The sequence below is a fragment of the Mustela erminea genome, chromosome 7, assembly GCF_009829155.1.
Source record: "Mustela erminea isolate mMusErm1 chromosome 7, mMusErm1.Pri, whole genome shotgun sequence".
Lineage (NCBI taxonomy): Eukaryota > Metazoa > Chordata > Mammalia > Carnivora > Mustelidae > Mustela > Mustela erminea.
The window spans coordinates 116,616,043-116,741,208 of record NC_045620.1 but is presented as its reverse complement, the minus strand read 5'-3'; the positions used below and the strand labels follow the sequence as shown (position 1 = coordinate 116,741,208).

The 125,166-nt window shown below is 45.5% G+C and overlaps 1 protein-coding gene across 2 annotated transcripts; it reads right to left on the bottom strand.

The window, feature by feature from the left end:
• Positions 1-5,850: 5,850 nt before the first annotated feature.
• On the bottom strand, positions 5,851-66,993 carry XDH (xanthine dehydrogenase). 2 transcript variants are annotated; one of them, XM_032353048.1, is made up of 36 exons: positions 66,797-66,993; positions 60,798-60,855; positions 57,981-58,077; positions 56,692-56,800; positions 53,236-53,362; positions 52,265-52,326; positions 48,726-48,794; positions 48,333-48,422; positions 47,142-47,283; positions 44,472-44,564; positions 43,773-43,924; positions 42,721-42,814; positions 41,213-41,322; positions 38,941-39,125; positions 37,477-37,651; positions 35,593-35,676; positions 33,982-34,151; positions 30,437-30,560; positions 28,229-28,348; positions 27,457-27,553; positions 26,555-26,679; positions 26,073-26,206; positions 25,575-25,662; positions 24,302-24,388; positions 18,658-18,849; positions 18,319-18,464; positions 17,414-17,495; positions 16,768-16,863; positions 15,274-15,402; positions 14,542-14,616; positions 13,070-13,122; positions 11,240-11,354; positions 10,395-10,460; positions 9,525-9,713; positions 8,035-8,211; positions 5,851-6,507 (listed from the first exon to the last, which is right to left on the bottom strand). In XM_032353048.1, the coding sequence occupies exons 1-36, from the start codon at positions 66,836-66,838 to the stop codon at positions 6,457-6,459; spliced, it is 4,005 nt and encodes a 1,334-aa protein (XP_032208939.1). In that variant the 5' UTR covers positions 66,839-66,993; the 3' UTR covers positions 5,851-6,456. The 2 variants fall into 2 exon arrangements, with proteins under 2 accessions (XP_032208939.1, XP_032208940.1); XM_032353049.1 differs by having other exon boundaries at positions 48,333-48,419.
• Positions 66,994-125,166: the final 58,173 nt, after the last annotated feature.

The following is a 125,166-nucleotide window of genomic DNA, read 5'->3' as shown; positions in this document are numbered from 1 at the left end:
TTACATTTCGTCCAGAGGCTGGGCACGTCTTGCGACAGTACGGAGCAGAGCAGTGCTGGACGCTTTCACAGCTGACCTCACTGAGTGTCAAAATACTGACAGCGGGTCCTGCTACCCTCCTTTTCTCAGTGAGGGAGACTGAGGCTCAGAGGGCGGGGTCACTGACCCAGGGGAGGAGAACTCAGATGCTGTCTGGGCGGAGCAAAGTGTTCGTGTGTGGGCCACGCTCCTTCCATTCCAGCCCTGGGCCCGCCCCCAACCTGGCACTTAGGAAACACAGTGCGCATGCCCTGAGCAAGGAGACCACGTGGGATCTGGGCAGATGGGGGCGGAGCTCCTCGGAAGCCAGTGACCTCATCAGCCTAGGGAGGGTCGGGACCGCAGCTCCCAGAGAGGTGGCACTCCCGGACCCCAGGGCCAGGTGAGCGCCAGGGAGGAAGCCTGCTGCCAGATTTGATAGGAAAGTACAGGTACAAAGATTTGAGCAATTTGCTCAAGATCACCCAACAACGAAGTGGGAGACCCAAGATGGGACCGTATTTGTGGAGGTCACAGCTAGTGCTCTTGACGGCACCGCCACCTTCTTGTCTTGAGCCTCCCCTTCCTCATCCGTAAAATGGGTACAATTGTAACACACACCTCCTAGGTTTGCTGCAAGAGCTCCACTACATAATAAAAGGTCAAGTGCCTTGCAAATCGCTTTAAGAATGTAAGTTGTCATTACCAGACAAGATTAAATGGCAGAGGTGACAGAAGTGAAGGACTGTCTCCTTCCAGCCTTTTGATTAAGGCCTGGGAAGAGGCCCGACGTGCTCTGCCCCCACTCCCTCTTAGCCCTCCTCTCTAGGCCGGTGGGCTGGGAAAGCCGCTTCTGTGTGAAAAGCTGAGACAGGCTAATCAATCATTTTTGTCATTTGCACCACGATATAATGACACGAAACACTCTAAGACATATAATGACACGAAATGCTTAAAGACCGCAGCCGTCTGGGCGCTGGCGATTCCCCCTCAGCCCATACCTCCTTATGGTCAGGAGCTCGACCTGACTCATTGCTGCAACCTCCCTCACACCCGTGTTTCAGAAAGCTCACTCAGGATCCTCCAGCAGTCTGTCCCCTTTAAGGCGTGCTCGAGGCCTAGAAAATACAACCGTGCACTCTTCGAAGTGCTTTCTAATCCATTCCCTCTTTCACGGTACAACAGCACAGCAGAGGAGGTATGATAATCCATGCCCATTGCATGGATGGGAAGATTGAGGTTCTGAGCAGCTAAGCAAGTTGCCTAAGAGAGAAGAGGGAAGAGAAGCGGAGGGTCTTAGCCCCCGTGTGTTATATGCAGCTCCTAGGTAACCCAGAGTGTGCCCAGGCACGCAACCTGTCACCGCCCCAGGGCAGGAACTCAGTCCAGCCTAGGCGGGAAGCAAGGAATGGCGGTGCCCCACAAGGCCGTCATGCAGCAAGGAGGAACCCCAGACCACCTCATGGGAGAAAGAACACAGGGAAATACCGGGGCCAGTTTGGTATTTGTCAAAAGTTCGAAGGTTAGGACAATTGGCTGCACAGGGGAAGGGACCAGGTCTCCCCCAAAGGTAGGATGTGTGGGAGCTGGGGAGGTAGGGGAGGGAGGGAGGTATCTGCGGCTCAGACTCTCAGCAACGTGCTCTGCCCTCCCCGGGCTGAGGCAGGAGCCCATCAGAACGATGGGCACGGCCTGGGCCCAGCCTCCTTATGCTCCCTACTCCCAATATTCAGGGCTCAAGATGAGGAAAGGGGACCTTGGTCTCACTCTCAGGCTGTCACTGAGGCACAGGACAGAGCTCTGCTACCTTCCTTCCTGCAAAAAGGCCTGTGTGTGGTGGGGCTGGGTGGGGGCAGGGGTTTTAGAGGGCGGCTGGAGGGATGTCCGGCTGGATGGGGGAGGCCGGGCCGTGTGGTATGAGTATTTCCCGCAGGCCACACTCGAGAAAGCTCAGCCGAGGCCATTTTGAGCCCTGGGCATAAGACTACCCCACCCTCTCCAGGCAGTCCTCCTGGGTGACATCCAGTGGGGCCTTGTCACTGGAGAATGTGGGACTCACTCATGCTCCCTTCCCATTGCTCTCCTGTGGCCTCCGGCTCATTCAGCTACAGCTTCTCAGGCACCTTTCATGGCTTGGTCTTTGAGCGGTCCCTTCAATGCTCCCTCTCCAATGGCCTGGCCAGGAAGGCCTTCTCCCCAGAATACAATCTCTCTTTCTCTCTCTCCTCCTTAGCCGAGAGGACGTACAGCTTGCTATCTTCAGAGAAATCCTCTCTCTCCAATTTCTCAAACGCCATGTCAACCCTTTATTTCCTTGGCGTAGGGCATGAGCTGCAGGTGGTCCAGTTCCTAGCCACACCCTCTACGAGCCTTGCATAGACGACTTAGCATCTCTGTCTGGGACGAGGGGATGTTTTCCACTTACTGTTTTGTTCCTGTGGGTGAGGCTTAAGAAAGAAGCCCATTGCAAGATCCTGCCCTAGGACTTTGGGCCACAGTGAGGTGTATGCCTCCTTGGCCGCAGTGTTCGTATCGGGCCCTGAGATCTCTGTATCTTCTTCCCAACCAGCATAACTAGATTTCCATCAGATCCCCCAGCAATCTGACCCAATTGCCTAAGAGAAGGTCCACTGTGATTTACAGAGTCTGGACTTGGAGTCAGGCATCCTTGTCTTAAGCCTGCCCCTCTCACTGAAGGTCTGTGGGACCCTAAACAAGTCAATAACCCTCTCTGGGCTTTGGTTTCTCGGCTCTGAAACAAAGCGCTTGAGCTAGATGATCTCCATGCTCCAGAATGCTGAGTCTGTCTTGGGGAATGTAAAGGGCCAGGGCTAGGCCAGTTCCAGGGAGGAAAAAAAAAAATTTGCTCTCCCATCGGTGTGGGCTTCTTTGTTCCAGGTGACAAGCTTGTCATACGATCTGTCTCCTGCCTTAGGGGAATGTACTCCTGCAGTTCAGGATAGAGACAGAACAAGGGGCAGGCCCCCGGGCCTGGGAGCCCCACAGCGATGTCCAACCTCAGCCAAGGAAGCCACAGTTTCCAAATAGCCTTATCCCAGGATCTAAAATAGGCAGTCTATGGTTTCCAGGCTCCCTTCCACTAAAGATAAAAATATCTTGGGCTCAGGGACATTCCCAGTCATAAATCACTAAGCTAGGACTATTTCTGTCCCCATCCTTTGCCTCCTGCACCCTCCATCCATCCTGGCCTTCCCACCCTGGCCTTCCAGTCACCCCAGCTCTGGAGGAGGATGTCAGGTCTCCGCTGCCTTCACACAACAGTTGAGCAGGCTGGCCACGCCAACGTTAGAACCCAGCCCTGCCTGCAGGTGGATAGACAGCATTCAGGGGCCTCCCTCAGCCTCTGGGAGTCTGCTCAGCCCCAGTGCACTCTGGCAGGCTGATCAGCTCCTGGTCTACACCAGCTTCCTGACTGTTCTCCAAGAGTAAACACTACCGGCCGAGGAAGTCCTCTGTGTCGCTGTGTCATGTGGCTGCAGAGATTAAATGAATATCTCTTAGGGCCACAGGACGGGTCAAATGACACCCTGTAGGTAAAGCACTAAATGTGGCACCTGGCCAGTTACAGACACTCAGAAAAGAAGACGAGCCCTCCTCCCTCCGGACACGAGCCGTTCCTCAAGAGTTCAGGCGGTCATGGCTGACCCACATCCTCTGAGGGCTCTTCTGAGATTTTGTCATTCTGAAACCCTAGGTCAGCTTTAAGTCCAGCTCCTGGAGAGGGTTTTGAAGACACACTGTCTACACTGAGATCCTCAGTCAGTTTCCTGGAAACTAACCCCAGATGCAGTGCCGCTGGGCCGTTGAGGCTTTGGTCTTAAATCCAGTCTTCCACCGCCCTCTGCAGGTCGCAGTGGGGTACTGCAGGCAGTGTTGGCCCCATTTCTTGGGCAATATACCAGGAAGACCAAGCACCCTCCCCTTGTGGACTACAGATTGGTTTTTTTTTTTTTTTTTTTTTAAAGCTTTTATTTATTTTAGTTTGACAGAGACAGAAAGAAATCACAAGCAGCGTCAAAGGGAGAGGCAGACTCCCCCACTGAGCAGGGAACCTGATGTGGGGCTCGATCCCAGGACTCTGGCATCATGACCTGAGCCTAAGGTGGATGTTCAACCGACTGAGCCATACAGACCCCAGACAGTTCCCAGACTAAGGTGGCAGGGGGAGGCCAGCTGTCTGAGAGAACAGCCCGTCAGCATAACACAGTGATGGATTTCCATAACCCTTCTGCCTTGCCTCTCTTCCTAAGCTCAGAAGAAAATTCACAGTCATCGTTCAGTCCCTGCAGGCTCAGTAATGACAGTGGACACATCTCAGTCCTAGGCTAGTGCCCTAATATCCTGGAACATTCTAGAAAGTCAATGAAATGGATGTGCATGGATCTCCATGTAAACATCAGTTCAATTTCTAATGTTCTCTACCCTTCCCATGCTATAAGGCAGTGGGCGTATCCAGAATATTCTGAGGAAGGGAACTGTGTAAGAAAGTGTGTGGGGCACCTGGGTGGCTCAGTTGGGTAAGTGTATGACTCTTTTTTTTTTTTCTTAAGATTTTATTTATTTGACAGAGAGAGACACAGCGAGAGAGGGAACACAAACAGGGGGAGTAGGAGAGGGAGAAGCAGGCTCTCCGCTAAGCAGGGAGCCCCATGCGGGATGATCCCAGGATCCTGGGATCATGACCGGAGCTGAAGGCACATACCTAACAACTGAGCCACCCAGGCGCCCTTAGCGTCCGACTCTTGATTTTGGCTCAGGGTCGTGAGACAGAGCCCCAAACTAGACTCTGCACTGGGGCGTGAAGCCTGCTGAAGATCTTCTCCCTTTCCCTCTGCCTCTCCCCCTTCAAAGAAAGTGCGTGTGTGTGTGCATGTGTGCATAGATGAGTGTTTAGTGTGTGAGTTCTCTTGCAATGAAGTCTGGCTACGACATGGCAGATACTAGCACTCGGTGAGATTATGATTAGTAAGTATTTCTCACATGCCAAGCAGCTGACTATTTCATTGCTCAGTGCCATCAAACACCAGGCTCAGGTGCGTGGCCTCCACTACTCTCTTTCCGTAGCCAGAACGACGGCCCTATCTGGCAGAAGGTTGGGTGTTTGAAACAGTGAAGGCACAAGAGAATGCCACATCATGCACCTCCACCACACAGTGATGAAATCACATGTTGGAGTGACTAGAGGGATGTTTGCTCCTCTCCTGTTCTCTTTACCAATCTCAGGAACTTGGGAGGAACTAAGCAGGATTCATGAAGCCCAGAAAGTACATCCCAGTAAGGAAGCCAAGCCTCTAATAGCTGCAGATCCCTTATATAACTGGAGATTTCAGGTCATATATTTATAGACTTCTAGAGCTGGAGAAGGCCTTAGAGATTATTCCAGTCCAATCCCTCCATTCTGCAGTAAAGTAAAGCAGAGAAAAGAGAAATGACAGACCACGGTTGCACAGATAGGCACACAGCTGGCAGGAGAACCCAGGCTCCTTGACTGCTATCCCTCTGGCTGATCTTGATTTTGGCAGCATGATTTCTAGATGGAAATTACTCTGCTATCCAATGAAGATTTTTCAACCTGGTTCTTTTTTTTAAAGGTTTTATTTATTTGTTAGGGTGAGCGGGATAGAGAGAGGCAGACAGAGGAAGAAACAGGCTACCCCACTGAGCAGGGAGCCTGATGCGGGGCTTGATCCCAGGACCCTGGGAGCATGACCTGTGCCACCCAGGCGCCCCAACCTGATTTTTTTTAACATACAAAGGGGAAGAGAAAGAAACCTAGCACATTGTGGGTGCTCAATAATCAGGCTGGTTGGCTTTGGATGGTATAGAATAATTTATTTTCTGCCACTTAACAAGATCAGATTCAATTAACCTTGAATTTGTTTCATTGTTCATTCTGTTCAGTGACCCAAAGGCGGTTGGAGGTTTGAATCTCACCCCACTGTCCCACTGCAAATTGGAATATGCATCTGAAGTTATAATGTGATGTTCATTGGTTTGATGACGGGGAGGCTTTCTGAGGAAGGCATGTGGATTTAGAATTGAAGCTTCCGGAGGCTTGTGGACACCCTCCTTGAGGGACAGAGACTGTCAGCCCCTGAGATTATACAGCCTGTGAGTTAGGATGTGGCACAAATACTTCTTAACCCTATTGTAAACACATGATTAAAACAGACGTAAAAAGATTCCAATAGCTTATCAGTTACATGGGCCTAACAGTTCTGAATTGGCTTATCTTTAAGTTTGTGAAGTGGGTCTTTATCCACATCTTCCAATGGATTCAGTGTTCTTCCAAATACCGTCCTGACAAGTCAGGCAGGATCATCCGCGACATGGACAGACTCATGTCCTGTGGGGCTTTTCTCACACTCCACAGAAGCTCTGGGGTTACGAAGGGTGGCTCTGCTGGGGGCTTTCTCTTCAGACCCTTACAGACCAGGGCTTGCAGTTTTCTGGTACGCCAGTGACACACTAGGAAGGAATGGCAGAGCACTCATTGCAGGGGTCTCCCCATGGCACAGGATGCGCGGCCCCTTCTGACGCACGCGCCACCTCCCACCGCTGCCAACCGCCCTTCTGAGACCAAACACCCTTCTGCAGTCCCAGCTGTTGGGAACACCCCCAGGGCAGGACCCCTTAATCTCTCAGTCATTCATGTATTTATGCGAAGCGCTCTCTGTGTGGTGGGCACTCTCGGAGGCTCTGAAGGCGTGTGGATGTCCAAATACAGAAGTGGTCCCTTTACAGATGCTACTCACAATCCTGGAAAGCATGACTGGTCCCTAGAATCAGCTATGTGTGCAAAACCATGGCAGGGGTGCTAAATCACTAGATTGTTATAACAGAGTAAAGGGGCCTGGATCGGAATCTTTGCTTTGGGTATGAGGACCTGGAGGGGCTCATTAAATCAGTGAGTTCTGCGTCAGACTGTTTGCAAGGAGCTAACCTGCAACCCGTGCAACCTTACGGGAAGCCATGCGACACCTCGCCTCCCAGGGAATGGAGTTTGGGGAACTTGTCACTGTCGTGGCCATGTGGGAAGGTTCTGGGCTGTGGGAAAGTCACTGTGGAGCCATGGGCATGCCTCACCGTCTGGATGCTCCACACAGACTGGTGGTCTTTACCCCATAGCTAAAGCTATTGGCAGAGGAGAGTGGCCTGCCTGGGGTCCCCTCAGCCTCCCGCCCCCTCGGTGCTGAGACCTGGGATGGTAGATCTGCCTTCTCTGGAGACTGCTGGGCCGTTCAGTGGTCATTTCACCTCTAAACCCAAACCCTGAAAGGCCTATCAAATCTCCTCTCACATGCCCAGGGGCAAACCCATCTTGGGCCAGCAGGAAGAAACTGTCCTTGCGTAGCCTCCTTTTTCCAGGCATTGTCCACTCTAAGTATCTTCTAGGGGTTTCCCAAAATGATTCCAATGACTACAGAACCCCAGCTACACTCTGCTATGCACACGAGGTAGTAACCCATGATGCTGTAATGCGCTCATCTGGTTTCCTGAAAGATCACCCAGCCTTCACGGGTACCCATGCATGCCTGTATCTACGAGGCACACAGCAATCACAGAACAAACGCGCTGCCTCTAATTAATGCATTAACACCCATTTCTGTCCCTGACTCCGCAGTCATCACACAGCGGCCTTCACAAAGAAGGGTCTCAAATGTGCCAGGGATGGACACGAGAGATTTAGGCTCTTGGGGACTTTTATCTGTCACACTCATCTTCTTGGCAAACAATGAAATCTGTGCATGATACTGGGCACTGAGGAGCCCTCTTCCCTCAAAGAAGGCCCAGCTGCAAGCTGCAGCTTGAAGGGAATTTCTTGCTGTTTTCCAGCAAGTTCTAGGGGCCGCCTCAAAGGCAGAAGGAAGGCAACCCGGACCCAAGGCTGCCCAGTGGAGAGAGAGAGCCTGCCATCCCACTATCCTCTCTGTAGTGCTCACGCCTCTGCCCCGGCCTCCCCCAGAGTGAGTGGACACTCGAAGGGCCTCATACCAGGGTGGTGAACTTGTCCACACAGGCATTGCGGATCTTCTCCGGGGTGGCGGGGCTGTCGAGCCGGAAAAGCTTCTCCATCTTACAATCTGGGTTCCTAGCTCGAGCTGCACCAATGGCGTCTTTGATGGCAAAGAAGATAGAGGCTGCCAGAAAGAGGGGCGGCTCCCCGACGGCCTGGATGGACAGAGCACGAGACAGGGAATCAGGCAACGTGACCCCAGCCTCCACAGCCGGAGGGCCGGTGACGCCTGGAACCCCAGCTGGCCCCAGCAGGCTGCTCCCAGTAAGGCAGGGAGGTTGGTCAGAATCCTTCAGGAGCCGAGAACAAGCAACCCTAGGAAATGACTCAACCTCATTGGCATATTTCTTTTAACTCGCACTATGTGATTTTCTCTGATGCCATCATGCAAATAAAATGTACCATGAAAAGTTGTATTAAATAATTATAGTTTAGGGGCATCTGGGTGGCTCAGTCAGTCAAATGTCTGCCTTCGGCTCTGGTCATGATCCCAGGGTCCTGGGATCGAGTCCCACATTGGACTCCTTGCTCAGCGGGGAGTCTGCTTCTCCCTCTGCCTCTGCCTGCTGCCACTCTGCCTGTTTGTGCTCTCTCTCTCGGATAAATTAATTGATTAATTAATTGATTGTTTTATTTTGTCCCCCCAAAGCATAGATCAGAAACTTCCTGCATCAAAATCCCTGGGACACTTGTTAAAAATGCACATTCCAGGGCCTTACTCCAGACCTACTGAATCTAGGGATGGGTCCCACAGAAATGCATTTTTGTCATGCATCTGCAATGAGCCCGATGCGTGTCAAACCGTGAAAGTCGATGGCAAGGATCACAGAGCGTCCAGACCCAGCCACAGTAAAGTAAACCATGAGATGAGCAAATGAGTGTGTTTCACGGTTACAAGTGATCATCTGTCTTCCTTCTTTGATCTAGGACTGTATCAGTCAGCTGACTTGATTTTTGACCGTTTTTCCATCCTTACTGGGGACGGCAAGGAAATAGAGGTTGGTTAGAATCCTTCAGGCATGCAGATCAAGTTTAGGGTCAGGTGCCAGCCACTGAAGGGGACAAAGGGTTGGCACAGAGGTGTTGCCCAATCTGCAATGAATATGCTATTCTTGTGGGATAACGAGGGAGGGCGCATATGTGGGATCATCTTTAGGACCAAGCATCAAAATGCACACGTGAGACATGGGTGGAGATCAGGCTTCGACCTTGTAGACTTCGACCGGATTAAGGAATCCCTCTGAGTGCAGCCAAAGGAGCTGGCTTTGACCACACACAAGTAGTATCCTCCCAGCTCTGTTTTCTCAGGCAGGGACAGCCCACCCTTCTGCCATCCTCACCAAAGCTAGCGTCAAGCCCTCTGGTCCTTCCAGACCAACCATCAGCAGACCTGTGGTGGAGCCCCTCCTTGCCCCGCAGCCTCCCACCGTGCAGACCAGAAGGCAGCACAGACCCAGGGCAACGGTACCTTGGACGCATAGATGGCCTTCTTGTTGGGACAGTCACGGAGCAGGGACACCCTGAACTCAATGGGGATGCTGCCAAATGCAGGGATCTTGTAGGTGCTGGGGCCACGGGTGTGCAGGCTCCCCTCTGGGGAGTAGTGCAGCTCCTCCAGGGTGAAAAGGCCGAGGCCCTGCACAAAGGCCCCTTCCACCTGCAAGGCAGACAGAAAGCACGGTCACTCTGCTTCCCCGCCCCGGCCAAGGACAGATACTGCTTGCCCCATCAGGCACCAGCCTCACCTGGAGTGGGCCCGGAAAGGAGTAAAAATCAGCCCTCCACAGCCTACCTGGCCCCCACCCAGCCTGGGATGACCTCTCTGGGCCTCCGCCAGGCACTGAGGTAGGCAGGGAGAAGGCATCAACACTAGAGATTAGTTTTAGAACTTGTCAGCGATTCCAAGAGACTCATACCATGGTAGGCATAATTTTTCATTAAAATCTGCCACCAAGGGGGTGGAGCTGCTCCCCCCTGTGCCGCCACTGGGGAAATGGGAACTCAGCTGAGGAGCAGTCTCCCAGGCTGACGGTTGCTGCTCGTCCCTCGGGGGTCAACGTGACTCCCAAGTGCCAAGGGGGACCACGTGCCTGCAGGCAGTCCCGTAAGACAGGAGGAATTTCTGGGATGGTGGATTTAGGCTTTGTGGACTCCCAGCCCTGCCTGGCTCTAGGAAAAGCAGTGACCCCGCTGGGGCTTACTCTGGATCTCTCGGAGGGCACCTGCCACACTCTGTGGGCCCACACGTTTGTTCTCCCAGCCTCCCTGCTCACCGCGGAACTCGGGGGACACACCCGCGGCCGAGCCCATCACCCCCCGGGTCACCCGGGTGCCTTACCTGTCCAATATCAATGGCAGGGTTCAGACTGGAACCGACATCCATGACAATGTCCGTGCGGAGGTTCTGTAGTGGGGGGAGGGGGGAGAACACGCAGTGTGAGAAGAAAGGAAGGTGTGGGATGACAGATGGGGCTTGGGGACCCTTGAATCACTGCATCAACCGAATGGCACTTTTAGAAGCAGAGGACCCTGGGCGCGCTCAGGCAGGGTGTTCTTGGTCCTGCCGGCCTGCACTGGCATCGTCGATGCTCAGGTTTGAGTTGGGACAGGCTTGGCAGGGGATGGCGGCGGCTACGCTCGGCTGTGATCAGGAGTCACATGCGCACACCTCCGCGTGAGTGGGAAGGCCGGTTCCCAGGTCCCTGGGCTCTGAACCTGAGTCTGGGTCGATCGTGTCAGGAAGGAGACAACAAACTACGTTCCCTGGGCTGATTCCAGCCCGAGCCCCGTTTTGGGGGGACCTGTGAGCCGATAATTGTGTCTGCCTTATTAAGGGACTGACAAAAATAAAAGGAATATGACGTGACACATGACAATTATGTGAAATTCATAGTCAAGTGTGCACAAACCGCCTCGTAGGGGAACACGGCCATGCCCGTTCGTTTGCGTTCGTCTGTGGCTGTTCTCCTGCTTCCGTGACAGGGGGCAGAGGAGGTGAAGCAGAGTCTTTGGGGGCCCAAAAAAGCCTCAAATATTTGCTCGCTGGTCCTTTCTAGGAAGTCTGCCAGGCTGTGATGTCAGACATTATTTTCCAAGCCAGAAAGTGCATTCTTAGTGTTTGCAAGTCGCTCGTTTCTCCTCCCTTCCCCCTAACTTAGTACAAAGGTTTTGCAAATCCCTTACTTTGTGATCCCCTGTTAAGCAGTCAATTTCCACTTCGGAGCAAGCCACCCCGTAGGAGAAGTAGTGGAAGGGGTTCCCTGAGTTCGTCTCAAAGCTGTAGCCAAGGTTGGGTGTCCTGGGAGAGAGAGGAGAAATCGTAACACGTGCTAAGATGAGCATTGCCCCTCACCACACACACACACACACACACACAAACAGCTTGACCCACAAAATCCTAAGACTCCAAAGGTTTTTTTTTTTCATTCAGCTGTTCTTCGTAAAAGCCCATGTGCTTTTAATATTTTGAACCTGTTAATGAAATCCGGGTGTTTCAGAGCTTTCTGCCTCCTGTCTGCTCAGTTGTGCCCAAGGGTCTTATGAGAATCATTCCGCACAGCTGAGCGGCATATAGAATCAGGATGCTGGCCTCTACTTGGCAGAAACGGGACACGCTTGTCCAAGCTCACGAAAGACATGAAGGCTGCACTCCTAAAGGATCTGCTGAGCTGGTATTCGAGATCTAGGAACCAGAGAGCCGGCCTTTGCTGCCTCCTGGGCCGCTCACCTTTCTCCAGGCGAGAGCTGAGGTCAGCAGCTCCCGCAGCCCAGGTGCACCTGGAACCACTTGCCTGCATGATTCCTTGGCTATGGGCCCCTACTTGGTTCCAACAAAGGATGTGAGGAAAGTGTTATTGATAAAAGCAGATGCTCTCTTATATTTTTTTCTTCTTTAATCCTGAATATCTTACACAATTCCAATTTCACATGAGTCATACGTGTGTGTGTGTGTGTGTCTTCTCACACCTGGAGTTTATAGTCTCCTGCACCCGTGTATTTTTTATTCATGACACAGAAAATCGTGAGCTGATGGGATCAGAGTCTGCATGCACGTAAAACCAGCGCCGAGCTGAGGGGAAAGAATTCTCCCAGGAGAACCTGCCACCTTCTCTGACCTCAGATTTCACCATCTTCACTTGGGTGTTCCTTTATATTACCCAGTTTTATCAACCCTGAAAACGAAGCAAGAACTTCTGAGAAAATCTGCACATGCGCGTGTTTGCGCAAGTCAAGTATCACGAAACCCGGAGGCACTGGCAAAATGTTTGTTTGCCTAAAATACATATTGAACTTCTTCTCCAAACCCATTGATGTGCGAAAGAAAAGGTCCTAGTTAAACTTCCCAGAGAAAGCTGGAACATGACGGCCGGTAAGAAATAGCATCACATCTTTTTACAGCCTTGGAATTGCATCTTTTCACAGCCTTGGAATCAGATCGGCGAGGTCTCTAGCTCTTCATGTTGCTACTGAATTTCAAAGTAGCAGAAGGTATATGCTCTTTTCCGAATCTCACTTTCAGTGCCACTGACGTCTGCATTTTGAAACCAGACCACGTGCTCTAACTCCTCCCGTGGTTCTTTCCAGGGAAAGCCTCCAGGCAGAAATCCGATGCGTGGTACAGAGGAAGGGTCGTAGGTAACTTGGCCCCAGGTTCTAGGAGAACCTCAAGGGAGGGGTGGCTGGGGATGGTCCCACTAGGTTGTTAATGAGGAAACAGGCCCAGCGAGATCCCCAATCTCTCCAAGCTCAAGAAGACGCTTCCAGACCAGAACCAGAGCACAGGTCTGCGGATATGACGGCTCATGCTTCTGCCTCCTTGGCACACAGATTGGCGATGCTGGGCACTTTAGAGCATCTTCAGAGTGAAACGAGCCGCAGCCCATTGAAGAGATTAAAGTTTCAGGGGAACTGATCTTTCCCAACCAAAGGCTGGGAGCGTCCGGTGCTGGGGGGCACTTCAGAGGTTAGGATGAGAACACAAGGTGAGGCGGGTGAGACCAGCTCCGTACTTACTTATAAAAGCCGGTTGCAGACAAGCTCACTGCGTCAACGTAGGCAGCTAAGACCTGAGGAGAGGAGAGGAGAGAGACAACAGGAAGTGCTTAGCATCGTTTCCAGGATCCCTGCCCCAGCACTGAGGTTTCACGGGTTCACCCGCCTCAGACCAGGTCTGTGTACCAGTGGCTCTCCCCCTGCCCCCACAAAGCTTTGCCTCACATGCTCCTGTGTGAGGAGAAGGCACAGGATGCCTGCAGGCTACAGCAGCCTCTCAGGTGGTCTTTGACCTTTGAGGAGCCTCCCCAGGCCACCAGGGAGCTCAGCCCAACCATAGTGAGCATCCCAACATATTGCCCATGTCACTCCCCAGCCCTAGAGCTTAGTCCCCCCATCATCTCTAAAGAACATGCTTGACATTCAGGACCCCAGGGTTCTCTCTGCCTTCAGGTCTCACACACATCCACGCCAGCCAGACTCAAGGGGCCGCTCTCTCCCAGCCCCTCTGTGTCCCCACAGCTCTACACCTTTGTTTGCAAGGTTCCTCCACTGTATCTGCCCAAATCTTTTCCCTCCCTCAAGGCCCAGCTCAAGCCTGCCCCTCTGTGTCTCCATGCTGAAATCCAAACTACCCAAATCAACCTAGTTTCGTGTGGTATTAACGTGTGTGGTATCTGTGAGTGTGGGAAGGGAAATGGACGGGGTCTGAGAGAAATAGCGTGTTTTCTTTGGGTCTCTAGAAGGAAGCGTATGCTATCTGACTGGGTCACGTGTGGGCTCACTCTGTATGTTACCGTTGTGCCCACTTTTCCCACCCCAATGCTGAGAGATGATAAAGCGGGGCTGCCACTGAGGTGTCCGCTTGTTGGAAGAGATGAAGTCTCCTTCCAGAGAGAGAGACCTCCCTGCGGCTTCCCTCTGAGGGTCCCCGACACACAGGCCTCCAAACCAGAACCCAGAGAACTGGGCTCCTTCTTATTATGAGTGCTTGCCTTCTAAAAACCACAGGAATGATATAAACTCTTGGGAAATGTCTTTTTCCCCCACTCCTTCACAGATGGAGCCTTGGTGGACTCCAGAGTTGGAAGGGGACGTGCTACTAGGGGCAGCCCTCCCACAGCAGGAGGTTTGAAGAAAACCAGGCTCATCAAGACTGAGGACGAGTGGGGTGTGGAACCAGGCCCAGAGTCAGGCCCATTCAGCAGTCACCCCACCTTCCAAGGCTCAGGGCAGCCCATCTCCCAGTCCTCATAGGGCTGTCAAGATCCTGGATCAAAATTTTTCCTCAGGTGACTTCCCTCAACTATGACAGCCACAGAGAAAGGGGCCCAGCAAGGTGGAGCCTTTACTTGTCCTGTGAAACCATACCCACCACTTCAGCTTCTCTGCCTGTGACTAGATCGTGATCCTATTCCTGCTGCAGGAAGGACAGAGAGCCTGCCTTCAATGTCCCTCATTTTCAAAAGCAACTTGGACCAGCTGAGACTTACCCAGTCTTCCCAGGTGCCAGTAGGATTCTTTTTCTTGAAGGGTTCCAGCCTTTTCAGGATGGTCTGACAAGCTTCCTAAGAACACATCCACCGCATACCAGACACATTAGTCTTCTGCATTTCCTGGCCCAGGCAAAAGCCCAGGGGCCTCAGCAGGGCCAACTCCAAGCAATGCTGTGCCCATGGTGCCATTCTGACAGCCTTGCCACCCTCTCAGGAATGACTGAGGCCCAGGATAGAAGCCATAGGACCCCATCGAAGAGACCAGCATTGGCCTCTGTGGGAGAACACCCAGTTCTTAGGCTACAGATGAATTATTTGAGGGATCCCAAAGGAGATGACTTCTCCCATCAAACGCTTTTCTTAATTACATCTTCCACGTGGAAAGAGAAGCCAGTGGGTCTGACATGGCCAACCCCCAAATCCAATTCCAACCTTGTCCATAGTCTTTTGATCAGTTCTAACACTGGGGAGTATATCTTTCCAGAATGCTCCTTGTGACCCTCCAAATCTCCTCCCCATCCTACACTCAACCTCCTTGGCTCTGATGGAAGTGATTTCGGCTGTTAGGCCTCTCTTTCAGCTTGGTGTCAGGAGGAACAACATTCTCCTGGATAAGACAGCCAATGCCAAAGAGCCAACAAGAACCATTCCAGCTCCCACCCCAGGGGGCTCTCTGGGCCCAGAACCCTGGGCTGGCCCTCAGCTCTGGGGGCTGCCCAGGCTCCTCACATAGACAGCCTGTCCGTTGATGTCAGCGCTGACAGAGGCAGCCGTGGGAGAGGTGTTTGGCACGGTGTTAGTGCTCGTCTCGCTGATGTAAATCTTAGAGGTGGGTATTTTCAGAGCTCTGCTGGCCACCTGGGAAAAGAGACAACATCACTTTCTCAGGGAGGGGTTAGCATGGGGCTTGGCTGCCTTCGCCCCAAGATAGACTCAGGTTCACTCTTGCAGGCAACAAAATAATTTTATAAACTATAATCCTATTGAGACTGGGATGGTCTCATACCTGTCTCAGTTTGAAGCAGAACTTTATGGAGTGACTTTGTTTTATGAAATAAGTCAAGCAGAGGGAGTCAATTATATGGTTTCACTTACTTATGGAGCATAAGGAATAACACAGAGGACATGGGGAGAAGGAGAGGAGAAGTGAGTTGGGGGAAATCGGAGGGGGAGACAAACCATGAGAGACTGTGGACTCTGAGAAAGAAACTGAGGGTTTTGGAAGGGAAGGGGGTGGGAGGTGGGTGAGCCCGGTGGTGGGTATTATGGAGGACATGTATTGCGTGGAGTACTGGATGTGGTGCATAAACAACAATTTTTGGAACTTGAAAATAAAATAAATAAAAATTTGTAAACCCAATGGTGACTCACAGTGCTTTTTAAAGCTAAACTTAGCTTTCTTTCTTTTTTTTTTTTTAAATTCAATTTGGCCAGTCAGTGAGCCAAGCAGGTGTGCCAGCTCTAATCCAGTTCCAATATCTGAGCTCCACTGCGGGGAGGGGGGGGGGGTGGAATACTGGTTACCTTCATACCCACAACACACCCACTTATACACAGTTGGGCAAGGGCATCCAAAAGATGTGACCCCCAGCTGACCCTTGAGCCTGACCTGGTGGACCAGAGGCTCTTCACCCCTCCCTTGTCCTTAGAATGTGGGTTCCACTTGCCTTTCCTACTCCCAAAGTTGGCTCCAAGGTCACGACCTCCAAGGATGATGATGTGGCATTGAGAACACCTGCACATGACCTTGACCAAACCCAGTTAAGGCCCCTCTCTCTATAAACTTTTAAGATTCAGTGGAGATCATTCATCTTGCCACCTCCCAAGGCAACCCTCTTACATAAGTTCCCTTTGCTTATGAAAACTGTGACCTGCCAACCTATGCCTGTTTTTTCTGTCTCTGAGTAGAAGGACCAGTGTCTGATCACTCCTGGGAAGCTCCCCTAGGAGCTTGCAACCAACATAATCATAAAGCCCTAGAATGCTGGCAACGGAAGTGACCTTGGGGGTTACCTGGCCAAGCCCTTTGCACAGATGAGGAAACAAAGGCCAGGAGAGGAGAAGACTTGCCCGAGACCACATGTAAACAGACGGCAGAGCCTGGCCAGAGCTGGGGCCTCTTCTGCTTGTGCAGTGCAATGCCGCTTAGTGTCTCACCACACCCTCCCCCACCACCCAGGCACTGTGGGGCCAGAGAGGGCTCCCAGTGTCTAGGCCGCTCACCTGGACCATCTTGGTGTGCAGGCCTTGGCCCATCTCCATGCCCCCATGTGTCAGCAGCACGGAGCCATCTGTGTACACATGAATCAGGGCTCCTGCCTAAGGGAAGGATACCAAACATAAAATTCAGTAAATTCAACCCCGACTTGAGGCTTGGGACTGATGGGTCCAGATCCCAGGAGGAAGAAAACCAGAGGCAGCATTTTGGTTAGAAACTGTAGATAAAACCTGCAGCGGTTGTCAATCTCATGATTTAATCATGTAGCCCCTCAACAGTTTGCCAACATTTTCTGATTCCTCTACATGTCTCCCATCCTCAGAAAGAAGGAGGTCAGATAAATGTTTTTGTGTGCACTCTACAGAGGAAGCCAGGGATCAGAAAGGCAGAGTGGCTCTCTGTAGTCCTACAACCAGGAAGAGGAAGAACTAGAACTTGATCCCAGATCTCTGAGTCCAATGCTGCCCTCACTGACCTGGGACATTCTGGACAAACAGAAATATGCAAGTTCAACTTCATTTAAATAGCAGAGAGACCCTCCACTCATCTCTGTTACCAGTGACAATGACCCTTCCTTTGCAATACATCAGACAGAGGGGGAAATGGGGCCCCAGCCCAGGGCAGAGGGACAAAATTATATAAAGCAATTACCTGGTTCAGAAAAGGAAGAGTGAAGCTTATTCCAAACTTGGTAGGAATGATGCATAATCCTCTCTTCTTCCAACAATTCTCCCTGGAGAAAAAAGAAGATTCTCATAGAACTTTCTCTACCATGTTTGTGTCAGCTCAGACATGGTATCAGACATTTTTGCAAAATTGGAACAAGTCATCCTTGGAACAGGCCACATAGTGTTCACCATAACTGAGTTGTGCCTCATTTGGGTCAACCAAATAAGAAAGGTCAGATCTGGGTGCTGGGTCCTTCCGTGCAGCTGAAGCAGGACCCACCCCTGAGAGCCTGGACTTAGAAGTATTGTCACTTCCCCCCAGAGCGGAGTTCAGATGGGGTCAGGGTGCCCGGGTGATCTTGGACTATGACTGTCCCAGCGATGAACTGGGTCATACCTTGGTGATGATCCCAGTAACACCTTCCCTTGATGATGATCCCAGTAACACCTTCCCTGTGCATTCTATTTGGTTTTCTGGGTAACTCAGTGAGGAAACAGAGTCAGTATAATTATCCCCACTTTATAGATGTTGAAACTGAGGCCCAAGTGATGGATTGATGGCAAAGTCATATTTACAGACTCATACCAGAGGCAGGTATATAACTGTAGTGTTCGGGGTTCTGGGCTGGCGTTCCCCTAAGGTGGGCGAATGTAAAGACAGACCATACTGATGAGCTAGGATGCTGAGGGCCGGCTGTAAGCCCATCTGCCCCCAGGCTCAACATCCTTTTAGGATCTTAAAGAGATGGCCATGAAAGGGGCCCCAAACTCAGCCCTCCCACGTCTTATCTGTTATTAGCCTGGTATTCTGAGTTCAGCCAAGAGGCTGCAGAAAATGAGACCCGAGAGATTCCCAGAACATCGGATTCCTCCCCTCCCCATGCTTACTCATTGAATTTGTCTATCTCGCTCCTCCGAGCATGATACTGAGAGCTGGCTAGGCATTCATCCCAGCACCTGGACAAGGTGAACCCCTCAAGCTTCTGGTTGAAGTGTGTCAAGTCCCCTTCCTTATACAGGTTTTTCCTCCGCACCTTTGCAAAGAGAGAGACACCGAGGGCTTGCTGGTGGCAATGGATGAAGGGGTTGCAACCTCAAGGTAAGCTTCCGACCCACTCCACAGCATGTGCCTCTCCTCTGCTCCCCACCGGGAGATGCCCAAGACACAAAGCCACTGTCCCCTCAAAATAGGGGTGACTCACGCCACCAAACTCCCAGCTGACTTACTTCCTCTGCCGGCAGCCCACAGGTCAGAGCGACTTCACTCATCCAGTACTCAGCAATGAGCATCCCCTGAGGCCCCCCAAAGCCCCGGAAGGCTGTGTTGGAGGCCAGGTTGGTCTTGCAGAGCCGCCCAGTGCCCAGGATGTTGGGGATTTTGTAACAGTTGTCCATGTGGAAGAGGGCTCTTTCCATTATCTGCAGCAGAAGACACCAAAATGGGAGAGAAGAGTGCACCAATGTCATTGGCACTTCAAAAAAGGGACTTCAAGGGCTGCACCCCCTCTGTCTTTCCCAGCAGCCCCTGGCTCCTCAGGCCCAAGTTATTTCTCACATATCAAGGGGTATGCAACACAGGACTCCTTCCTGGGCTCCCGGTGTCTGTGTCTCTGCACCCTCTCACCTAACCCTCAAACAAAAGTACAAGGTCCTTCTAGGTCAACCACTTGCTTCCAAAAGCCACTTACTCTCTTTGGAGTGAAGTCTGTATAAGGTTCAGTGTGGAATTCAAGACTCTTTACAGCCTTCTTCAAGCATATTTTTTATCCTCTCTGTTGACTATACGTTCCTCTTACCGGATATGCCTCTCCTCACCTCACCCACCTACCAACATCCCCACTCAGCTCCTCCCTGGGGAAGCTCTTCCCAGACTCTCCAGTTAGGACTGATCTCTTGCCTCTTCAAAAAGAAAAAAAAAATAGGTGATCTTATGATGAATTGATTTTACGTAGTTGGTGTTCCCATTAGAGTTGTATGGTAAACAGCTTAAAGAGTCAAATACTTCTGTAAGTTTGTGTTGTGCAGCATAGCGGTCCTCCCTGTCCTCCCTTCTACCCCACGTAGAGTTCTCCCAGCTCATTTGATCAGCTCTTACACACTAACTTCCACATCTCTAATAATGCCTTACACGGAAACTTTTTTTTTTAAAGATTTCACTTATTTTTTTGAGAGAGAGAAAGTGAGAGAGAGAGAGAGCATGAGAGGGGAGACGGTCAGAGGGAGAAGCAGACTCCCTGCTGAGCGGGGAGCCGGATGTGGGACTTGATCCCAGGACTCCAGGATCATGACCTGAGCCGAAGGCAGTTGCTTAACCAACTGAGTCACCCAGGCGCCTCTGGGTGCCTCAGACTTCTTGATGTGTTCAGTTATAGACTCTTATATTGCTTTCCTGTTATAGAAAAGGGGGGTATCAGTCTCGCCTAACCCCCATTCCTGAAATCACATCACCTTCCTGTCCCCCATCCTCCCCATCTAGTCATATTTTTTTAAAAGATTTTATTTATTTATTTATTTGTCAGAAAGAGAGAGAGAGAGAGAGAGAGCGCAAACACAGGCAGAGAGAGTGGCAGAGGGAGAAGCAGTCTCCCCACAGAACAAGAAGCCCGATGTGGGACTCGATCCCAAGACGCTGGGATTATGATCTGAGCCGAAGGCAGCTGCTTAACGAACTGAGCCACCCAGGCGTCCCCACATCTAGTCATATTTTGACCTGACCCATAGGCAGTTTGATATCATCCTGTAAACATTACTGACAGCTGAATCACCTGGCTACACTGTGATTACTTCTCTCTTTCTTGATAGCAACCGCCCCTGGAGCTAAGGATTATCTTTACTCTTTCATTTTCTTAGTTTTCTTTTTTTAAGATTTTATTTATTTATTTGACAGAAACAGAGACCACATGTAGGCAGAGAGGCAGGCAGAGAGAGAGGAAGGAAAACAGACTCCCCGCTGAGCAGAGAGCCCAATGCGGGGCTTGATCCCAAGACCCTGGAATCATGACCTGAGCTGAAGTCAGAGGCTTTAACCCACTGAGTCACCCAGGCACCCCTCATTTTCTTAGTTTTCTGTGCAATTATTACTAAGTCAACTTAAAGTTTTCCCCAGTGCTAGAAATCTGCTCTCAATATGTTGGAACACTTTAAACTTTCTAGCAGTCTTATCTTTAGAAGAAATTATTCTTGGAGACTTCTGGCTAACTGCAATTTCAATGGGCAGCCCATCTGAGTCCCTGTCCCACTGTTACCTTGGGGTCTTCCCTCACATGCATCCCAGATTCTCTTTGCCTCTCTCCATACTAAATCTCCCCTTCCTGGAAACCACTTCTTCCCCTTTCCTAGACTTATACTTTCATTTTGTTGGAGTAAATTCTTGAATATCTTCTCAAAAAAATAAGAGGAGGGGCGCCTGGGCGGCTTAGTGGGTTAAAACCTCTGTCTTCGGCTCAGGTCATGATCTCAGGGTCCTGGGATTGAGTCCCACATCGGGCTCTCTGCTCAGCGGGGAGCCTGCTTCCTCCTCTCTCTCTCTCTCTGCCTGCCTCTCTGCCTACTTGTGATGTGTCTGTCAAATAAATAAATAAAAATTTAAACAAATAAAAAAAATAAGAGGAGTATATAGAGAGGAACCTTTTTGAGACGTGTCTGCCTGAAATGTCTTTCTTATACTCTCATCCTTAATTAATGATTTGGCCATACATAGGATTCTAGGTTGGAAACAGGTTTTCCAGTTTCTCTCAGCATTCTGAAGGCATTTTACTGGCAAATGCAATCAGGGTCTTTCAATTCTTGGAAACAGTTCTGTTTTTCTCCTTCCTAAAAATTGTAAAATTGGGGTGCCTGGGTGACTCAATGGGTTAAAGCCTCTGCCTTCGGCTCAGGTCGTGATCTCAGGGTTCTGGGATCAAGCCCCGCATCGGGCTCTCTGCTTGGTAGGGGAGCCTGCTTCCTCCTCTTTCTCTCTCTGCCTACTTGTGATCTCTGTCTGTCAAATATGTAAATAAAATCTTTAAAAAAAATTGTAAAATCTTCTTTACCCCCAGGTTTCTCCAAGTTTGCAGTGATGAAAAACTTAGCACAGGTCTATTTTCCTTCATTGTTCTGCTTCCTGGAAAGGCTCTTTCAATCTCAGACTGTATGGCCATCAGTTTGGGGGGATTTCCCAAGTCACTTCTTGATAGTTTCCATTCTTTCTCTCTGAAACTTTGATTATTTGGATCTCCCGGATGAGTCCTTGAATTTTGTTGTATCTTTTCTCAGATTTTTCTGTATTTTTTTTTCTTTACTTAGGGAGATTTGCTCAAGTTTCTTCCAACCCTTCTGCTTTCAGAGTTTTAATTCACCAGAGTTCATTTTTATTCTCTGACTGTTCCATTTTTATGGCATCCTATTCTTTCTTGAAGGTATAATAACTCATCTCTCTGAGGAGACCAATGGCAGTTTTTATTTGTTTGTTTCATTTGGGGTTTGGTTTACTTCCCCATGTATAGTCTCTCTTTCCCACAGGTTGCTTTTTGTGTCTTTGGTTATTTCAGTCTTAGTCATCCTAGATGCTTTTAGTATGTCTCAATTAATTCCATTTTTGCTTTCCCTTAGCACTCTATCAACTTGTACTTCTATTTCATTTTGTCTTTTATTATCTGTCTCCCCACCACACTGCAAACTTCCTGAGGGCAGAAACAAAGCCGTATATTCTTCTTTATGTTGCCACTCTAGGCACTCAATAAATGTTTGCTGAATTGAATTTAAAAGCTTCTAAGATCTTTGGGGACAGGCACCGCATCTTTTTCAACCTGATTTTTCCTACAACACCAAAAGGCATGTGTTGCAAATGGTGAGAATGCTAAATGTGTTTCTTTTTTTGAGACGTTTTCACACTAGATCTGAAGTGTGAAGTTTTCTAATTGAGTCAGTTAGCCCCTGGCAAAGAGGAGAAACACAGGCGGTGAGGATTCATGGGAACTTCCGTTTTCCCTGAAATGTGACTTATTTTTACAAGAAGAATCTATGTGTATATAACTAATATGGCTATAAAATAAAGATTCTAAAAATTATAAAGAGTAGTATCACAAAAATAACTGTTAACTTCTAGAATTAACAAAATACATATCTACATTAGACTTATAGGAGGGGCACCTATGCTTGTTAAGCATCTGCCTTCTGCTATGGTCATGCTCCCAGGGTCCTGGGATCGAGCCCCACATCGGGCTCCCAGCTCAGCAGGGAGCCTGCTTCCCCCTCTCTCTCTCCCCTGCACATGATTTCTCTCTCACACTCACAAATAAATAAATAAAATCTTTAAAAAACAAAACACACAGAAAAGACTCATAGGAGAATGTTCAGAGTAGCATTATCCATATACAGGCTAAACACTGGGAACGACTCAAAAGTTCATTAAATGGTGAATGGAAAACAAACCATGGTCTATCCATATGATGAAATACTGACAACAGAAAAGAATGAAGGACTAACGCATACTACAACAGGGGTGAACCTAAAAACATTAATCTGAAGATAAAAAGCCAGACACAAACTATGACGTAGTACACAAGTCTATTTACATGCATCAACTACAAGAGGAAGATCTACAAAGACAAAAAGTAGATGGTAGGTGTCTAGGCCTGGGCGTTGGGAGGATAAGAACAGGAGAGATGTGAGAGATGACTTTGGGGCCATGGAAATGTTTGAAAACTAGATCATGATAATGGTTGCATGACTCTTTAAATTGACTAAAAACCATTGAACTATATCTGTACTCGAGGAACTACAGAACACTCATGAAAGAAATTGAAGAAGACACAAAAAGATGGAAGACCATTCCATGCTCTTGGATTGGAAGAATAAACATTGTTAAAATGTCTATACTGCCCAGAGCAATCTATACTTTTAATGTTATTCCGATCAAAATTCCACCGGTATTCTTCAAAGAGCTGGAGCAAATAATCCAAAAATTTGTATGGAATCAGAAGAGACCCCGAATCGCTAAGGAAATGTTGAAAAACAAAAATAAAACTGGGGGCATCACGTTACCTGATTTCAAGCTTTACTACAAAGCTGTGATCACCAAGACAGCATGGTACTGGCATAAAAACAGACACATAGACCAGTGGAACAGAGTAGAGAGCCCAGATATGGACCCTCAACTCTATGTTCAAATAATCTTCGACAAAACAGGAAAAAATATACGGTGGAAAAAAGACAGTCTCTTCAATAAATGGTGCTGGGAAAACTGGGCAGCTATATGTAGAAGAATGAAACTCTACCATTCTCTGAACTATATACTTTAAATGAGTGAATTTTATAGTGTGTAAACTATACTTGAATGAAACGGTTACTAAAAAAAAAGAAGAAATTCAATTCATTCTTTAAAATTCAAGCATCACAAAAATGTGTTATATAGGAAATGACAGTGAGTGCCCCCCTTGTCCCAACCAATCACTGTTTAGTGTATATTCTTTTGGGATTTTCCATGCATATCATTATATCTATTATATATACATATATATGTATATGTATATATATATGTGTGTGTGTGTATATATATATTATAAAGGCATACATTAATTTTACATACATATACATGCAATGTCACTAAACCATACATCTAGTTTTGTAACTAACTTTGCTTGCTTGGCAAAGTATCTGGAAAAAGCAGGAAGGGTTTCCAATCAGGAAGGTAATATGATTATTTTGTGCTTTGGAGATGAGCGAAGGGTAGGGAACCCAAGGGTGCAGACCGTGGGGAGGTTACCACCATAGTAACAGGCAGGAACTGAGGAGGCCCATGCCAGGGTGGCCGTGGGGCTTGCCCTTGACCCCCCAGTCACCCCCACCCTACCCCCACCCCCAGGATGCAGGGGTACCTTGCACTTACGCTCTGGGAGAGATCCATGGTGTTCCCTGCATTGCTGTAGTGCTCCACCTTCAAAGCCACCACCTTCCCATTCTTCATGAAGCCGACCTGATGAGGAGAGGGAGTTCTCACCAGGGCTCTTCCTCTGTTAACCCGAGTCATCCCCTCCCACCTAGGCTACCTGAAGGGAAGTGGACAGAACAAGACATCACACCTTGAAAATGAGGTCACCAGAGCTTAGCAGGTGAAGCAGAGAGGAACTAACTTCTTTCCAGTGACTTCCATGTTCCTCAACCCTGCAAACATCTTCTCCCCACACCTCTCCCTCCTCCTACCTACTCCTGGCTTCCAGTTGTGTGAGAGGGAGTGAGGAGGCAGAGAAGGGAGGGCCGGGCAGAAAAACTGAGGAAGATACTGGAGACGTCCCTTACGGCAGACACCATGTTACGTCCCCCACAAGCAGGAGTGTGCTTTCACATCCTTGACCTTATGTAGCCATACATAAGTGAGGAACTGGGATTCAGAAGACCAAGTTTCTTTCTTTGGTTACAAAGAAAGTAACCAAAGAAAATAACTTGGTTATTTTCTTTGGGCCCACAAGAATTTGGGAATAAGGGAAAGAGGATCCTTTTGGGGGAACTCAATCGTGAAACAAAAATCAGAAGAGGTCAGGAGATGTACAAAGCCAGCTCATGGAGAGAAGGGCTCCCAGACTGGGATCTGGCAGGGTATACTCGTGTTTAGGGGGACAGGATCCATGGTTATTCACAGGGACCCAGAAAAGGGGTGGTCTCACAGAGGAAGTGGCAGTGACCAATCATACACAGTCTGATGGGGCAGGTGCCCACCCTAACAACTGGGGCCTGTCCAGGCCCTGGGTAGTTTCCTTTCTCACTGTAAATTACTAAGCTCTAAACAGCCATTCTGGTCTTCACCCCAGACAGTGAACGCATGAGCATTAGGACATTCTGCAGGACAGATTTACCCTGGGGCTGCTGAAAAGTCATGCCACACAGCCTGAGTGGACAAAGATCAGATATAGACCAGAGCAAACTTGCAAAAGGCATAAACACTATGCTGGGACATCACTTGGGAGGTGGCCGGCCAGCATCACCCCTCTATGTTGCTGTTGGCCAATTTGAATTTTGCTCATGGCTATTTCTTCTTTGAACTTCTACAGGTACTCATGAAAAATGTTCAGAGTACATCCTTGGATTCCTGGATCTTCATCCCCAGCTTTCCCAATGAGAAGCACTGTCTCTCCCATCCCGGAATAGCCCCCAACATCTGGAACCTTGTATTTGGCCAAGAAGGGATGTCTGCCACCAGTTATCAGCATGTCCTCATCGCGATCCAGCATGCAGCGTACAGGGCGGCCAGTCCTGAGGGAGGCATCAGAGGCTTAGAACCCTGGGGTCCTCTGCAACGGCCCATTCCTGTCAGTCCCGGGGATAAAAACAGCACAGGACACTCCTCTTTCCACCAGGACAGGGAGACCTGTGCTGGGCTGCCTCACTGTCTAACTATCTATGCACTGTGCTGGACAAGGCAGGGAATAGAGGATGTAGCGTGGCCCTCAAAGCCAGGCAGGGGAGACAAGACATGAATCCATGTGTGGAACACAGAGAAACAGGTGGTATTACCCTCATCCCAATGCCCAAGAATTCTAAAAACAGAAGGCTGGGAAAATTCAAAGCAAGGGGAATCTACTTCTAAAAGGGGAAGATCTAGAAAGCCTTCCTGGCAGAAGCAGCCTTGTTCTCCTTCCCAGGAGCTGGCAGGGAGGACTCACTTGTATGCAGCCAGGGCCACTGCTGTGGACACCACAGTGCTCCGTGTCTCTTTCCCTCCAAAGCCCCCTCCGATTCTCTTCACTCGGACCAAAATCCGGTTTGCTGGAACCCCCAGCATATTTGCAACAAAGCTCTATGGACCAAAAAAAAAAAAAAAAAAAAAAAAAAAATTACTTGCACTTGAATGTATCATCTGGACTTCCTTCAAGCCTGAACTAGAGCCTGCCCAACATCCATGAGCCTAATTACTGCTGTGACTGTGGAGACATTCCTTGATTCTGGAAGCCCCCTGTCCCCCACCTACCCAGGCAGCCCTTAAGCTGGCAGTGCTGGGGTCCAGCACTCCAGACCTTCAAATCCCCTTCTGGACCAGCCCAGATCTCCTTTTCCCATGTCCCACACAGCCACACTTGGTCTGCCTGACACTCCCCAGCTTCCTCCCTGGGTCCCGGAGCTAACCCACAGGATGCCTGATGCCTACCTGGGTCTTCATGGTGTTCTGTGTAGATACAAAAAGCTCCATCTCCCCCTGCTCGCCTTTCGGGACAGCGATGGTACACTGAGTCTCCAGGTAGAAGTGCTCTTGGCCACCAATGTACACCTCACCTAGGAGAGCGACAAGACCCCCACAGTGACCCCGACTTCACTTAGGAGAGTACACATGCCCTGGGCCCTGGGCAGGAACTAACTGCTCACAGATAACCTCCAGGTTCCCAGCATGGGTGGAAAGTGGCTCAAAACCTTAGCCATCTGGGAGCCGAATCCCCAACCCCCAAAAAGAAACCAGAATGATACCTAATGCAATGGGTATGTTAAACTAGTATTGTAAAATTTTGGAAAAGTTAAAGAAGGAATTAACAGATGTGAATGCAAAGCCGAAAGTGAGAACATCTTCTGAAACCGAAGGTATCCGGCCAGCTGGAGAGCCAGCTCGCCAGTGACTTAGTGCATGAGGGACAGTGTAGGTGACAATTCCAAAAGGAGTCTGGTCAGCATCCCTGCACCACGTGGGAGCTGTGGGGGTGGGTGAGGAGGAGAGGAGCCGGAGCACCCTGGCTGTGGATGGGTGAGGACTGACTGCGGGCCCACAGTGGGGAGCCAGGATCTGTGGCTGCTACCTTCCCTGCAGTCTTCCAAATTCGACACACCCCCCAGCTCCCTAGAATCACTTAGGTCTAATCTAGCCTCAAGACAGAAGGGCAGAGATGAAGATGACAGGCGTCTTTCCCTGCCAACTGTCTATTATTTGGTTACAAATGTCAGGAGGACTCTTCTGGTAAAAATTCACTCCCCTGCTCCAGGACCCAAGTTCCAGCCCTTGAATTTAATTCATACACCAGGGCCAGCCCGTGCCCGGGACCCCATGGTAGGTACCAGCTGTACCTGAAACAACATTGTCTGCTTCCGAAAATCCCTTCGTGAGGTCTCCTTTCCCCATCTTCAGCTCAGACCCATAAAAGGAGTTGTGCTTTATAGCATCCTGAGGACCAGAAAGAAGCTTCAGTGACTGGACTTTCCGAGAAGGCAGGTCCAGGAAGAGAAGCTGCTGGAACTCCCTCTCTCTTCTCACAAAGACATCTCTACAAACGTCTTACACAGACGTAAAGTAAGCTTGCCTGTGACCTGGGGGCTTGCATTCCTGTTTTCTCAGAGACTGGGGGACAAACTTGGATCTTGAGGAAAAGTAGGGTCCCTCAGGGAACCAATGGGAGCTGGTAATGAGAAGGAGGAACCTCGTTTGGCCCCTGGTGAACTGAGTCTGAGACCATGATGGGGAAGGTGTTAGAAGATCACACAATCCCAGGACTGGAAATCATTTAAAAATCCTCCCCAGGGTGCCTGGGTGGCTCAGTTGATTAAGCAACTGCCTTTGGCTCAGGTCACAATCCTGAAGTCCCGGGATCAAGTCCCACATCAGGTTCCCTGCTCAGCGGGGAGTGTGCTTCTCCCTCTGAATTCTCACCTCTCATGCTCTCTCTTTCTCATTCTCTTTCTCTCTCTCTCTCTCAAATAAATAAAATATTTTTAAAAAACTAAAAATAAATAAACAAATAATTAAAAATTAAAAAATAAAAATCCTCCCCAGAGGATCCCAGTGAAATTTCCTCCAGGGACAGGGAGTTCACCCTTTTCCATGCCACCCTTTCTCAGTTACCTCAATTGTGATAATGGCTGGAAGTTCTTCATAGGTGATTTTCACCCCTAGAGCAGCTCTCTGTGCATGTTCTGGGGTGTCGGTGACCACAGCACCAATGATATGCCCAACACAAGTCACCTGGGAACAGAGCCAGACCATTAAAGGATATCACATCTGCCTCACAAAACAAATTATTTTGGATTGCTCAAAAGGTAAAGCAAGTCTTTGCCCCCACAGTTTCCTTAAGGTACATTTTAGGAATGCCCTGGGGTCTTTTCATGCCTTTGTCAACTGGTATGTTAAACTAGTATTGTAAAATACTAATTATTTAAATATTTAATTATATTTTGGTTTATGTTTTGGGGGATGTTGGAAGAATATTACCTGTGAAGAAATGAAATCATTAAGTAATGAGAAAATGACAATCCTTATTCTATAAGGATCTAACAAAAAAACAGGTGATGGGTCTATGTGGGATTATGTGCTTCTTCATAAGTGTTTAGAATCAGTGGAACTGAAATAGGACTTGGAGATCACTAGTGTCAGGTAGGCACACTCACTTCATCTCAAAGACCAATCCTGATGATTTACTACTGGCAGTTTGCTGAGAAGTTGCCTGGGATAGAATGTGGCAATTGATTACTCATGTCTGCCATGAGCAGCACAATGGGCGGTATGGCAGCACAAAGTCTCTCTGTTGACTCAGATCCATTCCAACACCCTTGTTCTTCAGGTGAAAAGATGCAGACACAGAAGGCAAGGCACATTCATTGCTACAACACGATTAAATCTTAGCACTGACTTCCAGTTTCATTTTCTTCTGCCACTTCACTCCCTTTTATCTTGTTTTCAGATTTACATCCAGAAGTTTCTCAAAGGCAGCAATCATGTCTTATACTTCATCTAGATGCCCAGAACCAGTAGTTCCCAAATGCTGGTTCTTTGACTACTGGTTCTTTGACTGGATGACCCATAACCTGTTTTTTTGTTAGATTTATAGAATAAGGATTGTCATTTTCTCATTACTTAATGATTTCATTTCTTCACATGTAATCTTCCAACATCTCCCAAAACATAAACCAAAAATAAAATAAAATATAAAATAAAAGAAAATTGTCCAAGACATCACTTTGGAATATGAGGTTTCTGACACTGGAAACCCATACTATATCTAATTATCATTTCTTGAGGACCCAGTTAAGTTGTTGACTTAATTGATTAGTGCTCTGGTGGTTATACATGGTTGATTCTCACTAGCCATTATGGTAGCAGGGGTCTTAGAGGTTCTTGAAGATTGTCAAAAAAATTTGTTCTTCTGTCAAATGGAGTCCTCTTGTCTCATGGTGGTAGCTATGGTTGCTCTTCTTCACTTGTACATTAATACAAGTGAAGTGTATTACTTGTGTATTACAAAGTGAATTTGACCCTCAGCCATAGCTCACTCATTTCCAATTTGCATTTGATCTGTATTGGAATTGTAAAGTGACTGAGAACTATTCTAAAAGTATATTTTTGGGGCACCTGGGTGGCTCAGAGGGTTAAGCCTCTGCCTTCAGCTCAGGTCATGATCTCAGGGTCCTGGGATGGAGCCCCACATTGGGATCTCTGTTGAGCAGGAAGCCTGCTTCCCCCTTCCTCTCTGCATACCTCTCTGCCTACTTGTGATCTCTCTCTCTCTCTCTCTCTATCAAATAAATAAATAAAATCTTTTTTTAAAAAGTATATGGATTTTTGTTGCCAGCTTCTTGAATGTTTGGAAAGTGTGTGTGCATATAACTCCATATATCAGTAGATGAATTTTCATAGAAGTGAATTATCAATACACATAGCAATGGTATTGTGATTTCTACTCTGGTTAGCTTGTTTGCCATATTTTTATTTTCTTTAATAAAGGAACTTAACATTATACCCTTAAGAACATAACTAGTAGTTCAAAAACAATCACCAGTCTTGTTTAACTGTCCCTTTGGCAGGGAGCCATCCTACTGTGTGCAATTAGCAACCCTCAGTTAAAAAAACAAGTAAACACTAAGCAAAAGTTTAAAGTGCCCCCAAACAGACTCTGTCTCCTTACTGGTTGTTCTGCACTCTGGTCAGTTGCGTGATGGCCACAGTAGGTGAAAATATGGAGTCTTTTCAAGTTTAGGGATTTGGAGGCATGAGCATAAATTAAAGCTCAAGCATTCATTCCATTAACTTCACGTCTAAAAGAAATCCAAGACCTACCTCATCCTTTGCAAAGACCATTTCATCATTAAAAATTCCTGTTTTATTACTCCCAGGAACATCGTCGGCAGAGATAAAGCAGACGAACCCTGGCACCTTCTGAGCTTCTGAAATATCTATGGACCTGCAAGAATGAGCACAGTGAGGGCCGCAGGCAGGAAACCAGAGCAGAAGACCCACCACCCCACTCTGTCCTCACACTGACATTCCTCCCTTCTCCACCTCCTTGTCTATTCTAGTCTATCCTAGCCTATATTCTATATCCTATCTTATCCTATCCTATTCCACTCTGCAAAAACTGATTGAATGTCTAACCTGTGAAGGCCACCATGCTGAGTGCTGTGGGGGACAGAAGATGAGCAGGACTGCCCACCCCCATGGACCTTCTACTAGAGAACCAAATCATAGTGGGCAGTATTGACTTTTTTTTTTTATTTTTTTAATTAACATATAATGTATTATTTGCTTCAGGGGTGCAGGTCTGTGACTCACCAGTCTTACACACTTCACAGCACTCACCATAGCACACACCCTCCCCAGTGTCCTTACCCAGCCACCCTATTCATCCCCTCCCCACCAGCAGTGCTTAGTTTGTTTCCTGAGATTAAAAGTTTCTCATGGTTTCTCTCCCTCCCTGGTCCCATCTTGTTTCATTTTTCCTCCCTTCCCCCGACAAACCCCCGCCCTGCCTCTCAAATTCCTCGTATCAGTGAGATCATATGATAATTGTCTTCTTCTGACTGACTTATTTCACTCAGCATAATACCCTCTAGTTCCATCCATGTCATTGCAAATGACAAGATTTCGTGGGGTTTTTTGATGGCTGCATAATATTTCATTGTATATACATACCACATCTTCTTTATCCATTCATCTGTTGATGGACATCTAGGTTCTTTCCATAGTTTGGCTATTGTAGACACCAAGCAGCACTGGCTCTTAAAAGCTCAGGCTCAAACCCACATCACAGCTAATTTCCACACAGACTCAGCACATTGGGGTGCTTGCTGTACCACAAACCGAATGGCCCTGAATATCGTCACATGGCCAGCTTTCTCTCCCCACCTTCATGGAGCTATCCCAGAATGGCGGGACACCCTGACCCCCCAACAGGTCTCCCAGGGAGAATGTCTGGAGACTATCACTTATAACAGTCTCAACCATGTACAGCTCACTCTGGCCCAGGCCCCCATGGGGAAATTGCCCTGAGGCACCTCAGAGAAAAGTACGGAAACTATTCTGAGCACCAACCAACTTCCAAACAGGCAATCCACATAAGAACCCCCCAAAAACATTGTCATTATTCCCAGGTCACATTTGGGGAAACTCAGTGTGAGAGAATTGAGTGGCTTGTCCAAAGTCACCCAGCCAGAGAGCAGCACTGCTGGGGTGAGGGGAGAGATTAGGTTGTGAGAAGCCCAAGCCAGGTCCATTTCCACTGTACCTCCCTGCCTTCCCCATGCAGGCAGCCCAGAAAGCCTGGGCCTTTGCAGTTACTACAGAATCCTCTATCCTCCTACTACAATCACTCACATGTTGCTCGGATGGAGCCAAGTTCTCTGAATGTAGCTACAATGTGGGTCATGGTCAATGTGGTCAGTATGCACTCAAGACATGGGAAGAAAATATGAACAGACACTTCTCCAAAGAAGACATAAAAATGGGTAGCAGACACATGAAAAATGTTCATCGTCACTAGCCATCAGGGAGATTCAAATCAAAACCATATTGAGATACTACCTTACACCAGTTAGAATGGCCAAAACTTGGAGAATGTGGAGAAAGGGGAACCCTCTTACACTGTTGGTGGGAATGCAAGTTGGTGCAGCCACTTTGGAAAACAGTGTGGAGATTCCTTAAGAAATTAAAAATAGAGCTTCCCTATGACCCTGCAATTGCACTACTGGGTATTTACCCCAAAGATGCAGATGCAGTGAAAAGAAGGGCCATCTGTACCCCAATGTTTATAGCAGCAATGGCCACAGTCGCCAAACTGTGGAAAGAGGCAAGATGCCCTTCAGCGGACAAATGGATAAGGAAGATGTGGTCCATATACACTATGGAGTATTATGCCTCCATCAGAAAGGATGAATACCCAACTTTTGTAGCAACATGGACGGGACTGGAAGAGATGATGCTGAGTGAAATAAGTCAAGCAGAGAGAGTCAATTATCATATGCTTTCGCTTATTTGTGGAGCCTAAGAAATAACATGGAGGACATGGGGAGATGGAGAGGAGAAGTGAGTTGGGGGAAATTGGAGGGGGAGACGAACCATGAGAGACCGGACTCTAAGAAACAAACTGGGGATTGGAGGGGAGGAGGGTAGGGCATTGGATGAGCCTGGTGGTGGGTATTAAGGAGGGCACTGTGTGTGGTGCATAAACAATGAATTCTGGAACACTGAAAAGAAATAAAAACAAAAAAAGACAAGGAAAAAGGCAAACGAATTTACTCTAGAGCAAACAACTGTACCATCCTAAACAAACTTTTTTTTTTTTTTGCCAGAGAGCTGGAGGGGTTTACATATCTGTTAGCTTTTATCTGTGTCCGTGTTACCTTTTCCCTGAGCCTGTCTCCAGGTGGCTGGGAGCAGCAGAGGAAAACCCAATGATGAGGAGACTGGGTCGCTAGTCCCTGCAGTGGCAGCACCCAAGGAGGCTTTCCCTGCTCAGCAGGCTCTGCGTCTAATGCCCACCACAAATCACAGTCAGCCTCTGGCCTGAACATCCAGAGCTCGTACACCCCGGTGGCCGAAGCTGCCTGGCTTCAAACTCTGGCTTTGCTGCCGACTCTGACTTTGCCAGCTCTGGGATCTGAGACAAGTAACTGACCGTGTCTGTGCCTGTCTCCTCACCTGGAACATGGGGGTAACAGGACCTGCCTGGAGGGTTGCTGAGAGGAGTCAACGAGGCAATCTATGCAAAACGCTCTAAACCAAGCTGCCCTGATATTAAGTGCCGTATGAGCATTGGGAATTATTATTATGGTTAGAGAGGTGGCCATTCTTGTCATCTGGGCTCTCCAAGTTCAACAAACAGGTACGAGTGACTCTTCTCTGCTAGGTCCTTTGCAGCCTCTATCACTGAGCTTCAGGAAAATATCCTGTGATGAATGGGGACACTGAGAGCTTAAGCATGCCTGCCAAGCTCTCTATGGCAAAGCACCGGGGTAGGGACACAATCTCTAAGGCCATGCTCTTCCCCTAATACTGACTCAGGTGCTCCTGGAATTCTGCAATGAAATTTAGCCCAACAACAAAGTGCAGGTCTAACCTGTTGCTGTTAATAGCTCCTCGATGCTTTTCAAGCCACATGTAATCTCCTAGTTCAGCATCCACGGCTTCCCTCCTTGGGCCCCTACCTATACGTCCAATGTCATCCCCTCGCTCTCCCTGGCACGACTGAGCCCCTGACACCTCCAGCTCCTCCCCCAGCTCGTTTTAAGAGGAATCCCCATGTTCCTCTCCAGACCGGAAGGCTCTGGGGGAGCCTCCCAGGAGCCACACCCCCCACCCCCGCCATGGGGTATATTTCTTAGACTCACGTGATCTTGGCATGGGCCTTGGTGCTGGTGACCAGGCGGAGGGACAGCTCGTTCTCATAGCGGGGGATGTCGTCACAGTATACAGCCTCCCCGGAAGCCTGTATGGCCGCGGACAGGTGGGGCAGGGGCCGGCCCACCATGTCTTCCTCAGACTGACCCTCTGGCACCTCCTGGAACAACACGGTCACCAGTCAAGCTGAGCTGTGGAGGACACTGTTTCCCTACAGGCCGAGGGAAGTGCGGAGAGCTTCAGGCCAAAGCAGACCTGAGGAGTGAGGATTGAGGAGGCAGGAGGGGCCCGGGAACAGAAAGGCAGATAAGAAGTCACTGAGAAGGGAGCTCATAGTATCACTCTAAGCAGGAACAAAAAATAAATAAAGAGGAAACCCTACGTCCATTCATTGTGGGGCGGGGGAGTAAAACAATTCTGCTATACACATGCAATGGAAAAGTATGCAACTGTCAAGACAGACTTTTGAAGAATTTTAATGAGAAGGAAAGAATGCTCATGTGAAGTATTGAAATAGGACATAAAACATTGTGTGTGTGTATGATCATTTGAATTCTGTAAGAAAAATACATACATGTTATAAACATAGTATATACATATCTATATATGCATGAGAAAAAAATGGAGAGAAGTAAACAAAAATACAATGATTTTCTCATGGAGCTAGGATCTTGGGTGACTTTCGTTTTCTTCTTCATATCTTTCTGTTCTTTCCAAAATGTTCTAAAATGTATTTATAATAAAATTCTGGGTTTTGTGTTTTTCAAAGGAATAATAAAAATAATGGCTGATATTTTATTGAGTGTTTAATATATGCCAGGAGCTATCTAAGTTATGTTCTTGTACTAAACCATTTAATCCTCAGAGAAACCTATGAAACAGATGCCAACATTATGCACACTTGTAGATAGGCATAGTTAATTTGCCCAAAAGGTACAGAGAGGAAATGACCTGTCCCAGGTTACAGTTATAACATGGCAGAGTCTGGATTTAAATCTTGGCAGTCAGACCCCAGAGTTCACACTTTGGACCACCATACTCTAGTGCAGGGGTCCATAAATCATGGCCTGTGGGTCAGATCTGGCTCAGTGGCTGCATTTATAAATAAAGCTTTATTGATACACACACACACATTCATTTATGTAATGTCTCTGGCTGCGACAAAGTTGAGAGACTGTATGGCCTATAAAATCCAAAATGTTTATAGGAAAAGCTAATCCTTTACCTACTGCTTCTCAAAAAGTTGCTGTTGATAGAAAGTTATTGTTTTGTTTTGTTTACATGGTCAGGAGAAATCCTGGCTTTGCACATCAGCTCTATGGAGGAACCAGAAAAGACAAAGTGGAAAAAAAAAATTGTTTGTCTTTCCAGAGAGGTGAAGATAAGAGTAATGCCAAGAGAGAGATTTAAGTAGGGAAGGGGGAAAATAGCTTCACTGACATTAACACGATTCCCATTTTCTTCACTTTATATTTATGCAAAGCTTATGAGAAGTTTTGAGCGCCTGTATCCAATCCGAGTCGGACATTCGCCAATGGTTAGCATCATCCGAAATGCCCTGCAAGGGCCTGTGGTATTAACCATACATCATGTGTACTCACTTGGAAGAGCTGGACGTTGGCTGGAGGGTCTTTCTTAAAGAGTAAGGTGGCACTGGCGTCGGTGGGGTCCAGCTTCGCACAGTTCTGTGGAGACAAGATAACCACGGTGATCGTGACTATTTCTATCATTGATCCCACCGTTGGTTGTCGCCGAGGGTAAAAGTAACAGCTGTTCTAGGGGCGCCTGGGTGGCTCAATGGGTTAAAGCCTCTGCTTTCAGCTCAGGTCATGATTCCAGGGTCCTGGGATCGAGCCCCGTGTTGGGCTCTCTGCTCAGCAGGAAGCCTGCTTCCCCCTTCTCTCTGCCTCTCTCTGCCTACTTGTGATCTCTGTCGGTCAAATAAATAAATAAACTCTCTTTTAAAAAAAAGTTTCAGCTGTTCGCATCATCTCCTCATTTAGCATTCCTTCTAGATCTGGCTGGATCGATGTCAACATCAGTGTGAGGGCTCGAGAGCTCAGTCCTTCATAACAGCCTCAACTCCTCTCCCACCGCTGCAGCCTGCACAGTGAATGGTTTGTTCTTCCTGCGACACACCAAATGGCTTCCCTCCCTCCTGCATTTACGCACTCTGCTCTTTCTTCTCCAGCCCCGCTGGAAAAGGCTTCTTCCTCCTCATCTCTATGGGAAATATTTAATGATATGGGAAATGTGCACGATATCATCTCAACAGAATCAAGGGGGGCAAAAAACTCTCTATGCAGCCTGTCTGAACCTGTTTAGAAAAACGATATGTTCCAGATCAAAAGCTAGGAAGATGGCGGGTCTATAGAGAGGTGGATGGAAGGAGAGAGAGAGAGAGGGAGGAAAGAGAATGACAGACAGACGGGCAGATAAATGGAGGAAAAACATCAGAGAAATAAGCAAAAATGGTAGCGCTGGTTTTCTATAGGATCTGAGAGAAGAGTAATTTTAATTCTAAAAAACGTTAATTTTAAAAACTTTTTAAATTTAATTTCTTTAATTCAAAAAATGTTTTATTTTTTTCTTTTTAATTTTTTTTTAATTAATTTTTTATTTTTTATAAACATATATTTTTATCCCCAGGGGTACAGGTCTGTGAATCACCAGGTTTACACACTTCACAGCACATTTCTGTGTTTTTTAAAGTTTTCCACATTAAGTTTATTGCTTTTATTAATCAGAAGAAAAGAAGTCTTATGAATGTTCTTCAGAGGAGGATTTCAGTCAGCTGTCCCCACATCTGTAGAGCCTTCTCTGCTTCGTGCTCCCCACACCACCTTCTCAGTTGTCACTCTAGGCTGGCCTTTACTAACCAGGTTCTCTCCCACATGAGGCTATCCCTTGGTGCCTAGAGCAAGGCTATACTAAAAAGGTACAAAATAAACACTTGGTGAGCCCATGTGGGGAGGTGGGCTCCTGCTCAGCCACACCCCGTCCAGAGCACACACCCTCGCAGTGATGCCTGGCCCTGGCTGTGGCAGCCCCACCTCATAATCCCATTCCACAGTCTACCTTCTCGACTCACTCCACATTCCCATTCTAACTACAAAACCACAGTTGTGTCAGCTAGCCCCTGGAAGGATCATCTGGTCTACCCACCCCCTTTGTAGCTTTCCCATGGGAAAGTTTGAGAGACCTATTCAGGTTCTCAGGTGAGGTAATGACCCAGCCAGAACCAGAACCCATGTCACTGATGCCCAGCCCAGTGCTCTGCCTCTCAGCCACCCTGTGGGCTCCCATCTCCATGTGGCTGCCTAGGCTATGCGTCCTTGGTCCTTTCTCTTCTTCCCTTGGACATCAAAAGGGAGAAGCAAATTTACCACCTGGTCCACAGGACTCCCTCACTCACACTGGCTTCTTACATCCTCAAACAAGAGTCCTACAGGGAGTCTCTATCTTGTCCCCACCCCCACACTCACATTTTCCAAGTTTCCTTTGCCCAGTTTCTGAAGCACCGTCAGGTAGAACTTGAAGAAGAAGCTGAGGGTGAGGGTCCGCCGGAACTCCACCATGCCGCCCGGGGCATCAGGGGACAGGTGCAGCTCCTCCGCCAGGCCCGCACACACGTCCTGCAGCAGCTCCTCATTCCAGAAACTGCCAGAGAGCAGATGGTGGGAAAGTGCTCCTGTCCAGCCCTCAGAATCATTCGTGTGGGGTGGTAGGTGCAGAGTGATGGTCATAGAAACCTTGGTTCCAAACTTGGCTCAGATACATATCGTTTTGTAACTTTAGGCAAGTTACTTGCCTGAGCCTCAGTGTCCTCATCTTTAAAAAGAGATACAATAAGAAAAAGGACACAAAAATCATAATAAAATCTATTGAGTCCTTATCATATGCACTAGGCAATGTCCTAAGTGCCTTATATGAAACACCATTTTTTATTTCAATTTAAAAGTATAGCAGGGAAAATGTCTATACTCATTTTACCAGTGAGAAAACTGAGGCAATAGGAAGGGTAAGTAACTTGACTTCTACAACCCAACTGGTAAGTGGCGGAGCCAGGAACTGGAACCAAGGAGCCAAACGCCATCGGTAAGCTTTATTTATCCACATTGTATGGACTACAGAGGACCGTCCCAGTGAGGTGCTTGGGTCAGCTGCTCTCCTACCCTAGCTGCGGTCATAGCAGTAGCCAATCTAGTTCCGCAGCAGAAGTAATGGCCATAGAAACCATAGCAATAGTTGTGGAACTAATACTAGCAGAGGCAGACACAGTGGTAGGAGTAGTGGAAGCAACAGTAATAGTACTAGCAAAAGCAGAAGTAATAGTAGAACGAGCAGCAGTAGCAACAGTAGTAGCAGTACCAGCAGCAACACAGCAACAGCAGCAGCAATCCTACAATTAGCTGTAGCAGTAGTAATAGTCACGGTTGCAACCATAGTAGCAATGGCATTCATGGTAGCAGCCGCAGTCATACAATCAGTAGTAATACCAGGAGTAGCAGCAGTACTAGTAACACTGGCAGTACTGGTACCAGCAGTACTAGTAGTGGTTAGCCACAGCGGGAACGCTAGTCAGAGTAGTGATGGTAGTAGGAAGAGCAAGAGTCACAGCAGGAGTGCTAGTAAGAGTAGGAGCAGTAACCGGAGGAGTATCACTCGCTGTAGTAATTGTAGTAACAGTAGCACTACCGTTACTGGAGTAATAGCGCTAGTAACCGTCGCTGTGGCTATAGTCATGACAGTAACAGTGGTCGTAACGGTAGCAACGGCAGAGCAGCAATGGTAAGACCAGCGCGGCGACAGTGATGCCATGAGGAACCACACCACTAGGAGACATGGTAACCATGGCAACAGCAGGCGCAGCACTGTGGTCACAGCAACAGTGGGACTACTGGCCGTGGGAGCGGTGGTGGTGGTTTTCTTTGGCTGGTAGCTCTTACTTGTCCGTCTGCTTCCGTGTGGTCTTGAGGGCTGAGATGGTCCTGTCGGCCATTCCACCATAGCACAGGGCCAGCTCCTTCACCTGCGCGGTTCCCGGCTGGAACAGGACCCTCATGCCGCAGGTCACCTTGGCTATGTCATCTTCTCTCCGAGAGGCCTGCTTGAATGCTGAGAAATACTCACCCTAAAAGAGAACGGAAGGGCTCTTGCTGCCCACTTTGCTTGGTGGGGCCCACAGAGGGTGAAGCTGGAGCACGGGGACACCGGGCTGGCTGAAGGGACAACACCATCGCAAACCCGCAACGGGCGGGTGCGAGGATTCAGATATCCAGGCAGAACTGACTCTCACATTCCCGGTAAGATTCCCAGAAGCTAGGGAGGGTTGGCATTTCTCCCTGGCAGTCAGGAAGATTGAAAGTCAAGGACAAAGGAGAACGGGGTGCTCTCAGCCAATAGCTGAGAAGAGGAAAGACGTTTTCAGAGAGGGTCCTCAGAGACCTCCAGCATCCATACCTTCCCATCCTGGTGCCCAGCATCCGAGCCCACCCAGGCTCTAAGGGGTGGCCTGACTGCCTCTCAAGCTGGTCCATGAGATGCCAGAGGGTGTCTGAAGCAGCCCATAAGCAGGCCGCCTGCGCACCTGCTCTCTCTAACTTGTGCCTCCCACGTCTATTGTCTACGGTTAGAAACCTTGCTTCCCGGAAGAATGATTCACACTAGAAAGCAGGAGCCACCTTGGTGCTTTGAACATCTGTTTCCCTCTAGGCTCAAGCCAGGCTCTCTCTTTCCAGATAGGAGGGGAGAATGAGTTAACTTTCCAGGTAAGAACCATCTGATATCCAGCTCTTTGGGGGTCAGGTTCTGCTCAAGGTCTGAACTCACCACAAATTCCGATTAGCACGTCAGGTAGAAGTTTAAGGGAAGGCTTATTAGAGAAAACACAATGAGGCCCATTGTGGAGGTCCAAAGTGGCCACAGGCTTCTGTTCCAAGAAACCTCAGGGACTCCTGCTGATCATAAAGCTAATCCAGATTCCTGATGTTGAACATGGTCCTGGGGCAGTGAGCCCAGAGCCTGAGCTTGGCTGTGGAACAGAGTTTCTAGCTGCTCACTTCCAGGACCGTACCAGTCTGCGGGGACATTTCCGCTGGGGTACCATGAAATGCCGGTGGCAGACTGGCAGCTGTTCTTTCTTGAGAAATCCTTCCTAATTCTGGGTATGAAGATCTCCTTTCTTTTATGAAATGTTTTTGTCATCAATATTCCTCTATGGCAAAATAAAAACTGGACAATGCTATGCCTGTTTCCTCCTTTTTCCCTAACTCATAATTAAGCAAAAGAAAAATGTCCTGGTCCATGAAATACAAAACTTCTGGGAATCACTATTCAATGGTCTGTAGGGACAAGCTAGGAAGTCATGAAGAAACCACCTCAGGGATGAAATGGCTTTAATTTCATTAGCATTCTCATTAAAAAGGCTAAAGTTAGCAAGAGCAAACATGTCTTGGAACACTCGCTCGAGCACTAGCTGGGGTGAGACCCATGATGCTCTCCACGACGGCTGGGTTCCCGGTCTCGCACAGATCACTTTTTAGTGAGACCCATTACGGAATGCGTGGCTGCCAAGGGAGGAGAGAGCCACACCAGGTGAGGACACATGGCCCCCATGGAACAACACAGCAAGGCAGCCAGAAATGCCCAGACTTGCCTGAACAGGGCAGGGAAACTGCCCGTGAAGCAGAAATCCACCAAGCCAAACCAGAGCAAAGTCAGTGAACACCTCATCAGCGAGTGAGGCCCTGACTCACAGGGAGCGTCTACGCTCAGCATGCAAACCCGTCTCCTCCGACCGCCACAGCTGGATGTGTTTTTTGCAAAACCGTGTGGCTAGCTATTGCCTGCAGATCCCTACTGGCTCCCAGACATCTGCCTGGAACCTTATGAATTCTTGATTTCAATCTTCACAGTAACCTGCACACTGGGTAACACTGTGCCCATTTTACAGAAGAAGAAATTGAGGCTCAGAAAGCGGACTCGATTTGCTCAGGATCCCCTGGCCTAGCTGTTGGTTTCACAGTCCAGGGCATGCCCTCTGTCCCCTACCTTGAAACGCCTCATTGTGCAGAGAGAAATAGGGTTGGTCAGAGGCAATGTTCAGAGACCATGTCAAAGCTGAGCGATGCTAAGTTTGGTCCCCAAGGCCAACTCTGGTCTCCTTGTCTGGAGTCTAGCCAGGGTAAGGGTAATTCGGGATGCTCCTGAGCAGCTCACCTGCCTGCTGTAGGGAATCTCGATGGAAAGCAGGATCTCCTCCGGAGCGAGCAGGGTCTTCCTGTAGCTAGGGAAGAAGGTGTGGTCCATCCGAACCGTTCTCTTGGTGCCTGAAGGGAGGCCAGAGGCAAAGCGGAGAAAGCGTGAGAAAGCAGAGAACGATCCACCAGTAACTCCCCACCCTGGTCTCTGGCGCCCATGGTCAGGGGGATGGGGGTCACGGCCACAGCTGGGGCCAAGGTCTTCCATCTGAAATCCTAACTCAAGGATGTGCTGGTGTGTGTCTAATAAGGGATGGTGTATGGTCGGGGGCGGGGTGGGGCGGACTTGGGAGGATTTGCTAATTTCTACAGCATCCATACTCCTGCTGCTAATTTCAAGCTATCAGGGTGACATCAGTGAACATGAAGTTGGAAAAAGGGTAGCAAAGAGTTGACCCAGAAGGCCTGCCATCCTCCGAAAGTCCTGCTTAAAAGGTTGGCCGGGGGCTGTCCTCTGTGAACTTGGATTTCAGCAGACTTCCCACCATTCCCTGGTGAGAATGACTCAGCCTGTCTAAACTGTTCGTACAAATAGTACGGTTTATGCTGAATGGCTTCTTTCCTTGTGGGTGTCTGGGCTTTGGTTTGCTCCAGGCAGAGCTCCATGACCACCCCCAACAGAAGCCCTGGCGCTCGGTCTCCACAGGGCTGCCCTGGCGGAGAGTACTGCACAGGCATTATCTTGGTGCAAATTGTTGCTGAGGGAATGAAGGACATCCCGTGTGACTCTCCCAGGAGAAGGCTCTGGAAGTCTGTGCCTGGTTTCCTCCAGATGGTACCCCATGGCCTTTTGTACTTCGCTGACTTTGCTTTGTACCCTCCCCCTTGTAAGTCATAGCCATGAGTACGACAATATGCTGAGTCCTGTGAGTCCTCCTTGACCTCCTGTGAGTCCTTCCTGAGCTCCTGTGAGTCACCAAAGCTGGCGGTGGTCTTGGGGACCCTCAGACAAGGGGTATATGGCAGCATACCATTATATCGCATTTCCAACCCACAGATAGAGCAGATGGAAAGAACCATAAGAGCATGGGCAATAGTGAAACAGATTCAAATAATTAGGAAGTGATGAATTTTGAGTATTTACTACCTTTCTTTTAATGTAATTTATTCTCTTGTAAGTTTAGATAATTCAATTTTTAACAGTGGCCATGTTTAACAAACACTCACAGACTCCCTAAAACCATAGCTATGGGCTGCGGCAAGCCCGTGCCTCCCAGCTCCAGCACACCATTAGATAAGTAAGGATCTGCACGACAGATCCTGTTGTGAATTCTTTATAAAGAAATGGTCCAGCTCTGCTGGTCCCCAACTGGGTCCATCTCCATTGCAGTTTCCAGGGATCCAAACCCTAGGACAGCAGGGTCACTGAACTTTGGGCTGGCTCTGTTTCTCCAGAAAGTGACCTATCTTGTGAGACTTCTCCCCACCTGGCTCTCTGTTCCAACTTTGACATGACGTTGCTCTCACCTGTGGACACGATGGTCAGCTTGGCTCCGCTGGCCATGAGCACAGGGTTGAGGTCAGAGATGGGGCTGGCAGTGATGATGTTCCCTCCAATGGACTAGAACAAGCAGAGAGTGTGTGAGAGCCCAGCCCGCCCAGGAAACCTTGCTCTCACTGCTGCCTCCCAACCACAGGACACACGGGGGACACCTGCTGAAGGCACAAGACCAGCCTCACTTGGACTTCTAGAACAATATGCAAAACTTGGGATCCTAACACTTGGGATTGGGTCTCAGCTCTGACATTTAGCAGACAGTCATGTGGGTCAGCTTCTTTAAATTTGTTCGATTTCACCCAAATTTTTCTGAAAGAACTAAGGTTGTTTATTACACAGTGAAAGCAAAAGTCTCTGAGTTTCTGCCTCCTCATTCACAATCAGAGGTGGCAGGGGCTTGGGGTAGGGGGACGAACTGGGAGCGGGCTGGTAGCTTCGGGTCCTGTTCTAACTGAGAACATCAACAACAAAATGGAATGGAAGGGGTGGCTTTCCGCCGTCGTGAGCCCCCAACGGCCCCGGGTGTGTGAACACAGTTAGCGAACAGGGAACTTGGGACTGGTCTGAAGTCTGACTGTGAACAGTCAACGACTGGGCCTCTACCTTCCTCTCAGGGGGTCTACCTCTCATTCTCCCCCAATTCTGAGAGGCAGTCCCCGTCCCGATTTGGCTTCTCCCTAACTTATCTCTAATCCATTTGCTGATAGCCCCGCCAAGTCCAGGAAGAGACACGCCAGCCTCAGGCGTCAAGACTGAGTCACCAGCACATGCTTCCCAGAGCAACCCATAGGCCTCCTTCCTCAGCAGAAGCTTCAGGCTCCCTCCCAGCCCCACTGAGTCAGAATCTCTGGAAGTGGAGCCTAGGAATCTGCATTTTAACAAGCACCCCAGCCAGTTCTAAGCACTGACAGCTGAGGCCTGCTGGGTCTTCAGCAGAAGCCACACTAGACCCCTCTGCCCTTCGCCTTGTGATAAAAGGCCCGGTGCCCTGAGACTTGAGGGCCCCTGAAGAGGGACTCACCGCCACGGACTTGACCTGTATCCCAGCAAACCAGCGGAGCTGCTCCAGGACACCTCTGAACACCTCTGTTTTGTATTCAGGAAGTTTGTCAACCGCTTCACGCAGTGTCTTTTCCACAGAGCTCAGGAGGCACGAGGCTCCAAAGGAGATACCTGGAAACACAAGCTCAGAATAACAGCGAATCCCCTCACAGCTCAGAAAACACCTTCACACACAGCCCCTATGGCACTTTACTGGTCCCTGAGGAGGGCTGGACCAGATCACACATCCTTATATGGATGAGGAATTAAGGCCCAGAGAGGTCAAGTGACTTGGCCAATGCCACACAGCTAATAAAAGAGCTAGGACTCATTACAGGTCCCTTGGTCTTACAACTGCTCTCTTTCAACGCAATAAAGTCAGATCTCTGAGGGTGAAGTCCTGGATTTTTTTTTTTTTAAAGCCCCCAAGACCTCCCCGCACTGACTCCCTGCCCCAAGAGTGATTCTAACATGTAGACAGGATTGAGAATGAATATTGAAAAATCACACAGGCCCCCCTCGCCCCCTGCACCCTACCGTGGATGCTCGGTGAATGAAGGCAATGAGGGGGCCCCCTCTCCCCATGCAGGGAGGCTTTCCTGGCACCCAGCATCCCATGGGACCCATCCCCAGCAGCCCAGCCCCTCCCTCCGGGGGCTCAAGGCACACTTCTCCTTACCCTCAGGTCCATGCTCCACTGAATTCAGCTCAGGGATCCAGGCTGGGCAGACGATCATAGGAAACAGTTTGTTCTTAAACTTCATCTCAATGCCTTGAGAAATGAGACACCTGAAGTTAGAGGCTCCTACCAGAGCAGGCCTTGGCACTTTCCTGCCACTCACACAGGATCTATGACATGTTCACAACAGCATCACTCTCCCTGGGTGGGCCTGGGGGGGGGGCGGGTCTCAGGATTAGCAGACACAGGGGACAAGATAGGGGGCTCCATGTGGTTTCCACACTATCAGCCTGAACACCGTGTCTTTCTCCCCCTCCCAGGGAAAAGCTCTATCAGAATTCAAATGAGATGAACTGTTTTTTTGTTGGACCTTTGATTTTTTTATTACTCAAAAACCTTCATTTTTTCTCACTTAGCCTGCTGACTCTGTGCTTGTGCCTTCGACACCTTCCCAACGATTTCTGCTTTTCAATAAGGAAGGCACACTTGATCCTGTCACAAACACAGCACACGCGGAACCACGACAGATCCCGCTGAGGTGACTTTTGGTTTTAAATGAGATCGACCTGGGTGCCTGGGTGGCTCAGTGGGTTAAAGCCTCTGCCTTCAGCTCAGGTCATGATCCCAGGGTCCTGGGATCGAGCCCCGCATCGGGCTCTCTGCTCAGTGGGGAGCCTCCTCTCTCTCTGCCTGCCTCTCTGCCTACTTGTGATCTCTGTCAAATAAATAAAGTAAATCTTAAAAAATAAATAAATAAATGAGATGAACCTGAATTATGTGTGTGTGTCTGTGTCTCTGTGTCTGTGCGTGGGTGTGTGTGTGCACGTGTGTGTGTGGCAGGGGAGGAGGAGGTAATATACAGAAGCACAGCATACTAACATATGTCAGGACCCCACTGAAACACCTCACATATTTTAACTCACTGTATCCTCACAATCGCCTTGTGAGATATTGTGATTTTTCTGTTTGTAGATGAAGCAGCTGAGGCACAGGAAAGTTAGGCTCTTGCCCAAATTACACAGCTAAGAACAGGCATGTTTCGGTCCGTGAGCCATTCTTACAAGTTGGTGTATCATAGTAACAATAGCATGAATATCTAGCACTCAGACAAAAAGGGAAACGGTGTCAGAAGAAAACATCAAGTCTGCCTCCCCATCCCCAGCATCCGCCTACACGCTTCCAGGTGCGTGGCTCTGTGGGGCTGCATGTCTGTGTCCAGTTTCTGGTCTCGGCGAGTCGAGGAAAAGGGCTCCGTGAACAGACTCAGCCCTGGTCCTCAGGCCCAGCCCACTCGGCACCTCTCCCAGCCCATCCCACAGAGCTCCAGATGGAAAGGTTCAAAAAGAAGAGTCTGCGCATCGTCCCACCCCCTCGTGTGCTGTGGAGAGTCTCCGAAGTGTGGCCCGGGCTTTGAATGTGGGCTCCAGGGACAAAGAACGCAGGTTGAGGGCAGAGGTGGCCCGTCTTCTCAAGGCTCCCTCTCTGCTCAGCTTCCCCCAAATCCCTCTCGGGTGTATATATAAGGGAGAAGCGGTGAGCCGAATGAAGTCATCTTCAGAAGTTATTTCTAACTTGAAGCTTATAAATGTGTGTGGATTCATTCCCTTCCATTAGAGTCTAATTGTGTCCAGGATGTTCTATTATGAACAGAATGTTATGTTATGTTATGTTATGTTATGTTATGTTATGTTATGTTATGTTATGGACATGTCATGTGTCAAAGGAGCTTTTCCAAACAGTCATTCTCTACTTTAACTCATGCCACCCTGGACCCCAGGGCCATGGCCACACAGGCTATCAGGGTCACACCACAGGACGCACAGCTCCTAGGCCACCTAGCCACCCTGGTGTGTCACATTTCTGCAGCTGGAGTCTTGGTCGCACACCTGTGCTCATGAGGGTGGGGCCTACTCTGTCCCCTGACAACCTGAAACCAATCAGACCCTCCTCTCTGTGTCTACAGATCCAGCAAGAATCCAGGGCCCAGGGGTTCCTTCCAGAACCAGAGCCAAGAGCCCCCCACAGGACTGCCTGGGGCTGCTTAAAACCATGTCAAGCTCCCCCCACCCCCAAACACCAGAGGTCCTCTAAGGAGGACCTCAGCTACACCACGATCCTTTCTTCAGAGCCTTGCTGGGCTTGGGACCCAGCAAAGAGGAAATGGGCCAGGCCAGCTCCAGAAATTCCTGGATTTCTGTCCCTTCGAGCACCGGGGAGTAAAGCAACACAACCTGAGTCTCCCGGGCTTATTTGCATATGGTGAGTCTCACGTCCCAGGTGCTGGCACCAACAGGGCTGGTGGCCACATCACCCCCAGAAAAGGGGAGGGGCAAGAGAATGACACTGCTGGAACCCCTAACGTCTCTCAGGCACCGGCCTAGACACGTGACCCCCTTCACTCCCTCCTCTCTGAGACGGGGAGGTACGTTGGCGAAGGAACAGTGACAAGTGATCTCGGTAGCCGAGCTCCTCCCACAGCACCTGGCACAGAGCCGGCGTGCGACGTGCCTATGGAGAGTCAGCAAGGGTCTCCTCAGGACCCCTTGAGGAGATACCAACCCCCCCCCATAGGTGAAATGGGAAATGAGTGCCGCGCAGGGGAAGCCAGTGTTCTGAGGACCACGGCCAGCGAGGGGCCACCCCCGGGCACACTGAACGCCCCGCTCTCACCGATCTCCGTGTTCCCCACCACCAGCTTGGCCTCGGGGTACTGGGCTTTGAGGTCCAGCAGCTCCTTCAGGGTGGAGGCCTGGATCCAGGTCACGCGTTCGCCTTCAAAACGCAGCTGCTTCTGAGGAACATCCTTCAGCCGCTGGAAAATGTGGCTCCTTACTGCCCTGTCCCCTGCCCACCGCGGCTCCCTGATACGCTGAAGTCTGCGACGGGATCACCTCTCCCACGGGTTTGTTGAATCCGGAATTTGGGATGAAGAGACAGGTCGGGGAGAATGGAGGGGAACGTCCTCGTGTTGAGGCAGGGTGTGTGTTGCAGCTCTTAGACCCATTATCTCGCTTAGTCCTTAGGGGACCAGGAGGTGATGGGACCTTCACCTGGCACAAGGGGACCTGAACTGTCCTGACCAAAAGCCCGAGTTTCGAGCAGTGCCCCACCCCCCGCCAACGCCACTGTCTCCCAGAGGGGCAGTGGACAAGCTGCGGGGAGGGGCAGAGGTGGCCAAGGAAGGGTGTCAGGAGAGAATGCATCAGAAGCCGGTTCTAGTGTGTGAGGGGTGATGTGGGGCTAGGAGAGAAAACCTCCCGGATCAAACTGAGAGTGCTCTCAAGGTTACATCATCCAGGGAAAGGTATGCTGGTGGCCTGCTGCCATGCCATTTCTTTGGGCCCGCTGGACTCACTAGGCTGTCCTCATGTGCTCAGCACCCCCCAGAATCTGCACTTGAGGCCCTGGAGTGAGGCCTGATTCTTCCCCTGCCATAAATGTTGCAGCGAAGAAGCAGGATCCCAGTGAGAGGGTGGGTGTGAGATGGTCCTCAAACAGAGCAGCAAGCCCAGGACTGTGCCCTTTGAGCACAGCTTGGTTTCTTTGTTAAATAAAGGGACTGCTCACAGGGAGGAGACTGGGTTGCTTGGAGGCTTCTACGTTAGATGTAGCCAGGAGGTCGGCAGATGCTTCTGGAACACTCCACATGGAGTAAAGTGCCAGGGAGATCCACTCTCAGTGCTCAGAGTGACATGTGTGAAGGAAGTGTGGGTCCCTTTGGAATATGTGACAGAGGGACTTGACCTCTGGGTGTCAGAAAAAGGACAAGGCCACATAGGTCCCAGTTGGTATGAAATAGAGCAGCTCCAGAGGCTCATGGCACAGAAAGTGAGTCAGGCCTCTCCCTGGGGCATCACCTACCAGCAACTCCGGGGGGAAGATGGGCTCCTGGGTGGGATCCAGGGGCATGAACTCCTCCGGGTTGAATAAAGATGGTGAGAGAGTGACCTGCTGGAAAAGGGAACAGCTGGGTGATACCATATCTCCTCCTTTAAAATGTCCTGTAGGATCTACCCAGGCCCTTGTGCAAGCCAGCCTGTTTGCAGCCCCCTTCGGGCTTAGTGGAGGGCCAGGAAGCTCCTGGAAGGCAGGATAAAGAGTCTTGCCAGAAGACATTGCACATTCACCACCCTCACGGTCTGGGCATAACCATTTCCTCTTCTGGCCACACTGTCGGGAGTGTGAAAAGAATCTATTGCCTCCTTTAATCTGAGACTGGCCCCCAGGCTTCCGTGGAGAGGAGGACCCACTCACTTTGGAGTCTGTCTTCTGGTTCATGCAACAGTTCGGGTTGTCGCGACTTCCTCCGCAACACCCGCCATCCTAGAGAGATGACAAATACACAAAATATATTTACAAAGAGTTTTCCCAGAAGCTTTAAAAAACCTGGGTCACTAATATCCAATGAAATCTAGCTCTGCTCCTACCCCAGCACCAGGGGGAACAGCAGATGTACGCTCCCCATCCCGTTCACGTCTGCATGGATGTAGGACCTCTGCTCTAACCACTTCCCCTTTCTTGGTTGATGGAAACTAAGAAACTCATGCAGAAGCAGGAGGAAATTTTAATTTTAAGAAAATTTCTCTTCAGGGGCACCTGGCTCAGTCAATTAACCATCAGACTCGATTTCAGCTCAGGTCATGATCTCAGGGTTGTGAAATGGAGCCCCGAATCAGGCTCTGTGCTGGGTGTGGAACCTGTTTAGGATTCTCTCTCTCTCTCTCTTTCTCTGCCCCTCCCAGCCCTGTTCATGCACTTGCTGTCTCTCTCTTTCTAAAAAAAGAAAATTTCTCTATAAAAGTTAAGTCCTACTTTATCAAAACACATCTTTATGCCCATTTTCACCCCTCAGGGTTTCCTCCTTAGGAAAACTCTCTGAGAGGAATCCCCATGGGTGCTCTCGGCACTCGAGAGCCTCTGCTTGGGCATCAGTCAAGTTCTAGAAGGCCTGGCTGGGCTCCTTCCAGGCCCTGGTCTTTGTGGGGCTCCTTCCAAGCAGGTCCGAGACCAGCGCTAGCGTCGGAGAGGTGTGCAGCCTGTGTGCTTGATATCCCCACCACTGCATATCAGGTCCTTCTTGCCAGAAACCTAAACACTCCTCCTTCCTCACTGAGACCCTGTCCTAAAGGGAGGGTACAGGTCCAATGACCTACCACCCCTGGGCAAGAACTGACTCAGCACTGCTCTGGGTGCCAATGGCAGAGCAGAGAGTAGGGTTCGCTGCCTCCCAGAACCGAGGCACTGAGGAGGGGAAGGGTGTGTTCTCCTGAATGATGTGTGTGCCAAGAAGGCGGGAGTCTCTGTTCAGGATCTGGGAGACACTCCAGACTCCCAGAGTTATGCTGAGAGGCAAAGGTGGGAGCAACTCCCAGGCATGGCTCCAAGCCCATGTCCACAGCGGCCAGCTCCTGCAGAAGACAGCCCTCCTGCCCGTGGGTCACAGGAGACACATTGCCCAAGGAATGAATCACACCGTGACGAGTGTGCCCAGGAAAGCCCTCAAAGGGCCCGGAGGCTGACAGGATGGCCTCAGAGCATCTGAAAACACCGACAGCCCCGTCCTCAGGAGAAGAGCCTTGGCTGCCTCAGCCCCCTGCCCACGCCACCCCGTGGGCCGACCCCAGCCCCCTCCTACACCCACAGCCCTGCCGCCGGGTCTCCAAGCACTCTACTTTGGACCTTCCCACCATGGCCTTGGTCTTCTCCTCTGTGTTTAGACAAAAAAGAAGAGAGAAATAAAGTTCCCCTAGTGTCTCTTCTCATCTTTCTTCTTGGAGACGGTGACACAGGGGACTCACCGGACCCCACCTGAAGGGAGGGAAGCCGCGTCCAGCCAGCCGTCAGCCTCACTCACCCAGTCCTTGTGGGGAAGGACATACTTCACGGAAGTACATTTTCCAGATAAAGTGTTGGCACAGTCTTCCTTAGATCTTTTTACTTGATACTTCATGGACGTGGCCATGACACAAATTACTGTGATGTACAATAACGTGCCACTGCCCTCCATGCCCACTGAGGTTGGGTAAAGCTGGGTTTGTTTGTTTTTTACCCCCTGGAGAGATTTCTCCTTTTCTCAGCAGGCTGGATGGCTAGGCTCCTGTTCATTTTTACAGTTCCTCCATGCCCTCTTTGCTCCTAACCAGACATCATCAATTCTTGCTGTGAACAGCGTGCCTCCTTCTAGCAAACCCTCCCCACTTTCCGAATGTGCATGGCGGGCTTGAGAATGAGCTAAGCAGGTTCATTAGAGCTGTATGTAAACTCAGAATGCAGAGGCTCCAAATAAGACCTTGGGTGGAGGGCATGTCTCCAGGGAGTAAGGTGCATGAGCTCTGAGCACACTCTCTGTCCCAGTCACTTTGGGAGCTCTGCTCTGCTCTGCTCCTCGAGGCCCAGCAGCTTGATCCAGGGAGGCAACACCAGCACAATGGAACCGGGAACCCTTTCAGTGATGATCAGACTTTAGCCCGGCAAAGGACCATACCATGGATTACATTCACAAACCCTTCTCTTTCCAGAAAGTAGGAGGGCTGGTGAAATTGTATCTTTCGAGAAGCCTCTTGAGAAATAAGTACATGGACAAGATTAACAATCCTCTGTTCTCAGGAAGCCTGAGCAATGGACGAAAGTCAAATACCGAGGAATGGAAGAAACATACTATCATCGTAATTTAGAGTTGCCGTGTATCTAATACTTAAGCTGTGCCAGTGTTTTAAGGGCTTTAGGAGGGAGGAGTACTTCCCACAAACACCATAAGAATAATTATAGGTATTATTACAATTCTGTGATATTGTTGTAATTATGTATGTTTTATTACAGTTATAGCTGTATTAATATAACATTGTAATATTGTATTATTATAATCCCATTTTAGAAACAAGGAAATATACCTGAGGTCATGCGTCGGGTCAGTGCAAGGATGAGATTTGAACCCGGGTCTGCACACTCCAGGTCTGTGCTTTTTGGTCATTTTCCCTTAAAGCCACACCTCCTCATTCTTTGTCATCAAAAGCATTCAGCAAGATGTGCTGCCTTCCCTCCCTGTAGACCCCACCCCTGTGGCCACCCTCTGGGGTTATCTGGATACAACGCTCCTTTTCAGAATGCAGCAACCCTCAAGGTCCATGAAAGGCACAGGTGTCTGTGACTCTCCCTTTCAACCCAGAATCAAACCTCGAAGAGATGGTTTGATTAGAGTCAGGGCTAACTTGCCCCAGTTGGAGAATCAGGTGAAATCTGGGGAGACAAGCCAAGAGGGGAGAGGCCAGCCCTCTGTCCTCCCTGCAGGATGGCAGTGATCAGGACCTGCGCGGCCAGGCTGTGGCTTCACCCCCAGAGATGTACAAACACAGCAGGGAGGCGCCAGCTGACTGGAGATCTAATTAGCAGTTTCACAAGCCCCACAGAGTGCCACCTGCAGACTGCAGCTCGGAGAATGGAGAAGCTCAAGTGCTGGGGGCTGTTGTTATTTAACACCAGGCTCAGCACCTGGGCCACGGGAGCGTGTCAGACCCGAATGCCCGGGGGCAGTTAGCTCTGGGACTGCATGCCTCTTCCAGGAGCCAGCCTTCCCTGGAAGGAGGCTCTCGGCACTCCTGCTATTGCCAAGAACCCTCTGAACAAGAGGCGGGGTCCAGTGCCCGCGCCAGGTACCAACAGAGGGACAACCGGCCAGGTGGCCCTCCTGTCTTTCTCCTCTTTCTTCCAGAGGCCCTTGGCATCTCTCCCACTGTGATTCCTGCGTGTTGCTGCTTTAGGAGCAGAGCCACAGCCACCCCGGGGCCCCCACTTACCCTGGCAAAGGTCCGGAAGCCCTGAAGGATGGGTCTGTAGCCCGTGCAGCGGCACAGGTTTCCTGGGGGCAGAGGGAAAAAGCTGCGTTGAAAGCACAGGCCCCAGGGCAGGGGAGGGGCTTGTGGCTTTGCTCCTGGCTCAGTAAGACGCTCAATTTGCTTATTCTGTTTTCTCTGCCTGGAACACCCCGTCCTCCTTTTATTCCTGATTTCAAAACTTCTAATGCTTCTTCCAGGAAGCCTTCCTAGACTGCCCAGATTGAATCAGGTGCTTCTTCTGGGCCCTCCCTTGATGCCTGATCATACATTATAAACTCTCTTCTCACTTAGAGTGCAAACTCCTTGAGGGTAGAGACTGTCTTTCATCCCCTGGGCCATCCCTGTGCTCCCTGAGCCTTGCATGGTGCCTAACACGATAGGACCCAATACAACAAATTGAATAAATGATGAATCGAAATGGTGAATGGATGGGGAACCTGTTCAATCCAGTGAACAGATACCTTATCTAGGCTCCCGGGCCCAGGAGGCAAGTTGGGAAACCTGCTCCAGCCCAAGGCTCAGAATCATGGCCACCCTCTTCCTCGTTATGCGGCCTTTGCAGAATCCTGCTCTAGTACAAGTGGAGGAGAAAGGGAGCCACGTGACTAGCCTCTGTGGAATTTCCCAAATGATCTCCTCCACGCCCACCTCCCAGAGCCACCCCATCCCAGGGCAGGAGGACACCTCAGGAAGAGAAACACTAAGGCAGGAGACCCCTGGAGGTCTCCAAACCATGCAAGTGTTCTTTAGACCGAGAGAGGGCTCAACTCCAGCCGACCTGCACCCCCAAATTGGGGCAGTCTGAGTCTTTCCTCTGGAGGGCAGTGCCTCCCTCTCTTAGCCCATTCCTGACTTGGGCTCTGGCCCTGCCCTAACCCCCACCACGCCCCATTTGCTATGCCCCGTCCTAGGTGGTGCCTGAAGGCCCCTACCTTGGAAGGCATTCTCAATCTCCTCCATGGTGGGCTCAGGCTGGTTCCGAAGCAGCGTGTACATGCTCATAACAATGCCGGGCGTGCAGAACCCGCACTGGGAGCCGTGGCTTTTGGAGATTCTCTCCTAAAATGGACAGAGGACATAGACCCACATGCTGGCAGATGCTCTCTCAGGCTCTCTGGATGACCCACGGGAAGCCCCAGCATGCCAGCAGGGAGGATGGGCGAGCAGTCCCTGCACGAAGTCGGTCCTCGGCCCAGTGGTGGCCTTGGCCAGCCACCAAGCCTCTCCAGGGCCATGGGTACCTCGCCTGCACCACGAGGGCCACCCTGGTACTTATCTCTGGAGCTGTGGTAAGGATTTAATGAGATACGTCACGTTAAACTCCTAACATTATTCTACCTGGCACATAGCAGGTGGTCAACCAACGTTGGTCATTCATAGGAAAGTCTCGTCGAAGAACAGTGACCATTAAAACCAGAAGGGCTTCTCACCCTCCATTCTCTGCACTGAACAGTGGAGGAAGGAGGCCCAGAGATTTAAGAGATTGAACCAAGAACACGCAGAGTGAAAGGAAGAGCGGTCTCACGTTCTTTTCATACTCTAGCCTGCAATCCAACAAACTGGCATTTATTAAGAACTAAATGAACGTTTGTTTTTTCCCCAAACTAGAATATCACTACATTCTTAAATGAAGGCAATGCCAGGAATCCATGGGAACATAAGAATCTGGAAATGTACCATATAGAATTTGTTATATGCATTGAATGTCACAGAATTCTCCTTTAAACTCTGCCAGATTTTTCGTACCAGGAGATTCACCATGTCCACATTATTATTATTATTGTTATTATTACTATTATTTTGTCTCCTGGGAGTTTCTCTTGGTACTTAAGTAAAATTACTGAAGTATTGTATTTCCAGTGCCTAGGATATACAAATGTTCCTCCACTTTATAAATATTTACTGTGCCAGGTGTGGTAAGGGCACTGGAAACAGAGCAATGAAGAAGAGAGACAAGATCTCCAGTCTCGTGAAGTTAGGAGGAGAAATACTGACAAAAGAAACAGGAAAATTCCAGGTGGAGATCAATGTTTTGTAGAGATTTAGTAGAGGCTGATGGGACCCGGAGTGACCAGTGGGCCTTTGGGAGTGCTCCGAAACAGCTTCTCTGAAGAGGTGCCTTTTAAGTTGAATTTAATAACATGACTTGAACCAGGGAAGAGTATATATGATCTAATTATGTTATTTAAGAATCACCCCAGGGGGGGCCTGGGTGGCTCAGTGGGTTGAGGGTCTGACTCTTGATTTTTGACTCAGGCCACAATCTCAGGGTCATGAGATCGAGCCCCATGTCAGGCTCTGTGCTGAGCACGAAGCCTGCTTAAGATTCTTGCTCTCTCTTTCCCTCTGCCCCTGCCCTGCTCTCTCTCCCTCTCCCTCTCTGCCTCTAATTCTCTCTCTTCTTCTCTCTCTCTGCCTGATTCTCTCTCTCCCTCTCTCTCTCCGCCTGATTCTCTCTCTTCCTCTCTCTCTCTCTGCCTCTGATTCTCTCTCTCCCTCTGCCCCTGCCCTGCTCTCTCTTTCTCTCTCAAAAAAAAAAAATTTAAGTTACTCCAGCTGTGGGTAGGGAATGAATAGGTTACAGGGGACAAGAGTAGAAATGGGGACCAGGACACAATGGTCCATGTAAGAGCGGAGGGTGGCTCAGACCAAGCAGTAAGAGGGTAAAGGAAATGAAGGCTTCGCCTTAGGGTTGGAAGTAAAGTAGACATCGCGTCTGGCTGGATTGGGTGTGGTGCAGGAGAGAAAGAACCAAAGGTGACCCCCAGATATTTATCTCCGGCAACTGGGCAGATGCTTTCGCCATTGACTCAGATGGAGGAAGACTGGGGGAAAAGGGCAAAAGTAGGGTTTGTGAAGTCCGAGATGAGCCATCCATATAGTGATGTCAAGGAGGCGGTTGGAATTATGAATCTAACCTCTGAGGAGAGGTCAAAGCTGAAGACGTAAGTGGGAGTGCCGCTGGCCCATAGATGGGACTGAACTCGCCTGGGCATGGGGGTTGTGCAGACGGCGAGGGGAAGGGGCCCGGCCAGAGCCCCGGGGGTGCTGCCGCAATTAGGAACTTGGTGAGCCTAGAGCCGGCCCCGAGTACCAGCCTGGAGGGGGGGAAGGTGAGCAAAGCATAGTGTCCTAGAAACCCCAAGGGAAAAAACCAATGGACAAGGAGAGGTGGAATCTGGCTCTACAGCTAACTCAGGGTCCAGTAAGCACATGGGGATTAAGAATCTGTACCACTGGAAAGGGAGGGGTTTGGTGGATTCATCAGATACGGTCCCTGTGTTTAAACTCTTCCGTCTTTCATCTGCTTGTTTCCAATTACAAGCCCGAATTCACCCTCTCACCTCTCCTGCAGGTTGGACAAGTTTAGTAATTTCCCCTTTTGCTGCCTAAGAAGTGAAGCATTATGGGCGCTGTGATCTCACGTGACTCGTGCCAGCTGCCCTGCCCCTCCCCCGAGAATAAGCAGCTCGCTCAGCCCCAGGCTCTAGCCCAGCACCCACATCAGGTGCCCCAAAAGGCATGATCTGAGCAGCGGGTCTCCTCAAGTGGCCAACGGGCCTGCCTCTGGCACCTTCTGTGACTGTAATGTCTGGAAGACCCCCTGCCTCAGTTTCCCCATACGAGAAGCAATGGAAATGATGGCCTTTCCTTCACACAGTGCTCTGGTCCTGTGTGTTGCCATGTTGCCTAAAAATGTCCTGATTCTTTCCACAAAACCTCAGATTCTTTCCACAAAACCTGTCCGCTCTTGGTTCCTAATTTCAATCCACTGCCGGGCAGCCTGATACCATCAGAAAAAAAAAAAAAAAAAAAAATCTCAGTCCGACACTCAGACGCCTCTGTTCTCTCATTAAGCCCTTACTAACCTCCCTGTTAGTGGGGTAGAGGCCTAGCAGCCCACATCCATATCCCCTGCAGGGGGCCGTCGAGAGGAGTCATGGGATTACCATTCCAGCAAGCAGGGAGTAGGTGGGCTTTTAATCAAGGGCACAGGGCATCTGAAACCTTGAACCCGAGACAGCAGGGGTTTCCTAAGCACACGCAGGGGCGGGGGTGGGGGGTGGGTGAGGCGCTCCCTTGCCCCCCTCCCGCCAGGTCTGGCATAGGCAGCCTGCCCTGGCCACCCGGTCATGCTGACCTCGTGGTTCCCTCAGGGTCATGTCATGTCACACCCACGGTGGCCCCAGGAGGGAGCTGCAGGCCTGGGGCCCATTTTTCTGCCTCACAGCTGCACCCCTCCCCCCAACCCAGCTTCTTCCCTCCCAGGAGAAGGAGGTGAGGGACGCAGCCCGGCCACAGTGCCTCTTGCCCGGGCAGCGACACTCAGCCTCACAGCCCAGAACAAGTCTGCGGCCCTGGCTTGAGCCTCCCTGGCCTCCGGTTACCTGCACGGGATGCAGCCTCGACTTCGTGCTTCCGATCCCTTCCACCGTCGTCACAGCAACATGATGCAAAGAGCAGATGGGGGCCAGGCAGGCGTTGGCAGAAAAGTGGCTGGAGCCCCAGATTAAGGTCATTCTGTGGTCCACTCGAGCCACCGGAGACTTAGAGGGGCTTTGTGATGACCCCTCCCTCTACGTTACATTCTGGGCTCTTCCCTGGGTATCCTTGCCTCTCTACCCTGGCCTCTGGGCTAGCAACAAAGGAGGCTCCCCACACCCCGGTGAGGCACGAGCCCCTGCAGGGTCCTGCGGGGCACTGGGCCTCCAAGCTGGAACACGAGGGTCATCCTCAGTCACCTCAGTCACCCCCACCCTGGAGGCTGAGTCAAGAGGAAATTTCTGGCAGGTTCCAAGCCCAGTGCTTGCTCCTCTGCCCGCAAGGCCCTTCTTTAGCCTCTTCAATTTCAGAACATCCAGTCACGTTGCCCCCCTGCTCTCACCCCCTTGTCTCCCATCCTCTGTGGGGGAAAAAGCAGGGGGCGATCCCCAGGAAACATGAGACACCAGCCCCTTAAACAGAGGTTTTTGATGTCCATTTTTTCTATTCACCATTCATCCATGTATACAAGCAGCACCAGTTTCTGAGTCCAGTCAGATGGCAGGCACTCTACTGAGGGCCGAGGAAACAAAGGTGAGTGAGATGTTCTTCAATAGCCCACGGTCAACCCAGGAAAATGTGTGAAGCCTGGGTGAAGGTGCAGTTTAGACAGCTATGGTAAGTGTTTCAGGAGGGCTGAGCACAGAACACTCTGGGACCAGCACAGACATGGGGTACCTAACCCAGTCCTGGGAAGTCAAGGAAGGCTTCCCGGAGGAGGTGTTATTTTTCCCAGTCCTGAAAAGCGAGCAAGAGCTGGCCAGGTGGCGAAGTCCTAGAAGAAAGGACATTCAAGACCTGGACAACAGCTTCTGCAAAGACCAGGAAATGAGTAGGCCACGAGTGTCAGTAGTCCACAGTTGTCCCTGCAAGGATGGAGTGCTGGGCCCGTAGAGAGAGCTATCTGGAGAGGAAAGGTGGGGCACACCGTGAGGGGCCCTGAGAACTAAGCAGAGATTGGACTTTACTCCAAAGGCAGTGGAGTCTGACCGAAGGATTTCATAGGACTGGAAATGAGTCTGGGTCTAGAAAGTTCATCTATGCATACACACACACACACACACACACACACACACACAACATAACCCCTGCCTCATAGTCCTTGCATCACCACCAGCCAGTGGGCAAAGGATACACAATCTTGTTCTGGAAACGATCATACTTGGAAAGCATCACGGTGCAAGCCCCACAGCCGCCTTCGCCACAGCCCAGCTTGGTCCCGCTTAGCCTCACTGGGTGGTCGAGGGTTAAGGAACACAAATTCATAGAAGGATCTTTGCTGGGCTGTTGGGAAGTGCATGCGCACAGCTGTAAGTATAGAGTCATCCATTGGCACACACAGGCTCGGGCCCCTCAACCCAGGGAGGCCGTAGACCCACATGGTCCCCTCATCCCGGAATTCTGCACTGTGACCCGGAAGGCGGAGAATGGGACCATCTCCACTGCACAGATGAGGAAAAGCATCAGGGTCCCATCAGAAAGCACTCAAGTATTCTCCAGGACTGGAGTCCTACTGCTCTCCAATCCTGGAGATGTTTCTTGGCATCAGGAGCTTCCTGGTCTGGTCTTAGGGGATCCCAACCCTATGGTCTCACTGCGCAGGGGGATCAGTCACCTCAAAGGCTGAGCACATGGGGTGACCCTCATATCACCACAGCTGGGTGTACAATGAAGCCACTCGGGCCAGACAGAGACATTGATCTGTTCTGGGACCCATTGAGTCCTGCTTGTCACCTTGAATCTTTTGGGTTGGTGAAGTTCAGGAACCAAAGTGAGAGTTGGACCAAGGGCTTCTGAATATCTTCCCATAGGATATGTGACCAGAAATGAATATAATCTTTGAGGTTGGGGGCCAGGAGTAGCAACATCTCTTACATGTCCTTGCAGAAGTAGTCTGATAACTTTGAGTCTGCTAGTGTGCCTAAGTACTAGGCTATTCTAGAGAGCAGCACTGACCATGGCCCTTTTCCCTGAGACACATGAGCTCCATGGCTGCTTTTCCTGCAGGCTGTAGGCCTCTGAGCCGTCCAGCTCTCTGCCGAAGGTGGAGGTCATTATCACTGGTCGCTTCCCTCATTTGCAAGATGAAATGAAACTTCATCATGAATTCTAGGCAGCCATTCATGGTCTGATCATTCAGTCATTTAAGTAATATTTATTTCTTACCTGTAATATGCTGGACATTAGTCTCTTTAAACATATAGCATCTTATACTTGAAAAAGACTTATACCCATGGACCCAGTTGATTTTCACAATAATTTCATGAGCAAGGGAGTCAGGAGCTGCTGTTTCTCCACAGATTAAAACAAAACAAAGAAAACTGGGGCCCAGGAGGTAAGGTGGGCCCAGAAAGGCAACACGGTCACTCAGGTCACCTTGTGTGAGGGTCCAGACACAATCATCCGACTCCAGATTTGCGGACTCCTCCCTTCACCATGTGGCTCCCTCTTCTAAAACACAACTGGGAAGAGCTCTCTATACCCTAAGTTATTCCTCTGACTCCTCAGAATCTATGCAATGAGCAATAATTCAGACAACTTAATAGTCCAAAGTCTACCAGAATCTTCCAGCTGGGGGATTTTTTTTCAGAAGGCAGAATAGCAGTCAAGCCTGGGGTTTTCCTCTTTTCCAGAACTCTCAGAAATGAACTCTCATGGCGGTCAGCCAAAAGCCACCCAACCTTCACTTCTGTGAAAACTTTCAGTTTCAGATTTCATTTGAGATTTAACCTTCAAACTAGCAACTGCCATGATCAGGAATATCTGAGGCTCTGGGGCCTTCAAAACTTCATCAGAAAACTAGCATTGGTGTCCACAATGTCTGAAAATGTGCCTGTCTCCTCAGACCCCCACCCCCCACCCCGCCAGGTACAGGGGCTGGCAGTGGAGTTCTGTACAGTCTCCTGATCCTACTGAGTCATTTCACCAGGTTCATGGGCCATGAAACTCCAGACTCACCCTCTCTCAATGGAAAATCTAGGACAAAGTACGCTGGAGCTGGACATCATCTGATAAGAAGTACGTGAGCCAGAGGGAAGTCTGTGGACTTCAGGCTCGCTTCTGTGGGTATGGCAACTACGCTCTGCTGTCCTGGAACAGGGCACCTGAATGAGCCACTGGACATTCCTGACTCCGGGAGTGAGGGGGATTAGTTAGCAGAAGTTGGGATGAGCGACATCCCAACAACCAACCCTGAAGAGTTTCTAGCATGACTAGAATGTTAAGAGCATGCCTCTAGGTTTCAGTCAAGCTCTGCCAGGATTGGTCCAGAATAGACGAGCAAGAAGCAGGTCCCTTCTCATGTGTCAAACTCACTTCCTCCTCTGTCAGAGGCACTGCTATGGGGATCAATGAGCCCACCTATGAAAATCACCTTGAACTCTATCTATGTACAGTAAGTGCTCAGGAATCCCCTGTCCCTTGCCTCTCAGTGTGCCATCTCCACAGTGGATGGCACTCCACACACTTCCCCACTCTGGAATCCTTTCTCAACAAACACACCTTCCTCTGACATTCCTTCCACCTTCACAGAACTGGAAAGATTTTCTGGAAAGCCTCAGTGAAGATCTCCTGAGAGAGGCCAACTCCTCCTGAGGGGAATTAGTTCACCAGGGCCAATGAGGGCCTTTCACGGATACTCATTTTACAGGCCCGGGATTAAACCCTAGCATCACGAGAGTCTTACCTGGAAGAAATCCTAAGAAACATCAAAACACAATCCTCTCATTCGACAGTTGATAATTTTATACCTGGAGAGCTCAAAATAGGTCCCAGGGTCACACAACTGCTGAGTGACAGAGCTACAACTAAGATGCAGGGGTCCAGAGCCCTGGCTCCAGAGCTCTGTCCTCCACACTTTACTGGCTTCCCACAGTCACTAGAAAATAACATAAGGCCTAGAGAATGAACCCCCACTGTCCTGCGCCACACCCTCACCCCAAAGTCAGGATACGTTTTCTTCTCAGGTAGGCCAAAAGGGTTGTTTCTGGATCTGCATTTTTCTCCACCACCTATAAGAACAAAAACAAAAGAAAAATGTATCCTAGGTATACTTAGCCACTGCCTTACCCAAGAGTTTGTCGAGTTAATAGGGATGTGCCCAATATATCATGAAAATGAAGGTCTTGGGGCGCCTGGATGGCTCCGTCAGTTAAGCATCGGTCTTGGGCTCAGATAATGATCTCAGGATCCTGGGATCAAGTCCCTCATTGGACTTTCTGCTCAATGGGAAGCCTGCTTCTCCTTCTCCCTCTGCCTGCTGCTCTGCCTAGTTGTGCTCTCTCCCTCTCTGTCAAATAAATGGCAGCCGCAGATCCTCATCTGTGCCCCAGGCATGTGCCATCTCAGAGAGTAGAGGGCCAGTCTGTTGGCCTGTGCTGCAAGTCATTGGCTCTGATAGCCCAATGCCAAAAACATAACACATGTCAGACATGGAGAAGAAATCTCAAGCCAGAAGTCCACAAATGGTTTATTCAATAAGATAGAAAAGTTGCCTATAAAGTGAGGTGCCAGTTTCTGATGCAAAGAGTCAAAGGAAATCCACAAAAACCTGCATCACTACTCCTACCCATCCTATGTTGGGTATGAAGGTAATAGGGTTTGGGTGACTAGGATGGTTAAGGAGAGAGAATACGTGACAAGAGTTTCTTTAGAGAGAGTGACACTATGAATCTTACATTTTCCTAAGGTTGAGGAGAGGAGGTATCTGCCTCATGCCTCAAACTTCATGAGGGGGCTTCCATGGCTCTACACAGGAAGCTAATATACAGCCTTTGTGAGATGGAGGATATGGTCGTCTGGGATCTCTGAAAGCTAGAGATAGGCTTAACAGAGAAGCTGAAGAAGAAATGGCAGTGTTGGGATCGGTGTGCACTCCCAGAGTCTGGGAGGGCAGAGGATGTGAAATGCTGGCTGTGGACCTGGTGTAGGTCATGCAAGAGAGAGTGAGCTGGTGTGGAGGTGTTTAAATCATCCCCCAAGCACTGACTATGGAAGGTTTTGGACCTCTAAGAGGGTTTATACAGAGGACCTCCCACAACTGGAGGCTGAGGAAGGGCGATGGGCCAGAGAAAAGCACATGCCCCATGTCATGAGACTTACAATGGAATGTTCCCAGTGGTGGGAAGCCATCTTCCACCAGTACTGACTTAATGAGAAATTTCTTCTAACCCCACCTCTCTATCCTGAACTGAGGCTGTGTATAGAAACTTAGAAATGACCATAGGATTTTTTACTCATTAAGAGCAATCCAAGAAGTCATAAAACTGCCAGAATTCGCCCCCTGAAAAAAAGTTTAAGGGAAAGCAGAAAATCAAATTAGTTTCCTTTCATTAAAACACCCCACAAGTCCAGTTTGTTCAAAGTCCTAGTTACAAAGTTCACACAGGAAGCTATTTCTTTTCTCTTGGAGAACTCATAAATGCACAAATAAAGATCCCTATCACTTTGCTTGGAAATGACAGGAAGAGCCTCTTAGCTTACTGCCTTCCCCCTGAGCTATGCCTTCCTCATCTTCTAGCTCAGCTTCCATCACATCCATCCCCTGCTCTGTGCCTCCCGTGACTTCCCACGTATGCCAGGTAACATTCAAGTTCCCTGGGCTATCTTCCAAGGCCCTTTCCCATATGTCTGCAATCTTCATTTTCAGCCTTTCCCCCTCCTATTTCCATATGAACCTGGTCTTCACATCCCAGAGAAAATACAATGTATACCTCTGACTCCGTGCCTTCAACTATTCCATTCTTCTTCCACCTGCATTTTGACTTACAAGACCCCAAACACTTCCCCAGCAAAGGCTTTTATATCATCTCAGCCATGAGTGGTCCAACCTTCCTTGCATTCCTACAGAGAATGGCTACGCTCCTCTCACAGCATGGCTGCAGGGTTGGCCCAGCAAACACCATGGAACCCTCTCTGAACAGGACGCCAACGGGTATTCCAGAGGACAGACATTTTGTGGGGATATGAGCTTAGGAAATGCTGGGTTCAGCATATTGTTCTGATAAGATTTAAGCATCAAAACCAATAATATCTCTAATGGATTATAACCCATTAAATAAGATTAAAACTTATGAGTCCAAAGTGATACCTAATAAATAAACAAATTGGAGAGATGAGTAAGTTCATTCTGATGGAGGAATGCCAACTAATGAATCCAGTTAGCCATCTTGCAATCAGCACAGTAAATGAGCCAGTCTAGAATTATCCATGGGTGCTAAAACTAGTAGGTGAGAGTTTGATGATCAAGATATTCACATAAACTCAAAGGATCTTCTTACAGATTATTTGCTAATGCCTGCCTCTCTGCTTACTTGTGGTCTCTGTCTGTCAAATAAATAAATAAAATCTTTTAAAAAAAAAAAAGAAAGAAAAAAAGGAAACTTAAGAGACACAGCAACTGAATAAATAGTATGACCCTGAGTCCCAGGCTTGGGAGAAAAGTTATCAATGACATCATTGGGGAAATTGGAAAATGTTGCAGAAGTGCTATAGATTAGGTAATAGTATTATATCAACACTTTATTTCCTGATTTTTATAGAGACTAGTTCTATAAGAACGTTGTACTTTTGGTTTAAGGGTTAGAAGGGCATGATGTTGGAAATTTACCCTCAAATGGTTCAGAAAGAAAATTTTATACTTTGTGTATTTATTGCTATTAATTTTATACATAAATAAATATTTAACATTATGTAGGTACTTATATACATCTATATATCTACATATGTACCTATACACATATCCATATATGTCTTATGCACGTGCTTATCCCATAAACACCTATTTGTTGTGTGTGTGTGTGTGTGTGTGTGTGTGTGTGTGTACAGGGAGAGAGAGAATGAAGGAGATAATGATAAAGCAGATGTGATAAAATGTGAACAGTTGGTAAAGGTGTGTAGCCTATTGAGTGTTTCTTTGTATGCTTTGTACAATATTTTCGTACACTTAAAATAATTTCAAAAAGCAAAAAAAAATTTTAAATAATTCTCTTCAGTAGAGGATTTCCAATGGCACTTAATACTTGTGCATTCATTCTGTCCTCATTAATTGGACACCTGCTGGATGCCGACACTGTGCTAAGTGGTTGAAGAATATCTGAAAAGAGAGGGCACATGGGTGGCTCAGTCGGTTAAGACTCATGGTTTCAGGTCATGATCTCACGGGTCGTGGGATGGAGCCCCGTGTCCAGCTCCACACTCAGAGGGGAATCTGCTGGACAGTCTCTCCCTCTGCCCCTCCCCCAACTCTCACATGTGCACATTCTCTCTCTCTCTCTGCCCCCTCTCCCTGTAAAATAAATAAACATTTAAAAGAAGAATATCTGAAAAGAGCATTTTGTGGGCCTAGTTTTCTGTAAAATACATTTTGTAACATATTACTTTGCCTAATTATAATCCCTCTCTTTAACTGGTCCCTAAGGTCCCGAGGGGCAGGTGGCTGGCCTTTTCTCGGAGACCATACTCACCCGTGCCAATGTACCCCACAGGCACAGGCTTGGCAGGAGCTCGTAATGTGAGTGAGTGAGTCAAAGCCACCATGAGGCTCTCTGTAGCTGCCACCTGCTTCTGTGGGAATCACCCCCACCTTTAGCTGTGCCCCTCACACCCAGTCGGCCAGACTCCTCCATGCACCACAGTCTCTACCAAACAGAAAGCTACTGCTGAGATACTCTAGAATCCTGCCCACAAAATGACTGTCACTACAGTAACACCAAAATCCTGGGCAGCTCTTTCTTTCCCTCCAATTCTGACTCTAGAACAGAAGACATGGAAACGATCATCATCAAGGCCCATCACCACCACAGAAGCCCCCTGAGGTATTTGATCATTGGCCTCAGGACCTCTCCAGAACCCCAGTCAGCAGAGACAGAGTTCTGGACAGACTGAAACAGGGAGAATAAGAGAATAAGGCTTACAATGAAGAGTGAATCACCCATTCCAACAGCTTCTTTGGTAACTTCTTTGCACAATATCCAGTAACAAAAGATCTAGATCTAGCAAGATCTTGGAAATAGAAACGGGAACGCACGTACTCACAGCCACCTTGATCTGACTGGGGATTCCTGCTTGGTCTTGTGTGCAAAGCATGGCTTTTACTCATCATCACTTCTTAGATTGCCTCTCCACCTTTCTAGCACTTTCTCAAGAGGCTACAGGCATATGGCATCAGAGCAACTGACACTAGGAAAACTTACAGAGATAGTGGGTTTGATATGACGATACCATCTAAAAATGTTAAATTGCTTTCCTGAAGTGGATCCGAGATACAGGAGGAAACAACCCCGCCAGGCCAGATTTCCTCGAAACGTGCCTTTCCGTGTCCAGTGCGTCACAGCACACCATCCCTAAGGAAGAGCACGACCTCGTCCTGTCACATACGAATTGATGGCATGGTAAATAAGAGAATCTTGGAATAAGATGTGGCCCTGGAAGTCATTGAATCCAGCTGCTCACTCAATGTAAAAACCATTTAGAAAAATTTCACCGAAGATGTTTCATGTAAGGAATATTTCTAGAAAGTCAATTCAACCATTTTTTGGATCTCTCTGAGGCAATCGCTGAATGCAGCAAAGTTGTTGGAAATGCTGGGTGTAAAATTTCACAACCACCAACAGGGAAGCTGTGCCCTACCTCTTGGTTTGCTGCCAGATGCCAATCCTCAAAAGAAATTGACATGGAGAGACACACGGAACCTGGAAAAACATGGCTGACCCCACCCTCAGCACCTCCCGGTGGCACGCCTCACATTGAACCCAGTGGTCTTCAGATTGCCGTAGCTCACAGAATTCCCTTGCTAGTCACCCAGACACATCCTGACCATTTAAGCACCAGATGCCCCATGAAGCTCATTTTAGCTCTGGAGAATTACCTCAAACGTTGCCTAATTTCTCAACTCAAAAACACCAGTAAAGCAAAACAAAGAAAATTATCCTTCTTTGAGGGCCCCTTGGCACAGTCACCCCTCACACTCTCCACATGGCCATTTGCAAGGTAGAACTATGGCTGTCCTTTCACTGTCCCTTTCATTCCTGACCTGGGAGCTGGAACAGACTGGAGCATCTCAGCAGGGCTCGAGGGAGGGGGATGGGGACAATGCAATGTGCTTGCACGCTCCCTCCCAGCTCCTGTGGTGAAATTTGCAAGGATTCGAACCCTTGCAGGGCCTGGAGGACTGGTCTCCATGTCTGAAGTCCCCTTCTGCTCAACACCCCACCCCCCACGCTCCCGTGTCCCTGCCTACCAACAAAGTTCATCTGAGTGGGCAATTTTTATCAAAATATTTATATAAAATTTTTATAAAATTTTATAAAATTTATATAAAATATTTTATAAAAAATATAAAATATTTATATGCAGTATTAAGTGCAGGGAGGGGGAGAAACATGCCCCTTATGAAAAAGAAAAAAAAAAACATCGTGGCTTGCCCCAAGATGTTAGTAATGTCCTCATACAAGCTAGTTGTCACATTAGCCTTGAAATGCCAGAATCAAACACTATGTCTCTCTCACACCCTGGTATTAGCAAGAAAACAAGTTCCTGTTCCTTCTCTCAGCAAAGAGAACAACAAAAACCAGAGGACAAATTGGATTAAACACAGAAATAGAGGCGTGGTCGGTGACCTCCAGTCTCGTGACCCTGTGCCCCTGCCTTGGCTTTGGGTCAGGGTCTCTGCTGCTGCACACCAAGTGGGAATTCAAGCCTCTCTTCTTGCTTGCCTCCCCGGACATGCCTTTGCCCCTGGAGCATCCTGTCTATGTTCCAGGTCTGAGAAGGGTTTCTTCCCCCAGTGTTACCCAAAATGCAGCAACGACTTTGGAGGGAGGGAGAGAAGAGACGGGAAATGAGTGAGAGAGGAGAGAAAGAGAAAGAACAGAGCCAGCGTCTTCCAAAGAACAAACATCAGGCCCTGGGAGGGCAGCAGAGAAGTCGGACCTGAGGCCAGCTCCTTCTTACCTTCTTGCCATTCACAAAGAAAACCAACTCATCGGCTGTCATTGTTACAGGTGGGGTCCCCGAACTCCAGCTCTTCACTCCCAGAAGGCACTGACACACCGCCTGGCTCAGCAGCTTGAAAAACTACACCTCCCCCCAAAAAATGAAACTTGGCCAGCCAATAGGAGAAAAGCAGCCTAGAGCTCCAGGGCACCGGGAGGGCTTGGCAAGAGCCAGCGGTTTATGTAATGAGGAAAACGCAAACAATCTTAGGCAGGAAACCACACCTCCAATAGCTGTGTCAAAGAGCACGGAGGCCCGGGGGAGGGCTGGTGGCCAGGTGACCCATGGTCTTAAGCACCACCCTCCTGGAACCTGCTCCATCGCCCGAAGGAGGAAGGGCCCAAGTCAGAGCCCTGGGATAAAAAGGATTCACACCTTCCCCTCCACACTTGGCATTTTCCCATTCGGGTGTACAGCAACCCGGGCTCAGCACTTACACGGACGACGCATTCTCACACGGCCCGGAGGAGCTGCCACAAGGTCACGAGCCATGGAGCCCAGCGATCCAGAACCAAAACCTGGCATCTGACCTTGGCCATGTTGTCTCCAGAACTGCCGTTTTCATCCTGTAGATGGGCCTACGAATGGCACCGAGAGCAGAAGGCAGAGAGACAAATGATATGTTTCCGGAATGTGTTGTAAGTGTGCCAAGAACCAAAATCTTGACTACTGTCGTGAATGAAACACAACAAAAACTATCCTGTTGACACACCATTTCTTTTTTTTTTTTTAATTTTTTATTTTTTATAAACATATAATATATTTTAATCCCCCGGGGAACAGGTATGTGAATCACCAGGTTTACACACTTCACAGCACTCACCATAGCACATACCCTCCCCAATGTTCATAACCCCACCCCCTTTTCCCCAACCCCCCTCCCCCCAGCAACCCTCAGTTTGTTTTGTGAGATTAAGCTTGTTTTGTGAGATCTTGTTTTGTGAGATCACTTATGGTTTGTCTCCCTCCCAATCCCATCTTGTTTCATTTTTTCTTCTCCTACCCCCTTAACCCCCCCTGTAGCATCTCCACTTCCTCATATCAGGGAGATCATATGATAGTTGTCTTTCTCTGCTTGACTTATTTCACTAAGCATGATGCCCTCTAGTTCCATCCACGTCGTTGCAAACGGCAAGATTTCATTTCTTTTGATGGCTGCATAGTATTCCATTGTGTATATATACCACATCTTCTTTATCCATTCATCTGTTGACACACCGTTTCTGAGGGTCTTCTCTGTTTGTTTCTCCCAGGAAACGGCCCCTGATAAGTGATCAGAGTAACTCATTAAGAATATTTCAAAATATCGAATAAATTAAAATACCCACACCTTCCAGGCCCTGGCCAAGTTGACACAGAGCTGCAAACTTTCCCCCTCCAGTACCCATTACCTGCTGGTGTGCATGCACAGGCACACAGCCCACCTGGGCAGCACCAGTGACACTCCGTGGTCAGCCCCTAGCTGGGCCTCCCCCATACACACACAGGCACAACTGCACCAGCATTCCCTCTGGTCTTTAGTCCTGGAACAGCCAGCCTCTCTGCAGTGGGTCACTCCCCCTGATCCCCACGCAGGCTACATGGGGAAAGAAAAGAGTCTTAGGCACATGACCTCAGGGGGATGGCCCACTAGGACATTATCAGCACAAGGCTTTCTCCTTCCACACACTTCATCTAAGTAGGAGATGAGATCTCACCTACAGGGAGACAAACCATCCTCATTTGGCCCCAACTCTTCTGGTCAAAGCACTGACACTGTGACCAGTCTCTCAGTGCATGGCAAACTGGGATGGCTGATCACCATAAACCAGTGGTTCTTCACTGGGGGATTGGGAGACATAGAGGAGACATCCCCATGTCCATATGCTTCAAGGTCATGACTGAGAGATGCTACAGGTTTCTAGTAGCTAAGAGGACAGCGACGCTACTAAACAGCCTCCCAATGTATAGGACAGCCCCCCGCAACAAAGAATTATCTGGTCTGAAGAGGTCAATAGAGTCAAGATTGAGAAACCCTGCTCTAAAAAGAAGAAGAGAGAAGGAGGTAGGGAGAAGCAGAGCAGCTGATTGCGGGCAGTGTTTCATAATAGCTCCATCCTCCCTGACCACACTAACTCACTCCTCAGGGCTAGGGAGACTTTTCCTCCGTCCACTGATCTGCCCAGTTTTGCAAGCCCCCTGCTTTCCACTGGCTTAACTCTGGCCATATTCCCAGGAAACTCTCAAGATCCAGAGGGAGGACGGAGAAAGAAGTTCGGGTTGGGGGTTAAGTAGTTTGGCTTAAATAATAGCTCTAGCACCTCTGTGAGACTTTTGGCAAAAATCGCTCTCTTGGCTTCAATCTGATCTACGAAAATGGGGTAACTGCCTCCTTTGTAAGAATCCTGCCAGGTAAGGATGAGAGAGCCCTAGTTTAGGCAGCCGATCTTCAGCCCTTCTTGGTCATCTGGAGGTCAAATTCCTCTCTGTTATTGTGGAGCATTAAGAAAAACAGAAGTGAGATAGATATTGAACAAAGGCTTCTGTTGTTCAGATTTCATTTCTGCGGTAACTGTGGTAACTCGGTTATTTCTGTAATACGGAAATTTGGCAAAACGCTGACTTTGTATGATTATTGATTGTCAAAATATCGGTGACCATTTCCTTCTCTGTGCTTTTCTAAAATATTACAAATTAGAGGAACCATCTCAAAGAAGCACTTTTCACCAAGCTGAAGACCTCCTGCTTATGCTTTCCATATTGAGACAAGAATTCTCAAATTTGGGCTGAATTCATGGATTTCGTGCTTTGGGGTTTGGGCAACTGTAACTTACAATACATTAACTTAACACATTTTTTCCTAAGGAATGCCTTAGTTTATAATAGGCACTGTATTGGCGTGAGCTCTCAAGTCTGCAGGAGAGCCGGATAACCCCTGAGACCTCCCGGACAGTCCTGGAATAATTTCTGGAAATCAAGAGTTAAGAATGAAAAGGGCCGAATCCTAATTTCTGGAACAGCGAGCTCCCTTGGGGCCAAGTGCTCCCAGCAGGAAGTGACGAAGAAGCAGAAGGCTAGCCGAGGACAGAGCACAGCTGACATCCTGAAACCTCCTCCCCGCGCCCCCCCCAATCCTGGGTGGATTTGTGTAACATTCTTTCTGGAAGCTCCCAACCCTCTTAAAGTTCAACCCTTGCTAGAGAGAAAAACAACCTGAACTTGACAATGGCAAGACCTCTGGTATTGCAATCAGCCACCCCTCACTAACCCTGGAGGCAGCAGCTCTTTCTGCCCATGCGTCCTGTCCCTGTGCTTTAATAAACCACCATTTTGCACCAAAGATGTCTCAAAAATTGTTTCTTGGTCGTCGGCTCCGGACCTCACCCCACTGAACCTCACCTATACTCCAAACCTACACCAGAAGAACAATTCAGGAGAACTTCTGGCGTGTTCCTTGGAGGCCTGGTCAGGGCCAGGCGACAGCTGTCCAGGCTTCCGTGCTCTGCGGGACTCACTTCCTTGCTATACATCTGAATTTGCATTTTCGCCTGTACCCTACGGCATTTTTTGTTCATTTTCTTCACTTAAAATAACTTTCACTCGAAAAGAAAAAAAAATCAATTTTCTTTCAAACAATCTCATTACTCACTTTTTGTTGGTTTTTTTTTTTTTCCTACTAACTTTGTTTTGTTTTGTTTTGTTTTTCTAAGCCTGGTTTCTCTGCTACAAAGGTCCAGGCCGGATAAAAGATTTTGCTGTGTTCTCAGAGCATCCCTGTGTGGCGGCACTTGTCTTCCCTTGTTCTCTCAGACGTCTAGATTATTAACTAGCCCTAATCATAGTTCTTGGCACCTGAAGAGCATGACATAATTTCATTTGATCCTTATAATAGCCCTGAGAGATGGGCAGGGAAGTTATTATTATCTTCCCTTTCTAGACAAAGAAAATGAGGGTCAAAGAGATCAACTTGCCAACAGTCTCACAGCACACCAGCCTCCTACCCACTCGGCAGCAGAGAAATCGGTTCTGAGATGGTTCTTCACTAACTGTGGAGAATAGATCCAAGATTGTCAGCATGGTATTCATGGTCCTTCTCAAATCCAGCCTCTGGATGGCCAAGTGTCTTTCTTCCATGGCTAGAGGGTGAGCCCTGGAATCAGGAGCAGAACTGTGCTTGCTGCTCTGCCACTGGTACCTAGCCTACTGCCAGGTCTGCAAGAAAGATCAACAAACGCTTACGGGACCGAGTCCACGATGCAAGGAAAGAGTTGAATTTTCAGAAATGTCTCAGCCCCTGATTTTTTTTTTGATTCATTTAATTTTTTTTTTTTTTTTTTTTAGCATAGCTGATACAGCCGATTACATTGTTTCAGGGGAACAACACAGGGATTCAACAGTTCTAAATATTATAGTAGGCTTATCCCATGTGTGGCTACTACCTGCCGTCACGTAACACTATCACAATATCACTGACTCTATTCCCTGTACTGTACCTTTCGTCCCTATGACTTATTCATTCCATAACTAGAAACCTGTATCTCCCACTCTCCTTCACCTGTTTTGCCCATCTCCCTACCGCCCTCTACTCCAGCAACCATCAGTTCTCTGTATGTTTAGGTCTGATTTCTGATTTTGTTTGTTTGCTCATTCATTTGTTGTTGTTTTTTTTTTTTTTTTAGATTCCACATGTAAGGGAAATCATATAACATGGTATTTGTCTTTCTCAATCTGACTTATTTTACTTAGTATAATACCCCCTAACTCTTATCAAATACAGAAATTTCCCCCATTATTCCGGATATTATTGGCAACATTTAATTCCCTCACCAGCTCCTTTCCAACTAAACTTCTATCATTGATATTAAGTAACGAGATAGTATTCCTCAGAAACAAGTAAACCTTTATTACTGTGGCAGAAATCAACCCTTGATATTCTTGACACATCTGGGAAGTAGATCCTTCCAGAATCAAGAAGCTGGTATTATTGAAAAAGACACACAGAGTCAAAACTTTTAAAAGCATCTGAATTTCAGCCTGGGTCAGTTATTACGGGCATACAAGAGTTCAAGGAATAGAAAAATCCCAGAAGCAATTTGAACTCATTTTATCTGTCTGCATCTACTAGGTTTTTTGAGAATGTCTTTTTTGTACTCAGTAAACTCTGTAACTCCAAAGACATTTGTGGTGATGATAATGTGTGCCTATCTGGACACAAAGTCAGGTCTCTCTTTCGAATCCAAGGTGCTCCAGCACATTTAGGAAGGAGAGTCCTTACCTCTGACTCATGCAAAAGATCAACTCACATTTGCCCTGTAGATAGCATGGCCCAATGAATAGCCACTGAAGAAAATTATTTTCACAACTTATTTACACCCCCTATGCCTCTCACCTGACTTTTTTCATTTTATCATCTGAAATAGTATACAATGCACTCACTTAAGGTATTTATGGTTACACCCATTCTCTCTCCAGTAGAATGTAAGTATGGCAGACATGTCTACTCTTTCACCAAATATCCATGCATTTCTTCTCTAATGAAGAGTTTCTGCTGGGAGGTCACTGCCCTGCCAGGAGAACCATTTCCTACCTTCTTATAGGTGAGGAAGGCCTCTGACTGAGTTCTGATGAATATAATGTGGGTGAATGTGATGTTCACAATATCAAAGCTCCCATTCTCTCTCTCCACTGTCTGATCACTAATGTCAATGCCCAGGATGACCTGGGAAGCCACACACTGAAGATGGCAGAACTTCCAGTCAGTCCAGTGTTTAAAGAAACACAATGATCTGAGTGCTCTCTTCTCCTACCCTGGGAGGTCTTGGGGAAGGAAGATATTTTCCCCTACCCTTCAGATTACTTCTAGATGGTCTGAGAATTAAATTGACAAGAGACAGGTAAACAGGAGAAAAATAAAAACAAAATTTAATTACATGTACACAGAGGCCCAATAACAAAATTGAGACCCAAAGAAATGACCAAGTCAGGCAGTTTTTATATATATATTTTTTTAGACAAAGAAACATAAATCTGTAAGGAATGGACAGGACAAAGAAAACTTGTGTTCAAGAGCTTCAGTTGGTAAGGAATTCTAAACAGAATTTGGACTGGGGGAGTTAACTGGTAAAAGTAGCAAGGTTCATCTACACAAACTTCTTTGCCTAGAATTCTCTATCTCTGGTGACAAAGATGTCTCTTTACCTCTGGGTACATACAGGGAGAGTACTTTTCACAGGGATGATTTATTTCCTTTCTGAAGTCAAAGGCCAGGGTTGGGGATGCAGTCAGGTTATTCTTCTTATATTGGTTGTTTCTTAAATAACTTTAATTCAAAATAAAATCAAAACACAAAATGAGGGGTGCCTGGTTGGCTCAGCCAAAGCCTCTGCCTTTGGCTCGGGTCATGATCTCAGGGTCCTGGGATAGAGCTCTGTGTCAGGCTCTCTGCTCAGCAGTGAGCCTGCTTCTCCCTCTGTCTCTCTGCCTGCCTCTCTGCCTACTTGTGATCTCTCTCTTTCTGTCAAATAAATAAATAAAATCTTTAAAAAAAAAACCAACAACACCAAAGTGGTACATTTTGGGGCAGCCTGCCCTAGACTCCCACATTGTCTATATGACTTTATAGAAACAAGAAATAAATTTGTATTGTGCTTACCCATTGAGATTTCTGGGTTTGTCTATTACAGCACCTAGTATTACATTCACTAATACAATAAGTTCTCCAAGGGCAGATGTTCACTTGTCTGTCTTCAGTGCAGAACACTACATGGACATGATAAACATAGTATTTACTCAAAAAATACTTTTTGAATGATGAACGAAGAATAAATGAATGAATGACAACAAGGCCAGAACCTGGTTTTAGTTAAAGGCAAGACAGCATGGCTTGAATATCTGACTTGCCAGATATTCAAGCAATATCTTGAATATTGCTTTGCAAAGCTACATGTGCAAATGATGTCACCATGGATCTTGGGCTCCTTGGCCTTAAGTGTCCCCATCCCCACAACTTGATTTTAAGGATGGGCTCTAGAGAATCTTCTATGCTGGGCAATGATCACATATCCATTCATTTATCAGTTTCAGTGGGATTCTGCCATATCCTAGGCCGCGTACTGGGCATTGATTAATATACGGTCAGAGAGGCTTAAAGGGCATAAAGGGCAGCTCATTGTACTTTATGTATTACCCAGGATCTCTGAGCCAGCACTGCAGACCCACAATTTACATTCCTCCTAAATATCACCACTCCCTGTGGCAGTGATGCAGAATTTGGACTTACATATTGATACCTTTGAAGTAGTTATCACTTGAAAACTTGAGAGTTTCCTTCAGCTCTCCCAGGGCTGCCCCCACCCGTTTTATTACAGTAGTCTTTGGAAAGTCAAATTAGGGTACAGGCATCTATGGGGGAGATCACCCACTATTCCCATTCTAAATTTGTCTCGGAACCAGCATGTTCCATGGGAACATAGTGTTGTTAATGCTGTTATTTGCTTTCTCTTTTAAAAAGGAAGGAACTCTTTCACTTATGAAGAAAAAAAAAAAGAGCTGATTAAACCGCTATTAATATCCTGGAGCATAAAACCCAAAAAGGGGACATAATCCCCAAAGTAATCATGGGCAGAAGGCAAGCTAGCCACCTCAGACTTGTAATCTTGAAGTTCAGACTTGTTATCTTGAAGTACAGAGAGGTTGTGGGAACTGGACTGACCTTCTGCATAGAGGCATCTCTCCCTGTGGTCTGGTCCCTGCCTGGACGAGGCTGCTGTCTACTGATGGCACCTTCTCCTGTGTCACACTCCTAGAAGCAGCCTGCCCTTCTCTCCAGAGCCACAAAGGCCAGCTGATCATTGCATTAGAGGATTAACATTTGCGATGTTGGCCATCCACGGGTAACCCCCACATTTTGGGACCTAACATTTGCCATTTTTCTGAAACCACGGGTCTCAATCTCATGAGCTAGAAGTCTGAATCAGCACACTGACCACTTCTCCCTGAGGGATTTCAGGGGCTGCTTCTACTGGTAGTTTTGTTCTCATGCATTTGTGACAATTGGAGAAATTAAGACCTCACATCTCCTTACTGATTTAGCAACTTAAAGCTCATTTAGGAGAATACAGGGCTCTTGCTATAAATCCTGACATGGGAGGCCCCCAGTCCTGAGGCTGGTCTACTGGCCAAGGCTAAATCACTTCCACAGTAAGAGACATTTTAAAGAGGACAAGGATTTATGAAGATGCAAATATGTGCCAGGTCCTAGGCCAGTCGTTCTGTATGGATCTCATTGACTTTCTACAATACCCCTCTGACAGATATAATTTCTTGTTTTCTATGTGAGCAAGCTGTCTGGGCTCAGAGGGTTTCCGTAACCCCCACGCAAGGGGAAACCAGGATTTGAGCCAAGTTTCTCAGAGTCTAGAATCTCTGATAGCCATAGAGAGCAGAGGCTGGGCTTTTCTTGTGACACCTCCCCAAGAACGGCTCTTCCTAGAACTCGGAGGCAAGGGAGACACTGCATCCTTGACAAAGTCCTCCCTTCACGCTGAGGAAGAACCAGGAGGGAGAGAGTCAGTGTGGTGTCAGCAGAGGAAGAAGCAGCAGGAGTGTGGCCTCCCTAGGGCTGCGGCAGCACCGGCCCTTCAGGCCTGTCTTCTGAACAAACACGCAGAGAGGCTCTACACCCGTTTTCACTCTTGCAGGCCATATGAGGTGCTCTGAGGACCCGGACCAGCCAGCATGCATAAATCAGGTAGCTGACTATAACCGTACCGGGAAATCCTGTGATCCCAAGTAGAATATAGAATGTCACAAAGTTATAGGGATAGAGAACAAGACTAGGAAGTGAACCCAATCTCAATGGTCACCCGTCTGACACTGACTCCTTGGGGACCGAGAAGAGGGCCTAGGTTCCAGCCTCACTCTGCCAGGAGGAGCAGATGAAATGGAACTTCTTACTCTTCTGCCACCAGTCCCTGCAGGACCCCAGACCTGGGGCATGCACAGAAGGGGGAAGGTAGGAGTGCTCATATAGGGCATACCCAGGAGGTGAACTTGGCCTCTTTTCTCTCTGGAGAGCCAGAGGTATTGATAAACTTAAGAACCTGTGGTCCTGGGGTGCCTGGGTAGCTTAGTCTGTTAAGTGGCTGCCTTCGGCTCAGGTCATGGTCCCAGGATCCTGGGATCGAGTCCCGCATCAGGCTCCCTGCTCAGCGGGAGGCCTGCTTCTCCCTCTGCTACTCTCTCCCCAACCCCACTCACAAATAAATAAATAAAATCTTTAAAAAAAGAACCTGTGGGCCTGAGGTATCCTATACGGGAGTTGAAACCTTTCCCTCTGTGTTCCAGGAAGCTACCAAGTCTATAAGTCATAGACTTAGGCCTAAGCAGATGAAAAGGAAGACGGAAGACCCAAAGGGAGGGAGTCTCGGAAAGGATTCCAAGGGGGGGGAGCAGACAATGGCAGGGACAGTTGCCTTGTGGGTGCTCCCTGGCCCCTTAGCAGGTGTCCGTCCTATCCCTGTGATTCTTGGCTGCCTCCTGTCTCCAGCTGAGTAGCCAGACCAGCAGAGTTCACAGCCCTTAGTGACCCGGAACGTGCAACTGTGTGGTTTTTGATCCCTATCAGTGTTCTCCCTATACTAAACGTTCCCTATTCTTCACGTCTATCTTATCGTCACCATTATTCTGAGAATCTCACATGGAAGCAGGAACTGGGGTGACAAGAATCTTGTGAATGGATCATATAGCCCCAGGATCCCCATCTATGCTGCCAGTGAAAGAGCAGCTCCAGGAAATGCATGAAACACCCTGCCTGGAGCTAAATAAAGAGTGCTTCCCTGGTGGGTCTGTGAGCAGAGCTGGGGGACTTGCCCCTCCCCCGCCCCCCCAAAATATAGATAGATGCGCGCGCGCACACACACATATATATACACATATATACATACACACACAAATATATATACGTAAATATATAAAATACATAAATATTAAGTCTGTGTATTTATAAATATAAATTATATATACACACACACATATATACACATACATATACACACAAATATATATATACATGAATATATAAAATACACAAATATTAAGTTTGTGTATTTATAAATATAAGTTATATATACACATATGTATAAAATCTTTTCCTAGGCAAAATTTCGCAAGCCTCCCCATGACTTTGTTAGGAACAGACAGAGGCCCCACTCCACTGGTCTAGAGGATTTCAGCAGCCAAGCACTGAGTCGAGATGACTCCACAGAAGGTGTTCCAGAGTGGAAGACAAGAGGCTCAGGCGAGAGCCTCGGGATCTGCTCTTCTCTCTGACATTTCTCAGAAGACCTCTTCCCATCTGTATAAGTCCACAGACCCTTCCAGCTCTGACAGTGCTTGGGATATGCTAGGACTTTTTGGGGGGAGAGGGGAGACCTTCTTTCCAAAGACAAGAGCTGAGCCTTGCCCAGCTCTGAACAAGTTGTCCCTTGCTCACAGGACACTGCCATTTCTTGCCTAGCATCAGGGCAGCCAAGGAAAAGAAAATATTATCAGGGGATGGAAGTGTTCTAGTTTATGTTATTTCATTTTCATAGGTACCTGTTTGGGCCAGTACTTCCTACTGGGGACGACCCTTGCATCATTCTTTCTTTAGCAAGCCTCTGAAATGTTCAGAATGTTTTTGCTATATTGTGAAATATGTTGTCAGCCTGAGACTCCCTTAAAAGATCCTCTGGTGAATGGAAGTTTCTTGCTGGCAAGGTCTGGTGCTCCTCCAAACTCCTCCTGGTAACTCTGGCGGCAGGACTCCCCAAGGACAGATGACTCATCTTAGGCCCAATTTGAGGCCAGGCGAGAGGTGGTCCTCCCCTGGACCTGCCCCTCTGAGGGCCCTCCTCTGGCCTCCCTGAGTATCTGTCCTTCCATACTGGCTGAGAAGTTCTTTGGGCCTAAGAAAGGAAGCACTCATAGCCTAGGTCCCTCTGATTTATAGCATGCCCCCACACACCCTGCCAAATCTGTTCCCAATTCATATCCAACACCCAACCTCACCATTTCTCCTGGCCTGTCCCTTCAAAGGAGAGCCGAGCTCCTGGTATGGCCATCCTCTGGCTTCTACGTGCCACCAAGACCAACATCAAGACCCAGCTCATCTCACAGCCTCATTTCCAGCCACCTCACCCACACCATCCATTTTTGGCCACAACAGACTATTCTATGCTCCCTGAACTCACAACCAAACCCCAATGCCTTTGCCCAGGACAACCCTCAGCCTGGAACTTCCTTTCCCCATTCTTTCCCCAACTGAGCCCTTTAAAGCTCCACTGAGAGACAACCAGTTCCTCCAGGCTCCTGGCCTCAGCCTCGAAGCCACACCCGAGACCATTCATTGTTCCCTCACCTGTTCCCATTGTATTGGCTGCTTACCTCTGCCATGGCATATAACACAGAGATCTGATCTCGCTTATTTTCATGTCCCCAGTGACACACAGTAGTGGTCTGTAAATATTTGCTCAGTGACCCCGGCTTGGCTGGGGAGGGCGGAAGGAAAGGCACCCATTCTTCTCATATAGTTTGCCTGAGTCTACTTCCTTCCCATCCAGGACAGAAAGTCATTTTGATCTCAAGTTTATTTATATCATTACTCTTCTCCTCTTTTCTTCCTTTTCACCATGATTGTTATTATGCAATATGGTTTGTACGTTATATTGATTCTTTCATATACATCACTTCGGGGTATCCTCAGGAATATGGGATGTCATAAGCCCCATTTTCAAGTGAAGAAATTTCATTTTCAGATGAAGGCTCACTTTCGTTTTCACCTGACATGGAGTCAAGAGCAGCTTGAACTTGAACCTCAGCCTCTAATTCCAGAGTCAGTGCTCCTTCTACTCTACTAGATCCCTGAGATTACAGCTTGAACACTGCTGTTGTCCTCATGACCGAGAAGATTGTATAGACCCTGGGAACTGACCAGGGCAGAGATCTAGTCAACAACAGATTTGGACAAGCAAAGAAGAGTTGGGATAAACCGCAATCACCAAAAATGCTGGTTTAAGTGAAGCAAGACTTTCCAGAAAACTGCAGGTCATACAGGAATCACTCACAGGTTGACGCTCTGCCACAAGCAATGATTGCTGAGTGCTCTCTCAGGAGGAATATTTCGAAGGGATTTGGACTGTTTGCTAAACAGACGGAAGGGGTCCAGAAGTGGGTGAATAAAGACCATAAGGGTAAGGAAGGGACAGATGGGAGAACGGGTCTGGCAGAGGATGAGGAAGGAATCCAGGAAGTTGCTCAAAGAAAGCCAACCCTGGGCAGAGGGAGGGTGAGCTCCACCCACCCCTGGGGCCTTGTGGTTTCCAGTAGCATGATGCCAGCATACCCGTAGCCGGGTGACTCAGCTCTGGCAGGAAGGGGTCAGACCTGGGCTTATCTGCCCCCACCCCAGAAGAAGCCCTGGAAAGCTGACAATCTCCTCTAACCTCTCTTCTGGAAAGGAATAGCTATTCTGTTGGCTGCTGGAGCACAGCCTCTTCTTCCCTCCAGAAGCTTTCCCAGGGTCCCACCATGCCCCCTCAAGAAGCACATGCCCCCACACTCCAGTCCCTTTCTGCGTGGATGTGGGTGGGGAAGCTCTTCCTCCCTTTTACACTGCGTAGGAAGTGACATGATGCTGTACCGGCCTTTGTAGAATGAGATAATCAAGAGGATAATGCCAAGTCCCTGTCGCCGACGCCAGCTTTCCAGGGTATAAGCAGCAGGTATCAACTCCAAGAAGCAGTAATTGCATGGCCAGAATTAAAGAGTCCAACTTTGCACCTGTTTTCACACACCTTGCACCTGCCTTCTCCCTCAGCAAGCACCCGGAGATCCGGCCCTGTCCTACCAATATCCATGGAGAGGACAAGGCTTAACATACACAGATACGCCATTCAGATTCCCTCCAGGAGCTTTCTGGAGGCCCTAAAACACCCGGCAGATCCACCACCTGCGGATTAGTCCCCTCTGAGACCTTCAGACCATCTTCAGGACAGACATGGCGGCAGCAAGTGGCAGGAGTGATGCCTCTGTCTGAGCTGCGGGTGTCTGCAGTTGTCCCAGTGTATCCCCCGAATTAGGGTGTTTCTCTCACTTGAGAAGAGCACAGTTAGTTCTGGGAAGCACTCTGGGGAGAGAGGTCCCTCAGCCCACCTTCTGTGGAGCAGCTCGCCACGCGCACACGGACACTAGGCCATCCCTCAGGCATCCGAAGTGTCCCTGAGAGGACAGTCCTGGGCTGGGAGCTCTGTGAATCTCTGATTTCCCACATCAGCCCATCACAGCTCATGCCAGAATAACCAGCGGAAGTAAGGAAAGAAGGTTTTGCTATTTTGATTCGCAAAGTTTGCCCCCTAGTCTTTTCCGTTACACTTCTAAGAAATAATTTTTATCACACAGGAACTCTTCCCAGGAGATTGAAAAATGTCCTTTAATACCAGGCCAGTAAGGAGAGCTCCCAAGGAAAGAGATTTCCAGGATGAGATTTGGAGAGGGAACTCTTAAGAGGATAGCGCTGGGGTGCAGCGTCACTCACATTCAGTGAGGGAGAGACAAAGACAGAGACAGGCAGAGAGAGAGAATAGAATTCAAATATCTGTGTTCAGATCCCAGGCTCTTCACGCACACTCTCCACTCATAGGCAAGATTCCTACACTCTCTGAACCACAGTCACCATCTGCCTGAGGGAGATAATAGTTTCCTTTCCTGGCGGTTATAAGGAAATAATGTCAATTGCCAGGAAGACTGCAGGTATTCAGGAAATGTTTCTTGAAGCAGAAGTTGGAGCTTGGCAGCATTTTATAAGGTATTTTAGTCACTTTCCCAAGAACCTCCTGGCCATGGGCATCTAGCAATAAACCTTAGTCTGTAAGGTACTTCCTAGGAACAAGTTCCTGGGTCCCACACTGAGACACATCAGAGGCCACCAGCAGACAGGGAGAGAATAGGGACTCCTCCTGGGAGCTTGCCTTGGGCCAGGCCACCTCAGTAAGTACACAAAGTTCCTTCACCTCACCTGTGGGGAACCAAACAGAGTTGGTACTATGTGATTTCTGACATCCAGGACTTCCCTGTAGGTTGGGTCCAATCCCAGAAATGCAAAGACAGCAGTAAGGACTTGGATGAGAGTCAAGGCACCTTTGAATCAGGAGCAGAAGCTCTTCTTCCAGGCAATCTCAAGTTCTCTCTCTTTAGCGAGTCAAAAATCTCGAATCTTCTTTCCGTTTTATACCTGATGTGTGACCGCTCCACTGCATTTGGACCTGAAGGCATGACTTCAGAAACCTGGGAAGATGTGATACGCATCACTTTTGTCACACTTTGTTGACTGAAGCTGTCACATTGGCCACATCTAACTTTGAGGAAGCGAGTCTCTCAGGCAGCTTAGGTTGGGTTAAACTGTGGCCACAATCAACCCCCAAAATCTCAGTGGTTGACCGGTGATTTATTTCTTGCTCATGTGACATGCTCCCTGCTGGTCACCTAAGGCCCTGGGACCCAAGCTAAAGGAGCAGCCCCTACACGAAATATTGCCATTCTCAGGAGAGATAGAAAAGAGAATCTGTGGATTGATGCAGGGGCTCTAATGCTTCTGCCAGAAGTAGTACCCCTCCCTTCCATTCAGGCCAAAGTGAGGCCCATGTCCTATCTCTGGTATCAGAGGAATTGAATCCGTCAAATAGAGAGGCACCATGGGTCCAATGAGAAAGCTGATGAGGAAGCCAAAGGTTAGGAGGTGTGCTAAACTTCTCACAGGGAGCACCACAAGACACTGGAAAATATAATTTCACCTATAACTCAAAGTGGAGGAGAATGGAATATTAGTGCATACTAGTCACAGCCATTTAGTAGCAGGGTCAATATAAAGACAGAGAGCTAAAGACTAGCACTTTGTTAGAGGGAATGATACATCCCTCCTGAATTAGGGATGAGGGGATTTGGAATAGTTACAGAAAAACAGACAGTTGATCCCACCCCATGGCTGGAAAAATTATCATCATTTATATTATATGAAATAATAAGTTCATTCAACAAATACTTACCAAGTATCTACTATGGGTCAGAAACTGTAATCACCGATATATTTGGGTGAACAAAACAGGCCTGGTCTCTACCATCACGGATATTAAACATCTTTACAGAAAACTGGCATTAAGTGAATACACACACCAGTAAAGACATATTTACAAATTAGGCTGCTACAATAGAAAATACTGGGCTGTCAAGAGACAGAAAAACAAACAGAAGGCCGTACTGAGGAAGCGATGTTGGAACTGAATGTACTGAGCCGGAAGTGGTCACACAAGGCCTTCACCACTGGTGAGGTGAAGGAACTTTGTGTACTTACTGGTCCATGCAGAGTGAACAGGGTGTGCAGACTCCCTGAAATGGAAGAGGCTGGTTATTCTCCATACTAATATGAAGAGGCCCATCAGTATAGTGAATAAGAGGAAAAATATTTCAAGGAGAGGTTGGCTAGAAAATCTACAACATGTAGGACCTTGAGACCATGTGAAGGGTTTTAGGTTGTGTTTCGGCTCGAGGGGGGGAGGTTGGTTGGTTTATTTGGTTTTTTAAGATTTGTATTTATTTATTTGAGAGAAAGGAGGAGAGAGAGAGCACGCACAAGCAGGGGGAGTGGCAAAGGGAGCAGACTCCCTGCTGAGCAAGGAGCCAGACACGGGGCTTAATTCAGAACCCCTGAGATCTTGACCTGAGCCGAAGACAGATGCTTAGCCAACTGAGCCACCCAAGTGCTCCCTAGATTGTTTTGTAAGTGAAATACACCACTGATAGTTTTCAATGGAGTCTATGAATGAGTGGGAGATACTACCTTATACTCATTTATCTAATCATTCTGGCTGCTATATGGGGAGCAGATTGAAGGGGGCCAAGAGATGAAACAGGAAGACCAATTGGAGGTTAGGCAGGAGTCAGAGAAGAGGTGATGGTGGCTTGGGTTAGAGGTACAAACAGGGTTATGGACATGCTGGTAATAATTTCAAGATATGCTTTAGAGACAAAATCCATAGGAACTTGTGACTAATTAGAAAACATTTTGGGGAAAGGGGCCAAAAGAAGAAGGTAGCAGGAAAGATGGAGCTGGTTCTACCTTGGTACAGTTTATCCACATGTATAAGAGTGATGGATAGGTGGAAGTGGGGAAATCAATTGTTTTCTTTGGGACATATTCATGTTGAGACTTCTGTGAGCCATCCAAGTTAGCAACACCAAATAAGCCGTTGAATACAAGAGTCTGGGGACCAGAAGAAAGAGCTCAGCTAAAGATGATCCTTTAAGGGTCATACTATATAAAATATGAAGGCATGGGATAAAGATTTATCCCCTTATTCTTAAGGGGAGAAGAAGAGGGCCACAGACTGCTCCCTGAGGATCTCGCATACTAGAATTCAGGCAGAGGAGGAAGTATGAGGGTATTGGCAAAGGTGTCGGGGAAGACCAGGGACTTAGGAGAAAATCAAAGGAGTATGGCATGGCATCATAGAAGTCACGAGAAGAAGCATAGCATTTCAAGAAAGAAGGTGGAGGTTAATATTCTAGAGTGTCACAGAAGGTTCCAGTCAAAGGAGGAAGAAGAAATCACTGCTGGCTGTGGCAGCTTGAAGTGACCTAGCAAGATCAAGTCCTAAGGAATGGAGGGAGCAGAAGCAAAATTGAATACACCAAAGAAAAAAATAAAAGGTGAGGATGAGACACAGGAAGCTCTTAGAAGCACAGCTAAATAAGGAAGTGAGAGTCATGCTAACAGCTGGAGATCTGAACAACAATTTGGAGTACAGATGTTGGAGTATTTGTTGGATGGATCCAGTAAGAGCAAAGGGTTAAAGAGTGTGACGTCAGAAGCCCTAATAAAAGAGCAAATAGTCTGATAAGACAAAAATAGGACGGGGTCCAGAGGACAAATGGGGAGCCTGGCTCTGTGGAGAAGTGAACACTCCTTCCAGACACAGGAGAGAAGGAAAGTGGGGTGCTAATGCCACCAGGTGTTTGGATTTGGTAGTGGAGAGGCACGGATTATATACTCTTTGGGGTTTAAAATATATATATATATAGGAGGCAGTGTTTAGCTAAGGGGAACACAGTATAGTCAGTGCAGCTAGAAACTAGAGAATATTCCTCGAGGAGAGCAAAATAAGCTTATCTCAGCAGTGAGGCTGGAAGCTTAGAATAAGATTGGTCATCACGGGTCACCTGGGTGGCTCAGTCAGTTAAGCGTCTGCCTTTGGCTCAGATCATGATCCCAGCATCCGGGGATCAAGCCCCACATCTGGCTCCCTGCTTGGCAGGAAACCTGCTTCTCCCTCTCCCTCTGCCGCTCTTGCTTATGTTCCCTCTCTTGCTATATCTCTGTCAAATAAATAAATAAATCTTAAAAAAAAAAAAGATTGGTCATCACATCTTAATGATGGGAAATAAACTGAGGGTTGCTGGAGGGGGTTTGGGGTGTGGAGGGTTGGGGTGTGTATGGTAAGGGGTGGAGTGATGGGGTAACTGGGTGATGGACATTAAGGGGGGCATGTGATGTAATGAGCACTGGGTGTTACATAAGACTGATGAATCACAGGGGCACATGGATGGCTCAACGGGTTAAGCCTCTGCCTTTGGCACAGGTCATGATCTCAGGGTCCTGGGATCGAGCCCCACATGGGGCTCTCTGCTCAGCAGGGAGCCTGCTCCCCCCCACCACCTCTCTCTGCCTGCCTCTCTGCCTACTTGTGATCTCTCTCTATCAAATAAATAAAATCTTAAAAAAAAAAAAGACTAATGAATCCCAGGCCCATACCTCTGAAACCAATAATACATTATATGCTGATTAATTTAGTTTTAAATATGAAAATTTAAAATAATAAGGAGTGCCTGGGTGGCTCAGTGGGTTAAAGCCTCTGCCTTCAGCTCAGGTCATGATCTCAGGGTCCTGGGATCAAGCCCCAAATCGGGCTTCTCTGCTCAGCAGGGAGCCCGCTTCCTCCTCTCTCTCTGCCTGCTTCTCTGCCTACTTGTGATTTCTCTCTGTCAAATAAATAAATAACATCTTTTTAAAATATTTAAAATAATAATAAAATATTTTTTAAATGGAGTCACTTATGTTAAGAGCTTCACATGTATTTAAAAAAAAAAAGATTGGTCATCACAGAACTAGAAGCACATCAGCCTTCTCCATGGTGGGATTTCTGCCCAGAAACACCCAGCTGCATGCTGGCGGGCATGGAACAAGCAGAGGCTTGCTTTATGCAGGGCTGGGCTGCAAGAGGTAAATAGAACAAACAGAAAAGAGGCAAAAGAGTCAAGGTTATCTACAAGGGAGCAATAATATTAATGGGCCGTGGACCTCATCCTGGATACAGGGAAGCGAAGAAACAAGAGCTGAGGGATGCAGAGAAAGGGGCGGGCCATCAAGGTGGATGACGTCAGGGAGGATGTAGTCCCAGTGCTGGATGTTCCAATTTGTGATTTAGGAGTTGGTGCAGTTTCTGGTGGTTACCACGCAATAGGGTCCTTTCTTTCTTTTTCTTTTTTGTTTTTTGCTGTTGTTGTTGTTGTTGTTGTTTTAAGAGGGAGAGCATTTGCACAAGCTTTGGTTGTAAGTGGATCCTGTAAGATCTTAGTTTTTGTAGCTGTGGAAATTTTATTGACCTTTAAAATAAAAGTAATGGCTCTGAACAGTGCAGAGAAGATAACAAAGTTTCTGGAAAATATTCCCTAGGACAGCTCGGACGCGATTGTGAGCGAGGCCATTGACTTGTGGCACAAGCACTGTGGGACCCCCATGCACTCAGCCTGATGGCTTCCAGTGCACGTGGCCTGCCAGGTCACCCTCAGCAGGGACACCGCCTGCTACACTCACGGAAAAGGCTGTTCTTGCTTTGGTGCTCAAAGTATCATTTTTTCCCCAGTAAGGTTATTTAAGATACCTGGTGACGTTGTTTGGAGCGGCAACTTGTAGTTACACAGAAGTACAGAACTCAGCTCTGAACAGCTGCTAAAAGGGTTATTCCCACAGTACCTCCCCATTCTCCACACATCAGCCAGGGAGGGTAGGTGCTTTGATAGGCAAGCCTGCTCTCCTCCTCTCTAATTAGCACCACGGGAGGGAGAGAATCCTTAGCAGGCCCTGTGCTCAGCCACAGTGCTTGATCTCACAACCTTGAGATCATGACCCGAGCTGAAGGCAGAGGCTTTAACCCACTGAGCCACCCAGGCGCCCCAGGTCAATGAGTTTTGACAAATGAATCCACTCGCTTTTCCCCCATCACTTCTCTCATCCTAAGAAATTCTTTAATGCCCTTTTCCAGTCAAGTCTGCCCTCCAAAATGGCAACCACAGTTCTGATTTCTATCACAGTAGAGGACGTGTGTCTGTTTTGGAAGTGGAGCCCTACGATATGTATACTTTTGTGTATGTTTGTATGTGATTTCTTTCACTCAGCGTACTGTTTCACTCACCATGCTGTTGTGTGCTCTAGTTACCTACTGATTTTCATGGTTGAATGGTATTGCCTTGTCAGACTACACTACAATTCACTTATCCATACTTCTGTTGGTAATATTTTTTTTTTTTGGTCGTTTTGTTACAGTTTAGGGCTATCCTGAATAAAACACCTCTGAACATTCACGTGCAAATCTTTATTGTAGGCTATGTTTTCATTTCTCTTGGGTAAATAACCAGTGGCAGAAATTCTGGAGAGAATTCCAAAATAGGCATATGTTTAACTTCCCAAGAAACTGCTAGATGGTTTTTCAATGTGGATGTAATATGTAACACCCCCCCCTGGGGGGGGGGCAATGTACAGAAGTTACAGCTACTCTACACCTTTTTTTTTCCCATTTATTTATTTTCAGCATAACAGTATTCATTATTTTTGCACCACACCCAGTGCTCCATGCAATCCGTGCCCTCTATAATACCCACCACCTGGTACCCTGACCTCCCACACCCCCACCACTTCAAACCCCTCAGATTGTTTTTCAGAGTCCACAGTCTCTCATGATTCACCTCCCCTTCCAATTTACCCCAACACCCTTCTCTCTAATTCCTCATGTCCTCCATGCTTTTTGTTATGCTCCACAAATAAGTGAAACCATACGATAACTGACCCTCTCTGCTACTCTACACCTTAAAGATGTTTCAGTCTTTTTAATTTTAACCACTTAAGTAGGTGTAAAGCATTACTTTATTGTGGTTTTAATTTTCACTCCCTTGATAACTAATGACACTAAGCATCTTTTCAGAAGCTTACTGGACACTTGTAGTTCTTCTTTAGTGGAGTGCCTTTAATTGGGGTTTTTTTCTTTGTATTACTGAGCTGTGGAAATTCTGTATCTATTCTGAGGTTAAGTATCTGTAGACGTATCTACATACGTACATCTCAAATACATCTTCCCAGTCCGCAGCTTCTCTATTAATTTTCTTAATGGTATCTTCTGATAAGGAGTTGTTTTGTTTTTTAAGAGAGAGTATGTGCGTGTGCACACAAGCTGGGAGGAGTGTGGTGGGCAGAGGGAGAGGAAGAGAGAATCGGAAGTGAGAGAGAATCTGACATGAGGCTTGAACTCATAACCCTGAGATCATGACCTGAGCTGAAATCAAGAGCCAGACACTTAACCAACTGAGTCACTGAGGCACCCCTAATAAGTTTTTAAATTTTGTTTCAGTATAATTTATTATTTTATGGTTAATGAATTTTGTTCCATTTAAGAAAACTTTGCCCATTCCAAGGTAACAAAACTATTGTGTTTTCTTGTAGAAGTTTTCTAATTTTAGCTTTTGTGTTTCTATATATGATCTGTTTCCAATTAATTTTTATATTTTATTTTATTTTATTTTATTTTACGCTATGAGGTAGGACTGGGGTTCGTTTTTTTCCAGGCAATAATCTGATTGTTTTAACACCTTTTGTAAAAACTTTTATATCCCAGGGGTACCTGGGTGGCTCAGTGGGTTAAAGCCTCTGCCTTCGGCTCAGGTCATGATCTCAGGGTCCTGGGATCGAGCCCCGCATCGGGCTCTCTGCTCAGCAGGGAGCCTACTTCTCCCTCTCTCTCTGCCTGCCTCTCTGCCTACTTGTGATCCCTCTCTATCAAATAAATAAAATCTTAAAAAAAAAAAAACCCTTTCATATCCCATTGAATTCCTTTGGCAACTTGCTAAAAATCCATTGACCGTGCATGTGTGGGCCTATTTCTGGACTTTCTATTCTATTACATTTGTCTATTTGTCTATTCTTCTGCCCATGCCACTTTATCTTAATTATTGTACTTTTATAAATTCTTAAAGTTAGGAAGCAAAAACTGTTCTTTTTCAAGATTGTTTTGGCTATTCTAAATGCCTTTTCTATTTTTACATAAGTGTTAAAACCAGCTTAGCAATTTCTAAAAAAAGAAAAAAATCTACTGGGATTATATTTGGGGTTATATTTCTGTAGAACAATTTGGAGAGAATTCACATCTTACCTTACCTGTTGAGGCTTCTCATCATGAACATGGCATATCTCTCCCATTTACTCACATATTTAATTTCTCTCCATAATATTGTATAATTGTGAGGATAAAGGACTTGAATGTCTTTAGTAAGATTTATTCCTAAGTATTTTAAATTTTTGGTGTTGTTGTAAGTGGTAATTCTCTTAAAATTTCATTTTCCAATCTTTCATTGCCAATATATAGAGATACAATCAATTTTTGTACAATGACCTTGTATCTTATGACTTTGGTAAATTTACTGGTTCTACTATTTTTTTTATTTCTGAGGATAAAGCATTTTAATTATTAATCTCCAATATTATGCCTTTCGTTTCTCTTACCCTTTACCTTATTACATGGATTCTTATCTCGAGAACGATGTTAAGCAGAAGTGACAAGAGCAGGAATCCATGCCTTGCTCCTGTTTTTAGGGAAGTAAGAGTTAGTTTTCATACCAGTCTGATCCTCCCACTCAACAGTAAGATCCTCCAAAGTAGAAATTATGACTTATTCATAGTTGTGTTCTCCACTGTGCCTGACATAGAAGAGTTTATGGCATCTAAGAAGAACTTAGTAAATATTTATTGATGTATCACATGAAGGACAGAAGGTGGAAATGCCTCAGGACCTCTGTTTTAAGTCCTGGCTACATTTGGTGCTGATCTCCTAAAATGAAGAGTCAGTTCATAGACAGCCACTGATGAAATTTTTTTATTTTTTAAAAAGGAATTAATAGTTTCATAGTGTGAGTTTTATGCAAATATCTTGTTAGAATATCTAGACATGTCCTGGGTAATGTTATCATTTTGACCAGGAGGCAAAGTAAGACATATTGTCTTAAAGCAGGATCATTGGTTGAACCCAACAGTACAAAAAGAATTCTTGAGACGTTTTATGGCATTAAAAAAAAGGTGTTTTTATTATAGCACAGGGGCAGGACCTGTGGACAGAAAGAGCTTCATCTGTGACTGGTTACATGGAGTTTCACCTTCGTGAAGGTGACATTAGAGCTCCAGGAAATTCAATCCATAGGCTCCTGGAGGTCTGACTATATTAAGATTGTGTTTTCCTTGTAAATCATTAAGACAGTTACAAACTATTGTAGAATTTCATGCCCTACATGACTGCGATTTTTATCAGCTGACCATTTGTTTTTTCTCTGCCTTCGTTCTGAGACAGTTGCTAGTGCCTGAGGAATGTTATCTCTAGGCCACCTTAAGTGGGGGCGGGAGGTTTAAAGGTATCAAGTGTATCTTGCCCTCAGCTTGTAGTGGGCATTGCACCCATTTTATAGATGAGTAGATTGAGGTTAAGCTACTGTCCCCAAACACACAGCTCCTAAGTGCTAGAGGCAAGACCCAAACTGGATCTAAGTCCATAATATGTGAACTCCACCTCCAAACTCTACCCACGCAATGGTGAGGGGGCGTCCTGGCCACCCTTCTCCAGATTATCCCCATGAGCTGGGCTGAGTCAGCAGATCAGGAACCACACCTGTGTGTCACCACTGTCACCCAAAATTTAGACTAGTGCCTAACACTAAATTTTATAAGTGAAATGACATGCTTTCCTGGTGAATTCCAACCATGATGCTGATATTTGTTTATTTCACTTTGCAGTAACTGAACATGTTTTTTAAATGAAATAGTTTACTTTGATACTGAATTCACCCATTTCTCCCGAGAATTCCAGGGAACGTATCAGTTTTTGCTTTATGTTTTTGAAACTGTGTTGAAGTATCTTTCTAGTAATTTAAGCTTTTTAAATACTATGTAGAGACCACTGTACTCCAGAAGAAGCTCTTTGTTTCATGGTCTGTTTTATTGAAATTAATATATTGTCTTCAGCCTCCTTTTGTGTAAGATTTTTGTGGGCGTAATCTTTTTCTAGACTTTTTACTTTTAACCTTCACGTGCCTTTAAGTTTGGGGCCTAACTTTGGTAAAAGCACGTGGCTGAATTTTGTGTGACTGTTTCAAAACCATTCTAAATGCTGGGGCCTGGATATCTCAGTCGGTTAAGTGCCATTGGCTCAGGTCACTATCCCAGAGGATAGGGATAGCTTGATAGGGATCAAGCTCCAGCAGGGAGCCTGATTCTCCCTCTCCTTCTGCCCCTTATTTATTTGAGAGCTCTCTCTCTCTCAAATAAATAAATACAACCTTTAAAAAGAAAAAAGAAAATCATTCTAAGTCTATCTTAGCTAGTATATTTAAGTCATTAACATTTTATTAATTATGTAAATATCTGGGCTTGTTCCTGCCACTTTACTTTGTGCTTTCTTTTGTATGATTTTTCTTCTTCTTTTTTAAATATTCAGTTTCTGGCCCATTTGTTTTCTTATTCCATTTCTATCTCTTTTCTCTTTTCTGGTTTAGAAGTTTTATATCCATTTCAATTCTTTTACTGGTTGTCCTTAAATGTTGTTATTGATAGGTGTTTTTAAAACTCTGCTTTGTTTCACTTTTAAATGTTCTATTCTCTTTCAAAATAGCTGAAGTTTTAAAACTTCCACCTTTTCTAAGAACAATCTGTCAAAAGCCTGGCAATAAAAGTAACAGAAAAACAACAGAACTGTTAAGCTCTGTGAAATACACTGTATGCAAATTGCAGATGCTTATAAAACAGGAACTATCTAGACTTCAAAACCTTCATAAAGTAAAGACAAAAATGTTGATTTGCTGAGAAAAAAAAAAAAAACAAAAAACAGAAAATTACTCCTTTTATCTGAAAAAAGGGGGGGCACTTTTTAAACCAGAACAAACTTTTGCAACCTAATCCAAGCTCTTTATTTTTTTTTTAAGATTTTATTTATTTATTTATTTATTTATTTATTTATTTATTTATTTGACAGAGAGAAATCACAAGTAGACAGAGAGGCAGGCAGAGAGAGAGGGAAGCAGGCTCCCTGCTGAGCAGAAAGCCCCAATGTGGGACTCGATCCCAGGACCCTGAGATCATGACCTGAGCCAAAGGCAGTGGCTTAACCCACTGAGCCACCCAGGTGCCCCTCTAAGCTCTTTAATTTAGAGATGGGAAATACAGATTCCAGGAGGTGAACATAATTTGCCCAAAATGTCAATTTGTGGACCTAAGATAATTTGTTTTTCTGCAACTTTCCTGGATGGAGATGCAAGAGAAAGTCCAAGCATGAAATAAAAACTAAGAAAGCAAGACCTGTTCTTACATCAGCTCGCCACCCAAGTAGGACTAATAGACCACTTACATCAGTCAGGGTAAAGGTAAACCTCTGGCAAATAAAAGAGCCAGTTTGGGGACAGTTACTGCCACCTGACTGGTTTTTTTTTTCTTTTTCATTTATTTATTTTCAGCACAAAAGTATCATTATTTTTTCACCATACCCAGGGCTCCATGCAATCCGTGCCCTCTATAATATCCACCACCTGGTACCCCGACCTCCCACCTCCCCCCCGCCACTTCAAACCCCTCAGATTGTTTTTCAGAGTCCATAGTCTCTCATGATTCATCTCCCCTTCCAATTTACCCCAACCCCCTTCTCTCTAACTCCCCATGTCCTCCATGCTTTTTGTTATGCTCCACAAATAAGTGAAACCATATGATAAATGACTCTCTCTGCTTGACTTATTTCACTCAGCATCATCTCTTCCAGTCCCGTCCATGTTGCTACAAAAGTTGGGTATTCGTCCTTTCTGATGGAGGCATAATACTCCATAGTGTATATGGACCACATCTTCCTTATCCATTCATCCGTTGAAGGGCATCTTGGTTCTTTCCACAGTTTGGCGACCGTGGCCATTGCTGCTATAAACACTGGGGTACAGATGGCCCCTCTTTTCACTACATCTGTATCTTTGGGGTAAATACCCAGGAGTACAATGGCAGGGTCATAGGGAAGCTCTATTTTTAATTTCTTGAGGAATCTCCACACTGTTCTCCAAAGAGGCTGCACCAATTTGCATTCCCACCAACAGTGGAAGAGGGTTCCCCTTTCTCCACATCCTCTCCAACACATGTTGTTTCCTGTCTTGCTATTTTGGCCATTCTAACTGGTGTAAGGTGATATCTCAATGTAGTTTTAATTTGAATCTCCCTGATGGCTAGTGATGATGAACATTTTTTCATGTGTCTGATAGCCATTTGTATGTCTTTATTGGAGAAGTGTCTGTCCATATCTTCTGGTAATGAAGAAGTCAAACTCTCTCTCTTTGCAGATGACATGATTCTTTATATGGAAAACCCAAAAGACTCCACCCCCAAACTACTAGAACTCATACAGCAATTCAGCAACGTGGCAGAATACAAAGTCAATGTACAGAAATCAGTGGCTTTCTTATACACTAACAATGAAAATACAGAAAGGGAAATTAGAGAATCGATTCCATTTACTATAGCACCAAGAACCATAAGATACCTGGGAATAAACCTAACCAAAGAGGTAAAGGATCTGTACTCAAGGAACTACAGAGCACTCATGAAAGAAATTGAAGAAGACACAAAAAGATGGAAGACCATTCCATGCTCTTGGATTGGAAGAATAAACATTGTTAAAATGTCTATACTGCCTAGAGCAATCTATACTTTTAATGTTATTCCGATCAAAATTCCACTGGTATTCTTCAAAGAGCTGGAGAAAATAATCCTAAAATTTGTATGGAATCAGAAGAGACCCCGAATCACTAAGGAAATGTTGAAAAACAAAACTAAAACTGGGGGCATCATGTTACCTGATTTCAAGCTTTACTACAAAGCTGTGATCACCAAGACAGCATGGTACTGGCATAAAAACAGACACATAGACCAGTGGAACAGAGTAGATAGTCCAGATATGGACCCTCAACTCTATGGTCAAATAATTTTCGACAAAACAGGAAAAAATATACAGTGGAAAAAAGACAGTCTCTTCAATAAATGGTGCTGGGAAAACTGGGCAGCTGTATGTAGAAGAATGAAACTCGACCATTCTCTTAAACTGTACACAAAGATAAACTCAAAATGGATAAAAGACCTCAATGTGAGACAGGAATCCATCAGAATCCTAGAGGAGAACATAGGCAGTAATCTCTTTGATATCAGTCACAGCAACTTCTTTCAAGATATGTCTCCAAAGGCAAAGGAAACAAAAGTGAAGATGAACTTTTGGGACTTCATCAAAATCAAAAGCTTCTGCACAGCAAAGGAAACAGTCAAGAAAACAAAGAGGCAACCCACGGAATGGGAGAAGATATTTGCAAATGGCAGTACAGACAAAAGGTTGATATCCAAGATCTATAATGAACTCCTCAAACTCAACACACACAAAACAGACAATCATATCAAAAAATGGGCAGAAGATATGGACAGACACCTGACTGGTTTTTATTTGCAAATTATAAGCCTGAAAACTAGACAGCTGCTGCCAGGGTGGCAGTGGAGGTCTCCAGTATCAGCAAAATCCAAATAACTAGTTCTCGAGAAGGGAGGTCAGAAGACCTTTCTACACACTGAGAGCTTTTAATTTATGGCCTCTTTATTGAACTAACAAAGCATTACCTATTAATCTCTAATGGCTAATCATAAAGGTCATTAGCTATATCCATAAAAATTTGAGCTTCCAAAGTCCATGAAGAAAACCAGCCATTGCTTTCTAGACACAACTCCTATACAAATCAGAGGAAGACTTAAATACCACTTTCCAGACCGACATTTTGCAGAATACCAGTTCTAATAGGTGTTTAAGGGGTCTCTGGGAGAAAGTGTTTTAGGATCAAGTACACATGTGAAATGCTGGATTAAACAAAGCTTAATAATTTTCAGTGCAGGCCTTATCAGAGGCTCTTCTGTGCTTAACATGCTTCTTTACATATAGAGGATTTTCTAGCTGCTTTGAACAACAGAATCTTTTTCTCACAAGTGTGTTCATGGAACACATGTTGAAAACCATGCTTTAAAGAACTACAAACTTTTGCAAACAACACAATATCTTTCTCACTGAATTTCCTTATTATTGTGGAAAATGCATAACATAAAACTTAATATCATCACTATTTTCAGGTGCACAGTTGAGTGACATTAAGTACATTCATGTTGTTGTACAACCATTTCCACAATCCATGCACAGAACTCTTTTCATCTGGTAATACCGAAACTCTGGACCCATAAAACTGTTCCCCATAACCCCCAACCCCCGGCCCTGGCAAGCGCCATTTCTGTCTCTGTGACTTGACTACTCTAGGTACGTCACTTAAGTAGGATCGTGTAGTATGCTTGTGACTGGCTTACTTTACTTAGCATAATGTCTTCAGGGTTCATCTGTGTTGGGGTGAAGCTGGAGATCGAGGTTCTTGTCTCACAGAGTCAAAGAATGAATCTCATGGACAAAGGAGAGTGAGCAAAGCAATAGGAGCTTATTAAGCAAGGATACAGAAAAAGATTTCTTTGAGAGGGGTCCCAACAGAGTTGCCACTGAGGGCTTTTAGGATTGATCTTTTATAGGAAGCTAACCAGAGAATTTAAATCTTCTTGACTTCTATACTGGGGACACCATTGATTAAGGACTAGCAATAAATCTTTAATGACTTACCTCTTTTTACCATCTAGTTATTTTCTGTTGACCACAGAAAACAGTCATAAGTAAGACTTGCCCCTCCGACACCTAGGGCCGGGTGGTCTGGAGTGTTTCTATGAGTCTGATCAAGGAGCCCCCTATGTCTCCCTACCTAGCCCTACCTGTTCCTAACTCAGAGGTGTGTGTCAGACTTTCCCTCCTTTGTAAGGCCAAACGACATTCCACTGTATGCATATACCACATTCCCTGTGGATGGACACTGGGCTGCAGCCTTTTGGCTGTCATGAATAATGCTGCCATGACTCACCAAGCTTTATTTATTATACATCTTATTCTAATTCTATTCATGAAGTTGAAAATACTTAATCCAAAACTTTTCTTTCACCCATAAAATTCTTCCTGATGAACAAGGATTTAGGATTCTACTAAGGCTCTTAAAAAGCTTTAGATAGCCCACTGACAAAATTTCTCACAGAAACTCTGTCCCACTCTTCAGGGGAAGCCTCTGGTAGCCATATAGAACCTTCCAGAGAGCACACATGCTGTCTTGCTATCCCTACTCCCCTGTTCCACTTTGTCCTTTTCCACAGCAAGAAATGGCTCCTGTTCCATAGCTTCAATCCCAGGTGGAAATTTCTCAGAAGCCTTGTGTAGGCATCAGGCAGCTAGCTATGTGAGTTCACCTTGAGGATTTGGGTTTTGTTTTGTTTTGTTTTGTTTTGTTTCTAGTTGGAAGAAGATAGTCTCCTCTTCAGGGAAAGGGCCTTTCACCAATTATTTAAAACCCTGCAATTAGCTTCTTTAGTGGGATGGAATTTTATTGCTCTCCATCAAAGTTCTTTTAAGACCTTAAAGAACAAAGAGGAGGTGCATGTGCTTTTTAAAGGCAGAGAAACATGAACTGGCATGACCTCTTGTCATGGGGAAAGAAAGCACAAGGCTGCTTTTAGGAAATAGCAGGAAACCATGTTGGCCAGTCAGACAACACAGTGAGGGAGTGAAGGAGTCTGAGAAATATGGAGGAGAGAAGAGCTTCCCTCTCCAGCTTCTGGAAAGTTAAATTAGCACTTTCCAAGAGCACAAAAGGAATTTCAGAAGTTGAAGCATCTGTTTCAAGTGCAGGACACTAGGGTCTAATCAGCTGTGTTGTCCTTGTTACCCTCCTTTTCTTTAAGCCCAACTTTGCAGCTCTGGACTGCCCTGATCCCAGGGTCTGAACTCTCCAGCTCACCCAGCATAAACTGTTTTGAAATTTAAGTAAAAGTGGGTTGAGCTTGATCCTGCATAGAAGAGTGCTCAGAACTCTCCTTCCATTGCTATTGCTGGGAATCCTCAGAAGCTTGATTTCTCCTGGTCCTCACTTGATCCAGCTCCTCCTCTCACAGAAATCTTGTCCTTTGTGACATCTTCCTTCCTACAGCATTTTTCTTCTCCACCTTGCAGCCACCCAAACCTGGAGTTCAGTCCCATTCTCTTGTTTTCCCCAAGCATCACCGTACAAGCAATTGTGAAGAAGAGAGTTTTGTTGAAGATCTTGGGACATTGGCAAGGAGCTAAGATCCCCCCACAAATTCCCCAAGATTGGATCCAAAACCTGTCACCGGTCTCTGCTTCTCAGCCATGTCGATCTTGCTAGTTCCTTTCCTCAACACACCTTCTCTCTTTTCCTGAGATTTTTCCTTGTGTCTTTGGTAGAAGGCAGAGGATGCAGGGGATGGAAGCTGTCCTTGCCTTGTCCTTCTGTGGCTGCTTTCGTCATTTGTGCAGAATGGTTTAGCCTTCTTTTACCAATGCCCACCAATCCAGGAAATTCTCCAAGAGCTACTCTTTCATGTAAAAAAATTGTACATTGAGATGTTTTACTAAATGTAGTCCATTCCATAAGAGCCATAGTTTACTCTTTATTATCAATAACAAGCTTACTTCTTTTTTTTTTTAAGATTTTATTTATTTATTTGACAGAGAGAAATCACAAGTAGACGGAGAGGCAGGCAGAGAGAGAGAGATGGGGAAGCAGGCTCCCTGCTGAGCAGAAAGCCCGATGCGGGACTCGATCCCAGGACCCCGAGATCATGACCTGAGCCGAAGGCAGTGGCTTAACCCACTGAGCCACCCAGGCGCCCCAGCTTACTTCTTTTGATAAGAGCTGATCTTTGCTCAAATATTGCATACTCTTCTGAAGATAACCAGGGTTGGACAGAAATTAGCACAAAGTCCTGGGTGAGCCTCTTGCTGGTAGATTGCCTAGGCAGATGTAATCAATGCTCACATTGCAATTTCCCCCTTGCCTACCTGTACTTTTGTGCCTTATCTCTGTGCCAATAGTTCCCAAACTGCTCTTAGAAGCCCAGTTAGATTTTCCCAACAAGCATGGACTCTAAGGGCCACTGATTAAGGATACTCCCTTCTGTCCCTAAGGCAAGGTTAAGACGTTAGAGACAGTGCTAATATTTACACCCCGATAACACACAGGATTGGCTTCAAAAGATGTGCAATACCAAAAACCAAGTAAGGGAATTACAAGAGAAAGTCTACTCTTTTGGTGTAGCCTGTAGAGTTAAAATTCCATGGGGTAAAAAAAAAAAAAAATTCCATGGGGTAATTTTCCAGTTTTCTTATGGATTCATTTGAGTTCCCCTCCCTGTTCCCTGCAGTTCTTCACATTTTCACAGTAAACATTCCACCTGATTGACAAACAGCATTAATAGAGCCAGAGAGGAAAGAACTTCTGCTCCAGGAGGATCTCAACTCAACTTGTCAGCACTGACCTCTTGGTTTTAGGGTGTAGCCAGACCAGAAAAACTCTTTAAGTCTCAAGTGCTGAAAAGATGGCAGAGCTGTATTTCCTTGGCGTTTTTCCTGACCATTCCTCTTTCATTCATGATTTTATTAATTTGAGCCCTTTCTCTTTCCTTTTGATAAGTCTCTAGGGGCTTATTGATCTTATTAATTCTTTCATAGAATCAGCTTTATTTTTGCTGATCTGTTCTACTCTTCTCCTAGTTTCTATTTCATTGATTTCTGCTCTAATCTTTATTATTTCTCTTCTCCTTCTTGGTATAGGCTTTATATGCTTTTCTTTCTCCATATCCTTTAGTGTAAGTTTAGCTTATATATTTGAGATTTTCTAATTTTTCTTTTGAAAGACTTGTATTGCAATGTTCTTCCCCCTTAGGACTGCCTTTGCTGTGTCCCAAAGATTTTGAACAGTTGTGTTTTTATTCTCACTCCTTTTAAAGTTTTAAAATTATTCTTTAATTGCCTAGTTGACCCATTCACTCTTCAGTAGGATGCTCTTTAAGTGTTTACATTAAACTCTCATGGTTTGTCTCCAAGTGTTTACATTCCTTCAAATTTCCTCTTGTGATTGAGTTCAAATACCAAAGCAGTGTGATCAGAAAATATGCAGGGAAAAATCCCAGTCTTTTGGTATTGGTTGAGACCTGACTTGTGGCACAGTATGTGACCTATTCTGGAGAATGTTCTGTGTGCACTTGTAAAAAATGTGTTCTGTTGTTTTAGGATGGAATGCTCTGTATATATCTGTGACGTCCTTCTGGTCCAGTGCATCATTCAAACCCCTTGTTTCCTTGTTGACCTTCTGCTTAGGTGATCTGTCCATTGCTGTGAGTGGGAGGTTGAAGTCCCATATTATTCATGTATTATTATCAATATGTCTCTTTACTTCAATTCTTAATTGGTTGATAAAACTGGCTGCTCCCAAATTAAGAGCATAAATATTTACAATTGTTAGATCTTCTTATTGAATTAACCCTTTAAATATGATGTAACATCCCTCTTTAGGTATCTAAGATCTACAAAGAATTTCTCAAACTCAATACTCAAAACAAAAACAAAAACAAACAAAAAAAAACAGTCAAGAAAAGGGCAAAAGACATGAGCAGACATTTCTCCTAAGAAGACATACAAATGGCCAACAGACACATGAAAAAATGCTCCACATCACTTGACACCAAGGAAATACAAATAAAAACCACAATGAGATACCACCTTACATTGGTGAGAATGACTAAAAATAATTAGGCAGGAAGTAACAAATATTGGCAAAGATGTGGATAAAGGAATACCCTCTTACGCTGTTGGTGGGAATGCAATTTGGTACAGCCAGTCTGGTAAATGGTATAGAAGTTGCTCAAGACATTAGAAATAGAGCAACCTTATGATCCAGCAATTACCCCAAAGATACAGATGTAGTGAAAAAAAGAGTCATATGAACCTCAATGTTCATAGCAGCAATGTCCACAATAACCAAACTGTGGAAAGAGCTGAGATGTCCTTCAACAGATAAATGGGTAAAGAAGATGTGACATATATATTTACAATGGAATATTACTCAGCCATCAGAAATGGTGAACAGTTACCATTTACATTGACATGGATGGAACTAAAGGGTATTACACTGACTGAAATAAGTCAGTCAGAGAAAGACAATTACCATATGGCTTCACTAATATGTGGAACATCAGAAACAGGGCAGAGGACCAGAGGAAGGAAGGGAAAAGAGAGGGAGACAAACCATGAGAGACTCTTAACTGTGGGAAACAAACTGAAGGTTCTGGAGGGAAGGTGGGTGGGGGATCGGGAAACTGGGTGATGGGCATTAAGAAGGGCACATGATGTGATGAACACTGGGTGTTATATGCAACTGATAAATTATTAAACACTACATCTAAACTGAGGATGTACTATAACTTGGCTAATTGAATTTAAATTTTTTTAAAAAGATGGCAGAGCTGTCTCTGCCCTCCTTTTTTCCCAAATGTTAAGTGTGCATGCCTGTTGAATCTTTAAAACACTTATTCTATGGATGCTATACATGCTGGTGAATGTTCGATGAGGACCAAGATATTTAAATGGTCTCAAAATATCTTCCCACAAATTATTTACTAGTTACAAAGAAAAAAACAAACAACTTCACAACAGAGAAACTTGACAGATACCACCTTAAGCCAGTGATCAAATCAAACATCTGTGATAATGGACAAGTTAGTATTCTGTGCCTCCTAATACAATGCACCATGAAGGACACAACATCATTTTGGCGGTGTTCTCATCAGAAATGCATCATCTGACTGTAACTATAAGGACACAGAAGACAAACACCAACTGAGAGATGTCCTTCAAAACAACTTGTCTGTACACTTCAAAAATGTCAAGGTCATGAAAGAGAAAGAAAGGCTAAGGGGCAGGTCCAAGTTAAAGGAAACTAAGGTGGCATCAAAATTACATGCAACCTGTGATCCTAGTTGGATCCTGGGTTGGGAAAACAAAAAAAACAGCCATAATCGACATTATCAGGACAATTGGCACAAATGCATATGGATTGTGGATTATATCAATGTGAAATTTCCTTATTTGGATCATTGTAGTGTGACACAGAGAATATCCTTATTCTTAAGAAACTCACACTGAAGTATTTAAGAATAAAAGCACATGATATGAATGGCATTCTCTTGAATGGTTCAGAAAAATAATAATGTGTGTGGGAGGGGGAAAAGCAAAGGGAACAACTGTTAAAAAGGAAAAGCTTGATATGCTTCCACACATCCAGGGAGGCAAGATAGCAGAAGAGTAGGGGACGTAGTTTCATCTGGTCCCTTGAATTTAGCTAGATGACTATCAAACCATTCTGAACCCCCATGAATTCAACCTGAGATATTAAAAAAAAAATCTGGAACTCTACAAGTAGAAAAGAAACACTTTTTACAAGATAGGAGGTGTGGAGAAGTGAATCCGAAGGTAGATATCAGAAGATAAATGGAGCCTCCATAAGCCAGCTACTGGAAAGTGATAGAGCCCAGGAGGCTAAAATCAGAACCCTTAAAAATCTGCTCCAGTGAGAGACATCCCTGCCTGAAAGATGCTCAGATGATGAAACAGGCAGAATTCTAGGTATCTCAGTGTGGTCTCAGGATCCCAGGAGTCACAGAACTAACAGGGTTGCCTATTAGTAGAGTTACTCAGTAGAGTTAACATGCAGTAGAACAGAGAAACTGGTTATGGTCAGCGAGCCCAGGAGGGGTCTCTCAGCTAGGTTTGCCATAAACTGGGGTCCAGGCGGGATCAGGTAACCAATCTCCAACCAATACAGTAGCAGACTGGAACCCAGGGACCCTCTGCCATCTCCCAGGAGGAATAGAACAGGTGCATGCACAACTGGGCAACAGCTCTCAGTGTGGTGGCCCTGTAAATGACAGTATGGGGCAACCCTTCTCCTTCCCCTGGGAAGGGCAGAGTGTGTGTGCACACAATCCAGCCACCAGTCCCAGCCCCAGGGCCCTACAAAGGGCAGTAATGCAGGACCTTTTGACTTCCCCCAGGAGGGTCACTGTGGGCATGCACTGCAGGAATCTGCAGAGTTTGGCACACAAAAGTAAAGACTATCTATCCGAGAGGGTTTACTATAGGGAGGATGGTGATATTTTGCTCTGGAGCTAGAGATTGGGGAATGGCCATTTTCATTCTGACCCTCTAAAGAGGCATGGAAAGCCTTCAGGAAACACAAGCCACACAGAGGATAAGCATACAGAGAGCCCAGTCCCCTGACAAGGAGCAGTGCAACTCAGCCCAGGCAAAGACACCTGAGAAGGAGTGCAGCTGGCCCTCCCCCAGAAGACCAACTGGAAGAACAAGTGCACAGCACATTTATGGATCCTATAAGACCCTAAAACTCCAGCACTAGGGGAAATGATTATAAAGAATTTAAGGGTTTTTTTCTCATGATTCACTTATCTTTCAGTTTAAAATTGTCTTTTTCTTTCTTTTTTCCTTTTCCAACTAGTTTTTTATTTTATAAATTCTTCACTTTTAAGTTGTTTTTTAACTTTCATTTTTTAGATCTACATTTTACAGATATACTTTTCATTTTTGACCTCCTATCACTCTATTGAATTTTATTTTTGTTTTCTTTGCAATTTTGGGATTTAGTGTCTTGTAACACAGAGACAAATGGATCACCCTGTTTTGTCCATCTTGTGAGATTATATTCTCTCCCCTAAACCCTCACTTTTTTTCTTTTCAGTTTTGGTTTCTGACTGCTCCAGAATTGTCTAGTTTGTATTTTGCTTGGGTCGTCATTGATATTTTGATTCTGTTCACTCATTCACCCATTCTTCTCTGGGTGCAAAATGACTAGAAGGAAGAATTCACAACAAAATAAAGAACCAGAGGTAGTGCTCTCTGCCACAGATCTAATCCATATGGATATAAGTATAATGTCAGAGATGGAATTCAGGATAACAATTACAAAGTTAATAGCTGGGCTTTAAAAAAAAAACATAAAAGACACTAGATTATCTCTTAGTACAAAAATGAGATATAATCAGACCAAAATTAAAAATGTTCTAGTTGAGATGTTCTAACAGTTAGGGTAAATGAGGCAGGAGAGAGAGAGAGTCAGTGACATAGAAGACAGATTGATAGAAAGGAGGGAGGTTGAGGAAAAGAGAGAAAACTAATAGCCCATGAGAAGAGGCTTCAAGAAATCAGTGATACTATACAACAAAACAACATCAGAATTATTGGGGTACCTGAGGATGAAGAGAGAGAGGGCCAGAAGGAATATTTGAGCAAGTAGTAGCTGAGAACTTCCCCAATCTGGAGAAGGAAACAGGCATTCATGTCCAAGAGGTAGAGAGGACCCCTCCCAAAAATCAATAAAAATAGATCAACAAACCAACATATAATAGTGAAACTTGAAATTTTCAGAGAAAATCCTGAAAGTAGCTCAACACAAGGGTTCCTAACTTACAGAGGTAAGAACATTAGACTAACATCAGACTTATCCACAGACACCTGGCAGGCCAGAAAGGGTTGCCATGATATATTCAAGGTACTAAATGAAAAATCATGTAGACAAGAATACTTTATCCAGCAAGGCTGTCATTAAGTATGGAAAGGAGAGATAGAGAGTTTCCAGGACATACAGAAACTGAAAGAATATGTGACAACCAAGCCAGCCCTGCAAGAATTATTAAGGGTGATCCTATAAGTGAAGAGAGACCCCAGGAGTAACATAGATCAGAAAGGAAAAGAGACAATTTACAGAAACAGGAACTTTACAGGTAATACAATGACACTAAATTCATATCTTTCAATAGTTACTCTGAATGTAAATGGGCTAAATGTTCCAATCAAATGACACAGGATATCAAATTGGATAAAAAAGCAAGACCCATCCATATACTGACTACAAGAGACTCATCTTAGACCTAAAGACACCTCCATACAGAAAGTGAAGGGTGGAGAACAATTCACCATGCTAATGGACCTCTAAAGAAAGCTGGAGTAGTAAACCTAATATCAGACAAATTAGATTTTAAACCAAAGACTGTAGTAAGAGATAAAGAGGGACACTATATCATACTTAAAGGGTCTATCCAACAAGAATATCTAATAATTGTTAATATCTCAAGCTTCTAACTTTGAGAGCAGCCAATTATATCAACCAATTAATAACCAAAATAAAGAGACACATTGATAATAATACATAAATAATAGGGGACTTCCACCTCCCACTAACAATGGACAGATCACCTAAGCAGAAGATCAACAAGGAAACAGCGGGTTCTTTTGTTTGTTTGTTTGTTTGTTTGTTTAAAGATTTTATTTCTTTTATTTGACAGACAGAGATCACAAGTAGGCAGAGAGGCAGGCAGAGAGAGAGAGAGAAAGAAGGAAGCAGGCCCCCTGCTGAGCAGAGAGCCCAATGCGAGGCTCAATCCCAGGACACTGGGATCATGACCCAAGCTGAAGGCAGAGGCTTTATCCCACTGAGCCACCCAGGTGCCCCTGGAAACAATGGTTTTGAATGACACACTGGACCAGGTGGACTTCACAGATATATACAGAGCATTCCATCCTAAAAAAAATAGAATACACATTTTTCTCAAGTGTACACAGAACATTCTCCAGTATAGATCACATATTGGGTCACAAGTCAGGTCTCAACCAATACCAAAAGATTGGGATTTTTCCCTGCATATTTTCTGACCACACTGCTTTGATAGTTGAACTCAATCACAAGAGGAAATTTGAAGGAATGTAAACACTTGGAGGTTAAAGAGCATCCTACTGAAGAGTGAATGGGTCAACTAGGCAATTAAAAAGAATTTTAAAACTTTACAGAAATGAGTGAGAATGAAAACACAACTGTTCAAAACCTTTGGGATACAGCAAAGGCAGTCCTAAGGGGAAATTACATTGCAATACAAGCCTTTCTAAAAAAAAACAATTAGAAAATCTCAAATACATAAACTAACCTTACACTAAAGGAGCTGGAGAAAGAATAGCAAATAGAGCCTACACCAAGCAGGAGAAGAGAAATAATAAAGATTAGAGCAGAAATCAATGAAATAGAAACCAGGAGAAGAGTAGAACAGATCAATAAAACTAGATGCTTGTTCTTTGAAAGAATTAATAAGATCAACAAATCCCTAGCCAAACTCATCAATAAGAAAAGAGAAAGGATTGAAATTAATAAGATCATGAATGAAAGAGGAGAGATCACACCAACAGCAAGAAAATACAATTTTAATAACATATTATGAGCAACTATATACCAACAAATTATGCAATCTGGAAGAAATAGATGTATTCCTGGAAACTTACAAACTACCAAAACTGGAACAGGAAAAATAGAAAATCTGATCAGAACAATAACCCACGGGGAAGTTTAAGCAGTAATCAAAAACCTCCCAAAAAACAAGGGTCTAGAGCCAGATGGCTTCCCCGGGGAAATCTACCAAACATTTAAAGAAAAATCATACCCATTCTACTGAAGCCATTTCAAAAAATAGAAATGGAAGGAAAACTTCCAAACTCGTTCTATGAGGCCAGCATTACCTTGATCCTGAAACCAGACAAAGACCCCCATTAAAAAAGATAATTACATATCAATTTCCCTGATGAACATGGATGTCAAATTACTCACCAAGATACTAGCCAATAGGATCCAACAGTATATTAAAAGGATTATGCACCACAACCAAGTAGGATTTATTCCTAGGATGCAAACGTGGTTCAACATCAGCAAATCAATCAATGTGATAATTCACATAATAAAAGAAAAGACACGAGCCATGTGATCTTCTCAATTGATTCAGAAAAAGCATTTCACAAAGAACAGCATCCTTTCTTGATTAAAACTCTTCACAGTGTAGGGTTAGAGAGAACATACCTCAATATCATAAAAGTCATCTATGAAAAGCCCACAGCAAGTATTCTTGATGGGGAAAAATTAAGAGCTTTTCCCCTAAGGTCGAGAACATGACAGGAATGCCCACTCTCACCACTGTTGTTCAATATAGTACCATAAGTCCTAGCCTCAGTAATAGGCAAAAACAACAACAACAACAAAAAAGGCATTCAAACTGGTAAAGAAGAACTCAAACTCTCACTCTTCACAAATGACATGATACTTTATGTGGAAAACTGAAAAGACCCTATCCCAAAATTACTAGTACTCATACAGTGATTCAGCAATGTGTCAGGATACAAAATCAATGCACAGAAATCAGTTGCATTTCTACACACTAATAATGAGACAGAAGAGAGAGAAATTAAAAAGTTCATCCCATTTACAAATGAACCCCATGATAAGATACCTAGGAATAAACCTAACTAAAGAGGTAAAGGATCTGTACTCTAAAAACTACAGAACATTTATGAAAGGAATTGAGGAAGACACAAAGAGATGAAAAAACATTCCATGCTCATGGATTAGAAGAATAAATATTGTTCAAACATCTATGCTACCCAGAGCTATCTACACACTCAATGTAATCCCTATCAAAACACCACTGAAATTTTTCACAGAGCTGGAACAAACAATCCTAAAATTTGTATGGAACCAGAAAAGAACTCGAATAGCCAAAAGAATTTTGAAAAAGAAAACAAAGCTTGGGACATCACAATGCCTAATTTCAAGATCTATTACAAAGCCCATCAAGACAGAATGGTCCTCTCACAAAAACAGACACATAGATCAATGAAACAGAATAGAGAACCCAGAAATGGACCCTCAACTCTGTGGTCAAATAGTCATCAACAAAGCAGGAAAGAGCATCAAAGGGAAAAAAGACAGTCTCTTCAACAATTGTTGTTGGGAAAATTGGACAGCCACATAGAGAATGAAACTGGACCATTATCTTATACTATACATAAAGATAAACTCAATAATTTAAGATTATTGAGGATAAATTACCTAAATGTGAGACAGGAACCCATCAAAATCCTAGAGGAGGACAAAAGCAACAACCTCTTTGACCACAGCTGCAGCAATTCCTTGTAAGACATGTCTCTAAAAACAAGGGAAACAAAAGCAAAAATGAACTATTGGGACTTCATTAAGATAAAAAGCTTCTGCACAGCAAGGGAAATAGTCAACAAAACTAAAAGACAAGCTATGGAATTGAAGAAGATATTTACAAATTAAATATCAGATAAAGAGCTGGTATCCAAGGTCTATAAAGTACTTATCATACTCAACACCCCAAAAATAAAGCACTCAAGAGATGGGCATAAGACATGAGCAGACATTTCTCCAAAGAAGACATAAAAATGGCCAAAAGACATGAGAAAATCCTCCCTATCACTTGACATCAGGGAAATACAAATCAAAACTATAATGAGAAGCCACCTTACACTAGTCAGAATGACTAAAAACAAGGATACAGGAAACAAAAATTGTTGGCAAAGAAGTGGAGAAAGGGGAACCCTCTTACACTGTTGTTGGGAATGCAAGCTGGTGCAGCCATTCTAGATAATAGTATGGAGGTTCCTCAAGAAGTTAGAAATAGAGCAACCCTATGATCCAGCAATTACTCCAAAGATACAAATGTAATGAAACAAAAGGACACATGCATTCCAATGTTCATAGCAGCAATGTCAACAACAGCCAACATGTGGAAGAAGCCAAGATGTCCTTCAACAGAAGAATGGATAAAGAAGACGTGAGATTTTATATATACACACACACACACACACACACACATATGTATATATGCATATATATAGATATATATGCATATCTCCACACAATGGAATATTAATCAGCCATCATAAAAGATGAATACTTACCATTTACATTGATGTGGATGGAACTGGAGGGGATTATGCTAAGTGAAATAAGTCAAGCAGAGAAAGACAATTATATGGCTTCACTCATATATGGAATATAAGAAATACTGCAGAGGATTATAAGGGAAGGGAGGGAAAACCGAATGGGAAGAAATCAAAGAGGGAGACAAACCATAAGAGACTTAACTCTGGGAAGCAAAATGAAGGTTGCTGAAGGGGAGGTGGGCGGGGGATGTGATGAGCACTTGCCATTATATGCAACTGATGAATTATTGAATATTACATCTGAAACTAATGATGGACTATATGTTGGCTAATTTAATTTAAATAAAAATAAATAAATAAAAAAGAAAAAGAAAAGCTTATTCCAACTGTAATCTTGTCTATTTGGTTCCAGTTTTGGTTTTGGTGCACAACTTTGCATGTTCCCTGAGCACATGCTTAGTCTGCTTGTTTCAGTAATCCATCCGGTGTCAGCTAACAGTGTCCTTGTGCCCCCTCCAGCCTAGAACATGGTATAGCTTTGTCAGGGCTGGCATTAGGGTGATGCAAATGAGGCACTCAGGCTGTGCACATTTAATAGGGTGAAAAACTCAGCAATCAACACAAAAACTAGTTCAGTGCAAGATTTTTAAATCAAAACTAATGCCAAGTGATGAACAAAATATGAAAATTTTAAATAGACAGGATCTAATACTCCCATGATGAGGCAGAGGTTTTTTATGGTGAGTTTTTTTTTCCAGAAAGAGATTTTGGAGTTGCTATTGATGACTTTGCTTCTGTCAAGCCAGGAAAGTAAAATTGTAATAAATTCTTCTGGGAGACATAAATAAAATATTTAAACTTAAAATCATGTGAGTTTTAATGCTCTTGTTTATCAGTTTTTCAGTATTACTTCAACTTCTTTTAACAGTCTAGAAAAACAACATTAATAGATAGGTAAAAATATGTTTGTGGGGTGGACATTTTTCCTTCAGCACCAGGTATGGATATCCCCAGCTCAGTGAGGTGCTGGCTTTGGTTAATAAGGAAGAAAGTAACTCAGCTTTGACCCCCAGGACCTGGGGATGGTAGAGATAGAGAGGAAAAGCTCAGAAGACTTCAGAAGCCATGGCTATGCTTCTTCACACAGCACTGAGTGGAACCAGAGGAGAGGAAGACAGAGTAAAAACTACAGAACAACTGAATGGATAAGTAAGGCACCTGCACAGATGGACTAGGAGCTTCCCAGGAGGCTGATCGTCCATGATGGGAAATGAGATCAAGAGCTGCAAGATTAGGTATCACAGTGATGGGACAATCAATTTATGGTAGGACAGTGAGTAGAACAGGCCCACACCACCTAGTCTGAGTCTGGTTTCCTGCCAGATGTAGGGGGTGTAGTACCTTCCAACAAATCCTTTTCCTCTTGAATGCCTGACTCTTCAGGTGGAAAAGGAGCAGGATGGTTTAGTCTCAGCAGCTTTTTCTGTCACTTTCCTTTCTTACAAATCCCCACCCCACCCAATTTCCTTCTCTTCTTTCATTGTAACCCTCTGGCCCCCATATCTACATCCTTCATTCTATCTGTGGGGAAAATGAGAGTAGAATGGGGGCAAAAGTATGTTCCCATTGTGCAGTCTCAATAAAAAATTCAGTAAGTCAGATCCTTAAATGTAATTCTTTAATCAAGACTTTTCATGTTCAAACCTTAGAAAAGCATCTTCATGGAAATGGCAGGTGGAGATTGATGTGGAAATATAAAACCCCTGACTTGCAATTAAAAAAAAAATACTCTTATTTGCAAAACCTCTGCTGAAAGGCAGATGATGAATGTTTACTGGCTTAAGACATTGACTACCACACCCTTAACACACCAATCAATCTTTCCTTCCTTTATAAATATAATCCAAAATACCCTGAGAATATCCATGAAGTCACCAAGGGAAGAGGACCTAAAAGGGGAGATCAGACCTCGTGATAATCAGTGGGATGGTGGGATTAGATTTTTGCCATCATAAATTATATACTTTCCAAATAGACTATTTGAAATGGGTGTGGATAACATATATACAAAAGAGGACATATTTATCCAGCAAATATTAAAGATCTATAAGGGTTCACAGCATTTGTCCAAGGGAGAAATATATTGTATATATATTGGATATATATCTCTATAAAAGAATCAAGGTGAAAAGTCAACATCCATTCTTGCAAATTAGGCATATATGTAACATATCTCAACAAAACAAAACCCACTGATGACAAGTCCATAGCTATCATCGCTCTTACTGCTGAAATGTTGAAAACTTTTACTCTAAGGTCAGTAACAAGATATAGGTACCCACTCTCACTACCTCTGTTCAACATAGTACTAAACATCCAGCTAAATTAATCAGGCATGAAAAAGAAAGAAAAAGTACCAGAATTAGAAAGGAAGAAACAAAATTGTCTCTACTTCCAAATGATATGACTTATTTTATATACAGAAAAATTTAAAGATACAATAAAAAGTTATTAGATCTGGGCACCTGGGTGTATCAGTTGTTTAAGCACCCAACTCTTGATTTCAGCTTAGGTCATGATCTCAGGGTCATGAGATTGAGCCCCATAACAGACTCTGAGCTGTTCATAAAGCCTGCTTAGGATTCTCTCTCTCTCTTTCTCTCCCTCTCCCTCCTCCCCTCCTCTCCTTCTTCATGCACAAGAACACATGCTCCCTCTTTCTCTGTCTTTCAAAACAAACAACAAAACCACAAAACATGTTAGAACTAATAAATGAATTTAGTAAAGTAGTTATAGGATATAAAATTAACACAATAATCAGTAGAATTTCTATACATTAACAACAAATATTCTGAAAAAGAAATAAAGAAATCAATCCCATTTACAATAGCACCAAAAATAATAAAATACCAAAGAATAAATTTAACTAAGGAGATGAAAGATTTCTACTCTGAAAATTACAAGACACTGATGAAAGAAATCAAAGAAGATACATATAAATGGAAAAGTGTTCCATGATAATGGATTAAAATGATTAATATTGTTAAAATGTCAATACTACCAAAAGCCATCTATAGAGTCTATGTAATCCCTATCAAGATTTCAATGGCATTTCCAAAGGAGTGGGAAAAAAAAAAAACCCTAGAATTTATATGAATCCATGAAAGACCCTGATTAGTCAAAGAAATCCTAAGAAAAAAGAACAAAGCAGGAGCCATCACATTTCCTGATTTCAGGCTGTACTATAAAGCTATAGGCATCAAAACAGTACAGTACTGGCATAAAAATAGACAGACCAATAAAAGAGAACTGAGAGTCCAGAAAGAAACCCAAGCTTATATTTGACAAAGGAACCAAGAATACTCAAAGGAGAAAAAGTTTATTCAATAAATCATCTGGGGGGAGAAGCAAGATGGTGGAGGAGTATGATACCTAAATATCATTGGGTCCCAGGAGTTCAGCTAGATAGTTCCCAAACCATTATGAACACCTACAAACTCAACAGGAGATGGAAGAGAAGAAGAGCAGCAATTATAGGAACAGAAAAGTGACCACTTTCTGGAAGGTAGGATGTGTGGAGAAGTGAATCTGAGGCAACACACAGAAAGATAGACCGTGGGGAGAGGGGCGGCTCCTGGCAAGTGAGAGAGCAGCAGAGCATGAAGTTGGAGCTTTTAGAAGTCAGTTCCACTTAGCAATGGAGCTTTAGAGGCTAAGCCAGGGGTGGAGCCCTCACAGGGACAGTGTGGTCTCAGGACCTGTAGGGTCACAGAAAGACCAGGGGTGTCTAAATGTGGCAGAGCTGCCAGGTATCTGAGTGGGGATGTCAGCTACAGAGACAGAGCCGAGGAGTGGACTTTCAGCTCAGGGTTACCTTAAACCATGATCCACAGCACTGTTAGGCCACTGCTCTTCAAGCAGAGACCCCATATATGGCAGATCTGGAGAGACCCCTCACCTTCCTCTTCTGGGAGGAACACCACAAGAGCACACAGCAGGAATCTGCTGGGTTTGGAGACTCCAAATGGGGCCATGCACCAGAGATAGAAATGCTTGGTCAAGGGCCGGGTGAGCACGGTGTATGGCCAGAGACCAAGGAGATAGGAGTGATTGACTGCTTTTCTCTGAGGGTGAAATAAGGAGTGGGGCCCCAAGCTCTTAGCTCCTCCAAGACCAGAGATTGGGAGGCTGCCATCTTCATTCCTGTCCTCCAAAGCTGTATGGAAAGTGTTCAGGGAACAAAAGCTCCTGAGAGTGAACCAGAGCAGATTGCTTAGCCTGGCCCCTGGGAAGGGCGGTATGATTCTGCTTCAGGCAAAGACATTTGAGCATCACTGCAACAGGCCCCCCTCCCAAGAAGATCAGCAAGAACATTCAGCCAAGACAAAGTTCATTAATCAATGAGAACTGGAGAACTCCAGAGGTAGGGGAATGCAACACATAGAATTCATGGCTTTTTTTCCATGATTCTTTAGTCTTTCAAAGTTAAATTGTTTAAATTTTATTTTTTTCTTATTCTATTTTTTAAAATTTTCCTCATTCCTATTTTACCTTATTTAACTATTTTATCTTATCAATACCTTTTTTAAAAATCTTTTTAAATTTTCATTGTTATAGTCTTATTCTATCCCTTCATTGTATTTAAATTTATTTTTTGTATACATATAGGTTTTTCTTTTCTTTAAAATTTTGGGATACAGTTTCTTCTAGCAGATCAAAATATGCCCTAAATCTAGCACATGGCTTTGTTCTAGTTTCCAACCTGACCACATTCTTTCCTCATTTTTGTCTTTATTCAACCGACTTCCTATACTATCAATTCCTCTTTAAAGCCTTTCTGAATTTTCATCTTTACAGTCATATTCCATCCCTTTATCGTGTTTACCTTTATTTTTGTATACATATAAGTTTTGTATATATAAGTTTTACTTTCTTTAAAATTTTGGGAGGCAGTTTCTTCTAACAGACCAAAATACACCCAAAATCAAATGTATGGCTCTGTTCTATTCACCTGTCATTCATATCTATATCTATCTATATCTATATCTATATATCTCGCTCTTTTAGTGCTCTGAATATATCATGCCAGTTCTTTCGGGCCTATATATATATATTTTTTTTAATTTTTATTTTTTTTCCCTCCTTTCTTCTTCCCCCACTGCCGGTTTCAGGTCTCTTCTGCTTTAGTTAGTGTATATTTTTCTGGGGTTGTTGCTACCCTTTTAGTATTTTGTTCTCTCATTCATCTATTTTTTTTAAGATTTTATTTATTTATTTGACAGAGAGAAATCACAAGTAGGCAGAGAGGCAGGCAGAGAGAGAGGAAGGGAAGCAGGCCCCCTGCTGAGCAGAGAGCCCGATGTGGGACTCGATCCCAGGACCCTGGAATCATGACCTGAGCTGAAGGCAGCGGCTTAACCCACTGAGCCACCCAGGCGTCCCTCATTCATCTATTTTTTTTAAAAAGATTTATTTATTTATTTGACAGACAGAGATCACAAGTAGGCAGAGAGGCAGAGAGAGAGAGAGAGGAGGAAGCAGGCTCCCTGCTGAGCAGAGAGCCCAATGCGGGGCTCGATCCCAGGACCCTGGGATCATGACCTGAGCCGAAAGCAGAGGCTTTAACCCACTGAGCCACCCAGGCGTCCCTCATTCATCTATTTTTATCTAAATAAAATGATAGGGTGGAAAAACTCATCTCAAAAAAAAAAAAAAAAAAAGAACAAGAAGCAGTACCAATGGCTAAGGACCTAATCAATACAGACATTAGTAAGATGTCAGAACTAGAGTTCTGAATGATGATAATCAAGGTGCTAACTGGGTTTGAAAAAAGCATGGAAGATACTAGAGAATCTCTTTCTGGAGAAATAAAAGAACTAAAATCGAGCCAAGGTGAAATCAAAAAAGCTATTAATGAGGTACAATAAGAAATGGAGCCTCTTACTACTAAGATAAATGAGGCAGAAGAGAGAAGTAGTGATACAGAAGACCAAATGATGGAGAATAAAGAAGCTGAGCAAAAGAGAGATAAATAACTACTGGATCACGAGGGGAGAATTTGGGAGATAAGTGATACCATCAGATGAAATAATATTAGAATAATTGGGATCCCAGAAAAAGAAGAAAGAGAAAGGGGCAGATGGTATATTGGAGCAAATTATAGCAGAGAACTTCCCTAATTTGGTGAAGGGAACAAGCACCAAAATCCAGGAAGCACAGAGTACCCCACTCAAAATCAATAAAAATAAGTCAACACTCCATCATCTAATAGTAAAACTTACAAGTCTCAGCGACAAAAAGAAAATCCTGAAAGCAGCTTGAGACAAGAGGTCTGTAACATACAATGGTGGAAATGTTAGACTGAAACACATCAACAATAATACAATAATAGTAGCAGAATTTAACAGCTCCCTCATTGAAATGGACAGATCATCTAAGCACAAAATTGACAAGGAAATAAAGGTTTTAAATGATACACTGGACCAGATGGACATCACAGATCTGTTCAGGACATTCCATCCCAAAGCAACAGAATACACATTCTCCTCTAGTGCACATGGAACATTCTCCAGAACAGATCACATCCTGGGTCACAAATCAAGTCTCAACTGGTACCAAAAGATCAGGATCATTCCCTATATATTTTCAGACCACAATGCTTGGAAACTAGAATTCAACCACAAGGGGATAAAAGGAACTCAAATACATGGAGGCTAAAGAGCATCCTACTAAAGAGTGAATGAATGGGTCAACCAGGAAATAAAGGAATTGAAAAAATTCATGGAAATAAAAGAATAAGAAAACACAACTGTTCAAAATCTGTGGGACAGCAAAAGCGGTCCTGAGAATAAAGTATATAGCAATACAAGGCTTTCTCAAGAAACAAGAAAGGTCTCAAGTACACAACCTATCCCTTCACCTAAAGGAGCTGGAGAAAGAATGGCAAAGAAAGCCTAAACCCAGCAAGAGAAGAGAAATAATTAAGATCAGAGCAGAAATTGATGAAATAGAAACCAAAAGAACAGTAGAAAAAAATCAATGAAACTTAGGAGCTGGTTCTTTGAAATTAGTAAGATTGATAAACCACTGGCCAGACTTATCAAAAAGAAAAGAGAAAAGATCCAAATTAATAAATCATGAATGAAAGAAGAGAGATCACAACCAACACCAAAAAAATACAATTAAAAGAATATATTATGAGCAATTATATACACCAGCAAATTTGACAATCTGGAAGAAACGGATGCATTCCTAGATACATATAAACTACAAAAACTGAACCAGGAAGAAGTAGAAAACAGAACAGACCTGAAATCAGTAAGGATATTGAAGCAGTCGCCAAAAATCTCCCAACAAACAAAATCCCATGGCTTCCCAGGAGAATTCTACCAAGCATTTTTTTTTAATTTAATGTAATATTTTCAGTGTTCCAAGATTCATTGTTTATGCACCACACCCAGTGTTCTATGCAACATGCACCGTCCTTAGTACCCTCCACCAGGCTCACCTAAACCCCCACTCCTCTCCCCTCCAAAACTCTGTTTGTTTCTCAGAGTTCACAGTCCCTCATGGTTCGTTTTCCCCTCTGATTTCCCCCAGTTCACTGTACCAAACATTTAAAGAGTTAATATTTATCCTCCTGAAACTGTTCCAAAAAATAGAAATGGAAGGAAAACTTCCAAACTCATTTAATGAGGCCAGTGTTACCTTGATCCCAAAACCAAACAAAAACCCCATGAAAAAGAATTGCAGACCAATATCTTTGATGAACACAGATGCAAAAATTACCAAATTACTAGCCAAAATGATCCAACAGTACATTAAAAGGATTATTCACCATGACCAATTGGGATTTATTCCTGGGCTGCAAGGTTGGTTCAATATCTGCAAATCAATCAATGTGACACAATGCATTAATAAAAGAAAGAACAAGAACCATATGATACTCTCAATAGATGCTGAAAAGCATTTGACAAAGTAAAGCATCCTTTCTTGATCAAAACTCTTCACAGGATAGGAATAGAGGGTACATACCTCAATATCATCAAAGCCATCTATGAAAAACCCACAGCGAATATCATTCTCAATGGGGAAAAACTGAGAGCTTTTCCCCTACGGTCAGGAACACCGCAGGGATTTCAACTATCACTACTGCCATTCAACATAGTACTAGAAGTCCTAGCCTCAGCCATCAGACAACAAAAACAAATAAAATGCATCCAAATCAGTGAAGAAGAAATCAAACTCTCACTCTTTGCAGATGATGTGACACTTTAGGTGGAAAACCTGAAATAGTCCACTCCAAACTGCTAGAACTCATACAGGAATTCAGTAAAGTGTCAGAATAAAAATCAATGCACAGAAATCAGTTACATTTCTATACACCAACAGTAAGACAGAAGAAGAAGAAATTAAGGAGTCAATCCCATTTACAATTGCACCTAAAACCACAAGATACCTAGGAATAAACTTAACCAAAGAGGCAAAGAATCTGTACTCAGAAAACTATAAAGTACTCATGAAAAAAATTGAGGAAGACACAAAGAAATGGAAAACATTCTATGCTCATGGACTAGAAGAACAAATATTGTGAAAATGGGTATGCTACCTAAAGCTATCTACACATTTAATGCAATCCCTAACAAAATACCATTATTTTTTCCCAAATACATGGAAAAAAATAATCCTAAAATTTATATTGAACCAGAAAAGATCCCAAATAGCCAGAGGAATGTGGAAAAAGAAAACCAAAGTTGGTGGCATCACAATTCCAGACTTCAAGCTCTATTACAAAGCTGTCATCATCAAGACAGTATGGTACTGGCACAAAAACAGACACATAGATCAATGGAGCAGAATAGAGAGCCCAGGAATGGACACTCAACTCTATGGTCAACTAATCTTCAACAAAGCAGGAAAGAATGTCCAATGGAAAAAAGACAGTCTCTTAAAAATGGCATTGGGAAAATTGGACAGCCCCATGCAGAAGAATGAAACTGGACCATTTCCTTACACCATCCACAAAAGAAGACTCAAAATGGATGAGAGACCTCAATGTGAGATAGGAATCCACCAAAATCCTTGAGGAGAACACAGCCAGCAACATCTTTGACCTCAGCCACAGAAACTTCTCTCTAGAAACATCACCAAAAAAAGAAAAGCAAAGACAAAAATGAACAATTGTGATCTCATCAAGATCAAAAACTTTTGCACAGCAAACAGTTAACAAAACCAAAAGACAACCAACAGAATGGAAAGAAGTTATTTGCAAATGATGTATCAGTTAAGAGCTACTATCCAAAATCTATAAAGAACTTATCAAATTCAACACCCCAAGAACAAATAATCCAATCAAGAAATGGGCAGAAGACATAAACAGACATTTGTGCAAAGAATTCATCCAGATGGCCAGCAGACACATGAAAAAGTGCTCAACATCAATAAACATCAGGGAAATACAAATCAAAACTACAGTGAGATACCACCTCACAACAGTCAGAATGGCTAAAATTAACAAGTCAGGAAACAACAGATGCTGGCGAGGAGGCAGAGAAGGGGGAGCCTTCCTACACTAGTGGTGGGAATGCAAGCTGGTGCAGCCACTCTGGAAAACAGTATGGAGGTTCATCAGAAAGTTGAAAGTAGAGCTAGCCTACGACCCAGCAATTGCAGTACTGGGTATTTACCCTAAAGATAAAAATGTAGTGATTTGCAATGACGTGGATGGGACTAGAGGGTTTTATGCTGAGCAAAATAAGTCAATCAGAGACAGACAATTATCATATGATCTCTCTGGTATGAGGAATTTGAGAGGCAGGGTGGAGGATTGTAAGCGGAAAGGAGAAGGAAAAATGAAACAAGATGGGACCGGGGAGAGAAACAAACCATAAGAGACTCTTAATCTCAGGAAAGAAACTGAAGGTTGCTGGGGGTTGGGGGGGGTAGGGATAGGGTGGGTGGGTTATGGACACTGGGGAGTGCATGTGCTATGGTGAATTGTGTGAGACTGAGGATTTACAGACCTGTACCCTTGAAGCAAATAATACATTATATGTTAATATAAATCAATCAATCAATCATCTGGGATTATTTAATGTTCATATGTAAAAGAATGAAACTGGACCCATACCTTATCACTCACAAAAGTCAAAATGGATCAAAGACTTAAATATAAGACCTGAAACCATGAAGAACTCCTAGAAGAAAACATAGGAACAAAGCAGTCTGACATGGGTCTTGGTAAGGATTTTTTGGATATGACACTTAGAGCACAAGCAACAAAATAAAAAATAAACAAGTGAGACTTCATTGAACTAAGAAGCTTCTGTGCAGCAAAAGGAACCATCAACAAAGTGAAAAAACAACCTACAGAACGGGAAAGTATATATGTAAATCATACATCTGATAAGGGGGTTATATTCAAAATAATAAAGAACTCTTACAACTCAATAATAATAATAACCCAATTAAAAATGGACAAAAAAAAACTGAATAGATCATTTCTCTGAAGAAGAGCTATGAAAGACCAACAGGCAAATGAAAAGATGCCCAACATCACTAATCGTCAGGGAAATACAAATTAAAACCACAATGAAATATCACCTCACACCTCCTAGAATGGCCATTATCAAAAAGGCAAGAGATGACAAATGCTGATGAGGATGTGGAGAAAAGGGAACCCTTGTGCACTTTTCTTGGGATTATAAATTGGGGCCACTGCCATGGGAAACAGTATGGAAGGTATACAAAAAATTAAAAAATAGAGCTACCATATGACCCAGCCTTTCTACTTCTAGGAATATAACCAAAGGAAATGAAAACATTAACGTGGAAAGGTATCTGAACCCCCCACCCCATACTCATAGCAACATTATTTGCAATAACCAAGATATAGGAAAAAACCTAAGTGCCCATGAATGGTTGAACAGATGAAGAAGGAGAGAGAGAGATACAATGGAATATTATTCAGACTTTAAAAAAATAAGGAAATCTTGTTGTTTGTGAAATCAGATTGAGAAAGACAAATATCGTAAGATCTCACTTATCGAATAAGTGGAATAAAAACAAAACTTGTAGAAAAAGAGACCAGACTTCTGTAGACTTGTGGTTACCAGAGGTGGAGGGTAGAGGGGGTAGGAAATGGAGGAAAGTGGTTAAAAGTTACACACTTCTGGTCATAAGATAGATAAGCACTAGGGATGTAATATGACACATGGTGACCACAGCTAAAACTGCTATGTGATATACAGGAAAACTGCCTAAGAGAATAAACCCTGAGAGTTCTCATCACAAGGAGAAAACTGTTGTCTCTCTTTTCTTTCTTTTCCTTTTATGTATCTATAAAAGAAGATGGATGTTAGCTGAGCCTGCTGTGGTTATCATTTCATGATATGGTATCCCCCCTTATCTGCAGTTTTAAACTCTTATCTTCCAGAGAGTTCCTCACCACTCAGCTCCCTGAGCCCCCATCTGTGACACTCTTCCTGTCCCTCACCCCCATCTCTGTGTCCCTGAGCTTCGCACACACCTCCATCACCATACGTGTTCTTCTCCACTGCAGGTGTCTGTGTATCTCTTCCTTCCACTCCACGCTGGGGCGAGAGAAACTGTGACTTATTCATGTCCTCAGCACTCAGTGGAGTAAACACTCAGCTCCAGCGATCCCCTGTTTATCTGCTGTTTTGCTTCCTGTGGTTTCAGTTACTCATGGTCAGCTCTGTGGTCTGGAGGCAGATGATCCTCATGACATACCATAAGAAGGTCAATAGTAGCCTAACTTTATGTCACAGTGCCTACATCACTCCTCTCATTTCATCTCATCATGTAGGAATGTTATCATTTCATATCATCACAAGAATAAGAGTAATTATGGTACAGTAAGGTATTTTGAGAAACAGAGGGACCATATTCACCTAACTTTTATTATGATATGTTATAATTGTTTTATTATTTTATTATTTTATTTACTATTTTATTATTGTATTACTATACAATAATAATATTATTATGTCTTTCTTGCCTAACTTATAAATTAAGCTTTATCATGGGTGTGTATGTATAGGAAACAATATAGTACATATAAGTTTCAGTACTATCGCCAGTTTCAGGCATCCATGGGGGGGGGTCTTGGAACATATCCTCCATGGATGAGGAGAACCACTGTTGATGGATTTCAAATCATCACATTGTTCACCTCAACCTTGTACAATGATGTGTGTCAATTATTTCCCAATAAAACTAGAAAAAAGGGCACCTGGGTGGCTCAGTTGGTTAAGCAGCTGCCTTCGGTTCAGGTCATGATCCCAGAGTCCTGGGATCAAGCCCCGCATCAGGCTCCATGCTCAGCAGAGAGCCTACTTCTTCCTCTCCCTCTGCCTGCTGCTCTGTCTACTTCTGCTCTCTCTCTCTCTGTCAATAAATAAATAAATAAATAAATAAATAAATAACACCTAGAAAAAAAGACCCAAAGTATTTTTCCAGGAGAATAAAAATATACATAGGAGTGAAAGTGGTTGTCCAGGGGAATAAAAACTTGAAGGACTCGGTGTTGACGGAGATTGTATCTTTAGAACCAACTGGACTGGGACTGGCCTGGGCAAACTAGAATGTAAGGTCACGCTCCACATATACCACATTTAAGTGCGTCAGCTACTCTGACTCATTTACCAACAAACCCATAGCATTGCCAGATTTGAGTCAGGCTGAGAGAGTAAGAAAACCTCTGCAATTAGTCCAATTAGTGAAAGCTGCTCAGCCACTTGGGCCTTATAACCCAGAAGATTCCAAGATGTGCACAGTGTCTGTAGCAGATAAGGACACTACATGGATTCTCCAGCAATTCTCAGATACAATACAGACCCTAAGGTTTTGGAGCAAAGCCATGTCCTTGTCCCCTTCAAGAAACAGCTTCTGCCTTACTACTGAACCCTGAATGCCCAGCTATGGGGACCAAGGTACAATTTAATCACTGTAGCTCATTACAAATCAGGTATTCTCTGAATTTCAGTTTACGACTGGATGTGCCAAATTGAGTAGAAATTGTTCTGAAGCATAAATAAGTTAGATGAACCCGTGGCTCAGTCTCCCAGGACACCTACCCCAGCTGTTTTGCTCTTACAGTTGCAATCACCTCTGATTAAGTTTGCAAAAATGCTCAGTCATTCTCTAAGCCCTGCTGCATTCCAGCCAGGCCAACAGGCAAGTGAAGGGAGGATGTAGAACGAGTCACCGTCCATGCATCTTTCAAAGTCTTTGGCAGTAACACTAACTACTGCATTTCACTCGGGCATTGGTAGGAGAGGAAGTCCCAGCACCTTCTGCTTGGATCTTCCTACCTTAACAGCCATTGGTTCACAAATCAGAGAGCCAACATGGTGATTTTGCCAGTTCCCAGTGGTTCTAGTCCAGCCATACACTCAGGAACTTGGGGAAAGAACCCAAGGAAAATTCAGACTTACTAGGATTGTAAGGGCCTATTTAGCCAGAGCGGCTCCATTTTGGTTGAACAGCCATTTTGTTGTTTATGCAGTAAAACTTAAACTGACCCTGCCCCTCCCCCCAGGGGAACTTATTTAAAAGCAAGTCCGGGAAACCAGTAAAATGTGGTCGACCAGTCCCTGATAACAGAGCCCAAATACAAGGGAGGGTCAGGTCAGGTCAGGTGGAGATAACAGCCCGAATGCAGGGATGAGTCCGGTCAGGTGGAGACATCCAACCATGGAGCACGCATACTGTCTCCAGAGCTACCAACGAGTGTGGGCCCCGCCTTTTGAGCGCCTTTTGGGCGCCAATTCCGACCAAGGTGATAGTCTAGTTCAAATAGCTACTATGGGATGAATTGTAATTCAATTGGCCACCAGTGTGTGACCTAGCATGACTGTGCAGCTTCCTCTGTGCTTTGCAATCTCATTCACCATCTGTGTGTGGCCAGGCTCAACCACATGGCCTTTGCTCTATAAAAGTTTGTATCAGTCTTGCTCCTTTGATCATGGACCTATTAGGCTTAGACCCATACTCCATTTATCACCCAACTTCCAAAAGTCCTAACTCTCAGAGGCTATGGATGCATTTCAGGTCCTCAGGAATTAACACTAATTCTGATTTACTGACTACAATTCCTAAAGATATTGCTATTTCTCTTGCCTCAATTCACCATCATCCTGATATATGGATCCAGGTCCTTTGGGGGAAATTGCATTAGAATATTTATATTATGCAATTGTGACAGCATCACTGCTCCTTCTTCAAGGAGACTCAGTCTATTTTTCATTCAAGAGGCTCCAGATCAATGAACTGGCTTGAGTGGGTTAACAGTGAGAGGACATGGGGCTATGGGGGAACCACAAGCTCTGCCTATTTTCTAGACTGCAAATGTTTTTGACTATATTTGCTGCTTTAGTCCAGTCCCAAGGACACTGATGAAATAACCACAAAGAGTCATAACATTCAGATTGCTGTTCCACCCATACTGACCAATTTAGGAGCTAGGTCCCTGTTGTCCCAGGCACAAAAGTGGTCCTGCTTGGTCTCAGCGACTCTGAGGGTACATTATAATGGGGGCACTTATCACCCCCATCCCCAGCTAGCAGGAGATAGATAGTACAGAGCATTACAAAATTATGGCATCTCACTCGCCAAGGCAGTTTTCACTACTTTTGGTCCACTTGGAGACACGGTGGAAGAAGGGAGAGTCACAACTGCAAAATTTATTCTAACCTTCAGTTCCCTAAGTCTTTGGATTCCTTCTTTCCCATTATCCAAGGAAGTTATGGCACCTCATCTTCATTGAGTTACGCCCCTGCTGAGTCAAGGCTTTAGCCAATAAAACAAGCAAATGGAGAGTAACCATGCCAGCTGCTCAAGATACCACAGAGCTTTCAAAATCCCTGGCAATTGCACCTACATCAGCAAATGTAGTTCCACCCAACGGGATGTGCCATTATCATCATTGGTAACAAATATCAGTGAGGATTTAGTCAGAAAAACAGAAATCACCTTAGACATTTTCAGCATGAAGAGATTTAGTACAGGAGATACTATTTCGAAGTGTTAAAAGGACTAGAGAACTAAAGTGGGGAGAGGAGGAGAGAGGTACTGTTACCCAGAGATCAGTCACTGCAAAAGTTGCTATCCATCTGTATGTCTTCCCGGGCCACCATAACAAAGTTGCACAGTGACTGCCACCATCAAGGGGAATGCTCATGGTTGCTAGGATTGGGATGACAGCTATGGAAGTGCCAGAAGAGGGATTTGCTTGATTAATTGGATGTGATGTGTAAGAGAGAATTGTGGGTGGCTCTAAGATGGCCCTGTGGTGAATCTTAACACCAAGGCTAGAGTGGCCCTTAATCCATGGACCTCTCTACTCTCTCCACACTCACTCCCATAGGGATCTCACCTAATCTCATGGATTTAAATACTATACATTTCTGGATAGACCTCCAGCCCTGATATGTTACTCATATATAGTATCTTCAGACTGCTACATCCAACTGTCTTCCCAACATTTTCACTTAAATGACTAACAGATTAATCAAAGTTATTATATACCAAGCTGGACTTCATTCTATTTTTACCTCTTTAAAAATGTTTCTGATATTTTTATTGGTATCCTCCCATCACAGTTTCAATCCATTTCTCATGCCAAATAAACACCGTGACATTATCCTTGACTTTGCATCTTTGTCTCAACAACGAGATTTTAGCTCTACTTTTTTTTTTTTTTTTGCTCTACTTTTAAAAGACAATATAAATCCAACCACTCCTCACTCTCTCCACCCTACCACTCTGGTTCTTGCCATCACCCTACCTCACCTAGGCCACTGCCCTAACCCCTGGCTGGTTGGCTTCATTTTATACTTGAGCCCTTATTGTCTATTGTCCACAAAGCAAGCTTAACCATTCTTTTCTTTTCCTTTCTTTTTCCTTTTTTAAAGATTTATTTATTTATTTTAGAGAAAGAGAGAGAGAAAGAGAGCCCCCTGAGAGGGGCAGGGATATTGTGAGAGAATTTCAAGCAGACTCTATGCTGAGCGCAGAGCTGGATAGGGAGCTTGATCTCACAACCCTGAGATCACGACCTGACCTGAAACCAAGAGTCAGAAGCTTAACAGACTGCACCACCCAAATGCCCTGCAGATCTGTTAACACCTAAATCAGATCATGTCTGTCACCTGCCCACTTCCTGTTCCTCAATGGATAAAACATGTGGCCTTGTCCATCACTCACTAAATCACCAGGCTAAATCAAGGAAACAAAAAATCCTTCCTAATACTCCCAAACCATCAAGACATAAGCCTAGGCATTTAAGAGGTTTGCCAGATTTCTGTGGAGCTCAAACTTGATTCTCAGCCTTTTAAAATGATACATCTCAGCCTGTTGTCCTCTCCCAACCCTTCAAGCCCCACACCTCCCTGGAAGCAATTTCCAACAAATCCCTAAAGTGAACAGGTCATAATCCATCAAACCTGTTTTTCCTCACTTTTCCTTATTCCCCAGGTAGTGATAGAAAGAACATGAGTTTGGGAAGTAGCCCACCAATCTCTCAGCATCTCATACCTTTTATCTACAATATGGACACAATACCTACTTATCAGGCATTTGTGACATATAAATGGGATAAAATATACAAAATGCCTGGTTATAGTCAGTTTGCAGTAAATGTTTCCTTTCCCTCTCTCTTACCCCAATATCTGCTTACTTTCCCTTTCTTCTTCTTTTATCCCATTTTCTTCTTGAATCAAGTCGACTTTGTACTCATTCAGCCAAAGGAGATCCTGCCAAAATAAAATGGAAATTGAAGCAAATGGCCAAGTTTTGATGCTCTTGAACCTTCCTTTTAATGCTGTGAAGTAATACTTTGCAGTTAAAGTAGCAAACAGTCCCATTTGGAACTAACTTAATTATTTGGTCTCACTTTACTTGAAGAGATCAGGTTTTTACTCCCTTACCTGTCCAGAGTGAATTACTGTAAGAGTGACCAGTTATTTCTGTTGCCAGTAGTAATAAGTTCTCAGAAACATGGTGGCTCAGAGACAGGAACTCCATGTGGAACTGAATTCATTTGATAGGATACTTAAATTTCATTGCTTGTACAGAAACTCTATTGTGTTGAAATATGAATGTATTTGGCTCATGCCATATTTTTATTTATAAAATATAGCTTAGTAGAGTGAAAAAGAAAAAAAATCATATATAGACCTTTTAAAAGTAACCTGGTTTTAAAATGTGCTCCTCTGTTTTATGAAAGAAACATGGGAAGCAGTACATAAACTTTTGTAAGGAGATGAAGACCCCTGAAAAAATTGGGTTTCTAGAGATCTTTATATGTGGAAAAATATGGTCGTAAATCCAACCAACAAACTCCTGGCAGACAAGGTAAACTGTGGCCTAGCTTTTAAAGAGCAGAACCCTGATCACGCCTGCAAAGTGTTATCAGGGAACTGAAATGAATTTAATGAATCATCTATCTAGTTTTCTTTGTTTATGATCATGTTATTCATCTCTGATTTAATAATAGAGTAAATTTTTGTGTGGAGTTTTCAAAAACCTCATTTTCTGTTTCTCTTATAAAGAAGCAGTTGTTCAGGCTCACTTGTATGCCCTTGGCATCCTAATTATAAGGAGCTGAGGCTACCAAACCCAATATTTGCAAAGCCTGGTACCACCCCTTACTGGAAGCACAGCTCAGGAAGGAGCTAGATCTGCAAGAAAGGTGAGTGATGGCCCAGCTTCCAGGGGGCTTGACTCGACTCAACTGGAATAATTCTGTGGTGTAGAATAGTGACACCTGCCTCCTATCAACCCTGATAACCTGGAGAGCTTTAAGCAGAAATAACCCATCCAACTGAAATAAATGTGTCTGACCAAGGGAGAAAAAAAAAATACTGAGCAAGTTTGGGTGATTTGATCATTGAGATCTTTCCATAGTCCTTGGACCAAATATGCTCTAACTGCTCTTTCTAACTGCTGTATAAATACAAGCAAATCAGGAAGCTTATTAGCCATGTGTTTACAATTTACACCAGCAGGGGCAAAAAGGAGCTACCACAGATACTAAAAGGAACCAGTCTTCACAGGGAACTCGACTTCATTTTCCTTTATTTAGAGGTTGAGGTGGAGCTATGTGAAGCCCACATTTTCTGACTATTACAATAGTATCTATATTTTTGCAACTGCAATTATTAATTCTACAACACTTAAAAAAAAAAAAGGCACCAGCAT

Excerpts from the sequence above, each read along its gene's own strand:
- XDH (XM_032353048.1), bottom strand. The coding sequence starts at position 66,838 with ATGACAGCCGATGAGTTGGTTTTCTTTGTGAATGGCAAGAAG. Across the intron at positions 48,423-48,725 it reads ACCAGAAGACAGACTCCAAA|CAGGTCACTCTCTCACCATC; the intron begins GTGAGTGGGTCC and ends TCCCTTTTCCAG. Across the intron at positions 39,126-41,212 it reads AGATTCCCTACAGCAGGCAG|GGTGAGTATTTCTCAGCATT; the intron begins GTGAGCTGCTCA and ends GTTCTCTTTTAG.